The sequence below is a fragment of the Apodemus sylvaticus genome, chromosome 10 (assembly GCF_947179515.1).
Source record: "Apodemus sylvaticus chromosome 10, mApoSyl1.1, whole genome shotgun sequence".
NCBI lineage: Eukaryota > Metazoa > Chordata > Mammalia > Rodentia > Muridae > Apodemus > Apodemus sylvaticus.
The window spans coordinates 20,705,639-20,824,837 of NC_067481.1; the positions used below are offsets into that span (position 1 = coordinate 20,705,639).

The following is a 119,199-nucleotide window of genomic DNA, read 5'->3' on the forward strand; positions in this document are numbered from 1 at the left end:
GCAGGCCAGCAGAGGGCGTCAGATCCTGTTATAGACGGTTACTGTGAGCCACCATGTGGGTGCTAGGAATTGAACTCAGGACCTCTGGAAGGTCAGTCAGTGATCTCAGCAGCTGAACCATCTCTCTTCTCTGTCCTCTTTCTTTACTCTTTCTTTTCTTTCTTTCTCTTCTCCTCCTCCTCCTCCTCGTCCTCCTCCTCCTTCTTTTGAGACAAGGCTTCTGCCTCCGGAGTGCTGGGATTAAAGGCATGCTCCACCAGACTCAGTTTTTCTTTCTTTTTTTATTTTATTTATTTTATTTATTTATTTTGGTTTTTTGGATTTGGTTTTTTCAAGACAGGGTTTCTCTGTATAGCCCTGGCTGTCCTGGAACTCACTCTGTAGACCAGGCTGGCCTCGAACTCAGAAATCCGCCTGTCTCTGCCTCCCAGAGTGCTGGGATTACAGGCGTGTGCCACCATCACCCAGGCAAAAAAGTTTTCTTTGTCCTCTAGTCCCTATATTCAGGACCTACCTACATCATGACTGATGTCTACTGTGTGTCCTGTATTGTCTTCAGGGTTTACTTCTCTCCTGATGAACTGTCTACTTTTACTTGGGGTCAGGTCATTTGGCTTTCTTCTTGGAGAAGGGGAGAGTTGAAACAGGGCCCCCCAAATGTGTCACAGACTGACCTTGAATTTGCAGCAATCCACCTGCCTCAGCTTCCCCAAGTGCTGGGATTCTGTGTGCGTGGTGTCACCGTGCCTGGCTCTTGCAGCTTTTGTGACTAAGCACTTAGTATGTGGAAGACACTGTGCACGCATTTGTTTAATGACTTCAGCGCCTTTGTCACAAGAGAGTGGATGAATTGGGCAACTGTAGGCCCACTTCTACAAGAAGCTGCCATTGCCTGATGAAGAAGTTTCTTTCTTTCTTTTTTGTTTGTTTTTTAGATTTGGTTTTTTCTTTTTTCTTTTTTTTTCTTTTTTGGTTTTTTCGAGACAGGGTTTCTCTGTGTAGCCCTGGCTGTCCTGGAACTCACTCTGTAGACCAGGCTGGCCTTGAACTCAGAAATCCGTCTGTCTCTGCCTCCCAAGTGCTGGGATTAAAGGCGTGTGCCACCACCGCCCGGCTTTTTTTTTTTTTTTTTAAGGATTTATTATTATATCTAAGTACACTGCAGCTGTCTTCAGACACACCAGAAGAGGGCGTCAGCTCTCTTTACTGATTTGAAGCCACCTTGTGAGCCACCATGTGGTTGCTGGGATTTGAACTCAGGACCTTCAGAAGAGCAGTCAGTGCTCTTAACCGCTGAGCCATCTCTCCAGCCCTAGGAGTTTTCTTAAGTACAAAGGAAACACATGCCTGTGGGCGGTGGGTTTGAAAACAGCTTGCTGCATTTACTAAGGAGTTAGAAAAAAATGGTTTCAGTCTCCTGCTAACTGGCATGTAATCTTGAGTAAGTTACTCTACCTCTCAGAACCTTCCTTTATTGCTTTATCTATGAAAACAGAATTCTGCATATTTGCAGGGTTTCTGTGAGATGAAATGCGTTGCATTGAAATGGCTAACTCCATGTCTGGTACATTGGCAGGGTCTCAGCAAATATGGATTCCCTCCCCCTCTACTTTAGTTTGCAAACTTGTGTGGGGGAATTGTTATGGGAACCACATGGCTTGGGTTAGTATCTATTTTGGCGTGTTTGCAAACGCATTTTCCCCTAATTCATGTTTTTATCATATGAACAGTTGTATGCAAACTGATGTGTGTATTTATATGCCTTGTTACGGACAGTGGCAGACAAAAGAGACAGTGTGTAGACACACGGGGTTGTGTGTTGTGATGGTGGGTGGGTGTTGCATGTTGAGTGTGTGTGTGGAATTCGATGTGCGTTGTGGGCCACATATGGGAGCCGGGGGAAGGGCCGTGCTGTGCTGTCTGGGTGGCTGTGTACAAAAAGATTCAGTTAGTGAGCTCTCCATATATGTAAACCAGCTGTTCAATAGAACTGGATGCCCATGGAAATGTACTCTGTATAACTGTCCGTTGGAGTAGCTGCTAGCCTCTCCTGGTTATCTAGCCGGTAAGAAGGAGCTGAAGATTTAATGGTGCTTAATTTTCGATGTTTTCATGAAAATAGCGACAGGGATATTAGTAGACAGAAATTCCAAGCTCATTCTCCAATGCACCAGGTGCTAAAGATTATCTTCTCACCACCACGGGAACTTATTGATGGGATGCTGATCCTAGCATCTAAGAAGCCCTGCGGGAGCCCCACTTGCGTGTATATGCGTGTGTGCGCGTGTGAGTGCGCGCGTGTAAGACGTACAGAGAGGGCTGTGCCCCCCTCTTTCAGGGCCCCAGCGGAGCTGTGAATCAGCCTGACAATGCCGTGAGTCACTGAGGAACTGCTCACAGCCGGCCCAGCAGGCGGGAAGCGAACGTCAGCCGGCTTCGCAGCGCTACCCCCACCCTGCGGTGGGATCACTCAGCCCCACGCACTGCAGATGTTGGGAAGAAATTGACGCGGGCCAATCGAGGCACCGGAGCGCCTCTCCTCCGCCCCTTCCTTTTGACTTGCAATCCATTCATCCCTTAGCCCCTCTTTCCCTCTCCATTCGGGTGGCATGTGAGTCATCACAGGATCTCTCGAGGACAGATGCATCCAGCTCAATTCTTTAAGCCCGATCCAACATCCACCTCTCCAAACCGAATTCAGTGGGTTCCTTAAGGCGGAGGTTAGCGGGGTGGGGGGTGGGGGAAGCTGGACGCTTGGGTCGGGTTTTCGGCTCCCTTTGGCAGTGAAGCCGACCTAGTCATGGGTATGCAGGTGAGACAGGGCTTGCGGTGGATTGCAGCTGGCTGGTCCCAAAGACTGGCATCCACCTTGCTTAGGAGGATCATCAAGACAAACATGGCTGGAAGAAGGGAGTTGCTTGAAGAGCGTTGCCCGGAGCATCTATGACTGGTGGGGAGCAGGGCATAGGGGCAGAACTGGCTGGCGTGTTCCTCTGTTTCCCTGGGAAGTCCCACACAATGTCTCCCCATTGCCTGACCATCTTCCGGACCGAATGAATAGCCACTCTCCTTTGTACATCCCTTTCCTGACATCTTTCATCTTTCCCCTCTTGGTCTGGTCAATCCCTGAGGTTTCTGGGACTCTTGGGTCCTATGAGGCTTAACTGAGCCAGCCTTAAAAGAGCAGTGCAGGGATAGAATGTGTCTCTGATACATAGGAAGCCCAGGGATATATTCCATCCCTAAACCAAACCAAACCAGAATTGAGCACGGTCATGTAGTTCAGTCATTTAAAAAGAGAAGGGCAGGGGGTCGCGGGGGAGTGTGTATGTGGGTGATTGGAGAGATGGCTCAGTGGTTAAGGGCACCTGCTGGTCTTGCAAAGGACTGGGATTTGGTTCTGAGCACCCTCATAATGGCTCATAACTGTTCTATGGGATCCTCTTCTGACCCCTATGGGGGCACCAGGCTTTCATATGGTATACATACATGCATACATACATACATATGTACATACATGCATACACACATACAAAGTAAAAACTAAAACAAAACAAAAACCCCACAATGGATAATATTATGTGCAGTGCAGTGCAGTACAATTTATTTTGAAAAAAGAAAAGGAGTGGAGAAAAAGAATTTGCCTAATTATTAACAATTATTCTTTTACATTATGGGTTTAAGAACGTGTTTGTGTTCCTCTGCTCCTTTCCCAGCTCCCCTTCCTCAGAAGTTGTCTACAATCACAGTTCATGACTTTTTATAGAAAAAAAATTAACTTATTAAGCATTTAAAAAGCCATCTGTGGGGTTGGTAATGAGGATTAGCCGTAAAAGGATGTTCTCTGTGGTGATGAGTCTGCTCTAAAACTGAATTGTGGGAATGGTTGTGCAATTTGGTAAACTTACTAAAAACTATTACATTGCACACTTCAAACTGGTAACTTTCGTGCTTGACGTTTGGGAAGTGAATGTACATTATAACATAAAGTTTATTTATTTTTTTATTTTAAATTTGTTTTTTCCTCAATACCTCTTGGGGTTTTTCTTTAGCTGTGGGCACATATATGCATTTGTGCAAGGGTGTGTGCACAGGCTTCCTTTGGATCTGGAACCACAGGCAGTTGTGGCTGAGTGTTGGGAACTGGCAACAACCAGGTGGAAAGCTACGCTCACCTTTGAAAGGCCCCGCTGCACTGTGACTTTCTCCTGGCAGCTTGCTAGGGTAGAGCATGTGTTCCCCATCTTACAGATATGGCGATGGCGGCTCAGAGACACTTAATAAGCAGTGAGTGATAGTTCAAGGCACCAACCACCCAGCACCACATAAAGTCTTCCCCCCAACACTGAAGGGGCTCCCCTCAAGAGCAGAGGTCATCACATCCGTTTCTTCCAGCAAGTCACAAGGACTTAGGACTCCCCAAACAAAAGTCCTTCACTCATAGAATCTGGAACATGTTCCTTCCCCTTCAAGTGACAGGGCCCGGGACATGCATGAACACACATGTGCCCAGCAGTGGAGAGAAAGAATAACAGCTATCACATCTGCTTTGCCGGCACCCTTGCATTTAACCTTCCCAGCAGCCCTTGGGGTGGGTACAGTTATTATTGCCTTTTTTTGTTTGTTTGTTTGGTTGGTTGGTTGGTTTTTGGATTTGGTTTTTTCAAGACAGGGTTTCTCTGTATAGCCCTGCTGTCCTGGAACTCACTCTGTAGATCAGGCTGGCCTCGAACTCAGAAATCTGCCTGCCTCTGCCTCCCAGAGTGCTGGGATTACAGGCGTGCGCAACCACCGCCCGGCTCTATATTAGACTTTAAACATCTTTTTCCTCAGCTGTGAAAATGGACCCCGATACCTTCCTGGTTGGGCTGTTGAGCACGGCATGCAGTGCCTGTGTGGAGAGCTGGCTTTGGACAAGGTCAAAGGTAAGCCGCAGCCCTCTTCTCTTGGCTGGCTCTCTGGTTTTAGCAACACTCACTCACTGACCCGTGAGTTTACCTACCACCCTGGAAATGATCTCTGCCTCCAAGGTGTTTGCAGCAGCTGGGTTCCTCATCAATGCTTCCTGCTTTGTAGAATCAACCCAGGGGAGAGGTTAGGTTGCAAGGACAGATAGCCCTCTGCAAGTCTGTTTCAGTGTTCCAAGGATCCTGCAGGAATAAGGACCCCAGACTCACTGGGCTTACCAGGCTTAGCAAGTGACTTCATTAAATTAATTCATTTATTTCAACACCTTATCTCTAGACCGTAAGCTTGCTTTGGGAACCTAGCAGCACATCAGCTTGGAAGACTGATCTCAGCGGCAGACAACTGACAAATGTCTTTTTGTTGTTAAGGTGTTTGTTTTAATTTTTTTGTTTTGTTTTGTTTTCTTTTTCTAGACAGGATTTCTCTGTGTAGCCCTGGCTGTCCTGGAACTCTGTAGACCAAGCTGGCCTCGAACTCAGAAATCCACCAGCCTCTGCCTCCTGAGTGCTAGGATTAAAGGTGTGTGCCCACCCGGCTTGTTTTAATTTTTGAGACAGCGTCTCACTATGTAGCATAGACTGGCCTTGAACTTTCAATTCTCTTGCCTCACTTTTGTTTTATTTTTATTTTATGAATTTTTTTCAACATTTAAATCCTTTATTTATTTGTGTGCATGCTCGTGTCAGAGTGCATAGGAAGAGGTGGGGGCGGGGCAAGTGGCAGGCCAGAGTTCTCTCCTTTCAGCCTGTGGGTACTGAGGTCATCAGACTCAGTGGGGACTCCCTTTACCCAATAGGCCATCTCACTGGAACTGGGTTGTTTTGTTTTGTTTTTCAATACAGGGTTTCTCTGTGTAGCCCTGGCCATCCTGTAACTCACTCTGGAGACCTAGGGTGGCCCTGAACTCTGATATTTGCTTACCTCTGACTCCTGCTCTCACTTGAACTGTTTAAAAAAATTTTTTTTGTTTTGTTTTTGTTTTTGGAGACAAGGTTTCTCTCCGTACCAGTCCTGGCTGTCCTGGAACTTGTAGACCAGGCTGGCCTAAAACCCACAAAGATCTACCTGCTTCTGCCTCTGGAGTGCTGGAATTAAAGGCTTATGCCACCATGCCTGGCTCTTTTATTTGATTGTTTTGATGTTTGTTTGTCTTTATTTTTTAATTTTTAGATTTATTTATTTTATGTATATGAGTACGATGGCGCTCTCTTCACACACACCAGAAGAGACAATCTGATCTCCTTACAGATGGTTGTGAGGCACCATGTGGTTGCTGGGAACTGAACTCAGGAACTCTGGAAGAGCAGTCAGTGCTTTTAACTGCTGAGTCATCTCTCTAGCCCTTGTTTGTTTGTTTGTTTGTTTTTTAAAATAGGGTCTCTCTCTCTCTGTAGTTTTGGCTATCCTGAAACTTCCTAGGTAAACCAGGAAAACTAGCCCTGAACTCACAGAGCTCCACTTGCCTCTGTCCCCGCCCCATGCTGGGGTTAAAGTTCATCACAGCTGCATCTAAGTGATGCCTGCAGAAGGGGCATTGTCAGTCAACCTTTTCTTTTCCCTCTTTTTTTTAAAAAATTTTTTTGAGACAGGGTTTCTCTGTGTAGCCCTTGCTGGCCTTGAACTCCCTCTGCAGATCAGGCCTTTTCCTTTTGTTTTCTTTTTAAAGTCAAAAACAAAAAAAAAGTTATGTTTCTGAGATGCTATGACAAAAGGTGGCTACTGCACCTGGAATAATCTTTATTTTCAAACAAATTCCCAGCTTGTTGTAGGAGTCACGGTGCTGGCTTTCCCTAGGTGTTGTCATTACTTGAGTGTAGCGACAGTGACCTACCTGCCCCCAGTCTCCAGATCAGTGAGGTAGGAGGCAAAAGGCCCCAGGGAGGCTCGCAGAGGTGCAGAGGCAGCTAAGGCTGTCAGCAAGGAGTGACTCAGACGCACACCTCCAGTCAGGGCTTCCTAGTTTGCTCCTGTTGCTTGTTTTCAGCTCCAGTTCCAGACAGGAGCTCACTGGGGAACAACGTCCTTTGACACCACCATCATCGACCCAAACAGCAGTCCCCTCCTCCCACCTTCATCTCTGAGTTTCATCTTTAGTCCAGGTTAGATTCAAACTCATGACCCTCCTGCCTCAACTGGGACCATGCCCTTTTATAGACAAAAAGACTGAGGCCCAAGGGGCTGTTAACCGGCTCTGACCTGTTACTGTTCTTTCGAACATTGCAGTGTCAAGAATGATTGTGCGTTGGGTGCTGCGCTTCACTCTGCCTCAAACCCAGAGGTAAGGTCCCTAGGGATGAATGAGGAGGGAAGGGAAAGGCCTTGAGTTCCATCTTAGCACCATATAAACTGGAGAGGATGTATTTCTACAATCCCAGCACTAGGGAATAGAAGCGGGAGGATCAGAAGTTCAAGGTCATTCCTGCCTATATAACAAGTTCAAGACCCACATGGGACAGATGAGACATATCTCTAGCAAACGGGAGAAAGAGAGGTGAACCACCTGGAATGTCATGGGCTAACTAGCCTAGAATACAGGACAAAAGATCAGAAAGAATTAAGATCCTGCTGCAAAAACAGGTGAAAAGCAAAATTCAACTCCCAGAAATTGTCTGATGATCACCAAACCGAGGCATCTTGGCACATAGGTACCTGCTCATATGCGTGCGTGCACAGGATGCCCCACCCCCACCTCCACATACTGTCGGGGGTTTTTGTTTTTTGTTTTTTTTAATCAAATAGAGAGCTGGGTGGAGTAGACAGTTCCATTCATTCCCACTGCTGCCACAAAAAAGAGAAGAAATGAAAAGGGAGAGAAAAGGGGAGAAAGGAAACTTCCTCTGTCGTGTGACAGAACATGTCCTGGGGAGATACAATACATGCATCTACTTGCCCCAAATAGGGAACCTAGGACAGGTTAAAGTGTGGAGACCACCAAAGTCCAACACGGTGAGCGAAAGAGCTTTACTGGGGTTCCTTACAGGAATATAGGTGAGGGGTTCCTTATAGGGATATAGGTGAGGGGTTCCTTACAGGGATATAGGTAAGGGGTTGCTTACAGGAGCAGAAATGACTCAAAGACAGCCAAAGATCACCAAAGCCCACCCCGGCATGGGTGACAGCTCACAGAGCTGGGAACCTAGAGCACACTGCAGGCATCTCAACAGGCTGGAGAGCATCCTTCCTTTCCCGTGCCTCAGCTGCTCTAAACCTCTTCCGGACTTCTCCACAGCTGGAAGCCGGGCTCTGCTTACTCTGACCAGAGAGGCACCTTCTGACTCTGGTCAGTTTCTGGGAGTTCTTTAAGCTCCCGTGTAAGAGAGAATGTTTTGATCTCCTAGGAAACTGTTACACAATACTAATCTCCCCAAGAAAGAAACCAAGGGGGAGAGGAGGAGGGAGGGAGGAAAAGAGGGAGGGAAAGAGGGTTGGAAGGGGGAGGGAGGGCCGGCTTAGAGAGGGACAGTCACACAGGAGACCTATACCAACCCTAGGCTTCCTGGGGACAGTTTTCATTATAGAGTTTTCATGTAGCTCTCAGTCCTGAATAACACTGAATGGATACACAGTGCTATTCTTTAAGCGCTCCTTTCCCTTTTCTTTTGAATAGGGTCTCATATAGGCCAGGCTCTCAAACTGGCCATATAAAGCCAAGGAAATGACCTGGAATTTCTGACCCTCCAGCTTCCACCTTGCATGCTGAGGATCAAACTCAGGGTTCTGTGCATGTTAGGGAAACACGTCACCAGCTGAGCCACATCCTGGCCCCTGACATAAACCTTCTTCCAGCCCTGGAGCTTATTTTGTAAATAGTCCTGGGGCAAGACTGGCCTTAAGCAACCAGAGATGAAGGTATGTCATAAATTTCAAAGCCTGTGACTGTGCTGGACATTGTCACATCTGCGACATATCTAATTTTGTACTTTCTGAGTGTTGGGACTGAAAGAGACCTCAGAAAACAGAAGTCCTGTTTCCCAGATAAGGAGACCAAGACCCTGAGGGGGGAGCAAGTCCTAAGATCTTATCTCAGTGTGATTGTAAGGACCTATTCCCTTACCTCCTGAACGGTTGTCTGGTGTTCTCTAACAGTTAGTTCCCATAGGGTTTAGCACTGTGCTGGCCTTGGGACTTTTCAGTGTGCTCAGTGAAGTCTTGCTAGAAAGAATATGTACAAGGTGCCTTTGTGTGCAAACTGCTTTTGGTGGTTGATGAAAGCTTTGAATTACCTTGGGTCATTCAGCCCGGTTCTTCCTCAGTCTGTTTTTTTTTTTTTTTTTCCTGCCTGTGGCTGTATTGAACAGAACCATACCGTTTTGACTGCAGTCACTCAGAATAAAATTATTCTTTGGAGAGGAACAGGGGCCACTTAAAGATGGCCCCTCCAAGGACCAGAAGCAGGGACTAGAGCTCTCTGTCCTCTGGAATCCTGCTGAGGGAACTAAAGATTTTTCACTCAAGAAAAATACTGGGTGAGACTCTGGGTAGTGGTGGTGGTGGTGGTGCATGTCTATAATCCCAGCACTCTGGGAGGCAAAGGCAGGCAGATTTCTGAGTTTGAGGCCAGCCTGGTCTACAGAGTGAGTTCCAGGACAGCCAGGGCTACACAGAGAAACTCTGTCTCAAAAAAACCAAAATCCAAAAATAAAAAAAAAAAAAAAAGAAAAAAGAAAATAAGAGAAAAGAAAAAGAAAAATACTGGGTGAACGTTTAAAGGTGAGGGCACATCAAGAGTCCCCAGCATTCTTTTTGTTTGTTTGTTGTTTGTTTTTTGAGACAAGGTTTCTTTGTATAGCCTTGGCTGTTCTGGAAATCACTCTGTAGACCAGGCTGGCCTCGAACTCAGAAATCCACCTGCCCCTGCTTCCCAAGTGCTGGGAATTAAAGGTGTGAGCCACCACTGCCCAACTTAGCAATGACATTTAACTGCTCCCATCCTACTCCCAACCCATGTCCAAAGTCCCTTTGTGCCACCATCTGTCAGGCTTTGTAAGTCTGTGGCTCTCCACTGAGACATATTTTTCTTCTACCAAGAAGCCAAATTCACCATTGGTTCACAGGATTGGAAGCTCCCCCAGTCAGCCGCTGGATTCCATTTGCAGGCTAACTCCACCTGGAGAAACTAAGTGAGCAGTTAAAGAGCTGCTCACTCAGTTCCCCCGTCTATGCAAAAGGTCCTGGGAAGAGTTCCTGCCTACCCTAGGGGACTCATGACGATAGACTGGCATATTCTCTGTAAGGACCGGAAAAGAAGAAGCGTTTCTGTCTTCCCAGAAAGGAGCATGTGCGAAAGGGATGATGCGATATTCAGTATTGACTTACTTGAGAAGGGGAGATCTGAGAACTTCAATATAGTAAATGCTTTTTTTTTTTTTTAAAGTTATTGTTATCTTTTAGATGGGCTCCTGTCATACAGACCAAGCAAGCCTCTAGCTACTCACAGGGCTCTACTTGCCTCTGCCTCCAGAGTGCTGGGACTGCAGCTGTATGTGACCATACCCAACTTACACTCTTCTTTTTTGTTGTTGTTTTTTTTCTTTTTCTTTTTCTTTTCTTTTCTTTTCTTTTTTCTTTTTTTTTTTTTGGATTTGGTGTTTTTGAGATAGGGTTTCTCTGTGTAGCCCTGGCTGTCCTGGAACTCACTTTGTAGACCAGGCTGGCCTTGAACTCAGAAATTCGCCTGCCTCTGCCTCCCAGAGTGCTGGGATTACAGGCATGTGCCACCACTGCCCAGCTAGCTTACACTCTTCTTTTAAGACAGTTCGTGGAGCACAGGCAGCCTTGACCATACTGTCAGAGAGACAGAGACTGACTTTGAACTTCTGATCCTCCTTCTATTACCTCTCAAGGGCTAGGCATATAGCACACCATCGTGATGATATATATCTCATACATCATGATGATGTATATATCATGATATATATCATATATCATGATGATATATATATGTCATGATATATATATATACATATATATATATGTGTGTGTGTGTGTGTGTGTGTGTGTGTATGTATGTGTGTATTTACATGGCACTGAAGATTGAATGTAGGGCCTTGTACTGACATGTCCTGTTGCTAAGTTGACCCCTTGACCTACCATGTGGAAAATCCTTCTGACTTCTGGATTCTTTGGATGCTGGGAGGAGCCAGAGGTGATGATTTCAGAGACCACCAAAGGAGAGTTTTGGGCTTGAGAGTCCTGCTTTCACCAGCTCTGCCTCCCTATGTGTAGAGACTCGAGATCTGGATTTGACTACAAGGATTGCTTTTATGAATCTTTGGCAGCTACTTAAGCTCTTTCGGTTTTTATCCTTTTATGTACAGAATGAGGTGTGACTGGCTAAGGTACTCCTTGAGATAGTTATTAGCTGACATCCGCCATACAATGTCTGCAGCCTGTACTGAGTACTCAGGATTGTGTGAGTCGAGAGGCTAGAAGCTGGAATGGGAAGGGCTGTACGATCTTGTCATCTTCCTTTGTCCAAATAGCCCATGATCGACTTAGGGAAGCAAAACATAAACAACTGGGAAATTCCAAACCACTGCCAAAAGACATCTTAAGGGTGCCAGAGAGCAGGCTCAGAGTCTTAGAACACCTGCAGCTCTTGCAGAGGACCAGGTTAAATTCCCAGCACCCACATGGTGGATCACAACCATCCATAGCTCCAGTCCCAACAGGACCCTCTACTGACTTCCAAGGGTACCAGACTCACGCATGGTACTCTTACCTACGTGCAAGTAAAACATTCATATACAGAAATAGAATAAAATAAATCTGGCCAGGCAGTGGTGGTGTACGCCCTTAATCCAAGCACTAGGGAGGAAGAGGCAGCCAGATTTTTGAGTTCAAGTCCAGCCTGGTCTACAGAGTGAGTTCCAGGACAGCCAGGGCTACACAGAGAAACCCTGTCTCAAAAAACCAAAAACAAAAAACCAACCAAACAAAAATCTGAACAATTTAAAAAGAGGTATCTTAAACTTATGTAATAAAGCCAGGTGGTAGTGGTGGTACACCCCCCCCTAATCTAAGTAGTAGAGGATCTCTAAGTTCAAGACTAGCCTAGTCTACAAAGTGAGTTCCAGGATAGCCAGAGCTGCACAGAGAAACCCTGTCTCAGAAAAAAACCAAACCAAACCAAAACAAACATTGTGTAATAATAAAAACAGGTTGGTCATGACAGTAAACACTCATAATTCCAGCACTCTGGAGGCTGAGGCAGGAGGATTTTGAGGTCTTGGCCAGGTGGGATACCTGAGAGATTGGGGAGAACAGAACAGAACAATATGGTGTCTTAGGGTTACTATGGTTATGATGAAACACCATGACTAAAGTGGCTTGGGGAGGAAAGGGTTTATTTGGCTTACACCTCCACATCACTGTTCATCACTGCGGGGGGAAATCAGGACAGGAACTCAAGCAGGGCAGGAACCTGAAGGCCAGAGCTGATGCAGAGGCCTTGGAAGAGTGCTGCTTGCTGGCTTGCCCTCCATAGCTTGCTCAGTCTGCTCTTACAGAACCCAGGACCACCAGCCCAGGAGCTGTACCATCCACAAGGGTCTGAGCCCTTCCCCATGAACCACTAATTAAGAAAATGTCCTACAGGCTTGCCTGCAGCCTGATCTTCCTGAGGTATACTGAAGCTTCCTCCTCTTCGGTGACTAGCTTGTGTCAAGTTGACACAGTACTAGCCAGCATGGGAGGTTTGCGTTACAGAAGACAGGAGGACCCCTGACTCAGAGTGATGTGGGATGTCTGTGTTGAATGTCCTCCCTTTTCTGTCTGCTGTCCAGTCTGAGGATGCTACCTTGGTTTGTCCTTATAACACTCATTCATCCCCTTCAACAGAGTTCATCAGGCCTTCCAAGTACATTCTAGTAGAAGCGCAGATTCTGTGTCCAAGACCCTTAGTGCTTAGAGGATGTAGCTCAGTGCTTAGGACTTGTGCTAGTATGTGTAAGGTCCTAGTGGGATACCTAGCACCCTCCCCACAGGAGCTTCTATTAGGGCAGGAGAGGGACACGGAACCAACAGTGCTATACAGAGACACATGTTTACCAGTTATTATCGGGTTCAGGGAAAGCACAGATAACGGGGATCTCATCTAATTAAAAGACAAAGAAAGGCCTCCTTCTGGAAGTAATATTTAACTGGACTCTGGCACATGAGTTGGAGGCAAAGAGAAGGGAGGAGAGGCATACTGGAAATGGAACACAGTAAAAAGAGAGAAAGATACAGGGCTGGACTTCCAAAAGCTAAGCTTAGGAGGGGAAGCTTGGATCATGTCATGCTCAAACTTTGGGCTGGTATTTTCCCAAGCTCCTGGAGAGGACCAGCTGCAGCAAAAAACGAAGATTTCTGGGCCTCTTTCCCACTCTGAACAGCAAGCTCGGGGGTGGGGTCCAAGGATGAACATTTCCGAGCAAGCTTCTCTGGCGGGCTGTTCCACACTCTTCTGGACCGTTGACGGGTTTTAGTGACAAAAATCAGAATATTTTTCAAAACTGTTCACTCATCTTTTGGAGGAGACAGAGGGATTCGGGGAGAGTGTCAGTTGCCAGGAGACAGCTACAGCATTTCAGGTAAGGTATATGATTTGGCTAGGATGGAGGTATGAGGATGGAGATGGTAGGTGTGGGACAGAGTCACAAGGCACTTTATAGGAAAAAACCGTTACCGTTTACTTCAGCACCATTTATGCACGTGTTTCATTTTACATGAGATTGTTTCAGATTTCAGGGGTATAGAAGAAGACAACAAAGAAAGTAAACATTGCTGGTCATGGTGATGCACGCCTTTAATCCCAACACTTGGGAGGCAGAGGCAGGTAGATTTCTATGAGGCCAGCTTGGTCTACAAATCCAGGACAGCCAGGGCTGGTTATGTTGAGGAACTCTGTCGAAAACATTTGGTTTTTATCTCCTAGGTTTTTATGCATGCGGAGCCAGACACACGAACTTTTGCATATAGTATTAGAACAAATGAATACTTTGTTTTGTTTGTTTTGTTTTGAGACAGTTTTCTCTGTGTAGTCTTGGCTGTCCTGGAACTCACTCTGTAGTTCAGGCTGGCCTTGAACTCAGAGATCTGTCTCCCTCTGCCTCCCTCCTAAGTGGGATTAAAGCTGGTACTCTGCCACCGCCTAGCACAAATCAGTATTCCTGATGGATCTTGCTTTGCTTTTTTTTTTCCTCTCATATGTTTTTTTATTTTTGAAATGGGAGCTCACATTGTTCTGCCTGATACTAAACTCAAACTCACTGCCTTGGAGGATAACCTTACTAGCTCTCTTTCTCTCTTTAATTTTTTGAGGCACGCTGGCCTTGAACTCACAAAGATCTGTCTGCCTCTGCCTCCCAAGTGCAGAGACTACAGGCATTCACCACCATCTTCTGCTTTAAAATGTGTGTGTGTGCGTGTGTGAAGTGAATATACCATTATAAGTATGTTGTTTTGGTTTTGATGCTAGGTATTGAACATAGGCCTCAGATGCTACCCATATGGTCTACTTCTGAGCCATGGTCCCGGCTGTAGATCCATATAATTATTATACTTTTTACAATATTGTAGCCATTTTCAGGGATCTTAAAAACGGTCACTTGTCTTTAAGGCTCCTTATGTGACAACACTATTACCAGCATTTTCCAAATGTTTGCAGAAACACATTCAGCTAAGCAGATGCAAATTAATCGGATGGCTCTATAGGTCAACAGGTTCTCCAGTGCAGGAGTGAGGATCAAAAAGAAAAAAGACAATTAGACAACACTGTAGCATGATCCCAGCCAGTTCTGAGGCTGAGGCAGGTTTAACTTTTTCCCAGTCTGCTTTTATACCATTTTAATTACATGCAGGTATTATTAAGGTCAGTTCTAGGTTGAGGAACAAGCATACAATAAACACAGTCAAGGAACAAGCAAGGCAATAAACAAATCCCTGTGATCACTCCTGTGACCACTGTTCCTAAGAGCTTATCAGGATGACCAAGATATCTGAGCCTACTTCACAGTCCTAGCCCCAAATCAGATTCTTGCCTGAAGCCTACTTTTTTGGTCTACCCTAAAATTAGATTCCTGCCTGAATTTATTTACCTGTATAGCCTAAAATTAGATCTCTGCCTGAACTTACTTCTTTGTCATGGCCTAATGTCAGATTCCTGCCTGAAGCCCATTTCCTTGTCCTTGGCCAATGTCAGATTCCTGCCAAGTGGCCCACAATGCTATACATACACATATACACATAAACATATGCGCGCACGCGCGCGCGCGCGCGCGCGCACACACACACACACACACACACAATTTTGAGTGTCTGCATGATAACTTACTGACTAGATGTCCCCTAGTTTATTTGCAGATACCTACCTGATGGATATTTAGGTTGTTTCCGACATCTTATAAACAATCTCCTCCTACACTCATTTTGGAGCACAATACTTTCTTAGAATACATTTTTCGCTAGGAAAATTGCTAGGTCATTGACCAAACTATGTAGGTTTAATAACAAGTTATGTTCAGTGCCACTGACGTGGTAGTATGTGTGGTATCAAAGTTGGAGACTTTTAGGTTCTTGGTCTGTTCCTTTGAAGGCCAGGAACAGTTACAACCTATGCTGGTTTTGTCCAAAGAGTTTCTTTATCAAGATGCAGTGTTGTGCCAGATTAGGCACGGTGGGTTAGGAGACTTGTCCAAGCTAATCTTTCAGCTTTGACAATCCTGCAGAGGCAGCCTCTAGGATTCCAAGCTTCCCCCAAAACTTTCCCCCTAACAAGGGAAGGGCGTGTTAGGGAACAGCTAAGGCGGGCAAAGATTGCACCATCCACCGTTTGAAAAGGAAGTCGGAAAAGCACAGAGAACAAAATCGTAAATCCCACATATCCAGCCCCTGCAGCAGCCAGGATCCGGGCTCTACTCATTTCATTACTTGACGAAGAGATCGGGATCCCTTCTCTGCCACCTCCACCCAAGCCTAACCTTGGGCTGGGTATTGGCCCTTTAAGAAGCTGTCACGGTGGCGCTATTGGTCCCGCCCATCTGAGGGGCGGGCCGAATGGGAGGGGAGGGTTCTTGGTTGAAGCCCGGAAAAAAAAAAGTAGGGGGGGGGGGTCTGAGTCTATTTTTAGCTCAGGGTCGGGTCACGTGACGGGAGTGACGTCTCCGAATGTTGTTGTTGGTGGCGGCGGCGAGCGGAGCCGGAGGAGCCGCCGCAAAGATGGAGGAGCCGTCGAGGAGGCGCTGCCGCTGCTGTTGCTGCCGCTGCTGCCACCGCCGCCCGCGAAGCCGGAGCTCGAGCCGCAGCGGGTGAGCGCGCCGCACCCGCCAGGACCCCACCCCCCCACGGCCCCGGGACGCCCTGCAGCGTCCCGTCCTCCGGCCGTCGCTCCCCGCGGGTTCCCCGCGACCCTGTTCTTCCTCCCGGCGCGCGCGCCGAGCCAGCCCGCACCCCCAGGGAGCTTCGCGGGGCCCGGGGAGTGTGGCCTCTGGCTCGCCGCGCGCGCCCCTCATCAACCCTCCCTTGCAGGGCTCCTTCTCTGCAGGTAAGGGAGGGGCCGATCTTCCCGCACCCCGAGCCCCTAAATGGCCCGCAGACCAGCCGGGGATGTCCGATTTGTCTCCTCCCGGGCGGCTCATAATCCGTTGCAACCGCGATTTGAGCCTTGCAACCTGGATTCTGGGCAGACCCTCTCTCCCCTCGACACCCCTTTCTTGTTACCTTGAGGTGAGGGGCGCAGCCCACCCACAGTGCTTCTCCAAGTGGCGAAGAACATACCCTTGATTTTATGTCCTTGACGTCCCTGCAGGTGGAAGAAGACTGCGGGGCCCACTTTACTTGTCTGTGCTATTCACCCCCTCGCCTGTGAGGCATTACTGCGTTTATTACCACCCTCTTCTGTCTGACACCCTGGAGCTCGGGAAAGAGCTGGGAGATGAATTAATTGGTGATCTTTCTTGGCTAGGGCAGATCTCTCCACCCCACCCCCGCGCCCAGTTTTCATCTTAGGTTTGTTTCTCATGGGGCAGACGTTCTAATAGTGCCTTGTTAACTTGGGGGTAGTGGGCTTCCCCTCCCCACCCATCCCTGGGGCCCTCAGGAAGATGAAAACTGGCTGGATGATAAGTAATTAATCTAAGAGTTGGTGGCAGGGAGACTAGTGTGCTTCATTTCGGGGAGAAGGTGACCACTTGATGTCCCTGCCTTTGGCCTTCTGAGATGAGCTTTGTCCCTGAAGAGGAAGGGTAGCAGTTGCAGTTGCTTTTGGTGTGTGTGTGTACAGTACTCATCACTCTGGTAGTGACCACTATGATTCTGGGTCCTGGAATTAGCTTTGGATCTTGGAGATGGGAATGGAGAGAGGGGTGTAGGGGTCAGTGGGAGGGGAAGATAGAACCAGAACAAAAGGAGGCAGGGATGGGAGATTGGTTTGGGCCAGGAGACCTCTGGCTAATCCTGACATTGGGACCTGTTGGCGGTCCACGTAGGTCCTAAGGTTGCAGGCAGGGAGGATCCCTAGGCCCGTAGGCCCTCCACACTGGGCCCCAGGAGTGCGTGCTGGCTGTGGAGATGGGCTCGGATGAGCTAGGTGAGGGCTCCTCATTCCAGCTTCCCTTTTCTTTCTCTCCTTAAACAACAAAGCTTGAGAACTTGGTTTGCCTGTCCCTTCTTAAGTCTTTCCCTTTCTGTCTTTCCTCTTAGACTTGGATCTTGTTAAAGACAGAGAAAGCCTGACTTGAAGGAGCAGGCTCCCCGGCACCTCCTGACACACTAGGGGCGGGAGAGACAAGTCCCAGGTGCACGGATAGAAAATGTTTGCCCTCTTCCTCAGGGTATCCTCCAAGGATCGTGTCATCTGGAGTGGGGGGTGGGGGTGGGGGTTACAGCGTCATATACACTACCCACCCCCAAGTAGCTGCAGGGATAAGAGCTTCGCTTTCCGTTTCTTGAGGGCTGGTATCTTAGCTGTGTGCTTAGACACGGGGCTTTGGAATGGGGGGTCATTGTTGTTTTTGTGTGGCAGAGGAGGGGGGAGCAGCCTTGGGAGCTGGGGGTAATGCAGTCGGTGCTGAAGTACCAGCTGCTCTTCAATAATTAATTCTTCCTCCTCACGTCCCTCTGAGGAGGGGTGTCTGGAACACGGCATCAGGCTCAGCCAGCCTGCTAGAGGACTCACTCCTGTTTGGGGGGGGGCATGTGAGAGAGAGACGGTGAGGGGGGCGGCCATTCTTGGCACTTTGGAGCAGTGTCGCTTGCTCATGAATGAAAACCCGCTGCAGCCAGTGAGGGGGCCTATTGTAGCCGACTTTGGCTAATTAAACTTTCTCTCCCTTTCTTTTCCCTACCCAGCTCACCCCGGCCCCAACCTCAGCCCTTTCTTGAATGAGAGCCCTGTCTGGCAGTGCTGGGGAGGGGGTATCATCACTCTGTCTGAAGTTTTAGGGCAAACAGACCCTGTCTAATGCCCTCTGTCTCCACCTCCTCCCTCCTCCCCCCTTCTTTTTTTTTTCTTCTAGAAATAGCAGGCTCCTCCATCTGGCTCGTGCAGATGCCTGGAGCTGCGGCTGAGCAGACAAACAGAAATGGGCCGGTTGCAAAAATGAATTTGTCAGCCTGGTGCCTTTTCCCCCTCCCCTGTTGTCTTCCTCCTTTCCCTAGTTTGGGGCCTGCACAGCTTCCATCCTCCTGGACTTCTGTTGGCTCAGCGTCCGGGGAGGCAGGAGGCTGTGGAGGCTCCGGGGGGGGGGGGGGGAGGCTGGGAACAGTTGTCTGCTATGGCTGGAGCTGGGAGGGGTCGAGATGAGAAACTGCTGGTGCCTTCCGATGGGATGTCTGGGCTTTGAGCCTTGCCAGGCTGGGAGTGTTGGGACAAGCGAAGCCCATCTTGGATGCACTGCATTTGGTACAAACTGCTAGGGCTTGTTCTCTCTGATTTGGGGAGTAGCCCCTGACCTGAGGGTGGCCTTGGGCTGGGAACTCAAGCCTTGGCTTTGCCTCTCGGGCTCTCAGGTATGTTGGGAGTAGCAGGCCTGGTGATTGTGGAGGGGAATTTGGACGGTGCTGATGGAGGGACAAGCTCTCTGTAGGAAGGCTAGTGCTGAGGCCCTCAGGCCATGGTATGGCTCTGGTCACTCCCTCCCCCCCTCCTTTTCCTCCCACCGTCTGCTGGAGTTTTTATTGCTGGTGGGTGGTATAGGGTCCTGCCCTGCCTTCTTTACCTTAGCAGAGCTTGTAGGTGGAGGCTCTGCCCTTCCCTCCACTCGGCCTTGCCCAGGATGCCTTGGCTGGAGGTAGAAGGTAGGTTCAGACCCTGGAGTAGTCTGAAAGAAGGATAGAGTTGACTCTCAGGGTGAGGGGAACAGGGGACTTCGGGGGTGCTGATGTTGCACACTGAGTTGTCATCCAAGTCGCGGCTAGTGTAGCAGCTGTACAGCTCCTGGTCCCCAGCTCCCCACCCATGTAACAATAGCAGGCCACTTCTCTGTTGAAGAGAGTGTAAATACCTGAGACTGCGTGCTCTTTCCTTGCCCTGCCCTAGACAAGAAGTTAAGCCTGTTCTCATCAGGCTATGAAGGCTTTTTTTGTTTCCTAGGAAGTCCTGCTGGTGGGTCTTGTTCACCTGAACACTTCTGAACTGGGCCTCGGGCCTTGGTAGATGGCCTTAGCAGGTAGACGGGACCTCGGGGTCCCACTCAGTGGAGAGCAATGGTGCATAACTATACCCTGAGCTCACTGTGTGAGTGTGAGGAGCTGTTTCTCTTTTCCCTAGTGGAGAAGACCCAGAGAGATACTGGTGAGGGTAAGGGGGAGTGTTAAGGGCTGAGCTTCTTCAGTTGGGCCCTCTCGAGTAGCCTGCTGTGGAGCTTTTTCTCCACATGGGCTGGGCTACTTAGACTTACTGGCGTTCGTGGGAATTTCTGAACCTGTGTTCCTCAACCCACGGGAAAGGGTGTGAGCAGGACTGGGCGCCAGCTCTGGTGTGGGCATGGGCTGAGCTGGCCTGCCCACGCGGGGCCCTGCCGGGACACTAACAGCCCCACCTGCTGCATTCCTGAACTTGGTCCCAGACCTGTACAGGTTCTTTTGTTTTTAGTCACTGTCTTTCAGTCCTGAACCCTGATCTGAATATACCTTTCTTTAGCCCAAAGCAGCAGGAAGCAGCAGGGCTCGGGACTCTTGGGTCTTTGTGTGTGTTCCTGTGGCCATGCCAAGCAAGACTTGGGAGGCTTCTAGGCTCCAACTGGACCTCACCCCTGGGAATCTTTGATAAGAATGGAAGGTTTGCAAAGATTTTATATTGCCAGGAGGTAGGGCTCTGTGGGAGAAACTTTGGTATCAAAGTAAAGGGATCTAGGTGATAGAAGATGCATGATTGACTGCTTGGGTCCGGGGATCGGAGTTGGGGCTTTAGTGTTGGCAGTTCTGTCACTTCCTGACACTTGCTCTCATAGGGCTCTGGAGAGCCTGGCTTCTTTTGGAAGCAAATGAATGAGATAATGTCTGGGTGGATCAAGGGCTCGTTAGGGTCCCTGTGGATGCTGCCTAGTGTCTAAGGCTTGAAGACAACTATAGGGCTAGGGTGGGGGCCTCTGGCCAGCCCACGGCCCTGTACGCCATTTCTTCCTTACTCCATTGACTTTGGTTAGTATTGGGTCTTTGTATAAATGGGGAAAAGATGTCCCCTCTTTTGGTAGACTTAGTGTCAGGCCATTACTTGATAGGCAGGCAGTGCACAGGCCAGATTTCATGATTCCTTCCACAGAACACAATCTGAACACCACACAAAGCCTTGGGTCAGGGCCCAGAAACTCCAGCACACTTATAGAGAGTGCTGGATCTGTTTGACTTTCCTGATTTATGAAACACACTCCTGGGCCCTGACTCACGGTGGCGTTGGGAAGACAAAGCTTGCTTCCAGTGATAGGTGGCTAAGGCACAACACATAGAGAGAAGATGCCAGCCAGGCCTGGGAGCCCCAGGGATACTGGGATGGGTATCATCAGTTCCTTCCTGAATTTTAATAATTTTATTAATTTTTTATAACATTTGTGTGTGTACATGTATGTATATGGGTGTGTATATGACACAATGAATATACGGAGGTCAAAGAACTGCTTTCGTGAGTCTCTTCTTTCCTTCTACTACGTGGGTAGGCTTGAACTCTGGTCAGCAGGCTTGGCAGCAAGTATGCTTACCTGCTGAGCCCTCTCATTGACCCTGGTGGTTTTTTGGAGGCAGGATTTCATGTAACCCTCGCTAGCATTAAACTTATATAGTCACGACTAGCCTTGAACTTCTGACCTTCCCAAGTTGTGGGATTAAAGGCATGTGCCAGCAGGATACTCAGTAGTTTTCTCTGAACTTCTGCCAGGGACCCCAGGTCAGCTCAGCCTTTCCCCACTGCGGCAAATGTGGCCAGTCTGTAGGTGCACCTGGCACCAGGCACTGATGTCTGCAGAGACCACTATAGCCATTTCCTATCCCTTGAGCACCAATTAGAAAGAGAAGAAATAAGAGTCTGGTCCAATGCTGTTTCCTATGTGCCCTGGGCAGGTGGTTCTCCCTCCCTTCCCTGGTACAAGATGATCCCTCCAAGGTCTCCCTTGGCTCTCAGAGTCCCGAGTTAGGGACCGCTAACCCTGCTCCGTCTCTCCCCAGGGATGCCGTTCTGAGTGCCTGACTGCCTCGCCCCGAAGGATGGCCCTGGATGGGCAATAGAGGCACTGCGGCCCCGGGCTCCTGTCCCGTCCGTCTGTCTGTTATCGTCTGTCTCTCTTGACATCACCGCAGCTCCACCCCCTCCTGTCCCAGCCCCCAACGTCAGCTTCCTGCAGGCCCAGAGCCGGCATGAACTCTCCCACCGAGTCGGGTAAGAGCTGGGAGGTTGGAGAGGAGCCTCTTGGGGCAGTTTGGAATACAGTGGGCTGTGTGGGTTTCCTGCCCAGGCCAGCAGACTGTCAGTGTCTGAGATGTCAGGGATTGAAGGGGTCAGGAGTGGAGATTGTCACATCATCAAAAAACTTTCCAGAAAACAAAAACAAAAACAAAACAAATGAAAAAAGAGGTCAGCTGTGAGACAGACCTGGGAATCCATGGCTCTGGGAAGGCCTGGGTCTCCCTCTGCCCCAATGCCTGCCCTTGACATGAGAGCATTGGGTGCCTGAGATGGTGGTGTGAGTTTTCCTGAGTAGCCTGGGACAGTGCTGGAAGCGTTTTCCTGGGGACAGCTGAGTATTCATGCTACTTCTTGTGGCGGTGGCTTTTTTCCTTGCTGGAGTATTGTTTCCTGTGCTGTACCTTTCTCCTGGTGGAGCTTTAAAGGGCCCGATGCTTTGGGCTGTACAGCAGGGGATAGGCGTGGGGTTGTGTTTGTAGAAGAGCCTTGGCTCCTGGCTCAGTGTAAGGAGGTGACCCTCTTCCTCTTGGTGGATTCCTGTGTTGGGGTCTTTGACTCTCAGTTCCCATTCCTCTCTGCTAGGACCTTGCTGGGTGCTGCCAGGAATGGTCTGGGGGTAGGACTCAAGGTAGCTCTGTTTGGGTGTGTCCCGGCATGTGCCTAGGAGGATGCGTCCAAATGGCTTGAACTGGACCCTAGAAGTTCCCCAGAAGGTCACAGGTCAGCATGGTTGGAGTAATAGCTGCCTCTTGTCCCTAGCTGTCTTTTTCCTTTCCTTCCCTTCCCTTCCCTTCCTTCCTTTCTTCCGATTTATTTATGTATATGAGTACACCATTGCTCTTTTCAGATACACCCGAGAGGGCACCAGGCCTCATTACAGATGGTTGTGAGCCAACATGTGGTTGTTGGGAATTGAACTCAAGACCTCTAGAAGAGCAGTCAGTGCTCTTGCCCGCTGAGCCATCTCTCCAGCTCGGCTGCCTCCTTTTAAACAGTCTGAGACGGTCAGTGTCTATCCTGCCGTTTCCCACCCAACTCCAACCCTTCCCAGTACAGCTTGACCCTGTATCTTTTTCTGCAAGCATGGATAGATGGATATTTTCCCTTTCAGAGAAAGGGAGGATGAGGGCGTTGGATAGATAAAAACTGAGCTGCAAGAAGCAGAGAGGAACCCAGCCCCCCACTGGAGAATGCCATCCCCAGCTCCCTTCTTACTGGGTCTGCTTCCCACTGGGCTCTTCCTGCCCTTGCCTTCATTCAGTCCCCTAAGCGTTGTACCAGGTGGGCTCTAGAGCTCTGGCTTCCTGTCTCATCCTCTGGCTGTCAAAGGGACAGGAAGAGGCCTGATGACTGGTCCATCAGTCCCTCCTTCTGCTCCCTGCTCAGGTGAGCGAACCGAGGCGCTTGCTTTCTTTCTCCCTTTCTCCGAGTCATCTTTACTCCCTGCCTCATGTGCGGGTTGGGAGTTGACTCTTGACCAAGGGCACAGAGGCTGCCCAGGGACATCTGGTGGTGGCTTGGGGGGGGGGGACATTTCCCAGCTGTAGGGTTTTGTTCTCTTGCAGCAAAAGGTAAGTGTCTGGGTCTGTGTTCGAGTCACTGATGGTTCAGGTTCTCCTCACAGCCCATCCTGCCAGAACTAGCAAGAACATGCTGTAGCTAGAGATCTCCACTACCTGCACAGCTTCTGAGCTCTCTGGTAGGATAGGTATTCTTGGCGACCTGCCTCCTGACTGGCTTTCCAGCTGCCCCCAGCAGGGGGAGACACTGTCTTTTCCGTGTATGGGAGGGAAGGGGGGGCACAGGATATAGAACTATATTTTAGGACTGTTGAGAGACTCTTTGCTTGTGCCAGGAGGTGGCCCGCTGTGGCCTGTCCTTTAGTTTTTCCTACAGTTCCAGGGCTGGCTATTCTAGTGGGGTCCGGCTGCCCTGTGGCACGGAGACAACCAGTCTGCACACAGCCTTTACTCTCTGAGGGGGCTCACAGCATCTGTTCTCCAAGTTCAGCTGGCATCTGGGTTGGGGCTTCCGATGCCCTGATCCTGGAAAAAGCTGGAAACTCCATGCTTTGGAATTCCACAAAAATAAAGTGACTTTGTTTTCAGAGCACATAGGTGTCCAGAGTGAAGTGGACACCTTGCGGAAGGCCCCAAGAAAGAAAGATTGGGAGCCCCAGGACAGGCAACAGACTGGAGAGGGCGATGCGCACGCCTGATCTCTCCACAAGTCCTGGCTTACTTGGTCCTCTCGCCCTAGGGCATAGAGCCGCAGGGCAGGCGCAGCAGGGTGCTTTCTCTCTGTCCCCTGGTTCCTCTCTCAGCATAAGAACTTTGTTTGACAAGTCTTTGCTTGGCTTCACCAGTGAGGCTGGCCTGTGGTGGACCAGACCGGAAATGGTCCAGTCCAAAAGTCAGCATGCACGTTCTGCTGAGGGGCAGCAGGTAGGGACTGAGTGATTTGCTTCTGGGCCTACCACTTTGGCCAGTGGGCACTCACTTTATATACCTCTGGGCTGGGCTGCATGCTAGTACTTGACCCTGTCCACCTCTCTGGCCATCTGAGGAATCCTGCTTCCCTGAAGAGGGCAGTCTGTTTCCCTTGACTTTTTTCTTTGGGTAGAGGAGGGTGCCAAGGCTGGTTCTTTATTTTTCTGGAGCTAGTCCGTTCTGTGCATCCCCTTCCATGTGGTGAAAGACTGATAGAATTTGTAGCAACTCTGGCTTGGAAGAGCCTCCCTGGCACCTAGGACCTCAACTGCCCTGGTTGTACCCTGGTCTCAGGGCCATTGCTTAGAGGGGAACAAGAATGTGGCCTGCCACGTGATCTTGTGGCCTGCCACGTGATCTTGTCTGTCTAGATGTTTGCTGGTGGGGCCCTGGAGGAGGCATCTAGGTTCCTTATGCCCTGCGTGGGAGGAAGATGAGGTGGATGATAACACCTGTCTGCCCAGCACCTCCTAGCGCCCTCTATACTTTCTCTCCTTCCCTTTCCCAGGAGGGAGGGCGACTGCCCCCTCCCTTTGGGGTGACCAGAGAAACTGGGGCATGGGTGTAGGGTGGAGCCAGGAACCTTGGCGTCCTGTCTCCCTGCCTCAGGCTCTGCTACCGAGCCCCTGGGAGGGCAGGCAGCCAGTCAGAGGAGGAGAAAGTGGGTCAGTGCTGGCATGGGCAGGGGTCTGGGGAGGAGACCCTGGTCTCCTCTGTCTACAGGTGCCTTGGCAGATTGGAGTTTGCTTTCTTCTCTTCTTCTGCTCAGCTTCCTGAGGGATTGGAGGCTTAGGACTGGTTGGTGAGGAGAGGTAATATCAACCCAGGGCGAATACAAGATGACAGAGTGTGTGTCCATATCTTCCTACAGTTGGTTTTTAAATGAAAAGATTCAGCCAGTACCTAACCGTGGACCTGGCTGGTGGTGGTTTCTGGGCCATACTGACGCGTCCCAGCATGCCTGGACTCAAGGGGAGGGACTACAGGGTAGCAGGGTTGATGTTTTCTGGGCATCTCCCGGGCCAGGGTCTCTGGACCAGCCTGAGGGGATTTGGAGGCCAGAGTGTAGCCTTAGAGTGGGGACTAGAAGTACTGCTGGGAGAACAGAGCCGGTTCTGTAAGCCCAAGCTGGGCTTGAACTTGCTGGCGCTGGCTCTGGGTGTGTCTCCTGGACTACACCCTTAGTGAGCATCTGGGAGGTTTGTGGGGTGGGACTTGGAAGCTATGGATGGGTAGGGATGGGAAAATAAGCAGGAGAAGGGGGTGCTATAGCAGGATAGCTTGAGGTTAGACATTAGGAAGACCTCGTTACATCATCCACATCTCAGAAGAGAGATGCTCGTCCTTCCTCCCTCTAGACCCATTCTGGTACATTTCCTCAGAGGTTGTTGGGAATTGCATTGAAGATGGAGACTTCTCTTGGCTAAAGAGTAGAAGTCATGATAGCACTGGCTGTTCTCACTGAGCCCTGGCCTTTGAGTGTCCATGTCCTCAAAGACTTGTGAAGAATCGTCTTTACCAGGTTTAATAGCTTAAACACATAGTCCCAGGAGTGGTAAGGCTGAAATCAGGATCATGGTGAGTTCAAGGCTAGCCTTGGCTACAGAGTGGGACTCTGTCTCAAACAACAGAAAAAGGGAGACCTCTTTTGACCTCAGGCTGATCTAGGGTCTCAGGGACTTTACTTTCAATTTGTCATAGTTGCTATCCTCCCCTGAGCAGGACTCTCTTGTCCCCTGTGCCTGGCGCAAGTGAGTGTGCCAAGACAGGGCTAGCCAGCCCTTCTGGTTGTTCCCAGCGTGGGTGGGTGGAGCCCCTTCTGGGAGGGGCTGCTGCCCACGGCTTTCTGGGCTCCCTAGTGTCTGCCTGTGACTGTCATTGGTAGAGCCTCTGGTCTTCCCTTCTCTTCTTGAGAGACTTAGTTGATCTGACTGCAGCTGGAGGAGAAGCGGCAGACAGGAGATGTTTTCCAGCACCAGGCTCCTGGATCATATAGGTCTTCCTGCCTGGCCTTCTAGAGTCTGTCTTGACTGAAACTTCAGACTCCTCCCACTTTAGTTCCTGATTTACCACCAGGCAACAAATCCCCCCTCAAACCCCAGGGTTGTCTGCATCTCACCGCGCTTGGGAGAGCTTGCCTCTACCACCACCCTCGTGTGTGTTTTCCTACCTGAGGGAGGAGGCCCCATGGTGTCCTGGCAGAAGCTTGGAAGACAGGCTTCTGGAGTCACAGCCACCATGTCCTTGGTTGGACTGCTTCTCCCAGGCTCCTGACAGGAGGGTGAGGTCATCCAGTCCAGAGAGAGGACAGGTGTCCCTGGCTCTGTGCCTGGAGTGGGGGGCAAGGAGGGGCCAGGAGGGGTCCAAAATAGTAACTGTGACGTCAGGAAAAGGGAGGAGCCTACAGACCCAGGAATAACCAGTCTATTAAAAGTCTGCAGTGAGGTCAGGGGGCCAAGTGGGATCTCTCGATCGGTGGGAGGCACAACCCGGGAAGAAGGGGGAGGTCCCCGGTAGGTGATGCTGGCAATAGTGCCAGTTTTGATGGTACAGTGGTCCCATGGCCCGGGAAGGTGGAGAGCTGGGGGCTACTCTACTAGGCCAGGTGCTAACAGCTTTATGACTAGCTGGAGGGCCTCCAACCCCAGGTCTTCCTGTATGGACGCTGGAGGTCCTGCACCTGGGTCTGACATGTATATTCTGCTCGTGAGTTATGGTGGTCAGTGTTTCAGACCTCCGGCCCCTAGCACGTGAGCAGCTCTATGACGAGAGTGGCTTTCGTCTTGCCGTACCTCAGTTTCCCCATCTTGGCCTCTGGCTGGTGGTCGTTGTTAGCATGAAGGCTGTGATGTTTGTGGTTTGTGGTGCTCTCGGCTGGGGACACTGCCAGGAAAGCATTGATTGAGCTGAGAATGGGCAGGTGCTGTCCCGTGCCCTGCCTGGGCTGGGCAGAACCTACCCAGCAAATCTCTCTGGTCCCTGGAAAGAGGCCTGAGTGCCAGAGGTGGAGCTCTAGAATGGGTGGGGAAGCCGCCTCACCACTGCTATTTAGGGTCTCCCTGATAGTAAGAGTGTAGAGAGGCATCTCCCAGCTCTGTGGGAAGGCAGAAGTTACACAAACTCCACAGGCTGTAAGGAGGAGGTGTGAGGTTAGACCAGGTGGTTGGGTGTCTGTCACCTCTCCCTAGTCTTTCTGATTCCTTTCCTCGCTCTGCACAGAAAGGGCGAACATAGAAGATCCTGGCTGGCTTCTTGGTGTCCAGTCCATTGTTTGCCCCCAGCAGTGGCCAAAGCTGATCCCAGATGCATGGGTCCTCTGCCTGCACCATTCTCTAGTCCAGCCACTGGCCACCCAGGTCTGTGGCCTTGGCCCTGAGTGCAGGCCTCCCTTGCCCCCCCTCCTTGACTGGTGCTTCCTCCTGGGGTGGAAGGCGCCTCCCCCCATGGGGCCTCCGCCAGGCCTGGGCTCCTGGCAGCCAGCCGGCGGCTCCCTGAGCATGCTCCACCTATTTATAGACAGGGCCCTCCCCCAACTGCTATTTCAGTCTCCTGCCAGCTGCCGGCGGCTCATTCGGGGAGGAGGAGCAGGGAGCCAAGCCCAGAGCTGTCACCGGTGGCTCTGGGAGGGAACACAGAGAGCCTGCCTGCCCACTGAGCCCTTCCTGTCCCTTGAGCACCCAGCCATAGCCCAACTCCTGGAACCTTTGGACAGACCTTGGTCCATGCTCCTGGAGTGGAAGAGAGCAGGCCTGCAGCCTCAGTAGCCTCCTGCGTCTGCCGCCTCCGGAGCGCCCAGCCCGGATGAGGTGCCTCCTTGCCTTGTGGGTCCCAGCGGCAGCGGCCTGAGGGAGTCTTTGAGCCGGCTGGCTCTGTCGACCACCTTTCCCTCAGTGGCTTCCGCCTCGGGCGGCCCCTCCCTGGCATGCTGCTGGTGCCCAAGGCTCAGGGGCTTGTGGAGATGCTGCAGACCATCTATGAGACCGAGTCCTGTCTCTCAGCAGATGGCATGTCAGGCCGGGAACCATCCCTGGAAATCCTGCCACGGACTCCTCTGCACAGCATCCCGGTGGCAGGTAAGTGGTTCTTGTGTCCCCACCTGCCCTCAGCTCTTGGGCATCCTTGGACCTGGTTTGAGCACCTCACTGTGAATCTTGCTCTATCGGGGTCCTGCTTCATTCAGCCTTTGAGGGTTTGGTTGACCATCCACGGACTGGAAGAGCTGTGCTTTTAGGGCAGCTCCCTGCCCTCCTCACGCAGGGCCGGCCTTTCACAGTCCCTCCTAGCCCCGCTCCGTCTCATCCCTCCAGTGCCTTCAGCAGGACCAGCCTCAGCTGCTAGGGGCTAGGGCTTCCTAGAGGATTCTGGCCTAGTTGGACCATGGTCAGAGGGGAGGAAGTGGGTCAGTGACCTGGCTCCAGGCTGCCTGCTCTCCCCACAATTGAGCCCGGGAAGAAGTTGTACCTGGAGGACCTACAGGAATCAGAAACCAAGTTTCTGTGGCTTGCTTTGACCTGGTCAGGGTGTAGTGACTTTGGCAAGTTTCTAGTCAGGAGGCTTCTGAGAATGGACACTTAGGAAGAGCCTTGTTGGGATAGGGTTGTGCAGAGACTAACAGCAGGGGTGTTTAAGGATTTGGGCTTGGTTCCTAGTTCCTTCCTATCTCTTCCTTCCCTGGGTTGTGGTTTCTTCCCACTTTCTGAGGATTAGGAAGTGTTACTTTGACCACAGGGCCTTAAAGACCTCCCCCTAACCCAAACTCTAGGATTCCTAGCCCTGCCACCTTCTCTGGGATCCTTGGGTTGGGGTCCCCCCTTCCCCCCCCCAGCTGGCCACTCCTTTCTTTCACTCCCAGGAACCTGTTGCCACCAGGCCTGCACCGCAAGATGCTTCCTCCAGGGAGGGGCCTGCTGGACCCATGCCTGCTTGGTCCCTCCTGGCAGTGGCTGGCTTGGTACTAGAGAGAGAGAGAGAGAGAGAGAGAGAGAGAGAGAGAGAATGAATATGTGTAAATATGTGTATGTGTACTAGAGTTCTTGACTCTGGATATGTGGGTGTGGATCTGAAGGTTTCAATTAGAAGGTGGGAGCTGTATTTCTCTCTTGACTCTCAGCTCTCCAGGGCTAAGACCTCAGTAGGATTGGAAGAATGTTTTGGGACGGTTTGGAAAATCCTTGGAACGTGATTTGCTGTCGGCTTGGTCGTAGATCAGGATGTCCATTCAGCGTCCTAGTGTAGGGCAGAGTCATGGAGACCAGCCCTGCAGTGTGCCTCCCGAGTCCCTGGGATGGAGCCCAAAAGGCTGGTGCTTGCTCGGAGCTCCTGGAGCCATAGCCCCTGTCCTCAATCCCCAACCCTTGGCCTCTATGTGTTCGAGTGGACTTCTGAGTGGTTAAGGAATGTCTGCAGAGCATCACCTAGGGTGGCTTCTAGCTGGTCACCTATTCTGCACTAGGCTACAAGTTGTCCCCAAGTTCCCTCTTATTTACTCTTCTTTGGTTTAGACACCAGAAACCCTGAAAGTTTGGGACCATGTTCTTCTATCCCTGGATATACCCCAGCCAATCCCTCTCTCTAGATCTCCAACTCCCCCCCCCCCAACCGGCCTTCTGAGTGTGGCGCAGTCCCTGCTGGCAGGAGGGAGGTGTGAGTCACCCCAGCAGCTCAGGGAGAGGGCTAAGAATGTTCCCCTGAGCAGTTCTGATGCTGTGTCTGTGACGCGGCTGGGGACAGATATAGGCTTGGAGCTTGGCTGCCTTTTTTTTTTTTTTTTTTTTTTTTGGACTCTGGAATGTAAATAGTTGTTTCAAATAGAAACACTTTAACCTTTGGGTTAAAAAAAAAATCCTCCCTAGATAAACATGGCCACGAGGGCCCAGCAGCCTGGTGTTTCCCTTCAGTCCTTTTTCCCTTCATGCACTCTCTCCTTCCAAGTTCTTGAGCAGTCTCCAGACAAGAGACAGAAGCCTACAGCTGACAAAGCCGGTTTCCAGGGGTGCTTTTTTGGATGATGTTGCTGGTGTTCCCCACCCAACGGGCCTTCCAAGATGCTGCCTCTCTGTCCCTTGTAGCAGCAAGTCCTGGGGACTCTTACTTGGGGGCAGCTTTTGCTTCCGCTACTGTCTGTCTTGTTGGCTGCTAATACTCCCCCTCACACACACACCTAGCACAGTGGGTGGTACTTAGATGAATGAGTGTTGGGTGAGGAGGTGGAGGTCCCGCCTGCCTTCTGGCAGGATGCCTAGGCGCTATTCTGGGGCTTGACCTGGTGGCTGGATAGAGACAGCTCCAGTGGTACCTCAGGGTCCGTGAGCTCAAGAGAGAGAGACATATTCACTCCGCTCTTCTTGCTTACGGAAGGGGAAAGGGGCCAATTTCTCTTCCATTGTGGGTGACTGGTGGTGTCTCTGTCTAGCTGCCCTGTCACTGCCCAGTGTGCAACGGGCACCTGCATGTGCCAGGCTCGGACCTAGCTTGGGTATCTTGGGATCTTTGATTTCACTGTGGGATTTCCCCTGACCCACAGCGGGGCTCTAATGTCCCCTTGTCCATCTCTGGTTGAGTTGAGTCATTGGATGCTGGGAGAAGGAATGGCAGAAGAGGCTTCTCTACCGGCTGAGGGAGGTACGAATCTGGTTTGTGCCAGGAAGGAATGCTCTGGATGTCAGGAAGTCCCATGGGGTTCAGGTTTGCAACCGGGGCTTTCCCTGGATGTTCCTATTTAGGCTCTTGAGGCCATTCTGAGCATAGCTGTGTGTCAGGAATGTGTAGGTGTGGGGATGCCAGGAAGGTAGGAAGGGCAGGACTTGAGTGGTACTAATATTGTAATCCACGAGGTGACAAGGATACCCGGGACTTTCCTTACTGGTCTCTTTTAGGAAGGATGTTAATTACCCACGTCCCAGAGTGGAGAAGGGTTAGAGATGTGAAAGAATTTATCCAGAGCACAGAGTAAGTAGGAGCTAAGCTTTGAACTCAGGTCTGTCTGTGTGGGGCCATTGCTAACCTACACAAAAACCTTCTGTCACATTTCTTTAAAAATAGTCCCGCCGGGCGGTGGTGGCGCACACCTTTAATCCCAGCACTTGGGAGGCAGAGGCAGGCAGATTTCTGAGTTCGAGGCCAGCCTGGTCTACAGAGTGAGTTCCAGGACAGCCAGGGCTACACAGAGAAACACTGTCTCTAAAACAAAACAAAAACAAAACAAAACAAAAAAAATAGTCCTTTGTCCGGGTGTGTGTCCTTAGATCTAGTGTCAATGGCTTAGCAACCAGAGCATTGTCTGGACAAAGTCCAGCTTGTCCCTTCAGTTGGGTACCCATCTGCAGTATTCAACCTGTACAACCGTGTGTGGGAGACCTGTCTGTACCTCCTAGAGAATAGGACTCATCTTGGCCCTACTCCTAGGGTGTCTAAGGGTAGTCCCCCTCTCCCAAGTACTTGGAACCACTTGGCCAATTATCTCTCTCCCTGCAGGTGCTTTGGCTCAAAAGAAGATGAGGGCCCAGAACAGAGTAAAACGCTCTCCCATGCAGACAGCCTCTACTGTCCCCATGGCCTGCTACCTCATCTTGTTTTTGAGACCCTCAGCTGTCCCTTCCCCTCTGCACAGCTGCCAGACAGGAAGTCAGATTAACCGTGTCCACACACAGCTGTAACAGCTGTCAGATTGTCAACAGGAATGAGTGCAGGCAGACCAGGGACTGTGAGATTGTGGTTCTCGGGCTTTGAATTGCAACCGAATTGCTGAGGAGATGTGGTCTAAGGCAGGTTGTGAGCTCCGGGGAAGCAACGGATGTACAGCACGCACGTTAGAGTCTGGGCTGCCTCTCGTGTTTCGTGGAAGGCCCTGGTGGGAGAGGGGACTATGCAGAGGGCAGGCGGGCAGCTGTTATCCTAGACAGGCAAATACAACTCCCGGCAGCCTGGCAGTCTGGAGAGGATGTTTTGAGATGCCAGGAGCAGGTGTCTAAACTCATTGGGGGGATAATGGCAAGCAGCCAGGCCGACAGGGTGCCCTGCTGGGCACTGAAGCCTGGCTGTGCATGGAGAATGCAAGCAAGATCTGCCCTGGGGCCCTTGCTGCCCCCACTTCACCCCACCCCACCCCACCCCCACCCCACCTCCACTCCCAGGTAGGAGCAATAACTGTGCCTTTTAATTGCCTGCAGCTTTTGTGCCCAGATAGTCTTGTGATGGTGGGGAGGTGGGAATCTTCTCTTCTAGATAGCAACCTAGGATCAGCTACTTCCAGGGACACCCTTGTGACCCCTACCTGGATTCTGTATCCCTGTAAGGTCTTTTCAGACTCTCAGCCTGCCTCTAGATTTCCAAGATCCCACTACCACTTGTCCCTTTCTCCCTTCTACCTTTGGGCTCTGGCATGCTGGTACCACCCCGGTGCCTTCGTTCAGGTCGCTGGACCCTTGGGGCTCCTGGTTGCATCTCTCGCTGTATTCGGTGCCAGCCTCCAGGCTTTAGCCTTTTGCTTTGTCGGGAGCGGGGCAGAGAGAGCCAGGAGAGTCTAGATTAAGCCCTGGCTCCTCTGCCTCCTTTTCAGGTGACCTTGGACAAGCCTGCTCCCTCTGCGACCTCACTCTCTCCTGCAGCTGGGGGCGTTGAGTTGCTGAGCTCCTGGGCCTTTCCCTTACTGACATTCTGAGGGTCTCTGAGGTCAGTCTCATGTTGCTTCTGTCTGGCTGGAGGAAGGGCTGAGGGTCTCCCAGCACCTTGCCCCAGGAGGATAGAAAATAGCCTTGGGCAGAGGTGTCACCTGGAGTGGGGGCCAGTGAGGTCAGGGATGGGAAAGCATCCCTCCTTAGAGCTGGGGGCCTGGAGAACAGGGGCCAGAGCTTGTGCTTATTAGTTTCAGGTGATGTTTTGGGGGAGATGGAAGGGACCCCACTGTTGAGATTTGAGCTGCAAAAAGCAGCCAGGGAGATGGCCTTCAAGCGCTAGAGCTGAGAGGACACCACTCCCAGAACCTTTTTTTTCTCTTTCAATGCCATCTAGTGCTGGTCATGGTACAGTCTGTAGGAAAGACTCTGATGGTACAGGTCCACAGAGTGACCTTCAGACATCAGGAATGACAGTTAAGGAGTCTGCGCTTAGCATCACAGAGCTTAAGTGATCTGTGAAGTTGGCCTTACATAATTCTAAACATTTGATTTTTTGTGTGCTTTTACTTTTGGTTAAACAAACAAGCACATTATTTATTTATTTATTTAAACTCATTTATGTTTATGATTGGTTTGCCTGCTTTCTATGTCTGTGGACCATGTGATGCCTGGGTGCCTGAGGAGGCCAGAAGAGCAATTGGCTCTCCCAGGACAGGAGTTACAGATGCTTGTGAACTGCCAGTGAGCCTGGGTCCTCTAGAAAAGTAGACAGGCATCATAAGGAGTGAGCGATCTCTCCAGTTCATGTGTGTGTGTGTGTGTGTGTGTGTGTGTGTGTGTGTGTGTGAGAGAGAGAGAGAGAGAGAGAGAGAGAGAGAGAGAATGTCTCTATGTAATCTAAGCTGATCTTGAATTTACTAAACTTCCTTAAACTTGGGAATCACCATGCCTCAGCCTTCCTAATGTCTATGTCATTCTATTTGACTGTTTTTGTTTTGTTTTGTCATTTTGTTTCTTGGACAGGGTCTGACTATGTAGTTCTGTCTAGCCGGGAACTTGCCATGTAGACAAGATGGGCTTTGAACTCAGCAGAGGTGTTTCTGATCTTTTGAGACAGGGTCTGGCAGTGAGCTCAGGTTGACCTCAGTCCGGCACTGAGTATTAGGATCATAGGCATATGCCACCACACCTGGCTGTTGTGTGAACTTTAGAACCACTATTATTATCTTGACTGTTGTTATTGTTTTGGTGATCAGACACAGAGGCTCATACATTAATAGGCAGGCATTTTGCCACTGCGGTATATTCTCAGCCCATGAAACATTCAGAGTAGTAGTCTATAGATTTTGCTAGGTTGTCAAAACCAGAACACACACACACACACACACACACACACACACACGCTCACTCTCTCTCCAGGAGCCATTAATAGTAGCCCTGACAAGCTCCACTGCCATCTCCCCAGGCCCTGTGCCAAGCTCCCCAGCATGCATTCTCAGGCTTGGCAACCTGGGAGGTAGGTGCTCGGCTTCCATTTTGCAGATGCTTGCACGAAGCATGGGAGGCGCCTGGAGCCTTGACTAACAAGCGGTGCTCCCTTGAGCCTGTGCCATCTCTCCCAAAGCCCTCCCTCGGAACCATGACACGATTGTGTTCCCTGGCTCGACGAGTCGTGCAAATTGCTAGGTGAGAGTCACGCCGAGCCTGCACATGTGGAAATGCCGTCTGAATTGCAGTAGAACCTGTTGAGCCTCAATTGGCCGCTCTAGTCACGTAAGAGCACAGAAATAGATCATGGGAAACCGTCCTCGGTGGGGAGGGGTCATCGGCGTCATGGGGAGAGGAGTGTGGAAGTGTGTTCCCCGCCTCCTTCCAAATTCTCTCAAGGCCAAGACAGGGACGAGAAACTTCTTTTTCCATCCTCCAAGGGACTGACAAGGTAATTAGACATTTAAAGAAGCTGCCGGTTGTTGCGAGGCAGGTCTAGGCTACCTGGGATACTGGTGTGGTGCCCCATCTTCTTGGGTGGGCTTTCCTCCGCCTATGCTGTCTGGACTGACATCCCACAGTGGAGCCAGGCTGCGCATGCTTGTGCTGCTTTGGAACATCCTGCCCATGCTGGAGCCAGGTCGCCAGGGTTCAGATCCTTGCTCTGCCGCCCCTTAGCCTGTGGGGTCTTCTGCACAGCCCTTTCTCTATGAAGTGTGGTTTCCAAAGCCTATCACTGAGGGCTGAAACAGACGGTCTCAAGACCCTGTCCCCTCCGGGGAAGCAGCTCCGCAGAGTCAGATACTGCCTGCATAGGCCTTGTTTCAGTCCTGAGTGTTACATAGTTTAATGCTTCCTTGTCTTAGGTTCCTTCCTACCTTAGTGGCTCCTGGAGAAGGGTCTTTCAGAGATAGACAGTAAGCATCTCGGGCCTTCTAGGTGTATTCAAACCCTGGACTCCCTGGTGTTCCCTGGTGGAGTGAAAGGCATGCATTCGCTGCTGGTCAGAGTTTGTTTTCCCTGAACTTTTGATTTGCGATGTCTCTGAGGGAGGGGCATGGCTGGGAGACTGTTCGGAGCAACCCCTCCCTGTTGTTCTGGGGGTAGCTACAGCTAGATCTGTTTACTTTGAGCCCCGGTTACTGTCAAAACCTGTTCCTTGGGACCCATAGCCCCTTATCTGCCTAGAGACCACATCCCTTTGTCTGGGATCTTCTGTTTTAACTGAATTTCATGATTTTGTTGTTTGTTGAAAGGGTTTTACTCTGTAGCCCAGGCTAGACTGGAGCTCACTAGGGTTTTGCTCTGCACCCAGGCTGGCCTAGAACCTCCTGTAGTCTTTTGACTCCGCTCTCTGAACGCTAGCCATGGCTGTGGTTTTTGTTGTCTTCATCATTATTTCATTGTTGTTTTGAGATAAGATTTCTGTGTAGTCCTGGCTATCCTGGAACTCACTCTGTAGACCAGGCTGGCCTTGAGCTCACAGAGAGATCCACCTGTCTCTGCCTCCTAAACTCACAGAGATCTCTGCCTCTGGATTTTTGGGATTAAAGTATTATATTCTTTTTTTCTTTCTTTCTTTCTTTCTTTCTTTCTTTCTTTCTTTCTTTCTTTCTTTCTTTCTTTTTTTTTAGATTTATTTATTGTAATATTTAAGTGTACTGTAGCTGTCTTCAGAGGCACCAGAAGAGGGCGTCAGAGTTTATTACAGATGGTTGTGAGCCGCCACGTGGTTGCTGGGATTCGAACTCAGGACCTTCAGAAGAACAGTCAGTGCTCTTAACCGCTGAGCCATCTCTCCAGCCCCCAAAGTATTATTTTCTTTTTGAGACAGGATCTCACTGACCTACTCATTCTTGGCTTTCAACTCACAATCCTCTGGCCTCAGCCTCCTGAGTATCTAGGATTATAGGATGCAATCTCCAGTTCACCCCTTTATTCTTAGGATAAGTCCAAACTGGCAGTGGACATAGTTTCCCATTAGTTCCTCCTTCTGAGGGACCTGGGCATCTCTTGTGCTATAGTCTCTCCTGGGCTGATGGGGTTTGTGGAGAGAAGAAACCCACTGGATAAGAAGGGAGAGTTAGGAAGGTGTGGGCTCTGCCTAGTTATACCCATGAGATAGGTAGATCTGTTCCTTCTGAGCCAGAGCTTTGTGTGGGCAGGGCCACGTTGATGGCCGGCCAGATAGCACTGCCCACCCGGGATGCTTGTGCTGGGGCTTCTCCATGGAGGCAGCATGGGTCAGTTTACTCCTAAGGCTGCCACTTCCTAGAGGGAACAAGGGTCTGAGTCCCGAGGGTAGGTAGGTGGCCTGTCCCTAGAACCTACACACTCTCTTCACAGGAAGTTCCTGGCATTGGCTCTGGGAACAGGTGAAGTAAGGACCCAAGTGATCTTGGCCCTTCAGAGGTCTTTGCTAGCCTGGGCTCTCGTCATCTTAGTGAATGGCACATGCCCTCTGCCCACCCTTTCCTCTTTCCCAAGGTTCTCCAACCTTCCTAGGTCCACCAGGAGGCAGCCAAGAGCCTCTTCCTGTCCCGACACACCCACTTCCCCTTCCCAATGCTTCGTTGGATTGGCAGCTGCTGTCACCTGCCCTGTTCTTGCCAAGCTGGCAGAGGGCATAGATCCTTAAGGGGATGCCAGGCCAGTCAGGCTCTAGGTTCTGTGCCAGGCAGACTGCATTTTGGGGACCCCATTTCCTTTCTTCCCTGGCTTCCATCCTGAAAGGATCCAGGTTGCTACCCGGCAGAGCCTGGCAAACTGCATGTTGGCCCAAATTAACATTCTCCTCCTGATTCTTGCCCGTATGGGAGCAAGGCTGTGTGGCAGAGCCTTCGGGCTCTCCTGCCACCTGCATACCAGTGGGGCTGTGGTGCCCACTGCAACACATAGCCAGGCGTCTCAGCAGTGTTAGCAGTGGGAGATCTTCCTTACATGAGCCCCTAGTTTTTCTGTAAGGTTCCTGCCAGAGAAGATAGCTTTGCCCATCACTGTTCCAATCTGGGGCAGAGTTATCTGCTGGGATCCAGGATCTTTTAGACTCTTGCCCGTTCCTGGACTGATGGGCTAGCACCTAGCTCCAGCAGCCCCAGCTCTGCAAAGAGCGTTAGGTAGAAGCCTGTCCACTTTTTGCTGGAGTGCTTAGTTTCAGGACCAAGCCAGTTTTGCTAGGAAGCGATAGCCCTCCAGACAGCTTAGGGTTTTGTTGAACGCTGCGGGGGCTGGGGAGGCTAAAGGCAGGCCACCAGCTCCGTCACTACTACCCTGCTTTCACTCTGGGGTAGAGCACCCTTCATGTGGGTGCTGGGGCAGGGTGTGGAATAGAAGGAAAGTGGGAGACTGTGTGCCGGGGTTGGGGGTGGGGGCATTGTGTATGTCTGTGTGTTTGACTCCACCCTTTTGGCCACATCTGGCCACTCCTGCAGATGTGGCTCTGGCCTGGTGGCCACAGAGTCGTCAGTGTGGCTGACAGAGAAACCACAGAGGAATGTGCTCAGCTTCTGCTGGGGGAGGAGTGGGTACTGAGAGACATCTTGCTCAGGCCCTATACACACACACACACACACACACACACACACCCCTCTAGTGGGTCTCCCAGGCATATTAGACATAAAGGTGGTGTGGCTTGGTGATGCTCTTCAGTGCTGTCTTCTCTGAGGACTCACTTACAGGGAGAGGATGGTCTGGGCCTCTTTTAGCCCCTACCATTACATACCCTTCCCACTCTTGATATAGGGTCAGGTGTAGGGGGGTGAGGGTGGGAAGAGCCGTGAGCACCGGCAGCCATCAGGATATCAGGGTTCTGTCTTCTCCCTTGGCCAGGGATGCAGTGGGCCACTTTGCTGGGGACCATCTCCCTATCCCTGTGTAGCTTCCCTGGGCTAGAGTTAGGGAACATAGGATTTTTCTTTGGAGAAGTAAGAAGATGAGCTGGTGGTACAGCCTTTCTCGCTTCCTTCTTCCCAGGCAGTGGTATCCTGCCTTCCCCTTCCTGTTAGCTGTGGTGGCTTTGTGGGGTATGGGTTGGGCTTGGGGCTCCCTGCTGGTATGGTGTTTGCCTGGTTGCCCTGGAAACTCTTGGGCACTGATGTGGAATGACATTCAGTGGCCAGAGGGCAGTGCACGGAGATCAACAGGTCAAGACCCAACCTTCCCATAAGCCAGTTGGAACCTTTCCCGTTCTGCGGCCCAGAGTCCATGTGGACCTCAGAACCACCCTCTACCACGTTTCTCTTTTCAGGGGGTGCTCCCCTGGTTGGAGACTGAGGTCCTAGCCACAGCTCCAGGCTCCGTTATGCACCCCCTCCTTCACTCTTCTTCCTGTCTGATTCCCTTTCCTGTCTCCTCCTCCCACCCCCTCCCTGCACGCCCATTCTCTTCCCCCCTCCCCTCAACACAGCTGCTGTTTGGCTTACTCTATATATAGCGGCATTTTCAGGGTAATTACAATAAAACTGTTGAAAGGAGATAATCCACCAGAGGAAGCCAGGCTGACTCCCAGTCCCATCTTGTCCCTGGCTTGGTGCAGCCCTGCACCCCCTTTCCCTGAGACCCCTGTTCCCGTCTCGCCCCTCAAGCCTGTCCCGATTCCCCGCTTCCCAACCTGCCTCCTTTGCCCTGGCTGGGATGAGATTGAGAGACACACAGAGTACAAGCTGTCTGGAAGGTTCTTACACATCCGACCTCTGCTTCTGGAAGGTTCCTACACATCCGATCTCTGCTTCTCTCTTAGGTGGGGACAAGGCAGGGGACAGTGAGTGAAAGTGTATTAGATTCATATCGTGGTTCTTCAGTCACCTGGCTGTGTCTGGTCGAGTTACTCAAAACTGTCTCTGCCTCAGTTTCCTTATCTGTGAACCGGGTAATACCAATAGAATCAAACTGGTGTGTTACTGTGCAGTGTAATGAGTGGGCCATGCATACATATATATTTTCCCCTCGAACCCAAAGCCTTGTGCATGCCGGGCTGGCTCTACCTGCAGCCCCCCATTGCATAGACTCTTATTGAAGTTCATGGCTTCATCTTTGCCTAAAGAAAGTGGACCATAGACTCCAGAGTCTAGTGAACCTGTCTGGTAGTGTCTTGGGCCCTGGGGCCAGACTGTCATGGCCTAGAGCTGTCTGGGGCTGCCCCCCACTGACTCTCGTGTGTTTTGTGCCCACAGTGGAGGTGAAGCCGGTGTTGCCAGGAGCCATGCCCAGCTCCATGGGGGGTGGAGGTGGAGGTAGCCCCAGCCCTGTGGAGCTGCGGGGGGCTCTGGCAGGCCCCATGGATCCTGTACTGCGGGAGCAGCAACTGCAGCAGGAGCTCCTGGTGCTCAAGCAGCAACAGCAGCTTCAGAAGCAGCTCCTGTTTGCCGAGTTTCAGAAGCAGCATGACCACCTGACGCGGCAGCACGAAGTTCAGCTGCAGAAACACCTCAAGGTGAGCAGGGGGCCTCGGGAGCCACAAGAGGCGCCACCCGCCTGGGCCCGGCTCACCCCCGCTTCTGCTCTGCCCGCCCCTCCCGCACCACCACCCGCAGCAGCAGCAGGAGATGCTGGCGGCTAAGAGGCAGCAGGAGCTGGAGCAGCAGCGGCAGCGGGAGCAGCAGCGGCAGGAGGAGCTAGAGAAACAGCGGCTGGAGCAGCAGCTGCTCGTCCTGCGCAACAAGGAGAAGAGCAAAGAGAGTAAGGCCAGTGGGCGCCGCCTCGACCCCGCCACACCGCAGCCCCGGCTCCAGGCGCCCAGCTCAGCTGTGCCCTGTCCCGTAGGTGCCATCGCCAGCACCGAGGTGAAGCTGAGGCTCCAGGAATTCCTGTTGTCCAAGTCAAAGGAGCCCACGCCAGGCGGCCTCAACCATTCCCTCCCACAGCACCCCAAATGCTGGTAATGGCTCTGGAAGACAAGGGTGGACAGAAGGGTCCTGCTCAGGGGCTGCCTGGTTATAGGAACAGCTTGGGGGGAACCCTGCCTTGCAACCATAATTCTGTAGTCTATTCTAGGAGGGGAGCCCCTCCATCTCAGTTTTTCTTCTTCTCCTTCCCAGGGTCCATGGTTTTCTCTGTAATGTACAATCTTAGCTCCATGCGGGGTAGGGGTGGGCGTACTCCCCCCATGAGGCCCTTCCATAGCTCTACTTTGCTATGCTGGGTGTGGTAGCATATGTCTATAGAGGCAGAATGGATAGGGGTTCAAGTGCTAGACTGGGTTACATAGCAAGTCTGAGGCTAACCTGGGCTATATAAGACCATGTTTCAAAAAAACCAAAATATAAAAACAAAATCTCCTAAGCCAAACAACTAGTTATGATGGTGGCAGATTTGGGGGTGGTGGGTAAGTGGTCAGAGGGTCCATCGTAACCTAGATCTGCTTCCTCCCTAGGGGAGCCCACCATGCTTCTTTGGACCAGAGTTCCCCTCCCCAGAGCGGCCCTCCTGGGACGCCTCCCTCCTACAAATTGCCTTTGCTTGGGCCCTATGACAGTCGTGATGACTTTCCTCTCCGTAAAACGGGTATGTGAGTCTTGGCTCCCAGGAAGGTGGCATCTGGGGTAGGGGTGGGCATGCGCAAAGGGCAGTGTTGCTGCATGCTGCTCAGAGTAGCCCTGGGCCAGGCCGGGCCAGGCAGGGCTGACCTGGCCTTCAGGTTTCTGTGTGGAGGAATCTCGAGCCCCGCTACTCTCTCTCCAGCCTCGGAACCCAACTTAAAAGTACGTTCGAGGCTAAAACAGAAGGTGGCGGAGAGGAGAAGCAGTCCGCTCCTGCGTCGAAAGGATGGCACCGTTATTAGTACTTTTAAGAAGAGAGCGGTTGAGATCGCAGGCACGGGGCCTGGGGGTAAGAGCTCCGCTCCTGTCCTACCGGAGAAGGCCTGGGAGGAGGGGTGGCTCAAAGCAGGCCCAGGTGACAGCCGCTTCTCCTGTAGTGTCGTCCGTGTGTAACAGTGCGCCCGGCTCTGGCCCCAGCTCTCCCAACAGTTCCCACAGCACCATCGCTGAGAACGGCTTTACTGGCTCGGTTCCCAACATCCCCACCGAGGTACAGGACTGAGCGAGGCCCGGGGTGGGGTGGGGGCGCAGAAGCGCTTGCTTTCTTTTGGAAGGAGGAGTTTGGCTCTTTCTGGTCTGATTGCTCAGCCAAGAGGCCTCTGTGTTCATTTGGAGGGTTCTTGCCTGGATGTGTTGCCTTGAAAAGAGATTTGTCCCACAGGCTCCTGAAGGGCTCTGATCTCTGTCATCCCTGGTCTAGGTTGCCCTCCTGGGCTGTCTCTCCTTTCATGTTCTTCTCTCCCGACTGCTCCTCTAGATGCTCCCCCAGCACCGGGCCCTCCCTCTGGACAGTTCCCCAAACCAGTTCAGCCTCTACACGTCTCCTTCTCTGCCTAACATCTCCCTAGGGCTGCAGGCCACTGTCACTGTTACCAACTCACACCTCACCGTAAGTACCGGGCATGTAGCCTAGCTATGATGTTGACCTTCCCAAGGCCCTGAGGGAGCTGAGACAGCTTGACCTGATCTGGTGGGAGGGCAGAGTTCCTGGTCGGAGGGATGTTGGTCGGAGTTGGCAAGACGGGCAGTATCAGTCTGTGCCTTATCTGTAATCACCCTCCAACTTCGCCAGGCCTCCCCGAAGCTGTCGACACAGCAGGAGGCTGAGAGGCAGGCCCTTCAGTCCCTGCGGCAGGGCGGCACACTGACCGGCAAGTTCATGAGCACATCATCTATCCCCGGCTGCCTGCTGGGAGTGGCACTGGAGGGCGACACGAGCCCCCACGGGCACGCATCCCTTTTGCAGCACGTCTTGTTGCTGGAGCAGGCCCGGCAACAGAGCACGCTCATAGCGGGTGAGCAGGTGAACGGTGTGCTGGGAGGGGGGTGGCTCCCATGGGGGTCTCAAGTCAGGCCTGTCTCTTAGGGGAAAGGGGCCAGGGATACTCTCCAGCCCTGCCACACCATACCATATCAGGGATTTCTTCCACATTCTGAAAGCATCAGGTACCAATGTTTGGTTTGCCAGGCAGTGGACAGAACTTGCTGCTGTTTCCGAGTTCATTCATATCCCAGAGCAGAGCTGGCCAGAAGGAATAACGCAGACCATACTTTGTTTATTTAGTTAGGTTTTTGTTTTGCTTTGTTTTGAGTTATTGGGTTGCCGAGTAGTCCAGGTTGGCCTCAAACTCACGCTGTTCTCTTTTCCTCAGCCTCCAGTAACCCAGGCTGTGATTACAGATACAAAATAGACGCCCAGTGCTCGTTTCAGCAGCACATATACCAAAATAGACGCCCAGCTACAAATCATGCCTGTGACCTAAAACTTTCTAGTAGCCACATTTAAAAATTTTGTAAGCTGGGCGGTGGTGGTGCACGCCTGTGATCCCAGCACTTGGGAGGCAGAAGCAGGCAGATTTCTGAGTTTGAGGCCAGCCTGGTCCACAGAGTGAGTTCTAGGACAGCCAGGGCTATACAGAGAAACCCTGTCTTGAAAAAAACCAAATCAAAAAAAAAATTGTAGAGGTCTTCTTAGAAGGCAGCTCACTGGGTCAAGTGATTGCCACGCCAGTTGTGGGGACCTGAGTTCAGGTCCCCAGTGCTCACGTAAAACCAGACACAGCCACACAAGTTTGGACTCTCACGGTGAGACAGAGGCAGAGATAGGAGAATCCTTGGAAGCTCCCAGGGCAGCTGGGACAGTAATCAGTAAGAAATGCTGGGTTAAACAAGATGGAAGGCAAGGACCGCCATCCTAGGCTGTCCTCTGATTTCCACATGCCCTGTTTCACCCACACACATGAACACATGTACACACATGTATGCTATACATGTCATACACACACTATTTCTTTCTCTCTCTCTTTTATTTTTTGGTGACACAGTCTCATTATATAGCTCTGGCAGGCCTCAAACTCACTGCATAGTCCAGGCTAGCCTCTAACTCAGAGATCTACCTGCACTTTGCTGTGATTAAAAGTGGGTGCCACCGAGCCCAGCAACATTTTTTTCTTAAAGAAATGGATGGAGTTAATCTAATAATATATATTTAACTTATATCTAGAACAGTTATCATTTCTGTTTTTGTTTTGTGCTGAGCTTTGGAATCCCACGTATGTTTCATGCTGGTAATGCATGTCAATTTAGGCTATGCTTCCAAGGCTCGGCCACATAGGGTCCACGGCACTGACATTGGACAGCATTGGACAGTCAGCCCTTAGTACCGGCCAGCGTGCTTAGGGGTTCCTTGGCCTAGAACTTCTCAGCCTGGTAGGATCTACAGAGTCAATTGGCAGGGATATCTTGTTGCAGTTGGAGAGAGCTAGTCATTATTCCCATGTGTGCTGAGCCCAGGACTCCCTGTGCACTCTGACAAACCAAAAGCATAGGAAAGTGACCCTAAGAAGGATTGCTGGTGCCAGTGGCTCTGAGCTCACTGTTAAGGTTATAAGGAGGAGAGGGAATGGGGCTCAGCCTCAGGGACAGGGTGCTCCCCTGACAGTGCTCACTCGCCTTCGCTGCCTCCGCAGTGCCGCTCCACGGGCAGTCCCCACTGGTGACGGGTGAACGTGTGGCCACCAGCATGAGGACAGTGAGCAAGCTCCCGAGGCACCGACCTCTGAGCCGCACGCAGTCCTCCCCGCTGCCGCAGAGCCCCCAAGCCCTGCAGCAGCTGGTCATGCAGCAGCAGCACCAGCAGTTCCTGGAAAAGCAGAAACAGCAGCAGATGCAGCTGGGCAAGGTACATGCAGAAAGGCAGCATCCCGAGCTGCCCGGGGGGACCCAGGCTGGCAAGACACATGGGACTGAGCGTGGGGAGCAGGGCGCTTCGAGGTTTCCACTGCAGGCAGAATCGTGCGGGCAGGAGCCTGGCTGGGACGGGAAGAAGGATAGTAGACCTACTTGGGCTAAAGGCTGCCATGACCACCCCCATCCCAGACGATGTGCTTTCTTCTCTCAGATCCTTACCAAAACTGGGGAGCTGTCAAGGCAGCCCACCACCCACCCTGAGGAAACAGAGGAGGAGCTGACGGAACAGCAGGAGGCCTTGCTGGGAGAGGGGGCCCTGACCATGCCCCGGGAGGGCTCTACAGAGAGTGAGAGCACCCAGGAAGACCTAGAAGAGGAGGAGGAGGAGGAAGAAGAAGAGGAGGACTGCATTCAGGTCAAGGATGAGGATGGCAAGAGTGGTCCTGATGAGGGCCCTGACTTAGAGGAGTCCAGTGCCGGTTACAAAAAGGTACCTCCCACCTGCCATCTTTCCTCATTCTCTGATTTCCACTTTTATTTTTTTAAAGATTTATTATATATAAGTACACTGTAGCTATCTTCTGACACACCAGAAGAGGGCATCAGATCTCATTACAGATGGTTGTGAGCCACCATGTAGTTGCTGGGATTTGAACTCAGGATGTCTGAAAGAGCAGTCAGTGCTCTTAACCACTAAGCCATCTCTCCAGCCCCTGATTTCCACTCTTGATTGTTGGTTCCCAGTGGTGGTGTTGCCAGGCCTTGAGCAGCCTTCTAAAGAAAAGAGAGGCAGGAGAGACCAGGAGGGAGTGGGAGGGGGCTCCTGTGTGCTCCCTGAGCTGTGCCTGTCTGTCAGTCTCCCTTGGTGACTGCCCTGGTCTTTAACTGTGTGATGGTGCTGTGCGTGTGTGCATGCACATGGTCTGTGTGTATCTGCGTTTGTGCCTGCGTTGCTGGTTGTGCGTTGGTCTCTGCGCGCATGTGTACACACACGCCCCCACTATTACTACAGTGTGCCTTGAGCCTAGTGTGCTCCATTCATTGCGGACACAGCCCGAGCCCTCAGGCCTGACTCATCCCGCCCGCCCCCACCCACCCCCGCCCCTTGAAGCCTCTTACCTCAATGCTACTATTTGGGGTGACTCATCACATCCCCCATCTTTCCCGTCGTCATGTAGGAGATGGCAAGCCTGGAGCATCTCCTGTCCCTGGAGGGAGCAGGTGGGAGGAGGTGGTGGAAGGAGGAGACTTGGGGGCCCTCTGGAGGCTGAAAGGGCCCTGTACTCAGCCCCATCCAGACTGAGCCTTACACAGGCCTCTTCCTACTCCTTTCCAGTTGTTCGCAGATGCCCAGCAGTTACAGCCCCTCCAGGTGTACCAGGCACCCCTCAGCCTGGCCACTGTGCCTCATCAGGCCCTGGGCCGCACCCAGTCCTCACCTGCTGCTCCTGGGAGCATGAAGAGCCCCACAGACCAACCCACTGTGGTGAAGCACCTCTTCACCACAGGCAAGCCCTAACACTGCTCGTCCCATCCTTTCCCGTGCACCTCCTTGGGCCAATGGTTACCACAGCCACCCCCTCCTCCAGATGCTGTGCTTTCTTCTCCCTGATCCTTACCAAAACTGCCGGGAGGGAAAGGGCTCTTCCCCTCTCCCTGTGCACAGATGCTCATGGGAGCAGCGACTGCTCGTTTCCCAACAGGAGGGTGGGCAGCCCTGTCCCTCCTCCTGGAGCAGCACCGTCTTCTCTGTGCCCTCCACTCCACACCTAGGGAATTTGCTTTTGTACCATCTTCCCACAAGTCCTGGAGCCTTGGGTGGAATCCACTGTCTCTTTTAGTTTTTGCTCTTCTAGCTTTCTGTCCCCCTCCCACCTCCCCGCACCTTTCCCTCTTCCAGCACCCTCCCCTCCCTCCCCTTCCCCCCTCCATAAGGTTGACAGTAGGCCTCAGTAGAATCTGGAAGGCTTTTGCCCAAGAGGGTTGTCACATGCTGGGTTCTGACAGGACACAGACTTGCTGAGGGTGACTTTATCTCACCAGTGGGGAACAGTGCACGGGCCATGTTGGGGGAAGGAGGAACGTACCTTAGAAGGGGACGCAGAGGACAGGGATTGGGACCAGCGGCAGCCAGGCTGTATGTAAAGAGAGGAATTTCAGGAGAGGAAAGAAGGTCTATAGGTGGGTGTCAGAAAGCTCGGCTAGCCAGAGATAAGGGTGTGGATTAGGGTTCAGAACAGCTCTGGCTGACACAAGGGTCTGTGGCTCAGGTGTGGTCTATGACACGTTCATGCTGAAACATCAGTGTATGTGCGGAAACACACACGTGCACCCAGAGCACGCCGGCCGAATCCAGAGCATCTGGTCCCGGCTGCAGGAAACTGGCCTGCTCAGCAAGTGTGAGGTGAGGGAGCCCCTGCCTTCAGCTAGGAGTGTCCACTCTTAGCAAAGCCCTTCCCATGCCCTAGCCCTCAGGTCAGTTCTGAGACCTCCTCGGTCAGTTGAGACTTCCTCAGTTCCATCTGCTGTGGCCTGCTCCTCTCATGGTCCCCAGCTAACCTGGGGGTCCTGCAGGGGTCCTGCAGGAGGGGGGGTGTCTCTCAAGGGGCAGGGCATGGTTACTCCAAATCCCTTAGTTCTCCAGGAAGTTGGCTCTGTGAGCATTGGACTGTAGTTGTCAAGAGAGTTGAGCCTTGTGAACATTCTCTGGCCTCTCTTGACCTCCTCTGGCAGCGGATTCGGGGTCGTAAAGCCACACTGGATGAAATCCAGACCGTGCATTCTGAGTACCACACCCTGCTCTACGGGACCAGCCCCCTTAACCGACAGAAGCTGGACAGCAAGAAGCTGCTTGGTAAGCTACAGGACATGGTCCTACATGTGCCCTCAGTCCGAGTGCGAGAGCGCTGTCCTATAGACCACCAAGCCAGAGGAAGCAGTGGTCCTAGTAGGTGTCATTAGCATAGATACTGATTGAACATACTGCAGGGCATCAGGCATAAGCGTGGACCTGATGGTGGTAGGTGATATATATTTGCTTCTAGAGGTAGGTCATCTCCCCAGAATGGGAGCTAGAGGCTCTAAGCTGGCATGGACCATGCAGTCTGTGCCAACTGGCAACTTGGACACCTTTCAAAGCATTTCTGCCTCTCTTCCTGCAGGCCCCATCAGCCAGAAGATGTACGCCGTGCTGCCTTGTGGGGGCATCGGGGTGAGTTGGAGATGTGGGAGTGGGCACGTGGCCTTCCTAGCTTGGCCCCCTCCCCACCCCCTCCCCATGGCTGCTGGCCTGCTCTCTGGTGCCCAGTCCCATTCCTCCCCCCCCCCCCGCCCCCGCAGAGTGCACATTGAAGCCCAATCTCCTGCCCCTGCAGGTGGACAGTGACACCGTGTGGAATGAGATGCACTCCTCTAGTGCCGTGCGGATGGCAGTGGGCTGCCTGGTGGAGCTGGCCTTCAAGGTGGCTGCAGGAGAGCTCAAGGTGAGGAGACAGGAGACGGTGTCCTTTGCAGTGTTTACGTCTCGGGTGCTAAGATGGGATAGAAGCTACAGCAGCAGCCGGGGTGTGAGGGTCATGAGGGACCACGTGGGCACTAATGCCTGAGACGCTTGTGTTTATCTGCAGGGGAGAGACAGCTGTTTGCCTGGGGTGGGGCTGCAGCTGGCGTTTGTAAAAGTTGTGTTTCTTTTCCCATCACTGTCCGGCTTGTGCCTCTCTCCTGAGTCTGTCCACCCTGTCCCTGGCCACATGGCTCTCTGACTGTTGTCCTTCTGCTTGTGCTTCAGAATGGCTTTGCCATCATCCGGCCCCCAGGACATCACGCCGAGGAGTCCACAGCCATGTGAGTACCCTCTGGCCTGACCCTCGCACTCGGCTGTGGCCTCCCAAACCTCACATCACCCACGCTGAAGCGCCTGCTCTCTCTTCCTCCCCATGCCCCTCAGGGGATTCTGCTTCTTCAACTCCGTAGCCATCACAGCTAAGCTCCTGCAGCAGAAGCTGAGCGTGGGCAAGGTCCTCATCGTGGACTGGGTAGGCAGTGGGCTGGGACACCTGGGCAGGGAAGGGCAGCGCTGTGGCAGTGAAGGCCTTCAGAAGTGCCCCGCCTCCAGGCAGCCCAGTGCACTTCTGGGTGGCACTAGGACCCAGTCCTTGGCCTCATAGATTGATAACCTTATATCCTTCCTGCTTCATCATCAGGAGGGCCCTTTATTCCGGTGGGGTGGCTCTTTCCTGCGAGACCCCAGTTTTTAGCCTTATTTATCCTATGCTCCCCCTAGCAACCCCCAATAGCCAGATGGTTTCTTACCTTGAGCAGTGGGGACAGAGATGCTACCTGTACCGCCAGAATCCATTTTCCTCCCTGCCCATCCCATAGGGGCCGCTGTGTGCCAGGAACCTGACACTGTGCTGCTCACAGCGCCTCTAGCACTGCAAAGCAATCGTCCATGTCTCTTAGCGCAGACACTGTCTGTGATGCTTAGTTGGGATGCCACACTTCCTCTGCTCCTGAGGCTGTGGGCGCTCCTCAGCCTTTTACCATCACAGAGGGAAAAGCGCTGACACCGCTCACTGGGCTCCAGGACCACTAGGCAGTTGATGAGCGAGGGTAGAATTTTTTGAGACTCAGTTTTGGTTTCGAAACTAGTGTTTTCAGATGTGTTGCACAGTTCTAATCGCAGCACTCGGGAGGCTGAGGCAAGAGAATGCAGGAGCTAGTGAGATCCCATCTGCAAATGAAGCAAGTTCATGTCAATGTTGGATCCTGCTTTAGAATTTATTTGCCTGTGTTAAATTTCTTACCAGCCTGAGTTTCCCTTGCACGTCAGTGGAATGGGCTCTGCAGGGAGATAAACCATATTCATCCCAGGGCTGTAGAGCCTGGACTGAGTGTCACAGCCCGGAGCCACTGCTGGGCTCATCTTCAGAGCTAATGGTAGGGTGGGTGGGGAACAGCTGGCATGCTAAGCTTTGGATTAGAGCTTAGACTGTTGCCCAGAGCACCCTCCCCTTTCCTCATCAGGACATTCACCATGGCAACGGCACCCAGCAAGCGTTTTACAATGACCCCTCTGTGCTCTACATCTCCCTGCATCGCTACGATAATGGGAACTTCTTCCCGGGCTCTGGGGCTCCTGAAGAGGTACAGTTCCTAGGCCTCCTATTGAGTCCTTCTGGGAGGTAACGGGCTAGGATCTGGCAGGAAACCACAGAAATCTGGTCATGGTGCTGGTACCAGTGCCATCTGAGAGCTCCTAGTGGGAGGACCACACAGGTCTGACTGCCAGTTGAGCAAAGCAGAAGTCAAAGGAGGCGAGGGTTGGGACAGTGTTTGGGGTCGCCAGGCAGTGATAGCAACCTCTCCTACCTTATCGCCAGGTTGGTGGAGGGCCAGGTGTGGGGTACAACGTAAATGTGGCGTGGACAGGAGGTGTGGATCCCCCCATTGGAGATGTGGAGTACCTGACAGCCTTCAGGTGGGGACTGAGAAGGGCCAAAGGAGGGGTGGGGCCCTGAGCTGGCAAGGGCAGCAGGCACTCAGCTGGGGTGGAGGAGGGGTAATGGCCCCTGTGGAGAACAGAGCGTGGCGAGGTGCAGCCTGGCCTCTGCTGGCATCAGCTTGGGCCATCCCTTCACAGGACAGTGGTGATGCCCATTGCCCAGGAATTCTCACCTGACATCGTCCTCGTGTCCGCTGGGTTTGATGCTGTTGAAGGACATCTGTCTCCACTGGGTGGCTATTCTGTCACCGCCAGATGTGAGCCTACTAGGGGTCTGGGAAGGTGTGGAACACTGAGGTACACGGGACAGGGAATAAGTTGGCATTACAGGGGGCAAGACTCGGAGCCATCTTGCTAGGTCTGCCCATTCCTCTGCTGTCCTGGTGTGGGCCCCAGGCAGAAGCAAAGTAGCTCCGAAGTGTCGTCCACTGGAGCCCTCGGAGGATCCAGACCCCTCCATGTTGGCCTGTTCTCCATTAAGTTCACTACATTTCACTGCTATGGCTGTTGTATTTTGTGCTGTTTGTCTCTCATTTCTTGATGTTTGTGTCTTCTTTCTTTCTCTCTGGTACAATTTTCCATTCATCCTTCTCTCTTTACTCCTGTGCACAGGTTTTGGCCACTTGACCAGGCAGCTCATGACGCTGGCAGGGGGCCGGGTGGTGCTGGCCCTGGAGGGAGGCCACGACTTGACCGCCATCTGTGACGCCTCTGAGGCCTGTGTCTCGGCTCTGCTTAGCGTGGAGGTGAGTGGGAGACAGAGAGGTGGGGCAGGTGGGGACCGACAACTCTGCCCGGACGGACGGACATCCACTTCCCTGAGGTCTTTGAAGCTTGCCTAGCTCTGAGGGTAGGCCAGGGCTTCCTCCTAGAAGCCCGTGCCTGTCAGTCAGCACAGGAGTTGGGCTGGATGGGGATGGTCGGAGAGCTAAGGATCGCTCCTTATCCCACTCTAAGGCTGCTCTTCTTCCTCCGCCAGCTGCAGCCCTTGGATGATGCAGTCTTGCAGCAGAAGCCCAGTGTCAATGCAGTGGCCACACTGGAGAAAGTCATCGAGATCCAGAGTGCGTGGGGACAGGCGGAGGGGCTCCTAGCTCACCCCGCCCAGGAGGCAGGGCCTCTGGGAGCGGGCTCTGTCGGGATCAGTCTGCTCTCTCTGACTGAACCTGTCTGCCCCTCTTGCGTAGGCAAGCACTGGAGCTGTGTACAGAGGTTTGCCGCTGGTCTGGGCTGCTCGCTGCGGGAGGCTCAGACGGGTGAGAAAGAGGAGGCCGAGACTGTGAGCGCCATGGCCCTACTTTCCGTGGGGGCTGAGCAGGCCCAGGCTGCTGCCACTCAAGAGCACAGCCCCAGGTGAGCAGCTCACCTTCCATCCGTCTGCCCTGGCCTAAGGTGATGTTCTCCACTCAGCGCCCTCCCTGTGCTTGTCCCCACAGGCCAGCAGAGGAACCCATGGAGCAGGAGCCTGCCCTGTGACACCCTGGCTCCCATCCCTCTGGGCTTCATCATTGTGATTTTGTTTATTTTTTCTATTAAAAACAAAAAGTCACACATTCAACAACGTGTGCCGTGTGGGTCTCTCTCAGCCTTGCCTGCTTCCAAGCTGCGTCAGCCCTCCTCCCCTACATGGGCCATGGGGCAGCTTTAGAAGTCCATTCCTTCTCTGGGGCGTTGGATGCAGCATCCACTTTGCCCATGTTGTACCCCATACCCAATTCCCTGTACTCTTCTTTTCCACCGTGGACGGTGGTCCGGGCAGTACTGCCAGCTCTGGAGCCGCCTGAGATGGGAACGGTAAGTTGGTGCCGGGGTTTCAGCTGGGTTTTGGCGGAATGCCTTAATTTGAAATCTGCCCCTCTCTGCCCTCAGGATGATCTACTACTATTTAAGATATAGAGTGGAGGGAAGGGGAATGTCACCCCATACTTCCCCTTCCTCTCTGGCCTCTACACTGAAGACTTGTGCCCAGGATGTAGGCCTTTGATTTGTGGATAGGTTTCTTGTCTCTTACTCCTGGGTAACCCAGGAGCTCAGAGGGTATGGGGTGGTAGGCAGCTGGGTTAGGAGGGTCCAGGAGGACCTGCGTAAGCAGGCACGTTACCCACTTTATTAAACTCCCCGCCTAGTGCTGGACCAGCATAAGGAGGGCAGAAGGGAGATCCTGCATGGGGGCTTCAAGTTCATGCAAGCCCCTTAGATGTTCTGGACCAAATTTTCTCCATCCATCAGCCTGCTGCAAGCAGGAGGATCAAGATCCAATTCCCTTCTGGAGCCCTTTGCTTTGAAACCTGGGGATTGTGAAAGAGAACAGACAGGGTGGTCATAGTTCTAGAATGGACAGAGCCAGAATCTTGTCTAGAAGCCACCCCTGTCCCCTGGGGCGGGGGTCAGGTCTCAGCAGGAGATTGTTAGGAGCTGCCCATCTTTTCCAGTACCCGTGTGTCCAGAGGCTGGAGCCCACAAACTTCCAGTGAATGTGGTCTAGCCTGTAGGAGACCAAAGATGGGAAATGGCCCCTAGGGAGCCAATTCTTTCTCCTCTGTATCACATCCCCAGGGCTCAGCTGTTTCCACACTGTCCGGATAGGGTCTGAGCAGGGTTAAGGGAGCCGGGCAGTCCCACCACTAGTAGCTTGCTGTGTATTTGCGTGCTGTTTAGATCCTCCTTACACTGAGCCAGAGGTTGGCGGCCTCGCTTTTCCTGTGGGCTGGTCTTACCACGTGTAAGCCCACTCCTGCTTTGTCTCTCTGGACATGGATTTTAGTTAAGTATTTTGTATCCCAATACACTGTTTGTCCTTGTGTAAATAAACTTGTTCGTGGCAGTGCCTTCTGGGAATAATGTCTGTTCTATGGGTTCCCAAATGGGAGTAAAAGATCTCATTCCTTCCCTAGCCAAAATGCTGTCTTCTCTTCAGGCTTGGGCTAGAATTCAGTCTGAGATGCTGGAGGCCAGAGAGGGAGATCTCTGTCCTACTGGGGAAGGCTGGGTTCCCCTGAACTGTCACTACCATAACTCAAGAGATATCTGCTATGGCCTTGGTAGGGAGGAGGGGGAAGTCCCAGCCCCCTTTTCCTTCTGTCTTTGGGGAGTCAGGAATGGGGTAGAGGCTCCACTGGTACTTACAGAGGCAAGGTCAGTGGAGATGTCAGCACAGACAAGAAAAGAATTCAGGAGTTTCGAGGGCTTTATTGGGGCCTTCCTGAGCTGCTTGTTGGTGTCAGGAACCCAGCTTCCCCTCCCCACCAGGTCTCCTGTCGCTTTTGCTTTGTGGAGACCTGGGGAATGGCTTAGCCTCCTGAAACAGATCCTTCTTTAAAAGGGGCTGAGGCTGCAAAGCAGGAGACAGCAATGAAGTTCAAGGTGAGCGGGCCTGCTCCGGAGCCCAGGAAAAGGGCTGTCGCAGAGTGTGGTGGTCAAGGAGTGTCGGCTTTGGGGCAAGGGAGGCCAAAGACATCAAGATGAGTGAATGGGCGGTGCTTCCTGGGCACTCAATGTGTGCACCACCCAGGGCACAAGGGCCAAGACCAGGCACGGCCAGAGGGTGTATTTGAGGAAGTTGAAGATGTAGAAGAGGCTGATCTGAGGGGGGTGGCCGAGCCATTCTAGGAAGACCAGCAGCCCCATGGCTAGCACAAAGCAAGCTATTTTCTGCCCATTCCCTAGGTGTGCCCGCCGTATCTGAGCATAACAGGGAGTGTGGAAGGCGATGCCCAGACCCAGGGCAGATCCCGAGTCACGACTCAGTGAGGCAAAGGGCCGGCTGTCCATATGCACCCACTCGGGCCGCTCACACCACTTGGAAGCCAGGTTGATGGACCTGTGGGGAAGAAGAGTCTTTGCCAGGAGAGCTTCGAATCCAGACAGCCACTGGTAGCCATTTGTAGCCTTCTCACAAGGGGGTCTGCTCCCATGTATTATGACCCCATATCTCTGTCTAGAATCAGTTAATGCATCCTTCTATAGTAAACCAGAGATCCACCATCTAGGTACAAGAAAAGACAGGACAGGGCCTGGTTGCCCAGACTCCAAAGCAAGACTTACCAGGAAAGGTCTAGGCCCAGTGTAAAGAGAGTCCAATACATGAGGCTGGCACCCAGCATGAGGGTCAGAGCAGTCAACCCATAAAAGCTAAGTTCCCGTTCCATGGGCACCCGGGGACTCATTAGCCAGCCAAGGAAAGCACCTAAGGGAACAGGGCAAAAACAGTTTCAAGATGTTTGGGGAGATGACCTGCCCCCTCCCCTGCAAGTCATCGCAGCAGGAGAACAAATTAAGACAGAGGTGGGCACCTTGAGGTTGGCTCTATGGAAGCTAGGAATGCTGGGAAGTTCCTAGACTGGCCCTCCCATTGCCAAAGACACCCTCTTGGGCCACCCTTTTGCCCCAGTTGCTCACCACTTATAAGGCCGGCCAACACTTGGTGAGGGAAATGTGCTAAGAGGAAGACCCGAGATAGGCCAACTGCCAATAGGAAGGTGCAATAAGCCAGGCTAGGAATCACCCTCACCCAGGGGCTGGAAAGAAGAGAGACAAATGGCTCAGGAAATGTCCAACATAGCTTGACTTGTTTCAGCATCAAACCCTTAAGAGTTTGAGCCACACTCCCAGGTCCCCACAACTCCAGCTCCCAGACTAACATGCTGTGGAGATTTTGGAACCCAGAATGCTCCTACTAGTGAGTGATTCTAAGGTCATACCTGCGGGACCGAGAAGCCACCTGAGAAGAAATGGCCGTCATTACTGGCCAAAGAGCCGCGCCTGTAATCATGCAGTGGCCAGAGGGGCTGCCTGTCGGGAGATCCAGAAGTTCATGGTGAAAAAACAGAACAGACACTCAGGAGCCCATGGTGACCCCTCAAGTCAAGGCATCCCCCCTCAGATGTAAAGGCAGCCTTCCCTGGTACCAGCCGATCATTCCCTTCATTCTGAAGGCCATAGCTCCCGAGCTCCTGCCTTGCTGTGTCTCTGGCTTTATGAGGTGAACAGCTGTCACTCAACCTGATCTCCCCAGAGTTTGTTTGCTGGACCAGGAACTGAGAGGCTGGGCCTGTTTGGACCACCTTAGCTGGAGTATATGGAAATGTTTACCCGGACCTTAACCATACCAGGGATGGGAGGATGTTGGAACTTTTCCCACCTGGACCAGTCTCACAAGAAGAAGGGAACTGGTGAATCTGGACTGGAGTCTGAGTGGAGTACCCGGATTCATGCACCCACCAAAAGGGCCTGTCTCCAAACAGAAACCTGGAAGAGACAAGATACAAAACCATATAACATACACTCTGCTAGGGGGATAGAGGAGATGGGCGGAATCGGGGGGACCTGCTTGGTGCCCTCCGGACGGCACTCTAATTTTAGCTATTACTTTACCATGATTTTTTTTTTTTAATGTTTGGAACTCAAAGAAGCACACATTTTTTTCTTTTAAAGTGATATGGAGGCCAGAGGCTGAAGAGAGAGACAGACAGACTGTAGGGCACACCTGTGCTTTGAGACCACTCTTACCCCTCCCCTTGCCCAGATGGCTCTTCTCAGGCCCTGGTTCCGAGTTCTTTGCCTATCCCTGTTCCCGCTCTCAGTTTCCTGGTTCCAGCCTGAACTGGCCACTCCTGAATTATATAGGGTGAGTCTCGCGTATGAAACAACTGGGAGGAGGGCACATACGGAGAAGCCTGAGAAAGACTAAGGGGGAAAAAAAAAAAACCAAACCAACTCCCCTGGCCTAGCAGGTGCTTGTCGAGCCTCTGGAAAACCCCACGCAGAAGAGGCTGCTGTGGCCAGAAAGCGACAAGACGGGAGCGCAGGAAGCAAAGTGCAGGACTACAAAGCTATAAAATGGATGTGGCGTCAGGGATGCTAGTGTACACCTGTCGTCCCAGCACTGGGGAGACAGGCAGGAGGACCACCTTCTGGGTTGGATGGTGAGACTTTCTCTCAATGAAGGAGGAGGAGTACAACTAGAGGCTTTGTTCCTTGTGTATTAAGCACTGGGCTTATCCAGACTCCGAGGGAGGAGGCAGTACAAAGCCTAGGAAGGGGCCGTTAGGCCCAGGAAGTGATCAGACAACTGCTTTTCGGTTTACAAGCCCTTGGAGAAGGGTGGGAGGAAGAGTGACTTCTAGTCTTCTTTTCAGCAAGTCATTCTAGCCTATTCTGTGTCTCTTTATGCCCCTTGCTTCCTCCTTCAAGGCTGGGGCCTGGGCAACAGCAGTGTGGAGTGACTCCCTTCCATACTCCAAAAAGACAAAAACAAACAAGCAAACAAACACTGTGGCACAGATAAGCCCCAAGGACTGCAAGAGGTCTGGTAATATGGGATGGCTGGCTTCTTAGAAAGAGAAAGCTATACTATCTATTGAGGAAAGACGGGAAATGTTCCTTGCAGGAGGGTAAGGATTCCCTTTAGTGACTGAGGTTTAGTGTCTTTTAAACTTCACTGGGCACATTATAACCAGGGGGGCCTTGTTAAAAGGCAGATCTGGCCTGGAGCCTTAGATCCTGTATTTCTAGTAAGTCTTAAAGCATTGCCTATGCTTTTGAGCCCAAACTAGGGACCACATCTTAATGAAACTGGTGCCTAGCGTAATGTCAAACAAGTGGATAGATGAGTAAAATGTTCAGCTAAGAAAAAAGATTTTCAGTTACCTAAATTTCTAGCAAAAATTGCTAAAATGCAGATTTCCAACTACAACAAAATTTGGAGTTACAAAATCAGTAGGTCTGAGGTGGAGACTGTATTTGCAGTTGCACACTCCCCTTAAGTCGTTTCTCTGATTGGGACAGTTGAGGATGGGTGAAGTGTGTGGTCTGTGGCCAAGATATAAACTTAAAGTGAAGACTAGGGCCTAAAGGAATAAGAGTAGGTAGCATTGCCTTTGAGGTAACTAACTACTTTAGGGAGATCGGGGCCCCAAAGGGATAGGGGACCAGGATGCCCGAAGGCTTCTCTCTGTCTCACCACTTGAAGACAAGGTTGAGCCATTCAGCAATGAAGGTGATCCAAAACACGGAGATGCCCAGGCGGCGGGAGGCGTAGTAGGCCGCGGGGAAGTAGAACTGAAAGAGGTTCTTGGGATCGCCCAGAAAGGTGACCCAGAGCCACATATTCTCTAGCCCGGGAAGGCGGTTCTGTAGTACTTCAGCCATCATGATGCCCACGCTCAGCGTGGACTCCATGGCGAGTCAGGAGTCCACCAGGCCGGAGCCCGTTGTATGGAGCAAGCTAACCTTAGCAGCAAGCCGACTAACCTTAGCAGAAAAAAAGCCGCTACTTGCTTGCCCTCTAGAGCTCACCCTTTCTAGACCCCGGCCCCGCCCTCCCCGCTAGGGGTCTAACCCAAGCCCCACCCCCGCCCCGCCCCGCCCCCGCAGTCCGACACGCGCGAGTTGGGCCGTAGCTGGTATTGCTTCCTCCGGTTTTCTTTCTCGGCCTTCCTCTCTACTGGACAGCGGAGGGGACAAACCTTTGCGAAGGCGTTTCCTCAAGGCCCCACGTGGCCGCTGTTGCTAGCACGTGGGCTGCTAGCGTAGTGCAGAAACCCGCTGCTGTTCCGGGTCAGGGAACGGATGAACCTAGGGACCAGTTGTGTGTCCCGGTTCCTTGTTCTGCTACTGCAGTGAAGACGATATCTAAACTCCAGGGCTAGGGTACCTTCTGGATCTAAGTCTGTTTTCTAACATCCCTTACCCATCTCTCAAATCTAGAGCATTTGGAGAGAAGGTAGTCAAAACCAGCCTCCACTTGCACACACTCTTTGTTTGTTTGTTTGTTTGTTTGGATTTGGTTTTTTCGAGACAGGGTTTCTCTGTATAGCCCTGGCTGTCCTGGAACTCACTCTGTAGACCAGGCTGGCCTCGAACTCAGAAATCCGCCTGTCTCTGCCTCTCGGAGTGCTGGGATTAAAGGCATGCGCCACCACCACCTGGCTAAACACTGGGTTCTTGACGGAAGTCGTGGATGAAGTAGAATGGGAGACTCCTAAACTAGAGACAGATGTCTCCGTGCCCGCGGAGAGGTGGGGCTGGGGAGTGTTTCGAGACAGGGTTTGCTCTCAAACTCAAGAGATCCGCCTGCCTTTGCCAAGTGGTGGAATTTAAGGCTAAAAGCATGCACTAACATGCCCAGCTTTATTTTATTTTATTTTATTTTATTTTTTGGTTTGGGTGATTTTGATTTGTTTTTCAAGACATAGTTTCTATGTGTAGCTCTGGCAGTCTTGGAACTCACTTTATAGACCAGTCAGAGCTCTCTTATCCAGAGATCAGCCTGCCTGTCTCCCAAGTGCTGAGACTTAGGGCATTGAGACCACACCCTTGGATTCTTAGTGCCTCAAGCAACTTTGTTCTTGAGGTCTGAAGAGTGGATGAACATGAAGATATAAAATTAAGAAAGTGCTTTTCAATTTCTTAAAGAAGCCAAAATTACATACAGATGTTTTTTGTTCGTTTGTTATTGAGACATATCCCTGGCTGTCCTGTAACTCACTATGTAGACCAGGCTGGACTTAAATTCACAGAGACCCACCTGCCCCTCTCCCTCTGCTGGAATTAAGTCGAGCTGATTTATTTTTGAGGTAGATCTGGCCCAGACAAGCCTTGAACTCCCAAATTCCTTAGGAGTGCTGAGATTATAGGTATGGACAACTACTATTCACTTATTTGTCTTTGTTGTTTAGATTTGTTTGTTTTTTGAGACAGGGCTTTTCTGTATAACAGAGTCCTGGCTGTCCTGGACTTACTTTGTAGACTAGGCTGGCCTTGAACTCAAAAGATCTGCCGGTCTCTCCCACCCTTGTGCTGGAATGAAAGGTGTAACAGCACACCCTGCCACAATACCTACTTCTTAAGGACTCTGAGGTCTGCTCTGGCTCCAGTCTCTACTTCACAACTTTACCAGTCTATAGCAGCATCCTAATTCATAACTGTTTGGTACCATCTTTTGACCTTCAAAGGCACCAAGCACACATGTGTCTCACATACATCCATGCACGCAAGATGCTTATACAAATTAAATAAACTTAATAAACCTTTGAAAATGTGTGTAGTTCTGAGTAGTGTCAAGAAATCTGGATCTAGGATCATCCCTTTGTCTAAAATCCATGCTGCATTGGCTATTTTATCCATTAATCAATTAGACTTTTATTTACTTATTTATTTAATTAGTTTTTTGAGACAGTTGCTCTGTGTAACAGTTGTGGCTGTCCTGGAACTCACTCTGTAGACCAGGCTGGCCTTGAACTCAGAAATCTGCTTGCCTCTGCCTCCCAAGTGCTGTATTTAAAGGTATGTGCCACCACTGCCTGGCTGCAGTCAGTGTTCTTAACTGCTGAGCCATCTCTCCAGCCCCTAACTAGACATCCAATAATGAGATCAGCTTCTTTGGTATTGTAGTACTTATGTTCAAGTAATTCTCATTTTATGTAATGAGAATCCAATAAGTGATGTGGCAAATCAGAAATGGCAGAGAGGAGCTTTCTTTAAATGAAAGGTCCTGAAAGACACTTTGAAACAGAGAGCCCACTCATGAAACTTTTATTATGATATATATTATTAAGAGTGTTCTATTTTAGCTGGGTTGTGGTGGCACAGAACTTTAATCCCAGTGCTCAGGAAGCTCAGGCAAGTGGATCCCTATGAGTTCGAAGCCAGCCTGGTCTACAGAGCGAGTTCCAGGACAGCTGAGGCTACACAGAGAAACTCTATCTCCAAAACATAAAACAAAATGAAAAAGTCACTCTATTTTAATTAGAAGGTGTTAAGTTCTTACTGGGCCTAACATAAACTCTGTCTTTTCTTTGTATGTATAGGAAAAAACATTCTATGCAGAGATTCCTATTTTCATAGTTTCAGACATGCACTTGAGAAAAAGGGGAGACTAATTATGATGTCGTATAAAAAAGTGGAGTCAGAAATGAGAATATATAGATTAGTAGTGGTTCAAGGTCCTGGATTCAATCCCAGGACTCCCTCCTTCCTTCTTGGAGAAGAGGAATTACTTATATATGACTTGTTATGGGGTCCAGGACAACATCACATTCCTCTGAAAAAGACAAAAGCATGGAGAAGAATTTTTACTCCTATTATAATGATTGTACCAATAACTCCAACACAAGGAAGTTTTTGCCTATTGGAGCACAAGGAAACTCTTTTGAACTTTGTTCAGCTCACTCAGTGCCAGAGCTGGCTTTTTGCCTGTCTCTAAATTAGAGAAAGGTCAACCTGCTTCTCTGATTTTTATATTGTGGGTGGGAGGGAGTGGGTGAAGGATGGCGATGGCGGCTGGGGCTGGGAGGTTTTGGGTTTGTTTTTTTTTTTTTTTTTTTTTGGTTTTTTGGGTTGTTTTTTTTTTATTATTATTTTTTTTTTATTTTTTTTTTTATTTTTTTTTTTGAGTCAGGGTTTCTCTGTATAGCCCTGGCTGTCCTGGAACTCACTCTGTAGACCAGGCTGGCCTCGAACTCAGAAATCCGCCTGCCTCTGCCTCCCAAGTGCTGGGATTACAGGTGTGGGCCCGGCTGGCTGGGAGGTTTAAAAGTGCATCTGCCCAGTTCCTTCTACGAGGTTAGTGAGTATTCTAATATCAAATGGATATTATTGGGAGGGGCACTTTGTTATTATTACCATTCCCTGTTCTGGACTTCCTCCCTCTCCCATGTATGTATATATGTATGTATGAATGTAGATACATATGTTTGTGTCTACTGGTGCTGAGACTTGAACTCAGGCCTTGAGAATGGATATGTGCTCCATGACTGAGCAAATTTCAGAGTTGTTCTTCCTTTTATTTGGCTTTCTGAGATCACAGGGTTACTATTATTTATTTAGATACTATATGTCATGCATGTATGTATTACCTCACTTAAGCCTACTTTCTGTCTTTGGAGGCCAGTAAATAGTACCTTTGTTAGAATCAAAACAATGGCTTTGCCAGTTTTGTGACCCTGACAAATTTTTTTTTCTTTTTGAGACAGGGAGACAGGGTTTCTCTGTATAGCCCCGACTGTCCTGGAACTCACTCTGTAGACCAGGCTGGCCTTGAACTCAGAAATCTGCCTGCCTCTGCCTCCCAAGTGCTGGATTAAAGGTGTGTGCCACCAGCCGCCTGGCTAAGACTTCCTTTCTTTATCTGTAAAATGAGGATATTGATTTCTTCCTTGAGGGGATGCCAGATGCTCACTAAGTGGTATTTAGGTTCCACTGAAGAAACATAAGCTTAATAATTTGCTTAAGGTCATTTTATTTGGTAAATGGCCTCAGATTCTAATTTGCCTAACCCTACAGCTAATGTATTTTTTTTTTAAGATTTATTTATTGTTATATGTGAGTACACTGTAGCTGTCTTCAGATAGCACCAGAAGAGGGCATCAGATCTCATTATGGGGATGGTTGTGAGCCACCATGTGGTTGCTGGGATTTGAACTCAGAACCTTCGGAAGAGCAGTCAGTGCTCTTAACCGCTGAGCCATCTCTCCAGCCCCGACTAATGTATTTTATTCGACTACTTTATAATTGGTTTTAATCATTTTGAGTTAGTCCTGTTAAGCCCTGTGAGCTTCTGGTTCTTCGTATGCAAATGAGGACAATATTTTATAGAGTTCATTCATTAAAAGCTTTTGTGTAAGGTGTGGGCTTAAGTTGCTTTCCTTTTCTCCATTTCGTCCTATGTAAGTTATTTAGCCTTTATATGTATTTATTTCCTTAGTTTCCAAAACAGCTTTGTAAGCACTTAGCCTAGCCGACCGGCAGGCGCACATTATTACTGTACTCAAGATTCCTCTTTATTTCCTCTTCCACCTAGGCTCCCGCCCCACCCAGCGCCAGACCACGCCCCTGCGCGTCACGTCAGCACGCCTCGTGCGTCGCGTCGCGGCGCTTGCTGGGGGCCCGGCTTTCGCCCGCTCCTGCCGCCGCCGCCGCCGGCCGCGGGCTGCTCTCCCAAGATGGCGGCTCCTCCGGGCGAGTACTTCAGCGTTGGGAGCCAGGTGTCTTGCCGGACGTGCCAGGAGCAGCGGCTGCAGGGCGAGGTGGTAGCCTTCGACTACCAGTCCAAAATGCTGGCTCTAAGTATCCTTCATCTGCGTGGACCCCGAGGCCGGGCCGGCGTGTAGGTGCGGTGGTGGGGGGGCGGAGGACGGCGGCGGCTGCTAGGGCCCTCTCCCGGCCTAGGGGCGACCGGCTACCGCGGTGCCCCGGGCGCATGCGCACGGCCCTGAGTTCCCATCCCCCTCCCGCGGGCCTTTCGGTCCACTTTGGGGACCCTTGTCCCCGACCCCTTTTGGGAGCTGGGCCCCAACTGAGGGTTGGTGGGTGGAGCGGGACTTGACACGCGGGTGGCTTTTCGGGAGGGGACGAAGTGTTAAGGGGACTCTGTGATTAAGGGAGGGGGTAGTGGTGGGCAGGGGGCTGGAAATTGGAGCCCGGATGGAGTGGGGAGCGGTAAAATGCTCTGGGGAGGGGTATGTAGGGTCCGGAACTGCTAGTAGGGTAAGGGTATGGACTTTACGAGTGGACTGTCTGCTGATACGATTTAATTCAAGAAAGGGCGGTGGTGGGATGGTGGTCTAATGGGCCTTGCCAGTTTGGGAATGGGAAGTGCGGGACAGAGTTTGTATCTGAACTGGTGGCGAATTTTGCTGGGGTCATGTATGCTTGGTGTCACTGTGTGTGCTGACTTGAAGGCTCTCAGTCATTTGAAAATTGCTGCTTGGGAAGTGTTGGAAGCCAGATCTAGAGAGGACTTGCCACGTTTTTCAGGGGTTATGTACGACAGTGTGGGCTTCTGTTCAGTTCTACACATTCCATAGTAACGTCCTTCTTTTTGAAAGTACCAATGTTAAACTGCATGGAAGAGGTGGCCCTGATCCCTTGGGGTGGAAATGATTTCTGAATTACTCCACCAGCTTACTGTTGGTTGGAAAACAAAACAGTTTCTGGTTGGAATATGTGAACCTCTGCCTCCCTCTTTATTTGAGGTACAGGTGGGTTTACTCGAATTATTTTTAGAAGGTAGCCTCTGTCTTTAAAATGAAGTTTCTTACGGAGTCTGCTGCCTTTTAATTGTAAACTGTTCATTTCCAGCTCAGAAAGATTTCTTTATAAATGGCATACGATAAGAACAATTTCTTTGTGTGTGTGTGTTATTTTAAAGACAAGAGCTCATACATGGCCTAAAACCTCTTCCTTTGTTGACTTAGTTGGAAGAGTCTTAAAATGAAGACTGACTCTCTTTATCTCACATATAGCAGGGTCTTGGTAAATGGTTAGAAAAATGAATGAACGGACAGATGAATGAATGAATAAGGTCTCGTCTTGGGTAGTTTCCTTCCCGGTGGTATAGTTTTTGCCTCTGAAAAATGGGAAATTTCAGGTGTAAAAAAGGAACTGCAAAAAGAAAGAAAAAAACATGAAATCTGAATAAGTGAAATACACTCTCTAGATTCAGGGAGATTCTAGTGCTGCTGCCTCAAACCTGAGGGCACTGGCGCTTCTTTGTGGTTCCTAAGTTTAAGACAAACAGTACAGCCTGGTGGTGGTGGTGCCCGCCTTTAATCCCAGTGCTTGGGAGGCAGAGGCAGGCGGATTTCTGAGTTCAAGGCCAGCCTGGTCTACAGCGTGAGTTCCAGGACAGCCAAGGCTGTTACACAGAAACCCTGTATCGGAACCACCCCCCCCCCCAGAAAAAAAAAAAGAGTGCATTTCTTTTCATCAAGACTGCATTTCTTCCCATAAAACCCATGGAGGAAGTGACAGGAACTCTTTTGAGGGTTTCAGTTTCTGGCTGTATAAGGCATTGAAAGATTTGAGATTATTGCTTATGTATTTCGGCCAGAGCAAGGTGATTGAGGTTTATTGAGAGTTAAGATTCCAATGAGGCTTGCTTGAGGATTCTTTTCCTATAGGCTGGTATTTGTGTGTGTGTGTGTCTGTCTGTGTGTGTTTGTGTCTGTGTGTTGGTTTTGGAGACAGGGTTTCTCTGTGTAGCTCTGGCTGTCCTTTAACTCTCTGTAGATCAACTGGTCTCAAACTCACAGACATCCAATTGCCTGTGCCTCCCCAGAGTGCTGGAATTAAAGGTGTGTGACACCACAACCCTGCCGCCTGGATTGTTGTATATGCTACTTGTGCAATGTGCCTTTGTCCTATTTTCCTTAACTTTATTTTCTCACCAGAATGTCCCTCTTCCAGTGGAAAGCCCAACCATGCAGACATCTTGCTTATAAACTTACAGTATGTTTCAGAAGTGGAAATAATTAATGATCGAACAGAAACCCCGCCTCCCCTAGCCTCACTCAATGTTAGTAAGGTAAGGGTTCAAGGACAGCCATAGCTGTCTGAAAGGTTGGGAAGGAGGGCGCTCTCCAGCTTCTGGTGATGTATACATGTTCTTTTGTGCCTTTTTAAAATTGATTTACCATCATGGTATTATGGTTTTTTTTCCCTTGGGGAAGGGCGGGGACTACTCTTTTCTTCCCTTCTGAGACAGATTCTTGTGTATTTTATACTAACCATGAACTTAACTTGATGTAGTCAAGGATGACTTTGAACTTGAGATTTTCCTGACTCTGCCTCATGAGTGCTGGGATTACAGGCCTGTGCTGCCACACATGGTTTCTATGATGATAGGATCAAACACAGCCCTTTTCCTGCATACTTGGTAAGCATTCTCCCAACTCACTTCTTCCCCAGCCTGTTTTTGTTTGTATGAGATAGGGTCTCATGTAGCCTAGGCTGGCCTTGAACTTTGCAATAATTACTTTGAACTCAGATCTCCCTGACTACATCTCCTAAGTGGTAAAATTATGAGTAAGTGCTACTGTACCCGGTTTGGTATCTTCTCTAAAGTATATTTATATAGCTCTCCCATCCCTCTTTATTTCTGAACATCTTTGGTTACATCTTAAGAAATACCTTCGAACCAGGAGGGGTGGTACACACCTTTAATCCCAGCACTTGGGAGGCTGAGAATGCAGGTCTTTTGAGTTTAAGGCCAATCTGGTATATAAACAAGTTCCAGGACAGCCTGGACTCTGTTACACAGAGAAACCCTGTCTCAAAAAGAAAGGAAGGAAGGAAGGAAAGAAAGAGAGAAAGAGGGGGGGGAAGAAAAATGATGGTACAAGCCTGCAATATCAGCACTTGATAGATAGACACAGAGGCTGTTCAGAAGTTTAAGTAATCCTCAGCTGCAGAATGAGTTTGAGACCAGCTTGGAATACGTGAGACCTGACAAAGGCGAAAAAAGTACAAATATCTTGAAAGTTGGGTATTGTGGTACATGTTTATAGTCGGAGGATGCATAGGTAAGAGGATTGCTAAAAATTCAAGGCTAGTCTGGTTTACATAGCAGACTCTAGATTGGGAACAGTATACAAATAATAAATAATAATTTATTCATTTGTTTGATTTTTTTTTCAGTCATTATTTTGAGACAGGGTCTCACTATGTGTTGCTGGTTGGCTCAAAACTTGCTAATATAGACCACCCTGTCCCTGAACTCCATGGTGATTGACCTGCCTCTCAAGTGTTTGGATTAAAGGCATGTATACACCCAACTTGTGTATACTGAATGTTATGTGTTCAAGTGCTCGAGGCCAGAAGAGGGCATCAGATCCTTTTGAGCTAGACTGATGCTGGGGTCCTCTGGAAGAGCTTCAAATGCTCTTAACCACTGAACCATCTCTCCAGCCTCTACCCAACCTCATCTTATCTCTTAAATAGAGTTTAGAGCTAGCTTTTGTCCTTTATAAAGAACACTTGTGTGAATACATTTGGAGGCAAGAGGTTGACATAGAATGTCTTCCATTTTTACTTTTCATTTTATTTTTTGAGACCGCTTATTGAACCTGATGCTCACTGATTCAGTTAGACTGGCTGGCCATAAGATTCCAGAGTTCTGTTTGTTTCTTCCCCGGAGCAGAAAATCCAGACACAAGCTACCACATCCAGCCTTTTACTTGGGTCCTAGGAGTTGAAATTGAGGCCTCCTGTTTGAGTTGGCAGACACTTGAACTGATTCCCTCCCAGCGATCTTTCCCCCTCACCCCCTTTTTAAACCTAAATGCTGTCTTAATTTTTGATGGTGGCACGCTTAGTAAGGGTTGTTGCATGTTGACCTGGAGTTATGTGATGTGAATATTTGTATATAATGGGTGAAAATTCACAGTGTTTCATATGTTAGGAGATTCATGATATAAAACCTTTGAAAGCTATAACCTAGATACAGTGGCTCATGCCTTTAGTCCCAACATTTGGGAGTCAGGTAGATCTCTTTTGAGTTCAAGGTCAGCTTCCTCTATACTGTAAGTTTCAGGGCAGCCAAGGCTACTTGGAGAAATTTTGTATCAAATATTTGGGATATTTTAATCATTTTAATCTTGCATGTCCAAGTTGATTTTTGGGAACTCCAAGTCACATCTTTGACTCTTCAGTTCAATTGACAAACAAAATGTTGATCAGTAGTGATAGCCTCAACCTAGCCTTGCCAGAGCCTGTCCTGTCTCCTCTACTTGGAATGCTCTTCCAGAATAGCTGGAGACTTAACTACCAGGACTCAGTAAATAGCACCTCTTGCAAGAAATCTCAGCTCAGTTGGTCTAAAGTAATCTATAATCATGATTTCTTCTTGGGATAGGGTGTCCTTCCCATCTGATAGCTTATAGCACAATTGGGGCAGGTTTTGAGAATGAAGGACATGGCTTTTATTTTATTACAGGACAACAGTAGAGTAATGTGTCCTGGGTAAACTGTGCCCTATGTATACCTTATGTATAGCTTTTTGTAATTGTGTGTTGTTCATTTACCCATCTAATGGTTGTCTTATCAAACTTAATACATATCAAGATAATACCTGTTAGGTTCACATTATTATTATTTTTTTATTTTGATAGAATACTGCTGGGTTTTTTTGTTTGTTTGTCTGTTTTGTTTTTTTTAATTTTAGTACTGGGGCCTTCTGTCTTTTAGACAAGCACTCCAGCATGGAGCACACCCCTAGGTTCACTTTTGAGTGTATTGCACTGAGTAGGTGCTTAATGGACAACTTGTTGGATGTGTGTTAGGCCTTCAGTTTAGTAGCAGCTGTCTGGGATTACCTTGGCATGAGTTTTCCCTGCAGAGGAGTCTTGTAATAGCGTGTGTTCTCATGCCTCTCTAGGGAGTGTGGTGTGTTTGCTGCAGTTGAGCAAAGCAAGGAAACGCTTAGGGAGCTGCAGGGTAGGTAGAGGCCAGGGGTGGAGCTGCCAGCTGCCTGGAGCTCCCTGGTCAGATTCCAGGGAGGCGCCATATGCTTCCTTTCCTTTCCCCTCCCTCCCTCTCTCTGTCTCTGTCTCTGTCTCTCTCATGGCTAAGGGTAGATTTGGAAGGGTCTGAGGTTTCATCAAGGGTAGTTATATTCTGGCTGTCCCAGTTTTGGAAGCTTGTAGATGTTTAAAGCCTTGGCTTGGTCAGATGCCTCCTACTACGATAGTGGAGCTCTTTGGGTGGCCTCTGTTACAGCTCATGCAATTTTAAAAGATTTGAATGAAGTGATTTATTCCCAGTGTGTGAGAGCTGCAGGCTGTTATCCTTTCTATGAAAAATATCTTCCCTGGATCGTACTGAATAGTAATGATTATCGGAAAGAGGATTTTCTCCAAAGATACTGAAAAATAAAAAGTGATTCCTGTCCTTGAGACCAAGCAGGTCCATTTAGAAGAGTTGGATGGTGTGTGGTGCTGTTATGTGAGCACTGAGAAAGAAGTCTTCGAGCAGTGAGCACGGGCACCATTACAGTAGAGTTCCTTTCATAGTTAACCTCAAATTGTAGCAGCTCTTGCTTCGGTTAGTTTGTGGATTACCTTTGCTTTTAGTGTTGGCTTGGTGCTATTTAGTGTTGGTTTGTTTTTGTTTTAATTTACTTTGAGGTCCCCCCTTCCCCCCCCCCCCCCAAATAGGGTTTCTCTGTGTAGTCCTGGCTGTCCTGGAACTCACTCTGTAGACCAGGCTGGCCTCGAACTCAGCAGTCTGCCTGCCTCTGCCTCTCAGAGTGCTGGGATTACAGGCGTGCACCACTACAGCCTGGCTTGGTGGTGTTTTTGTTTTTGTTTGTGTTTTTGGGGTGGCAGGAGATAGGGTTCTTCAATGTAACAGACCAGGCTGGCCTCAAACTCCTGGCGATCCACCTGCCTCCACCTCCTTAGTGCTGGGACTAAAGATACGCAGCACCAACTTCCAGCCCCCCTCCTTAAGGTTTTTTGTTTTGGTTTTTTGGATTTGTTTTTTTTTTTCGAGACAGGGTTTCTCTGTGTAGCCCTGGCTGTCCTGGAACTCACTCTGTAGACCAGGCTGGCCTCAAACTCAGAAATCCACCTGCCTCTGCCTCCCAAGTGCTGGGATTACAGGCGTGAGCCACCACTGTCCGGCTACTTTGATTCTTTTGAGGCAGGTTTTCTTGTCTCCCAGGTGCTGAGATCATAGGCATGTGTCACTACTGGCTTTGCTGCTTAGTCTTAATTATTTACTAACATTGCTGTAAACTGGTTGATTACCCACTTTTATTTTAAAAAAGCAGCAAAAAAAAAAAATAGCTTGGGGAACACCAGGACTCTATTTTTTGTATACCTGCATAGCTCACTTGCCTATTCTGGAAAAGATTACTGGGAAGAGAAGCCAGGAACCAAAAGTTGGGTTGAGGGTTCGGTTGTCTCTGGCTTCATGTTGTTCTTCATTTGCAGGGGTGTTTATGAATAAGCTGTCTGCTTTCCTTCCAAATTGACCTTTCAGGGTACTTTACCATTTCTCCTTGGAGACTTACTCAGATGGATTGCCTGCTGGGCTCTGACTGAAAATAATCTAGTGGCTGTTACACGATGCTTGAGTAACATGAAAAGCTCTTAGACCCCGCCTGAGCTCAGGGGTAGAGTGCTTGCGACCTTGCACTAGGCACTGCTGTTGCTTTATTTTTAAGACAGGGTCTCAGTATAGTGTCTGGTTATGCTAGAGCTTGCTAAGTAGATCAAGGTGGCCTTGAATTTTTAGAGATCCTCCTACCTCTGCCTCCTGAGTGCTGAGTGTGCCACCATATCTGCCAGTGCACTAGTTTGAATTCTCACTATCACGCCCTCCCCAAATTTGTCCTCTTTTCTTTTCTTTCTCTTGGTTTTTCAAGACAGAGTTTCTGTTTTTAGCTCTGGATGTCTTGAGCTCACTCTGTAGACCAGACTGGCCTTGAACTCAGGTCCTCTTGCCTCTGCCTTCTGTTTGCTGTGTGTGCTATCACTGCCCAGCTTGTCTTGTTTCTAAGAACACAGGCTTGGAGTTTCCCTATGTGAAAAGGTGTTTAAGCACGTGGGAGGGAAGTAATATTCTCTGAGATGCCTGGAAGAAAGCTGATACAGTGCAGGGTGTCAGAGATTTATAGTCTGGGGAGCAATCATTTTGCATTTAACGACTTCAGTGGGAGATGTATGCAGGTTCATCTTCCTGACACAGTTCTCTACCTAAGTAAGTGCTCTCTACTTAAGTAAGCCTGTTGATACAAACCAGAGAGCTTAGCATCAGTCAGTCTAGCAGGCCTTGGAAGAGATGAGCTTTTAAAGGAAATAATAGCTGGCCTAGAGAAGGTATAAACTAGTGACTTCTGGAAATGAGCCAGTTTGCTTTAGATTAGCAGGTCTCTAGAGGAGTCTTATATCTAACCCTGGCAGTAAGTAGTATGGAAGAGGAAGCTTTGAGGTGACAGGGGAATTGTAGAAAGGAGAAGTCTTGAATGTCTTTGGGGACCAGGGGGTTGGATGGAGTTTGAATTTACGGACCAGAGAATGCTGGACAAGTGCTGAACTGCTAAGTGAGTCCTCCTTGTTATCTTCTCTATGGTAATGAATCCTGTTCCAGTGTTCAGAGTTTCCTGATGGTATCTTTCAAGGAAAAGAACAAGAATATATATATAAGCTAATCATTATTTGCACTGTAGCTCATTCTCTCTCTCTCTCTCTCTCTCTCTCTCTCTCTCTCTCTCTCTCTCTCTCTCTCTCTCTCTCTGAGTCAGGGTCTTATGTAGATCTTGATTGGTCTCCAACTCACTATATAGTTGATGATGACTCTAAAACTTCTGATCCTCCTGTCTCTATATTCCAAGTGCTAAGATTTCAGGTATGTGCCAACATGGCCTGATTTAGGAATCCTGGAGAATCCGATCTAGAGCTTGGAGCATGCTTACATGCCTGGTCTCCTCATCTACCACCCTCGGTGTGGTTTCTTGTGTAGCCTAAGATGGTCTGGCTTGGAATTCATAATCTTTCTGGCTCAGCCTCTTGAATGACAAGCTTACGAGTATGCATTACATACAGTGCCAGGTTTTGGTCTTCCGAATTGATTATTCCTTGGATTGATTTTTTGAGACCAAGAAAAGGGAACAGTGTAGCAAAGGGCAGACAGCTAAGAACAGTGAGTGATGTTACTGTCATTCATTTGGAGCCGGGTATCCAGTTTGTTGAAGAGTATCCAGTTTGTACTAGCTACCACAAATAGGGTATAAATGATGGAAACATTTTTCTTTGGTGACTAGAACTAACTGGGATTTCTAGGACAATGCTATCACTTGGCATAATTTATCAAACATCTGCCTGAGTACTAAAGAACAGAGTGAGAATCACAGAATCTAGGTGCCTATGCTTTTCTAAAAGCCTGTGGGATTCTTAAGAGTCTTGACACAGCCAAAGCCAACATCTTGTCAGGTGTCCAACCTTTTGACATTGTGATATGACATCATTGCCATATGTATTGGGCCCAATTCATAGCTGTTCTGGAAGAGTGTGGCCTATTGGCTGAACACTGAACATGCCTGGAAAATGAGGGCTTCTGATGCCTTCCATGTGATACAAATCTCTTATTGTCTTGGTGTATGAGAGGGAAAATGGAAACCCACGGGTAATAGAGAAGTTAAGGATTCACCTCCCTTCCTAAACCCTTGACTGATTGGTTAACTTTTTCAGATCTATTTCTGACTTACTTTCCAGTAATCAGTTAGTGACCAAATAGAACCATAACCATTCATATTGCATGTTGGTCCCTGGCAGTGATGGTGAAGGAATAACTATGGAATCTAGAGGGGTCAGTGCCTGTGATAAAGCTGAGAATGTGGAAAAGTCAAGTAGCTTGCTTCCTTCCTTCCTTCCTTCCTTCCTTCCTTCCTTCCTTCCTTGTTTTTATTTTGTTTTGGTTTTTTATTGCCATGGCTGTTTTGGAACTTGCTTTGTAGACCAGGCTGGTATCAAACTTAGATCTACCTGCCTCTGCTCAGTCCAGATTTCTTTTTATAAAAAGAAACTACGCTTACTTTTTTGTTTGTTTGTTTGTTTGTTTGTTTTTCGAGACAGGGTTTCTCTGTGTAGCCCTGGCTGTCCTGGAACTCACTCTGTAGACCAGGCTGGCCTCGAACTCAGAAATCCGCCTGCCTCTGCCTCCCAAGTGCTGGGATTACAGGCGTGCGCCACCACTGCCCGGCCCTACGCTTACTTTTTAAGTGTGGTATTACAGTGAAGGACATACTGACTTAATTGTTATGTGAATTTTACTAACTACATAGCTAAGAATCAATATAACGTTATAATTTTCTGGTGATTTGATGATTAAACTCCCAAGTTTGAGTATAATACTGGGTAGTTGATACTTAGTAGATTGTGGTCTGTTTGTTAGCCTAACACATTAGTAGTTTTCTACTACTAATGTGTTTCTAAAATACAAAGCAGTTTTCTTTATTGTATCTTTTTCTAAATATATAACTTGTTTTTATTTTATGTTCATTGGTGTTTTGTCTGCATGTATGTCTGTGTGAGGGTGTCCAAAGCCCTGGAACTAGAGTTGCAAACAGTCGTGAGCTGCCATCTAGGTGCTGGGCATTGGATCCGGGTCCTCTTGAAGAGCAGCTGGTGCTCTTAATCACTGAGCCACCTCCCCACCCCCTACTACATCTTGACAGTGATATGTTAAGGTATGGTGTCAATACCAAGTAGGATCAGAAGTATATTTGATCACCCTCCAGTTAGTTATGAGTATACATTTTTATTCCACAGTATTAGGGATCAAATCCATGGGCTTACATATGCTATGCAAGCACCCTACCCTCATCTCTTGGGTATGTGTATTTGGTACATGGGGGAAGGTATATGAATGAAGAATGGGAAAAGGCCACTGATTTTGAGCAGTAAATAGTTTTCCCTGCTTTGAGGGCTGGGTATAAAACTAGGGTCTTTCATATGTGCCTAGGATATGCTTTCCCCTAACCAAGGAAAAGTGTTCTGTTGGCTATAACTTTTCTGGTTCCTAGAGGCTCTAATCTTTTAGTGGGTTTAGTCTGTCAGTAAGATGGGTACCTGGTTCTGGGCAGACACTATCATGGATGTGTCTTGAGATGCAGTTGGGAAGTAGAGAGGAAGAACTCCACTGCTGGATGGCAAGGGTTATGCTAAGTGAACAGTGTCAGACAGGTGGTGATTGGCTGCTCTTTAAGGACTGGTTCTTTAAAGATCAGTTTCCCTGTCATTGAGACTGGAGGGTCAGCCTGACAGCCCTTATAGGAGAGCCATCGCTCCAGACCAGACCAGACCAGTGTGACTCCACTCAGCCTACCATTCATGTCAGCCAGCTGACTCCAGGGCCCTCCTTAGGTTACTAATTACCAAGACACCTTCTCAGTGTCGTGTGTGTGTGTGTGTGTGTGTGTGTGTGTGTGTGTGTGTGTGTGAGAGAGAGAGAGAGAGAGAGAGAGAGAGAGAGAGAGAGAGAGAGAGAGTGTGAGTTGGGCCTTAAAATATGTGTCACCTTGACCCAGAGGTGACAGTTGAAAGTATGGATTTTATGGTGGATCCAGTGGAGATATTGCTTTCAGTGTTAAAAGGATGGTCTAATTGTTTTTCTGGCTAAGGACAACCAGCACTGGAAGCTCTAGGCTAGCTTAAGGGAAATGCTCTGGAGATGAACAGTGAAGGATCCACACACTGTACCAAAAGTATGGTGTGATGGAACGTGGAATACGAACGAGTCTCTTACAAAGCCCAGGCCATCCTCTAGCTTGTTGTCCTGCTTCCTCAGTCTCCTGGTGCTGGGCTCAGATGTGTGCACCATGCTTGGAAGGACTTGTACGGAATCGTGTGAGCATATAAGTCATTTAACTGCTGGAAACTGTTAGCTTTGACTGGTTCTGTCTACCTTCTCTTTTGTTCTCCCTCCTTTCCAGGTACTGGGAAATGTCCTTTCCCCAAGGAATCTCACATTTGTTGGGAGTATTGAGGGATGGCAGCATTTTCGAGATGTATTCTGGTAATTGAATCCAGACTTTTGTGCATGCTGAGTGCACTGTCCTTGTAGGTACAGATCTGTGGTTATACCAGCACAGGAAAGGAGGCAAAGGCTCAGGCAGTCACTCTTCTAGGCTTTGTGAACCATCCTGCAATAGACAAAACTAGTCAGTGTTGCCTTTGTAGACTATATATAGCCAAAAAGCTATGACTGTGCTCCAGTAAAATTTATCTCAATAATTTTGGCTGGATTTGGCTCCTAGTTGTGGTTCAGTGACCCTTGGCATACTGAGCTTAAGTGAAGGCTTCCCATATGTGACCTTGGAAAATAAATGACATTACTCAGCTTGTCTATTCTGTCACTGAGCTAAATTAGAAGGGCTGGAGAAGAAACTTAAAAGCTCTGGGAAAAGCACAAAACACGTTGTGGTGCTGAGGGGAATGTAGGGCTTCACTCATGCTTGGCGCCTGCCGCACTGCTGAGCCATATGTCTATGGTCAGGTTGGTGCTAACTGGCTAGGAGCTGAGGCACTCCCCTCCCCAGCCTTGTTTGGTTTTCAACTCAGATATTTTTGGCATCTTCTGTACAGTATTTAGGGATTTTTAGAGGATACATTAGTATTTTATTAAAATCCAGCCTGGTGTACACCTGGGATTCCAGCCACTCAGGCTAAGGCAGGAAGACTTAAAAGTTCACGGTCAGCATGGTGGCCATGTCACCCTCACATATACTCCTAAGTAACTGTGGAGCAATGCTGGCCTTGAACTCGTGGTCCTGCCTTGGCTTCCTAAGCGCTAGGGTTATAGGCTTGAGTCAGTATGCTTAGCCATTTGTTTGGGATTTACATCCTCTTTAGAAGTTCTTTTAGCAAGTACAAGACAGGTTTCTAATAAGTGTTGGCTACGTGGTGGGTAGTGTTTGGAGATGATTTGCTCTTTAAACCAGGCTGGCTTGGAACTCATATTTGTCTTGCTTCTACTGTCTAAGGGCCAAGATTATAGCTGTGCGCTACTAAGGCCTGTTTGGATGTGGGAATTTAGCCACTAATAGTGATACTTTTTTACTATCTGTGTTTTTTATAACCTATTATATATCTCAAACATAATAAAATGTATATGAAAAGGGAAGAAACAATGAGCTCATTGGCTACAGGAAGAATTGGATTATATTGTTGGTTTTTTTAAACAACCCATAAGCTGACCTTCTCTGTACCTATAATGTTAAAACAATATCTAATATCTGTGAATGTGTTATAACTCACCTGGTGCTATCTCAGCTTCCTCACAGAGCTTCTTTAATGGCTCTATTGTGCGGGCTGTGTTGAGCATGCTTTCTCTGAGAGAAGTTGTTGAGGTCACTTTCAGTTTCTCTCTGACAGAGAGAGGGTAAGTTTGACAACAAACCTTGGTTTCAGAACCTTCAGACTGCGAAATCATTGACATTAGTACTTGAGAGCTGAAGCAGTTTCTGTAGCTGCCAGTGATGTTGGCAGAACCTGTAGCTTTGCTGATACATGTTTTTGTGTGTGTGTGTGTTTTTTTTAAAGATTTGTTTATTTTTATTATTTATTATATGTAAGTACACTGTAGCTGTCTTCAGACGCTCCAGAAGAGGGTGTCAGATCTCATTAGGGATGGTTGTGAGCCACCATGTGGTTGCTAGGATTTGAACTCAAGACCTCTGGAAGAGCAGTCAGTGCTCTTAACCGCTGAGCCATCTCTCCAGCCCTCATGTTTGTGTTTTAAACCAATTAAAGATAAAATTTCGCCTGTAATACATATTGACCTCCTGGGATCTGGTTCCCTGTGATGAACAGCTGAAGGAGACTCCATGCATTCTGTGGAGAGAAAGAAAACAGGTTCCTGAGTGTGCTGCAAAGGGAACAGGCTGACCAGGTAGTCAGTGTCTTCCTCAGAACGCTGTCCTGTTACATAGGCCTGGCTGGCCCTGAAGTCATGTCAGCCCTGAATTGCAAAAACAGGGGCTGGGCAGGCAGCTGGCTTACAGCATACCCTGCCTCCCTTATTGCTTTTTGTAAGCTGACTGCTACCTTTATAAGGGCTTTTATTGGTATCATCTTGTTCTCTGTAAAATTTTTTGTCGTTTTATTGATTAAATTGTTCTTTGTCATCTTCGTTTATGTATATGGTACTATTACTGTTCTGTTACTCTCACCTCTGACCCTCCTAGCTCCTTCCTATCCCTGTTAACTCATGCATTTGTTTCCTACATTCCTGTCTTTTAACCTCTGATTTTAACCAAGACATCTGGCTTTGGAACTATTGATGGAGCCAGGTGGGTTCATCGACTGATAGAAAACTGAAGGCAGTTTAGAATCCATTAATCAGACCACACAGGCCATTGCACTCAGCTATGGTTCCCATTTTCAGAATATTTTATTGCTATTGTATGCATGATACTTTCGTATGAGATTGTTGGTGTAAAGATCAGAGCACAACTTTTGGGGCATTTCCTTCCATCGCAGGTTCCAGGGATCAACCTCAGGTATCAGGCTTTTAGAGCAAGCACTGTCACTCTCTCAGCTATCTTGCTGGAATCCAGGTATCTTAATGTATCCAAATTTATAACCATTTCCAGCAGTGATTTCGACTTAAGAAAGAAAACCAGTGCATTTTAAGAATTTAATTTCAGGGAGTGTGAGTACTCTTTGTGGAGGTGGAAGGAGTTGGTTTTCTGTTCCCACCATGTTGGTCCTACAGATTGAAACGCTCGCCAGCCTTAGACTTCATTCTCATTTCATGTGTTTCTGAGACAGGATTTTACTCTGTAGCCAAGCTGGCTTGGAATGCAGAGCACTCCTGCTTTAGCCTCCCAAGTGCTGGAATTGCAAGCATGGTTAGATTTAACTTTTCTTTCTTTGTTTTTCCTTTTCCTTTTTCTGTTTTAAAATTAGGCTAGATTTCACTTTTCTTGTTAGAGATAAATTTAATTGTGTTTATTTATTTGCATGAATGTATTGGAACATCTACATGCCACAGTACTTATGTGAAAATCGGAGGACAGCTTAGGGAGTCACTCTCTTCCACACAGATCATCAGCTTGGTGACAAGGACCTTTACCCATGGATCTGTCTCACTAGTCCGAGAGTTTAACTCTTGTTGGTGAAACAAAGATACACCAGTGGGATACAGTCAAGTGGTCAAGAATACTTGCTGTGGTTAGCACTGTTTGATTCAGCATTATATTCTAGGGGACAGCTTCACATGGAATACTGTATTTTTTAGTTTCTAGCTGTCAAAGATTATAAGGATATTCCCCCCCCCTCCCCCCCCCCCCCCCCCCCCCGCCCTGCTCCCGCCTCCTCCCTTTGTCTGTCTTTAGCTTGCACATGTTTAAAATAGCTCGGGCCTTGACATATTGAAGCTGGGTCCACAGGTGCTTGATGCAGTACCTGGCCTAGAGCAGTGGTTTACTGGAACTTTCAGCTAGGAAACTGAGGCATGGGAATATTGATTTTTTTTTTTTTTTTTTGAGAGCTTATTTGTTGCTAGCTAAGAATGAGGATTTTCCAGCAGCTGTAGTAGCACAAGTCAGTAATCCCACCACTTGGAAGCAGAAGCAAGCAGGAGGATAGTAAGCTCTAGGCCACCCTGAGTTACCACGAGTGAAACCCTACATCAAAAGGACTTGGGGGCTGGGGGCGGGGCTGGAGAAAAGATGGCTCAGCTATTAAGAACATTGGCTGTTTTTCCAGAGAATTCAGGTTCAATTCCTAGCACCTACATGGCAGCTCACCCCTGTCTCTAACTTCAGTCTCAAATGATCTGACACCCTCTTCTGGCCTGTGAGCACCAGGCATGCTTTTGTTCACAACATACAGGTGCATGCAAAGCATCCACACACGTACAAACCAGTTACATTGAAGGAGGGGGGGTCCTATGATCATGCCTCCCATCAGAAAGCTCCAGGAGTGAGGTTTTAGCTACTCTGGTCTGCCTTTCTCCCCAGCAAGCTTGCAGGAAGCACCAGCCATTTCAGATGGCAGCTACATCGCTGCCTAACCTCTCTGCAAGGGCAGCTGCTTACGAGACCCAAATACAGAGGGGGAAGGCAGACTGCACAGTGAGGTCAGTAGGTCAGCAGCAGGTTTCTCCCTGGCCTCTGTTTCAATTGTCCTTTCAGCTGTCTCAGTCTGTTAAATGCTTACAGTAAAAATCCCTCTGGAGTCCCCACAGCACCTGTGCTTTCTTGGATGCATGAGAAAAGAAAGCTTAGCTAGCAACAATATGAAGTACACATTGCTTCGATTTTCTTGTTGTGTGAGTCTTCCTTTTCCCCTACATATCACCGAGTATTCAAAGGACTCTGTGAAGTCCTGGTGTTCGTTAAAATCACATGACTAGGAGCTATTTAATATATATTTTAACCTTTTACATGTTTTGTATGAGTGGGTACACATGTGCATGCATGTGAAAGTCAGGACAGTTTGCAGCAGCTGGTTCTCCTTCTACCCTATGGGTTCTGGTTATTGAACTCAGGTCAGTGGGGTTGGCAGTAAGCACTTTGACCCACTGAACCATCTCTCCAGGCCAGAGCCACTTAATACTGATGTTCTCTGTTTTAGTTCATGTGGCTTTTTTCCTTTGCCCAAATCAAGATGCTATTTATAAAGTAGCATCAGAAGGAAGCTCTGGTTTGTAGAATTTACTTTGTTTTCAGTGGGAATAATACAGAGTGAGGTGGGAGCAAATTCAGGTGGACAGGTACATCTCTTCAATTAAACCACATACTATTAGGCGGATTTCTGAGTTGGAGGACAGCCAGGGCTACACAGAGAAACCCTGTCTCAGAAAACAAAACAAAACAAAACAAAAAAAAAAATCAAAAAAAAAAAAAGAAAAAGAAGAAATCCTCCTGCCTCTGCCTCCCAAGTGCTAGGATTACAGGCGTGTGCCACCACTGCCGGGCAACATGGTGCTTTCTTATTTTACAGCTAGCACTGATAATTAGCATAGGGTAGGTAATACTCAAATAAATATTTTAAAATGTACTAAGAACCTTATCTAGCTCAAGATTGTCACTGGGTACCTTTGCTACTGAGGATAGCATACTGAAGATTAGGTCTCTGTCTTTAATCATGAACCATAAGTTTGCTAATTTGGAATACCTGGAACATAACAGTTTATAATAGTATAGGCATGTATAGATTTATTTGTAAACAAAGGTGAGAGAATCGTGTTCATTTGCTCTACAGAGGACTGGTCTGCAATCTCTGTGAGTCCTTCCTGATCTTTGAAGAGCAAGATCATGAAGATGTCTTTCCCGCCTCTGACTCATAATTTTGAGGAGAGGACATGAATGTTGATTGTTTTTTGTAGGAATAATCTCTATGCCCGATTGGGTCTTTTTGAGACCGGATCTCACAGATAGATCCCAGCCTCTGGAAGCTGCTGTATAGCTGAGAATTACCTGGAACTTCTGATTCCAGCCTTTGTCACCTTACCCGAGTTTCTGCAGTGCTAGGGATCAAACCCAGGGCTTCAGCTTATTGGGCCATTGCTGTGTCAACTAAGTGCGGCCTCAGTCTTGTTGGGGCATCTTGAGAGAAGCTGGCCTCATTGGATAACTTTCCAGGGAAGGCAAATTCCTAAAGCCCTTTTCACATTGCCATGAAACACAGGTAAACTGGCTGAAGGTGACAGGATCTGCAGTAAGTGAAGGGCTCTGCAGCCTAATTGCAGATATTGCATCACAGAGTAGTTGAGTGCATTGTCCAGGAGGTGAATTGAAGCATAGCTCTGGGAAGGAGCTGTGGCTTTCAGGGACTCTAAGAGGTGCCACTGCCCTCTGGTTTATTCTCCTTTCCTTGGAGACTTCATTTTCTGAGACATTGTTTGGAAAGTGAGACTCAAGGAAACCCCTCATGGTTGGTTACCAGGGTTTTCTTGGTTCCTGAAAAGGCGTTGATTGTTGCTTAAAATACATACCAGCAGTTCTCTTTCCATAGAAACTCAGTGTTTCCAAGCTCCAGGCTTTTTCACTTCAGTTGGAATTGACTTGCTCAGAGTACATTTATTCCTCTGAAGTTGTAGTCTGATAAAATAAGAGCATGTGTGAGCTAGCCCCTCTAATCACATAAGTATTTACTATATTACTGTGTGTATTTAGTGTGCCACAGCTTTATTATGTTTATATTACACATATGGATTGTGTTCATGAAATTAAAAATGTTTAGATCATTTTCTTGCTTTTCAGATGCATTATTTGTTTTTCTTTTGGTGGTGGTGGTGGTGACTTGGTTTTTTTGTTTGTTTGTCTTATTTTTATTTTTTATTGAAACAGAGTTTCTCTAGTCCTGACTGTCCTGAAACTTGCTCTGTAGACCAGGCTGGCCTCAAACTCAGACTGTCTCTGCTTCCTGAGTTCTGGGAGTAAAGGCATGCGCCATCATACCCCCAAGCTTGCTCTTTTCTTTTCTTTTCTTTTCTTTTCTTTTCTTTTCTTTTTTCTCCTCCTCCTCCTTCTCCTCCTGATTTATTTATTTATTTATTTTATGTATATGAGTACACTGTAGCTGTACAGATGGTATTGAGCCATCATGTGGATGCTGGGAATTGGACTCAGGACCACTGCTGAACTCAGGACCACTGCTTGCTCCAGCCCAAAGATTTATTGTTGTTTTATTGTTATATGTAAGTACACTGTAGCTGTCTTCAGACACACCAGAAGAGGGCATCAGATCTCATTACAGATGGTTGTGAGCCACCATGTGGTTGCTGGGATTTGAACTCATTTGGAAGAGCAGTTAGTGCTCTTAACTGCCCTGTATAACACATTTGTTTTGTCTCATACTGAAAGTTTTTCTAGCAAGCAATAGTGTAAAGTGGGACAAAACAGGTTGACAGGGTGCCCACCCTTGCCAGAAGGAGTCTTATATTTTAGATTTGAGATTAATCCACCAGAAGGGGAGGTGGCAGGTGAAGCAGCAAGCACGAGGTAGAAGTCACACCATTCGTTTTTCTGCAGAGCAGAGTGGGGCAGGGCTGCCCTCAGCTCAGGTGAAAGTAGGTTAGGTTTACTTAGTCTTGGGCTGTTAGATGAGCATTGGTTGCCAAGAGCTGTGGCTCAAACTTGGTCTGTTAAAGTGCACATTGATTTTTAAACCTGAGTTTAGCAGAGTAGTGGATGGCCTGAACTCTCTCTTCCTTAAGTAGAAGTATGTGGTTATGTTTCTCTCTGGCTATCACTTTCCAGAGCCATCCCTGACCTGTCACACTGCGTGTCTCCATGCTCATTTTCCTGTTCTTTTTTCACTGGAGTTAGCTTGTGTTTTCACGCTCTCTTTGGGATGAATCTCTAAAGTAGCACAGCACATGTTTGGCACATAGGAAGCCCCCGGGAAGAATAGAGAAGAGGGGTGTTTGCCAGAAATTGCATGCAGTAACTAGATGCTGTATTTGGGGGTTTGTTTCATTGGCTCTCTTCATGCTGACTCTAGACCAGTCTTTGCTTACCTGTTTCTTTAGTTTGAAGGTTCTGAGTTGGGAAGGATGAAGGGGAAGACTTTTCTGAGTCTTTTTTTCTCTCTCCCTAGCTTGCCAGCAAAGCACGGACGGAGAAGGAGGAGAAGCTGAGCCAGGCCTATGCAATCAGTGCTGGTGTCTCCCTGGAGGGTCAACAGCTCTTCCAGACCATTCACAAGACGTGAGTTGGGGGAGCATGGGGGTTCCTATTCCTAGAGCTGATACTGTCTGCCTGGCTTCTGGGTGGTTGTCTTCTGAAAGTGTACCAGGGCAGCTAGGGTAGCTGTTGGCAGCAGATTGGCATCCAGAGATGTGGCACTTGGAGTTTCCTTTGCACTGAATACTGTGCTCCTCAGTTAGTCATTGCATTCTTTCTGTTTGTGAACGCTTGTTGGAGATTGCGTTGTCTTGTAAGGGTATCTGGTAATAGTAATTTAGAGCTCACGATTAGCTTCTTGTTTGTTGTTGTTATTGCTATCTTTACCTCTAAGATAGCTTGTGGTTTTATTAAGGGAAGTTATATCACTTTCTCTAGTTTGCCTTGGGACAAATACAGGGCGCTATGAAGAACAGAAGGCGACCTTTTTACCTCCTCCTAAAGCACATGTTGTCACAGCAGAAGTCATTTGACTCTCTACTAGCTTCCCTAAGTGCTGAAAAGCTGGAACATTTGACACCCTCCTCAGCCCCCCTCCCCCCACAGGCTGCCTTCTGTTACCCTGTTTAACCACCCAGGGTCTGATGCACAGATGGCAGCTGGCTGTAAAACTGTCTGGGGCTGGGTGTATCTGAGCATTTCCAGGTACGTGGAGGAATTCTCTTAGTAGCATCAGCTGCCCTGGGATTCCCCATGTGTGAATTTAGATGGGTCTTCCTGGTCTGGCAGGTGTCTACCTAGCTGGTAATTGAGCGGGGCCAGTCGGGGCATGGCTTGCATGGTTGAGGGTAGAGTCTGAGGCTGGGGAAGCAAAGTGTACAGATCATTAGTTCTAGAAGTTCTATTTTTTTCCCCTAGGTCAAGGGTGGGCAGATTACGCCAGCAAGACAGATCTGCCCCTTGTGTAGGTGTCATCTGTTGGCAGATTTGTAGCCGCTTATGATCTGACACCATCTAGAAAGCAGTTGGCAGCCTCTGCTCTAGACGTCTAAGTCAGTTCTAGTGGTTTAGGTCGGTTGTTCATTTGTAATTTGGCTTGAGCATCTGAGACTGCCACCAACTGTCTTATGATTCTCCAGGCCCCTGGTGCTTCAGACTAACAGTTCTGGGCTCTCCCTGGGATAATGTGCATTACTGACGTTGCTTTCCCGTCCACAGACACCCGAAGAATGCTTATTGTCTCCTCTCTCTGGCTCAGTAGAGAGCTGAGAACTTGGGGTCAGCCTATTAGTCTTGTGGTGTTTCTTTTTCTTTTCTGTTCTTTTCAAGACAGGGTTTCTCTGTGTAGCCCTAGCTGTCCTGGAACTTGGTCTGTAGACTGGCTTCAAATTCATGTCCACCTGCCTCTGAAGTTGGTTCTTCATTAGATGGGAGGAATGGGGTGTCCACAGGCTATCACAATCACCTATATCCTTCTCCTTTCAGCATTAAAGACTGTAAATGGCAAGAAAAAAACATCGTAGTCATGGAAGAAGTTGTTATTACACCGCCATATCAAGTGGAAAATTGTAAAGGCAAAGAGGGGAGTGCACTGAGCCACGTACGAAAAATAGTGAGTAAAGGGGCCGTGGAGCTTTGGGAGGGAGGACTCCTAGGCTGTGTTCCTCCCTTGTCAGCAGGACACCCAGGCCCCTGTAGTCACGATGTCTCTAGCAGTGCTGCCTGCTGCCCCTTCTCACTGGGCTCTGCAGCTGTGCCTTGGACAATGTGGGGATAGAAACCTTGGTGGTATGGGACAGGGTGAGCAGTCGGCCCTGTGTTTTATACATAATTGCAGAATTACAGCACATTTAATAGTATAGGCTCTGACCAGGTGGATTCTTAACTGTAGGTTAAGAACTGTAGGTTCATCGGGCAGTAGTGGCGCACGCCTTTAATCCCAGCACTTGGGAGGCAGAGGCAGGCGGATTTCTGAGTTTGAGGCCAGCCTGGTCTACAGAGTGGGCTCTAGGACAGCCAGGGCTACACAGAGAAACCCTGTCTTGAAAAAAACAAAACAAAACAAAAAGAACTTTAGGATCTGCTTTAGAGTATTAACAGTTGTAGAAAAACAACTTTCAATCTCTGATGGTTGAAAGGCCACAATATGTCTCTTTGGTTTTTTTTGTTTGTTTTTGTTTTTAAATTTCATGGGTGTGTTTTGCAAATGTATCCATCCATCCATCCATCCATCCATCCATCCATCCATCCTTTCATGTGTGTGAGTCTGTACACTATGTATGTGTCTGGTGCCTGTGGAGTCAGAAGAGGGCATTGGGATTCTGTGGAACTGAAGCTATAGCTGGCTGTGAGCTGCGATGTGGGTGCTGGGAATCGAATCAGGTCCTCTACAAGAACAAGTGCTCCTAAGCGCCGAGCCACCTCTCAGGCCTGCACTGTTGTGGATTTAGAAAGTATAAGAGGACTGATTTTCATACCCACTAGCTTTTTCTTCTGTATTTATGTCAGATAGGAAGAAGGGGCTTGAAGAGATGGCTCAGCAGTTAAGAGCACTTGCTGCTCTAAAAGAAGACCTGAATTCTGTTCTCCGCATTTATGTAAGGCAGCTCACGACTCTTTGTATTCTAAACTCCAGTAGACCCGAGGCTTCTGACACCTGCACTCTCTTACTCGTGCACATACACAACTACACGTAACTAAAAATAAAATAACACCAATCATTGTGATAAAGGAGGGAGGAATTTTGGTGGTAATAGTTACCCCATTTTATTACCTATTAGTTTATAGCTACACTATTAAGCCCGTCTTAGCTTAGCTTCCACACATGTGGCTGAAATAAGAGGTTTCTCCTGCCTGTCTTGCAGTTGGGGGTAGGGTGCAGAGAACATTGGATAACAGCAAGCCAAGCAGCCAGGCTTGGGAAGCTTGGCTTAGGTAGTATAAGGAGACCTTGCCCTGTCTCCATTTCTGACTTGGTTGCTTGGTCTCTTGCAGGTTGAAAAACATTTTAGAGACGTGGAAAGCCAAAAGATACTGCAGCGTTCACAAGCCCAACAACCACAGAAGGAAGCTGCTCTGTCATCCTGAGTCCACAAACATGGAGGGCTCTTCCAGCATCCAGCCACAGAGATGGTGGTGGAGGCTTCAGTGGAGCAGGCCGGGGGAGGGAAGGGATCCTATATTTCTTGCTGACTCTTATTAGGGTCAGTGTTTCAAAAAAACCTAGACTTGAACAAACACCCAACAAAAAAGAACAAGAGAATAATTTAAAAGTTGAATCATTACTTGACTAACAGCCTTGGCCCACCATGACCTTTTCACAGTCTCTGCAGCAGGCATCTTGTTAGTTTTATTTCTGCAAATTCAAATTCCTTTTCACTTTGCCCTTCACCTGTGACTTTCCTTCCCTAGTCTATTTCTGCCATTCTGATTTTATAAGTGGATATACTTGCTTTCTGAATGATTGAAAGAAACTTTTACATCTTTTCTTCCAAAATAAAAGTAACAAGGTGACTGTGATTCTGAAGTTGAGACCAGAGCAGAAGACAGAGGTCTCACTTGGAATTTTTCATTTTTTTTCTTTGATTTTTTTTCTTTTTCTTTTCTTTTTTCTTTTTTTTTTTTTCTTTTTCTCTTTCTTTCTTTCTTTCTTTTTTTTTTTTTTTTGCACAGGGCATGGCTTGAATTAGTTTTATTTTTCTTAACTTTAAATATATATATGGAAATATATATTAAAATGTTCTCTAAGTATTTTCTGCTTCTTGCAGGTCTCTTTTTACTAGATCATGGCCACTTCCCACCTCATCCCTCTGAAAACAAAAACGTGTTGTCCTTTCTACCACCCAGAGCCCGACGATTAACTTGACTTAGTTCACAGCGAGGATCTCCTGCAGCCCTGCAGAGCCAGTGTGCAGACGGGATTTGGCCTTGAGGGTCCGATGGCTTTCTGGTCTTTAACTATATGTACCTGTCTCCCATTCGGTCCCAGCCTCAGGACTCCCTCTGCCTCTGTCTTCATGGTACTAGAGAACTCTCAGCACTCTCCACCCGGAGTCAGCCGCCCCTCCCCCTGTGCCTCTGCAGGAAGAACTGGCTTGCCTGGCACATCTCAGCTCCTCCTCCTTCAGGACTGGACTCCATCTACCCAGTCTTTCTTAAGTCTATGTCCAGAGCCTCTAGCCCAGGAAAAAGCTTGAATAACCTCTAGTTTCTCTTCTGCCATCCTCTGGTCTTCTGCCCCCTCCTACCCCTGAAATCTTACAAGCTAATGACAGTTTGTATGCGCTCAGCCAATGGGCAGAAAACCTGGAAAGAATTTCTGGACTTTAGCCCACCAGGTTGCCTGGTTTGACTAACCTGCTGAGAGCCGAAACTGGTACTTGTTGCCCCTGCCTGCACCTCCAGGGTAGTCTCTTGGGGCAGAGTGCCACCACCTGAATATCAGGCACTGAGTGGGACATGGGTGATGCTCATGTGACTGGCTAGAGCTTTGGGAGTAGGGTGGGGCTAATTTTTTTGGCCATGATCTCTTTTCCCTTCCTTTTTTTTTTTTTTAATTAAATAAATGGATCAAAATTAAATAATTCAAGCCCTGCCTTCAAAATGGAAAAAAACTTTTTTTTTTTAGTATTGTTTAGCAAAAACAATAAAACCCAAATTTTTTTAACCATCATTCATGTCTCAGGTTTGTGCGTACTTTAGCACCCCAAAAGAGGGGTCTGAAATGTACAGTCAGTGTGTCTACTGGGCTCAGCCTTTGTCTTTAGGTTGCCTGCTTTTCTTTTTACCCACTTTTCTTACCCCCGAGAAGTCATCCAGAGGGGGCCAGGTAAGGTGTGTTATAAAGAGTGGCTAGGGTCAGAGCGATTGGTGCACAAGCCTGCTGACCCCAGTTTGTATCTTGGAATGCACACAGGGAGGAGACCCAGTTCCTAAAAGTTGTCTTCTGGCTTCCACATACAGACTGCGGGATGCATGATCATAAACACGCACACGTTTTAAAGGGGAAGGAACCCAGGGTTTCTAGGCGTGTGAGTGATTTGTAGAGCTCCATTCATTGCAGGTGAATTTATAGAACAGTTGAAAAGAGAACCTGTGCATCATTTGCTATTGGCAGATTCAAAGAGCAGCCTTTGATTTAATTCACTCAGAAATGTAGATCTTAGGGAAGAGACCATGTCATATCCAGAGAGTCCAACAAATACAGTTAAAGGTATGAAAGTAGTTGGACGTGGTTGTGTGAACTCGTGATTTCAGTGCTCACATGGCTGAAAAAGGATTGAGAGCTCAAGGTCACTCAGGGTTTGTATAGTGAGTTGTGTAGGAAGTTCTGTCTCTCAAAACAGAAAACACCTAAAAAACGGAATAGCGGCTTGACCATTGGATATACCTATCTTGGTCTTTTCCTGTAGATCTGTGCCTGAGAGAAGTGTCAATTGGTGCTCCTTGGTTTCTAAAGAGAGAACTTTAAGCCATTCCAGAGGCTGTGTTGGTGTGATTTGGGAGCCATAGGAGAAAGATTTAGAAGCATGCAGTTAGAATCAACTCCTTACTCTTCTGTTCTTTGTAATTAGAGAGCCTATCACCTACCCTAGACTATGGCCAGCTCTGAACATGGAAAATAGCCATCTAGAATTGGCATAAATGCCTAGATGTTCTTGATTTAAATACCTATGAAAAGGGCTTAGTCCTAGGATGTTTAAATTGAGAGATGAATGTAAATTCAATGCTTGCTAGGTACACAACTTCTATTTAGAATCAGGTATGGCAATGTATCACTAATCCAGCATTTGATAGGCTGTGGCACGATCATGAGTTCAAGACCAGCTTGGGATATATGACGAGACCCTACTGTAAAGAAGGGTGGGTGGTATCAAATGAACAAATAAAACAACTATTTTTATTAAAAATCTGCTGGGCAGTGGTGGCGTATGCCTTTAATCCGTGCACTTGGGAGGCAGAGGCAGACGGATTTCTGAGTTTGAGGCCAGCCTGGTCTACAGAGTGAGTTCCAGCACAGCCAGGATTATACAGAGAAACCCTGTCTTGAAAAAGTAAAAAAGTAAAAACAAAAAACAAACAAACAAAAAAACCAACTGTGTGTTGGGGGCTGGAGCAATGGCTCAGTGGGTAAAAGCACAGAGGTCCTGAGTTCAAATCCTAGCACCCACATGGTTGCTCACAACCATCCATCCATAAAAGAAGTCTGGCTCCCTCTTCTGGTGTGTCGAGCACAGCTACAGTGTACTTTAATGATAATATGTGTGTGTGTGTGGGGGGGGGGGCAGGGGGCTGTTCATGTTAAGTGCCACAGTCAGCCTGCGCAGATGCTGGGAACTACAGTGTATGTGTGAGTTCATGTACACTACCTGTATGTGCATGTCTAAGCAGGCCAGGAAAGGATGTGAGATTCCCAGGAATTGGAGCTGATAACGATTATGAGCTACTGTATGTGGGTTCTAGGGACCAAACCAGATGTGTGAGAAAAGTAAGCACTCCGACCTGCTAAATCATCCCTCCGCCCTGTAAGACGGGCATTTTAGGTGAGGCTAGTGAGTGATCTGTTAGGGCAAATATGGTTCAGGCAGGGTAGGGGGCTCAGATCCTCACCCTTCATCCCTCATGGATTTTTCCTTTTTCTTTGAAGTCCCTGTGAAAAGAATTTGATTATTATCTGAAAAATAATGTGTGTTCCAGTGCCGCCCCCCACCCCACCCCAATGAATTCCATCCAGGCCAGTGACTTGTCCAGTGTCTCAGCTGCCTGTACTGCAGAAGTGGGGCAGTCCCCAAGCCTCGATGAGTCTCATGGGCCATACTGAACTATAAAGTTCCCAACTGACTCCCCGTGCACTGCTTTATTTGCTACGTTTGGAGTAGAGCTCAGAGCAGTTGCCCTGTAGGTTGAAAGGACTTTGAAGTATTCCAGAATGTGGTGCAGAGTGTGTCCAGGCAGTCTCACTGTGTCTCTGTGGCTTTGGGGCATTCATCTCCTCCACACGTGGATCTCCCACCGCTCTCTAATGTGCTAGTGTCTGCAGTACAGGGCTGCTGCTGAGTCTGCTGTTTGAGTCTGGGCTTCTGATTTGTTTGTGTAAAGTTTGGAGACATACCAGCACCTTGACACTTTATTAAAGATTTATTAATTTTATGTACGTGAGTACGCTGTAGTTGTCTTCAGACACGCTAGAAAGGGGTATCGGATCCCATTACAGATGGTTGTGGTTGCTGAGAATTGAACTCAGGACCTCTGAGCTCTTGACACTTTATATGTTAATAGTTTTTATAGGGTTTTGTTTTTTGGTTTTGTTTGGTTTTTCCAGACAGGGTTTCTCTGTGTAGCCCCGACTGTCCTGGAACTCGCTCTGTAGACCAGGCTGGCTGGGAACTCAGAAATCCGCCTGCCTCTGCCCCCCAAGTGCTGGGATTAAAAGTGTGTGCCACCACTGCCCAGCTATTTTCATTGTTTTGTTTTGTCGAAACTGAGTTTCTCTGTGTAGCTCTGGCTTGCCTGGACCTTGCTCCGTAGGCTGCCCTGGAACTCAGAGATCCGCCTGCTTCTCTCTTCCTAAGTACTGGGGTTAAAGGTATGTGCCACCATGGCCTGACTTTAGTTTTAAATAAATAAATCTTTTTATTTATAGGACAGTGTATGTGTGCCTAATGAGACCTGAAGATGGTAACAGATCTGCAGCTGGAGGGGAGTTTGCGGTGTTTGTAAGCCACCCTGTGGGTGCTGAGCACCGACTTGGGTTCTGAAAGAGGAACACACAGTCTTAAGCACTCAGCCATCTTTCCAGTCCCCACATTAACACTTTTTTTTTTCATTTTGTGTGTGTTGGGGGGGGGCACGTGGGGGTTAGAAGACAGCTTGCAGGAATTGATTCTCTGTTCCACAGTGTGGGTCCTGGGGCTAGAACCCAGACCATCAGGCTTGGGAATGGCCACCTTAACATTCTGAGCCATATTGCTGGCTGCTCCTTAACACTTTAAGAAATTTTTAAAATTTGTCCACGTGGGTGTGTACCTGCCACTGTGCAGCTATGGAAGTTGGGGCACAAGTGTGTTCCAGGGATCAAATTCAGATCAGCAGGCTTGGTAGCGGCAGTCTACCTGCTGACCATCTGACCAGTCAGTCCTCTGGAACACTGCTGAAGCTAAGAAGGCATGTTTCAGAATATGTTCTTGGAGCAGGGGAAGTTTGTCTTCCCTACTGTACTGGCACTCCGGGTGCACACACAGGTCCATCGTCTTCCTTGGTACAGGAGTTCCTTGGTTAGGAAGAAATGACATAGTGGATGCTGTGGAGGTAGGGAGGCAGAGGCAGGAGAGTACCTGAGTGAGGCCAGGAGGGCCTTAAAAAAAAAAGGAAAAGAAAAGAAAAAGAAAAAGGTCCTATAGACACCGTTTTCCCTTTTAACTACCAAGGATGGCACAGTGTGGTGCTGCAACCTGGCTGAATGAGTGTTAGATCTGGAGGGTGGCGACATCTGCTTAACGAGCTTACTTTTCCGTCTGCATCAGAGTCCTCCCCGCCCCCCAAAGAAACTCGAATCGCCAGGCAGTGGTGGCAGAGGCAGGTGGAACCAGTCTGAGGCCAACCTGGTCGACAGAGTGAGTTCCAGGCTACACAGAGAAACTACGGCTTGAAAAAAGAAAACAAAAACAAGCTTGAAATTCCAGTGTGCTGCCTGAGCTTTAGGAATTTTATATAGTGGTCAACAATAGCACCTTACAGATGAAGAGCGGATCCGCACTGCTGTGTTGTGTTTTGTAGTGGGTAATAAAGAAGAGTACCGCCTCCCCAAGTCCCTACCGGTCCAGCCTAGGGCGACTCTCACTGGCCCTTTCTGCCAATCTCTTCCAACTAGCTCTCACAGAATCCCAGCTGTGGTTCCTCCCCGCTGCAGACTGTGTAAACGGGCGGGAATTCCGCACTCCCGCCCTACACGCAAATACCCGGTAAAGCATGACTCTTAATCTTAAATAGTTAACCAAATATTTTTATGTATGTAAAACTCCCAATTACATAATGCCAATTTAAAATGATAAAGGTCTTTTCCCAGTTTTCTAACTTCCCCCAAACACCAGAAATACCTCTGAAGCCACCTGGATATCCATCCGCACCTCCTCTGCTCTGCTCCTCGGGTCCACTGAGCCTCTTTCTCCCGCCCCCTCATTTATCTTAGCTCCTCCTCCTCCTCTCTCCCCTCCAATCACTGGCCTTTCACTGCCTCAATGTGAATGGATAGGAAATACCTTGCAACATTGTTTAAACTCACAAAAGCCTTATGTGCTGGCTTACAGGAACTTAGGAAGGCAAATATTTTTCACCTGTCACCTCAAAGTATTAAAATCTATCGTGTTCTTTGCCTTAAATATTTATTTTTCTAGGGGCTGGAGAGATGCCTCCGCAGTTAAGAGCACTCTTCTAGTGCTTAAGACTCTTCCTTAGCTGGGCGGTGGTGACGCACGACTTTAATCCCAGCACTTAGGAGGCAGAGGCCGGCGGATTTCTGAGTTTGTAGGCCAGTCTGGTCTACAGAGTGAGTTCCTGGACAGCCAGGGATACACAGAGAAACCCTGTCTCAGAAAAAAAAAAAAAAAAAAAGACTGCTCTTCCAGAGGTCCTGAGTTCAAATCCCAGTAACCACAGATGGCTCACAACCATCTGTAATGGAATCCGATATCCCCTTCTAGTCTGAAGACAGCTACAGTGTGTATATATATATATATACACACACACATATATATATATGAGTACATATATATGAGTATATATATATATACATACATATAAATTTTTTTAAAAAATGATTGATTTTTCTAGTCTTAAGTTATCTTTCCCCCTGTTGCATTTCTGAGGATGCAACCAACTTCACTGTCAAACTTGCCCCCGGCCCTCCTTCCCTAGCCACAGAGCCCATGACTGACTCAGTGCTGTGTGCTCCATTTTTTGACACTTTACAGCTGTGTATGAGGAATTTGGAGCTTGTTTATCCTATGAGCTGTGCTTTTTGTTGTTGTTTTTTGGGATTTTTTTTTTATTTGTTGTTTCTTGAGACAGGGTTTCTCTGTGTGGCCCTGGCTATCCTGGAATTCACTCTGTAGACCAGGCTGGCCTCGAACTCAGAAATCCGCCTAATAGTATGTGGTTTATTTTATGAGACAGGATCTCATATGGACCAGGCTGACTTTGAACTCCAGATATCCCTGCTTTCTAAGTTATGGAAAGAAGACCTACAAGACAACACCCCTTTATTTTGTTTTGTTGGTAGGGTTTTACTGTTTTACAGTTCTGGCTGTCCTGAAACTTGTTCTGTAGACCAGGCTTGCCTGGAACTCAGGTCCTCTTGCTTCTGCCTCCCAAGTGCTAAGATTGAGGTCATGTACCACCACTGCTCAGCTGACAAACTCTTAATATTTTACTGACCTTATCATAAAAGAAACCTGGGGGGGAGGGGGTGGCCTGGAGAGATGGCTCAGTGCTTAAGAACACTGACTGCTCTTCTGAAGGTCCTGAGTTCAAATCCCAGCAACCACCTGGTGGCCCACAACCATCCATAACGAGATCTGACGCCCTCTTCTGGAGTGTCTGAAGACAGCGACAGTGTACTTACATATAATAAATAAATAAACCTAAGAAAGAAAGAAAGAAAATTGGGGCTTTGCAGATGGCTAAAGTGCATGTTGTTCGAGTGTGAGCTGTAGCTGAATTTGGACATTCAGAACACAGAACCCTCTGACGTTTAACACAGGTGCACTCAGAGGCCAGGGAGGTCATTGGCTCTTCTGGACCTGCAGTAACAGCTAGTTTTTACCTGCCTATTGTGATTCTGGGAACCAACGTCTTTGTTAGAGCAACCAGTGCTCTAAACTACTGAGCTGTCTCTTCAGTGCCCCCCCATCCCCCCACCCCCCACCCCCGCCCCATTGCTTTTCATCCTGAGAGTTCTAAGAGAAAGTGAAACAGGTGTGGGGATCGGGACAGCGGCATCTCCATCAGAGATAGATTTTTTTTAAAAGACTTATTATATGTAAGCACACTGTAGCTTTCTCCAGATGCACCAGAAGAGGGCGTCAGAACTCATTATGAATGGTTATGGGCCACCATGTGGTTGCTGGGATTTGCACTCAGGACCTTTGGAAGTGTAGTCAGTGCTCTTAACTCTCTCCATCTCTCCAGCCACCTCTCCAGCCCAGATTATTTTTCTAATGCAGGGTCTCATATACCTCAGGTTTGTACATGGTCTTAAACTCACCACGTATGGGAGAATAACCTTGACCCTCTGATCTTCTTGCTTCTACATCTCAAGGGCCAGGATTACAGGCCTGTGTAGCCATACCTAATTTATGTGGTCTTGGGGTTTGAACTCAGGGTCTTGTGCCTGCTAGGCAGTCATTCTACTAACTGATTGCCAGCCCTTGGTTTGGGAAAGGGTCACGATCAATTGATAGCTTAGACTAGTTTTGAGCTCAGGGAGATTGTCCTGCTTCAGGCTCCCAGTGCTAGGATGATGATAGGTATGGTCCACTGTATCCTGCTTAAAATTAGTCTTGCCAGGAGGAATTGAGAGTCTCCCTGTCCTCTATTCTCCAATTGCTGTGGCTAGCCCTGGGCTTGTATTTTGATGCTAATTCCACCCCTCAGAAGGGGCAGCAGAGGAGTTGTCTTGTGAACCTTCTCCCCACCTTAATTTTTCAAATAAAGGCTTGAGCCAATGATTGGGCAGGAGGAAGGGGCAGGAGCTGAGAGTTTAGGGGAGGAGCCTCGGGGGATCAACAGGAGAGGGAGGAGGGAGGAGGGATCGATGGAGAGGCTTCAGAGAGATAAGCTCGTGGCCTGGAGAAACCCCAAGTTATGTGGGATAATATAGATGGGAATAGAGTAGTGTAGTGAGAGATGTGCCCAATCTAGGCTTGTAGCTTGTTTTGTTACTGATTGAGTTGAACTTTCTTTTACTGGTTGGAAACAAAGTAGCAGCATCCAATGCCAGCTCTAGATGAATCTCTTGCTGGATAGGAATGGGCCAGGTGTGGCCAGCGGCCAGCCACTCCTCGTTCACAGTGACCACACCATCATAGCGGGATTAACCTTCCTTTGGAGTTTGGCAGCAGTGTGCACTTGCTAAGCAGGCTATAGTGGACTATGGGAGCCTCAGCCTGTTCTGCTTCCCTTCCATCCTGTAAATTTGGTTCCTGGAGCCAAGCCACAGTGATCTAAGCCACCTGCCTCTTGGCATTTCCAGTAACCCTGGGAGCTCTAAGGGCTGCCACTTTTTCACGGTATCCTGTGGAGTCTGGCTAATGGGGTTTTGGGCAAGCCGAGGTTCCTGGAGCTGCTAGATCTCCACAACTGACTGGCTTTCCCGCCTTAGACTTTTTCAGTTGCTCTGGTTTTCTACCATAGATCTTTCTCACAACTGCTGACCACCTGGACTTTTGCACCCAGTAGCACTGGGGGAGTTTAGCCAGAGTCGCAACCAGCTGCCCAAATTGGAGGGAACTAGTTGCAGTAGGAACTGCCCCGGCCATCACATGGGGCGAAAGCTACTCTGGCTGGGAGCAACAACAACACACTGGTAAACCAAGGCCTTTGTGGCCTTGGGGGCCGTAATTTGTCTCTTGTGGTTAATTGGCTATAGCACCTCAGATATAAAGGGGCAGACACATGGCTTCTGCTAGCGGGTTCCCCTATACTACCACCCACCCGCAGTGGGTCTTGGGCATGCTGAGGTGCTTGCACCTGTCTGGTCTGGGCCACTTAACATGCACTGGGCCTTCAGGGTATGCTGAGCAGCGTGGAGGGATTGCTCTGCCTGGCTAAGATGGCTGCTATGTTGGGCATCACAGGTACCACACTGGCTGGCCTCTGTGACAATGGTTATGGTCCTGGACAAATACAAGTTTTTCCAGGGCCTTGTTGGAGCCAGGGAAGAGCTGGGGAGCCTCTGGGGAGGTGAGTGAGCCTGTGGAAGTTCAAGGGAGACGCAGGAGGAAAAAGGAAGTTCTTTGGATGTCTGTGAGGCTCTACTGTCAGGCTATGGCTAAAGGGAGAAGGGACGATGTTCTGCTGATTTCTTGAGACATGTGCGACCCACTTATCCCCTGCCCTTGACCTAGTAGTACGCTAACACCTGCCCCCAGCCCGAGACTGGGGTTAGTCTACGGGGAAGAGAGCAGAGTGGAGTGTGTATCAGAAAAGCTTCCGGGTTTCAGGAATTTTCTCCTCACTTATGCTGATGTCGGAGAGAAATTGATTGCTATTGAAATTGATTGCTAAGGTTATGATGGAAGGGTGGGTCATTGCCAGGAAGGCGCGTAGGAACTCTTAAGGACATAAATAATCCCAGCCTTTGGGAGGCAGAGGCAGGTGGATCTCTGAATTGGAGGCCAACCTGGTCTGCAGAGTAAATTCCAGGCAAGCCAAGGTTACATAGTGAAACCTTGTCTCAATAAAATAAAATAAAGTCCAGCCATGTGGTGGTGACTGGGTCTTCAATCCCAGGGTTTAGGAGGCAGAGGCAGGCAGATCTTTGAGTTCGAGGCCAGCCTGATCTACAGAGGGAGTTTCAGAACAGCCACAACTATGCAGAGAAATCCTATCTTAAAAAAAAAAAAATTAGCTGGGCGGTGGTGGCGCACGCCTGTAATCCCAGCACTCTGGGAGGCAGAGGCAGGCAGATTTCTGCATTCAAGGCCAGCCTGGTCTACAGAATGAGCTCCAGGACAGCCAGGGCTATACAGAGAAACTCTGTCTCGAAAAAACAAAAAAACAAAAAACAAACAAAAAAATTTAAAAAACCTAAATAAGAAAGAAAGAAGAGAAAAATAATCAAAGTTCTGTTCCTTCTAGCCCCTCAGAGCTAGGCATCAGAGCACTGCATGAGTCGGTGGCAGCTGAAGAGACTGGTAAAGTATAACTCGTTGGAAAGTGATTGTATTCTGTGGACTTGTCTTATGGTAATATGATGAGTGGAGGGAGACAAAACAACCTCTAACCTGGGCCCCTTCTCATTCCCTGTCTATTACCCATGCCCGGTTTGTATCCACACAATCCCATTCCCTAGTTCTTTGATATACGTAGTCTTTGTTTAAAGAAAGAAAGAGGAGGAGGAGGAGGAGGAGTGTGAGATGAGCACGGTGACTTTAATTCTAGCACTCAGGAGGCAGAGACAGGCGATTTGTAATTTTAATTTTTTGGGGGGCGGGGATGGTTAGAGATAGGGTTTTGCTGTGTAGCCCTGGCTGTCCTGGAACTCACTCTGTAGACCAGGCTGGCCTCGAACTCAGAAATCCGCCTGCCTCTGCCTCCCAAGTGCTGGGATTTAAGGCATGTGCCACCACCACCCGGCTGTAATTTTGATTTTCACTGATGGTTCTTAAATGCTTTAACCTCCCTTGTAGCCCACCACCCACCAGAGGTAGTGGGAAAGAAAGGATATAGGAGAAGTGGACCTGTTTAGAAAGGTTCTTGGGAGCAACTCCTGTCTGTATTGTCTGGAAATCAGCAGTTCAGTTCATAGGTCAGCAGTGGCGGCTTGATCCACTCGCAGACACTTCACAGATACACCAGCAGTGTAGTTAGTTAGCATCGGGATAGCAAACAGAAATCAACAGTGGTGGCACTTCCCAGCAGAGACAGCCAGGCCTCAGCCTGGGTTCGAGTCAGCAGGAGGGACCCAGAGGGACACCAGCTGTGCCTCTCAGGGAAGCGAAGATCACTGAAGACTGGAGACCCGGAAGCGTTGCACAGCTCGCTCTATAAGCAAGCCTAGCTCAGCCTCTGTCACTGTCCATCGAGTCCTATTTATACTCTCTGCAAACATCACGTGTCCTCCACATGTTTTGCCTTAGCATGTACATCTGTCTTCAACTCACATCACTCTGCCAATCAGTCCAAGTCCTCGGAATCGACCAAAAAGCCACAACATACCACCAGATGTTTTTTGGTGCATTTCTCTCTATGGAGTCCCAACAAATGCAGCTCAACTATGCACTGTAAGGTGGGCCAATATGTGTGTTGTTAGCAAAGAATCCTTCATCACGTGCCCTTTCACATGCTTGCTTTAGCAGAACACCCTTTCACTTATGTCTGCTTCAGCTAAACATTCCGTCGCGAATCTGCCTTAGTCTTTCACCTGCATCCACCTCAGCTAAATGTTCTTCACGTGTTTGTCTTAGCAAAACATCCAACTAATTTTCCAAAGAAGTTTCCACTTAAATTGGAGGCCAGCCTGGTCTACAGAGAAAGTTCCAGGCCATCCCAGGCTACATAGTAAAATCCTGTCTGAATAAACAAAGAAAGAGTCTCATGGTGAACCCCTTTAATCCCAGCACTCTTGAGGCAGAGGCAGGCGGGTCTCTCAGTTGGAGGCCAGCTGGTTCTCAGAGGGAGTTCCAGGACAGTTAGGGCTACACAGAGAAACCATGACTTGAAAAATCCAACAAACAAAAAGAAAGAAAAGAGTGACTTTTATTGTTTATCTTTCTTAAAAAAAAATAGATTTATTCATTTAATGTATGAGTACACTGTTGCTGTCTTCAGACACACCAGAAGAGGGCATCAGATCCCATTACAGATGATTGGGAGCCACCATGTGGTTGCTGGGAATTGAACTCAGGACCTCTGGAAGAGCAGTCAGTGCTCTTAACCACTGAGCCATCTCTCCAGCCCATTGTTTATCTTTCATTCACAAGCTAATTGGAATCTTTTTGTCCTCGTGGTCAGAAATGCTGTTTAGACATGAGTCCCTTGCAGGGAATTGAAACCAGGTCCAAATAAATGGCCCAATAGCATTGGAGTGCTTACAGGGTCTTACCTTCAATATTAGAGGGTGAGGTAACCTATTAAGGGTGTATGTGTGTATGTGTCCCCAAATACAGATGGGGACAGCTTTGTGGTGGCAACTACATACTGCCCACACCTCTTGCTTCTTTGATATTTGCTGAAGGCTACTGTGATCTACAAGATAGTGTGTAACACCATATATTCATATATTCATTTATCTGTATGTGAAGTACATAAGCCCTGAATGTATGCTTGGCCCTGAGGCGATAAATAAGCAGAAACTCTGTACTTACTGTGTTTGCCCTCATGGAATTCACCATCATATGTGTGTGTGTGTGTGTGTATTGATAGTAAATACATAATTGCCCCTGTGCTGAGCTGTTTAAAGGCAGCTGTTAGTCATGGTGACAGGCATGTTCACAGTCTACCCTTGAGGTGGAGGCAGGAGGATCACAAGTTGGAGGATATTCTGAGCTACATAGGAAATTATATGAACAATCAAGTCATCCTCCTCCTCCCAAGAGATGCTTGGAGGATGGGGAGGTGGAGGCTACTTGAAGGCTGCTGAAGTTAAGCAGATTGTTGTTTGGGATAGAGTGGGAATATTGCAGTTGGAAAAATTGTCTGATTATGATATCATAGGTGTATAGGTCTCTCTCTCTTCTCTCAGGAGACAAAGGCATCAAGACCAAACAGGTGACTTAGAGCCAAGAGGACTTCTTACTTTAAAAGTTCAGCTACGGATTTCTGAGTTTGAGGCCAACCTGGTCTACAGAGTGAGTTCCAGGACAGCCAGGACTATACAGAGAAACCCTGTCTCGAAAAAAACCAAAAAAAAAAAAAAAAAAAAAAAGTTCAGCTAAAGCCAGGTGGTGGTGGCACACACCTATAATCCCAGCACTCTGGGAGGCAGAGGCAGGCAGATTTCTGAGTTCGAGGCCAGCCTGGTCTACAGAGTGAGTTCCAGGACAGCCAGGGCTTTACAGAGAAACCCTGTCTCGAAAAAAAAACCAAATCCAGAAAAACAAAAACAAAAACAGAAAAACAAAACAAAAAACCAAACCAAAACAACAACAAAAAGTTCAGCCAAAGCCAGGGAGTTCTCTCTGGGGCCTGTGTGTATGTATCGCACCCTTTTATGGGAGCCTTATTATCTGCCAATACCTCCTTTGTTACATTTAAGCCTCCCAGAAGTGATGAGGTAGAATTTCATTACCCCCATTTCCCACTTGAGTCTCCATTTAAATGACACAGAACTGGTTTTCAGGTTAGAGTCCAGGTCTGGTTACATCCAGGATTGGTTGCTTTCATACATCAAGCTGTGTTCCAGGATTTGGGATGTTTCAACTCTATGCTCCTTGCTCCTGTCCCGTTTTGGAAGCACGAAGAACACTGTCTTCTGTTTCAGAGGTCCTGAGTTTAATCCCCAGCAACCTTAGTGGCTCATAGCCATCTATGATAAGATCTGATGCCCCTTTCTGTCATGCAGGCATACATGTAAATAGAGTATTCGTATACATAAATAAACAAATCAGAGTTGGAGAGATGGCTTAGCAGTTAAGAGCACTAACTGCTCTTCCAGAGGTCCTGAGTTCAATTCTCAGCAACCACATGGTGGTTCAAAACCATCTGTAATGGAATCTGATGTCCTCTTTTGGTGTGTCTGAAGACAGCTACAGTATACTCATATAAATAAAGTAAATAAATAAAGTAAATAAAATTATTTTAAAAAAACAACAACTCTTTTATGTTTTGTTTTGAATGTGAGTGCCCTGTCTGCATGTACACGGGTATGCCAGAAGAGGGCATCATATCCCTTTATGCACGGTCTAAACCACCCTGTGGTTGCTGGGAATTGAACTCAGGCGCTCTGGAAGAGCAGCAGTGCCCTTAACTGCTAAGCCATCTAACCAGCCCCTAAACAAATCTTTATTAAAGGAAAAGAAAATGCAAAGAGACGCTTCTGAGTTCAGAAAGGCTGACTCCTCCTTCTAGAACACATTTTTTTCCCTTCCGGAACTAGAGAGCGAGAGCTTTGTTTCCCGACGAAAAGAAAAACAGTATGGGACCGGAAGTTGCCGGTATAATCCTCCGTGCTGGTCTCCCAGACCCGGCTGAGGCCGTAGCGGACTGCCCTTTCCCAAGATGGCTTCGAAGATTGGTTCGAGGCGCTGGATGCTGCAGCTGATCATGCAGCTGGGTTCCGTGCTGCTCACGCGCTGCCCCTTTTGGGGCTGCTTCAGCCAACTCATGTTGTACGCTGAAAGGGCCGAGGCGCGCCGGTGAGCGCGCCCACGAAGCCGTCGAATGCGGTGGGGGGCGGTACGGCCTGTCCCAGGAACTGGGGTGCGGTGATGTTGGGGGAAGTTGGGGCCCAGAAGTCGGGACACTTAGACTGGGAGGAATTGGTACTCAGACAGGTTGGAAGATGCTCTGGTTCGGCTGTACGACCAGAACTGATGTGGTGGCTCCAGCAGTGGGAAGGGTCTTGGGTTTCTGGGGAGTAGTGGAGATTGCGGGAACTTACAGAGGTCCTAAGACACTCTCCATTCATTCTGCCCTTCTTGTTCCCTACACGCGATTCCCAGGAAGCCCGACATCCCAGTGCCTTATCTGTATTTCGACATGGGAGCAGCTGTGTTGTGTGCTAGCTTCATGTCTTTCGGAGTGAAGCGCCGTTGGTTTGCGCTGGGCGCCGCACTCCAGCTAGCCATTAGCACCTATGCGGCTTACATCGGGGGCTATGTCCACTACGGGGACTGGCTAAAGGTGAGAACGTGAACTCTAGACGCGATTTAGCCATGGGGAAGGAGCTGCAGCGGCCTGGTGTAGGTTGTGGACATGTATGATACTCCCAAACTTGAAGCCTGGGAAAACTTGGGTACAGTTTTGTGGCGATTATTACAGACCACAGACCTCTCTTGTAGAGTGTGAAAATGGAGGTCCAGAGATGGTAAATGCACTTTCCCAAAATCGTGCCACAGTGTATCAAAGGGACTGGTAACCTAGAGTTATCTGATTCCCAAAAATCCTTTAAACCATTACTTTATTAGTCTCAGACTTGTAAAGCAAAAGAGACCTTGGAAAATATCTGGTCTATCCATCAGGTATTATGAACTATAATTGATACTAGTGCAGAATTTGTGCCTGCAAATGCAGAAGCTATAGCAGTCACTGGAAGCCTGGAGGTAAGGTGCCTTGGAGGCAGTGTCTGAAAGGACCGGACTGTCAGTTTGGTGGAGGGGTGGTGGTGGTGTGTGAACAGCTATAGGATCGTGGGGCTATTCATTTCGCTTTGTTTCATTTTGTTTCTAGACAGGGTTTCTCTGTATAACCCTGGCTGTTGTGGAACTCTCTCTGTAGACCACAGTGGTTCAAACTCGCACACAGAGATCCATCTGCCTCTGCCTCCCAAGTGCTGGTATTAAAGGCATGCACCGCCACTACCACCACCACCTGGCTGGTTCTTCTTGTAGTTTCTATAGTCTATACTCCATAGAGGAAAAACTCTGGGATTAGGTTTCAGACTAGGGGTGGAAGAGACGGCAACCTGTGGCATCTAGGTTTTGGCACTTTCTATAAGACCATGGACAGTTTTTTAATGCCCTCTCAGCCCTCAGTTTCTTCTTTGTAAAGAGAATTCTCTCTCTGCAGCCTACACTTGGAATAGGTAAGAGGGTTCATCAGATAGAACAGGATACATAGAAGTGGGCAGTTCTGTGAGCTTGAAAACCAAGAGACGTGCCGTGATTGCAGTTCTTGACTAGGGTTCTTTTTGCCCTGGTCTTAGGTCCGTATGTATTCGCGCACAGTTGCCATCATTGGCGGTTTTCTGGTGCTGGCCAGCGGGGCTGGGGAGCTGTACCGTCGAAAGCCCCGAAGCCGTTCCCTGCAGTCCACTGGCCAGGTGTTCCTGGGCATCTACCTCATTTGTGTGGTACGTTGGGCTTCTCTTGATTGGAGGCACTGTGTGGGAGTGGTGTGAGCTTAAGTCTGGCAGAATCCTGGTCATTGTGCAGAGCAAGGCCTTGTGAGTCATTTCTGGTGGCTCCTAGAGATTGCCCTGGACAGTTTCTGGTTCCTCCTGATGGGTCCTCCAAGAACCTGATACCTGGCTGAGGGTCCCTCCTTTCAACATTATTGCTACCAACTAGATAAGAAGATGAACTGACCATGCAGTCCCAATCTTGAGAATCTAGCAAAGAAGATTCGGTGATTTTTCTCATTGCTTCAGTCTCTAAAGGACTGAGAGAGGGGACAGAGGGCAGGCACGGAGCAAATCAGCTTTAGTGGTGGCTCTGCCTCCTAGAGTTGATGGGTTATGCAGAATAGTCAGGTAGATCTCCCTGGTGCTTTCAGGCCATTGTAGATGAGGACAAAGAGAGGCTTCAAGCTCTTGACCTCATCCTAGGAACCAGGAATAACATCTTAAGGGCAGAGTTCTATGTGCGCTTCCGTGGTGTGTATATTCAAAAGTCTGAGTCTCCATCTTGCTATGGAGACGCACTTCCTTTCTTCAGAAGCTTCCAGGAGAGCAGAGACCAGCCTTTCCTCTTGGGGCCCTATAATCAGAGCGGGAGATAGGCCCTGCTTTCAGAGAGTCCCCATCCAGAGAAAGGACTTCGAAGCCCATTTTACAGGGGCTAACTTGTGGGTACCACTCCTGCTGCAGTCTTAAAGGATGCTGTGTTTCTAGGCCTATTCGCTGCAGCACAGCAAGGAGGACCGGCTGGCATACCTGAATCACCTTCCAGGAGGGGAGCTGATGGTCCAGCTGTTCTTCGTGCTGTATGGGGTCCTGGCCCTGGCCTTCTTGTCAGGATACTATGTGACCCTGGCTGCCCAGATCCTGGCTGTGCTGTTACCTCCTGTCATGCTGCTCATTGATGGCAACGTCTCCTACTGGCACAACACACGTCGTGTGGAGTTCTGGAACCAGATGAAGCTACTTGGCGAGAGTGTGGGGATCTTCGGGGCTGCTGTCATCTTGGCTACTGATGGCTGAGTTCCACAGGGAGCGCCTGACTTGGGCACAGGAGGCCACCTCCGAAGGCCATTTTCCTCCTTGCTGGCCCAGTTGCTGTTTATTTATGTTTCTTGGTTTGTTTACTTTCTTGTTTTTTGATTTTAATAGTTACATTTTTTTCTCCCCCAAGTTTGTGGCTTAGACCTTGGGAAGATGGGAGCCCTCGCGCTAAAGCCTCATAGGGTTGTTGTTGTTTTTCTTACTTGTTTTGGGGAGAGCTGAGGCCAGCTGCCCCTCCCCTATATGGCCAGGGAGGGAGGAGTCCCTGTGAAAAGAGTAAGGCAGAGCTGGGGTGCTGGTAGGTGTCAGGGACAGAGGAAGATTTGGAAGTAAGCAAATGTCAAAATTCCTTTTGGAACCTGACAGATGCAGCTAAACTAAGCAGTGCTTTTCAGACTAGTGTGTGTGTTCACACCTGTGTCTTCACACATATAGAAGGACCCTGTAAGGAAGGGCAAAGTGGCTGGTGCTACAGACGTCACATGGGCTCTTTGGGGGTCTGCTGGGGCAGAAACAATCCCAGCTTTCTAACCCTCGCTCTAGTGTTGAGATCAGGCCCTGGTGTGCTCTGGGATGTGCAAGGCAGAGCAGGCCTGTCAGGCAGCCTGCTGCTGCATCTGTTCTCAGCTTCTCGGTTGACTGGCTGGGCAGAGCATCCTCCCGAATACCAGGCCACACCATCCTCCAAAAATAAACATTTTATACAGATATTGTATCTCTGCTTCTGTTTTCCCTGTGGGTACTTTGCCGTTGGCTGGGGTTGATTTGGGGGTTCTTGAAAGATCATCTTGGGTTAAACCCCATTCTAGTCCTCCTATGATTCCTCCACCACCCCAGTTCTAAGAGTTCCCACAGTTCTTCAACTATCTTTTTAAAAAAAAAAAAAACCCACACACTTCCTGGGTGTGGTGTCGCATGTCATTAATCCCAGCACTTGGGAAACAGAGGGAGGCAGATCTCTGTGAGTTTAAGGCCAGCCTGGTCTACAGAGAGTTCCAGGACATCCAGGGCTACATAGAGAAACCCTGTCTTCTTTCCCAAATAATAAGTAATTGAATAAAAACATCTTAAAACACCAGCTAGAATTTGGCTTAGTAGAGCAAAGGGCTAGAATGCTCCAGGCCCTAGGTCCCATGGATGGCCCTGAAGAAAGATCCGTCATATCCTGAATCCTTACTGTAAGTTAGGTTTTCTTAGGTTTTGTTTTGGTTTTTGAGACAGGGTTTCTCTGTGTAGCCCAGGCTGTTGTGAATTCGCTTTATAGACCTGGCTGGCCTCAAACTCACAGAGATCCATTTGCCTGTTTCCAAGTGCTGAGATTAATGGTGTGTGCCACCACACCCAGCATTCATTTTGGTTTTGAGGCAGCATCTCACTCTAATCTGGCCTGCTCTCAAGCTCCCATTTCCCCGCCCCCACTTTCTGGTTGCTGAGGTTACAGGCATGTCTCTATGTCCAACTTAGCTTTGGTTTCTCCCTCTGGCCCTTTTATAGCCCAGTTTTCACTCTGCCAGTTTGGGGGCAGGTCTTTTGAAGAAATATTTGGCTAGGGCGGCTAGAAGGCGAGAACTGATATCATATTACACATAAGGAAATGGGAGATTCAGAGCAGGTCGGCAACTTGCTTCAAACCACAGAGCAAACCCAGCTGGAGCTAGAATGGCTGTCAGGTCTGTTGAATGTCCAAACCCAGATGTCCCCTTGATACACAATCCCTAGGGAAATCAGGCTGCTCCTGGACCTGGACACAGTCTCTGGTGTGCCATTGTGGGCTTATTAAGGTACCTGGTATATCAAAAATTGTTTTAGGCTGGGAGGTGGTGGCCCACACCTTTAGTCTCAGCACCTGAGAGGCAGAGGCAGGCAGATTTCTGAATTCGAGGCCAGCCTGGTCTACAGAGTGAGTTCCAGGACAGCCAGGGCTACACAGAGAAACCCTGTCTCGGAAAAAAAAGCAAAACAGACAAAATAAATTGTAGCTTAGTTGGTAGCCCTGAGTTCAGTTCCCATCCAGTGGGAATAAATCTGTCATGGAGGCACATGCCTGTAATCCCAGCATTTCAGGAAGTGAAGGCAGGAATTCAAGGTCATCAGATGCTTGGTGAATTTCAAGCCAGCCTGGACCACACTATAAAATGGTGTGTGTGTGTGTGTGTGTGTGTGTGTTGTGAGCTGGAGAGATGAGTAGTTACGAGCACTTGCTCAGTTATGAGGACTAGAGTTCAAATCCCAGCACTCAGATCAGGTGACTCTAGAAAGCCTGTGATTCCAGCTCCATGAGATCTAATACTTCTTTGGCTTTCATAGGCGCTTTCGCATGCACTCACACACACACACAACATGTTATTAAATGTGTGAGGAGAAAAAAAAAAAGAAAAAAAACAAAACAAAACAAAACAAAAAGCCGGGCGGTGGTGGCGCACGCCTGTAATCCCAGCACTTGGGAGGCAGAGGCAGGCGGATTTCTGAGTTCGAGGCCAGCCTGGTCTACAGAGTGAGTTCCAGGACAGCCAGGGCTACCCAGAGAAACCCTGCCTCAAAAAAAAAAAATAAATAAATAAAATAAAATAAATGTGTGAGGAGGGTATTTTGCCTGCATGTACATCTTTGTACTATGTTCATGCCTGGTACCCATTGAGGCCAGAAAAGGGCATCAGATCCCATGGAACTAGAGTTATGGACAATTGTGAACCACCATGTGGATGCTGGGAGTAAAATCTGGATCCTATGGAGAAACAGCCACTGGGCCATTTGTTCCATAATAAAATCAAGAAAATGTTTAGGGCTCAGTGACTAAGAGCACTGGCTGTCCTTTCAAGAATCATAGTTTCGTTCCTAGCATCCATGTCAGGCGGCTCAAACCATCTGTAACTCAAGATCCAGGGGATCTTAGGTTCTTTGTGGGTACCCATGTGTGGGTACCCGTGTGTGGGTACCCATGTGGGCACACATGTAAAAAAATTTTTTTGAAAAAATACTCAAAAAGCATTGCATGAAAAATCTGGCTTCCTTCCCAGCTGAGGTGTCATAAAGATGAGAGATGACCCTATAGTGGGAGAATGGCCAAGCCTGGACTTAAAAGCCAAAGCCATGCTGTGATTTCTCTGGGTTCTTATAGGTAAATATGCCATTGCTGTTAACTGGGATTTTTATCCTTATGGGAAGGGAGCTATTGGCTGGTGTGTGTGTGTGTGTGTGTGTGTGTGTGTGTGTGTGTGTGTGTGTGTGTGATCTCATGCTCCCCAGGAGTAGAAGAACCCCTCTAGGGGTTGTTGATCCCCAAATGAGGAGACAATAGTTTTTACCCTCAGGGCCTTCCAGCTCCATCCAGGAATCCTCTGGTCCCTGGTCCTTAAGCACTTGTTCCCAGAAGATTACTATCTTTAAAAGAAATCTTAAAACATCAACTGGGGTGGGGGTGGGGGGTTAGCTCAGTAGTAGAGCACTTGCCTAGAATGTTCCAGGCCCTAGGTGCTATCTCCAGTATTGAAAAAAGATCACCCCATACCCTGAAGTCCTTACTGTAATTAAACTTTGCTTGGTTTGTTTTTGAGACAAGTATGACCGACTCAGACAAGCATTTGTGGTTTAATCAAGGCCTCCTGAAGAATTTTGAGACCCAAATGAGTGGCAGATCAGGCAGGCTTAGATGCTTTGTAAGACAACGGAGCCTCAAGACATCCCAGAGGCCATGGAAACTGGCCTGCCCTTAAGGTTACCTTAAGCAGAGCCCTGGAAGGCAATCCCAGCCCCATTCCCCAGGCTGATCATTGAAGGCCATCTGGTTTGACTTTGGAGCAGAGTCCGTAGCTGGTTTCACCCTTTCTGTGTTTGTTCTGCCCTGGTGGCCCTCAGCAGACGTGACGCAGCTTCGTCCCCTCAGCTGCCTGGGGTCACCCCTGGCAGGCATGGCTTTTGGTCCATCCTGGCTGCCCCAGGATTTACAAGGCTGGTGATGGTGGGTCAGCTGCCTGGGTCAGAAGCTGGCTTGCAGAAAGAGTCCGGCAGCCCCTTGGCATGATTGACTAGTTCATAGGAGTCCCGGATGTCAGCTAGTCCAAACCAGAAGAAGATCCACTGCTTGTTGGAGAAGCTGCCATCGCTGTGCTTGAAGTACCTGGGTGTGGAGGCCAAAGGGTCAGCTTTGGAACAAGGCTGAGGCTCACCGCTCACTCCCGGTTTTCAGGACAGTTGCCTGCTGCAGGCTGCCCGGCTAGGAGCAGATGTCTGTTAGTTTATCCTAGGAGTAGCAGCAGGAGCGGCTCAGGAAGCCTGTGTTGCCATTTCCTCAAACAGTGGTCCAGCTTCAGGCAAGTTAGGTAATTACCAGGGTCCCACAGCTAGGAAGGTGCGATCAGGGCCATCCCTGCTTATCCTCCAGCCCCAGCCCCAGCCCCCTCTGCCTAGTGTAGCAAAGGACCTGGTCCTTTGTCACTTTCTCATGAGTGGAGGCTGAGGGTGTGACTGCTGAATGGAAGGGGTGGGTGTTCCTTAGAGACACAGCCTTAGCGTTAGGAGTTCAGCAACCAAGACCCCAGCCTGAGAAGACCTGGGTCAAAGCTTATCAGAGCCCTAACTGGATGTCACTTGCTTTACAGAAATGTGGGACTGAAGAATGTCACTAGGTGACCTTGACTCTAGAGGAGACTTTTTTGTGACAGGGTTTCTCTGTGTAGCTCTGGCTGGCCAGGACAAGCTTTGTAGACCAAGTCGGCCTTGAACTCATAGAGATCCACCTGCCTCTGCCCCCCAAGCGCTTTTCTCTGATAGTGAAAGGACAGAATGCCCAGTGATGCTGTTGGTGAAGCCTGGGGCGTAGCTGACGGGGATTACCAGGGGTTGATGGGGTTCGTGACCCTTGAGCGCCAGAACAACGTTTGCAGGTCTCTCCGAAGGCATTCCCACAGCATCTGTCCGGAACCTTGGCCCTGGCGGCTGGAGCTCACCACAAATTTGTCCAGATATGGGGTGCCCCCTAGTACAGGCTCCACTGTCAGAATGGCTGCCGCATTGTACCTACCACAACAGGAGAGAGGTAGGTTAGGACCTCTCCTTGCCCTAAAGCTGCGTCCCCAACCTTGGGGTCCTGCCCTCTGGGGCCCCGAGGCTCACCCCTCAGAGACATAGATCGAGTGCAACCGAGGGCGCAGTGACTCTAGATAGTCTTCTCGGAGCTTCTTGCCGAAGCTGGCGTTGACTAGGTTCACTAGGCGGCCCTGGTCGAGGCTGTCCAGGCTGCGCACTCGTAGCATCCGCTCAGCATTTTTAAACAGGGTGCCACAGCCTGGGGAGATTGGAGAGGGCTTATAGGTTGGGCCAGAGTCAGGGCCACCGCGAGGTGCGCTTTCCGCCCATCTCCCTAGCTCTCAAGTCCCTGACTCCAGTCCCCACTGCCTGAGTTCTCTTGCCTCCCTCCGGTTTCGACAGCATCGGGAAGCCATTGGTGCGGCGGCGGCCTCTCTCCCTACAGCTTTGAGCGGAGGTGCAGGCGCGAGTCGGGGTGAGCGGAGCGCTCCTGCTGGCCCACAGCCTGGCCCTGTGGGTGCTCACCCTGGGGACTCACCCTTGTTACTGAAGAGTTCCGTGAGCAGCGTGCTGGCGGCCGTAATGACTGCGGAGGAGTAGTGCGGCATGCGGCTGAGCACGTCCACGATGAGCCGAATCTGCTGCCGTTCTTTGGTGCCCAGCCACTCCGCGTTGGTAACGAGGTCAAGGTCGGCGGGCAGGTTCACATTGCTCAGGATCTAAGTCCCAGGAAGAAGATGAGCTTCCAGGAGATACACACCCATACCGAGTTGGGCCCAGCCCTATGGCCCTCTCTGTGACCACTTAACTTTTATCTCCTCGGCTGGGAAGTGCTCAGATCTGGGCACCGAGGAACAACCCTCCCTCCCCCTCTAAGATCTTTTGTTAGAGTCATGTAGGGGACACAGGGCAGGGGATTCAGTCTTGCCTAGTGTCACGAGGTGGCACGGGAGAGGGGCACACCTTTTGACTGGAATTCCGCAGGCCGCCTGAATTATTGAGGAAGATGATTTTGGTGGGCTGCAGAGCCTTGGCCAGAGACGCAGTCACCTCCAGCGAGTCAAGAAGCACCGAGCGGCGCGCAGCCGTTTCCCCAATGGGGCACAGGATCGGGATGCTGTTGGATTCCAGGCACCACTGCAACAGGTCTGTCTCCACCGCGACGATGCCACCGTAGCTGTGGGCCAGATGTGGTGCTCGAGCGGGACCAGGGCAGGGCCAGCAGAGTGGTCCAGCTTTGAGGATGCCAGGGCGGGCTGGTCTGACACTAACCTGGCATGGGGAGCCGGCTCCGCAGCGCTCAGCACTGATCCGCCGCCAAAAAAGGGCACAGCAGTAGCCGCGTTATGCCGTAGTTCATCCACCAGCACTTTGCAGCTCTGAGCAAGCTGGGCCTTAGCTTCCCAGAAGGAAAGACAGCCTGAAGGTGCCGTGGGGGCCGGCAGCCCCAGGACCACCAACGGCTTCATGTCCATGCGTTGCAGGAAGGCTAGGGCGAATGCCAGGCGGGATACCGCCTGTGGGCACTGGAACACCTCCTCATCTACCTGTACAGGAGCGGACGTTCAGGGGCACGACACTGGCTCTATGCTGCTTGTCTCTACTCGAGCCTTAGGACCCTCAGTGACCACATTCTACTCAGGAGCCTTTGGGTCCCACTTTTGGCCAACCGCTCCGCCCTTTGCCCGTTGGGTCTTAGCCACCCTCTTATCTAGCACTAATGTTCCTCCCCCGGCTCCTCCCAGCGGCCTTGGACTCTGGGACACCTTGGGGGGAGGGGTAGTGCGACAGCTCAGCCGACTGAACCCCTATCTGCGTCCACCGTGAGAGGCCTTTCTCAGACATCACTTCTGGAGGACTGGGCTTCCAAGCCTTCTCGTTAGGTTTCTGTAGCCTGATGGCTTTACTGTGCCCAGCACTAACTCAGCACCTCTGTGCTCCAGATTCACGGGCGGGCGTGCGGAGACCCACGACGCGCTATGGAACAGTCAACATCTCCTTGCAGTGACACGACGACACCGGGATCGGCTTACCTCCATGACAGCGAAGGGCTTGTCCACCGAATGGTAGCAGGTCTGGAATTGTGTGAGCCAGTGGCGTGCTTCTCCTGGGCTTGCACCACACTGATTCAGGAAGGCCTGGATGTCCCGCTGCACCAACGATCTGCCGGCGGGAGGCGCAGGGGATTCGAGGGGCGTTGGAAGAGGTGTCCACGACGGCTCCTCGACGGCAGGAGACTGGACAGGACCCTTAGCGCCCTCGGCGTCCTCTGCGTGAGCCCTGGCGGTGCTGAGCCGGCGTCCAGGGCTGGCACTTCTCGCCCCGCGCCGCCGAGCGCTACCACTCAATCTCCGTGAGCCCCCAGGACCTCCCGGGCTGCGCAGCCTTCTGGCCGCTGCAGCAGACCGCAGGGCTGTGGCCACCCACGCCGTCGCCATGACGACAACCAAACCCACTTGTTCCCCCCCACCCACAGGTGACAGTCCGTCTGGAGCGCACAGCCCTAGGGGTTCTTAACTTGCCGCTGAACTGGGCTGGATCAGACTCGGGGCGGGGCGGGATAGGAGGACCGTAGTGGCTTCTGGGTGCGTTTGGGGTGTGGCAAGTCACAGACCGGAGGGTGGTGCCTCTAGACTTCCCCGCCCCTTGTGTGTGGGGGTACTGGAACCATTAGCGAGGGTCACGAAGGTCAGATTTAGAGTGATGGAGCTCTTTGGTTTGCTACCAAAATGCTGGTTCTAGAAAGTGCCCAGATGTCCCAGGTGTGTGTGTGCGCAGATTTGCAGGGTCGTGCAAGTGACTGAGTTTGAAGAAGGAGTCTGGGAAAGTTGAACACGGGGGGTGTGGTCCTCGCTGTAGCATATGGATTCAAACAAAGTCCTGTTGCCGAGCAGGACTTGGTGTGACATATTTGTACTCTCAGTTCCTGGGAGGCTGGAGCAGGAGGATTGCTTTGAGTTCTAGGAGAAAATAGACTACATGGGGGGTGGGGGGGAGCCTTGTCTCAAAAGATAAAATCGAGTATTCCAGAGGCAGAGACAGAGGCAGAGGCAGGCCTGTATTCACAAGTACAAGGCTAGTCTGGTCTACATTGAGAGTTCCAGGACAGCTAAAGGTCTTCATATTATAGAAAGATGATCCTGCTTCAAAAAACAAGAAACACAACAAGGAACCTAAAATACTTGTACCCCACATTCCTGAAGAGGAACCAGGAGGGTCACAATCAAGGTCATCCTCGACTTATAAGCAATTCAAGGCCAGCCTAAGCTAAGGAAACCCTGCTTTTTTTTCTTTTAAGGAACAGGGTTTCTCTGTGTATCTCTCTGGCTGTCCTGGAACTCACTCTGTAGACCAGACTAGACTCAAATTCCGAGATCTGTCTGCTTTGCCACCAAGTGCTGGGATTTAAGGCATATGCCACCACCGCCTGGCCTAAGCCCTATGTTAAGAAAAGAAAATCTTGTCTGAGTTCATGCTCAGGTTAGGCAGGTTGTGACAACCGCAGCCCCTGGAGCCACCCCGAGGAACACTGTCATAGCCTCTACTACACCTCTGTTCCTCTTAATGCTTTAGGCCGTTTAAAGCTAAAATCTATTCCTACGAGGCTTGTGACTTGAAGGCTTCTGTTACTTGCTAGAGACAGAAAAAAAAAACGCTTAAGAATAAGAAGAGAATAAAACAAACATATTACATTCCAGATGGAGGAGTATGGCCTGCTGACTTGAAAACTTAGAAAGTTAGTTTGTGACAGGTGCTAACAATACTTTAGTACTATGTCCCGGGCAGGATGTCTGGCTCTGTGAAACCCCTTTCCGTCATCCTCAGGGTGACCCCAGGGGAGGTGTTATATCACCCCATTTGCAGACCCAGAACTAGATAAGATCCTTGGTTCATCAGCAGGGATGCGCAGGACAGCATGTGCCTGTGAACCCCTCCCCCACCCCGTATACTCCTAGTTAGTCCTGCCCTGCCAAGGTCACACAGCTCAGACACTGGCCATCATAGCTTCCCTAATGTTTTTGTTGTCTCACTGGTCTGAGTGACTGTTTTGAAAAGGTGTCTGTCTTATTTTGTATACCAGGCTGGCTTGGAACTCACATCAGCAACCTGAGTTCAGGGAGTATAGGCATGTATCATCACACCTATCTCTTAGTGTGGATTACCCCCCTCACCCCCTCAGGCCATGCTTTCCAGGGTACCCCCTAAAAGAGGCTCGGTGGCCACCTGAGTATTCTGGACTATTTCCAGGTTGCTGGACTGGAGGCACAGTTCTGTGGCGCATGTGAGAGATTCTGGGTTCTATCCACAAAAGAAAAAGAAATTCCAGAGGCTGCTGGGTGAGTGTGCTGACCCTTTCCTGGAAACTGTCCCTTCAACACACCCACACATACTGGCCGGGGAGTCTGCAGTGGGAGGAGAGCCTGACCTTTGGGTCTTCTTCATTGGTAGTCCCATTCTCCAACTTAGAAAACTAGACAGGTGGTACTGTAAGGCTGGGTAGGTCTGTGTGTGGCACCGGCACATGTGTTCACACATGTGTGCACACGCGTGTGCCTGCACACACGCGTGCACACACACATGCGCGCACACACAGAGGCATGCATGCACACATTCACGATGTGGACCCTACAGAGCCATTTTTCTCTTCCCCCTGCCAGCCTGGCTCCTGCCACACACACTTCTCCATGTCCCCAAAGGAGGTTGGCCTATCCCTTGAGTTATAACTTTCACTCTAAAACTCCTCCTGACTTCAGAGTCTCCAGCCTTCAAGGCGCTGCCCCTCCCTACTGGCTGTCTTGCATCTGAGTGCTCTCCCTCTGGTCTCTTCCCTCCAAACATCTCTTCCTCCCCCTGATCTTGTTCCCTTCATCTTTGTCCCAGACTGGAGGTCCCTGGAGACAGGGCTGCTGCCTCCCTCCTCGGACTAGGGGATTCCTGAGTGCCCACACACTCGTTCAGTTCAGGAAGTGTCATCAGCATTAACGGCATTACCCCTGACAGATACTGGCTCGGCTCCCACCTAGAGGTGGTGTCCCCAGGCAGCCAATGGGACCCAGGTATACCCTAGTGAATGATTAACACTGATGGACCTGGGGCCACTGTGTCCCTGCTGCTTCTTACTTAGGGAAGGCCAGCCTCTACATGAATACAATGTATGGGAACAGTGACCTGATTGTCCAACCAAGCAAAAGCCTCCCACAGCGGACTCCTCAGCCCTAAGAATGGAGACTTTCCTTCTTTCTCCACTCCCTGTCCTTTCCTGTTATTTTGGTTGTTTTTGAGACACAGTCTCAAGTGTCATCCCTTCCCCCCCTCTAACCTAGGATCACGCTGTCTTCACCCCTCCCCCAATGCTGGGATTTTAGGCATGCACCTCCATCTGGCTTTTTAGGGGTTCTGAACTCAGATCTCCTTGATTCTGCAACAAGCATTTTGCTAACTGAGCCATCTCTAAAGTACTTCTGTATCCTAAATTTTTAAAAAATATGCATCGATGTTCTGACTGCATGCATGTCTGTGTGAGGGCATCAGATCCCCTGGAACTGGAGTCACAGAGAGGTGTGAGCTGCCATGTGGGTGCTGGGAATGGAACCCCAGTCCTGTGGAAGAGCAGCCAGTGCTCTTTATTAGTGAGCCTTCTCTCCAGCCCCTGGCACATTTTCAAAATAGAAACAAAACAAAACAAAACAAATGCTTTCCTGTGTGTTACGGAGACACTCGATACATGCAGGTTCATTTTTTCAAAGTGTAGTTTTCCTCCAAGCCATAAATATACAAAAGGCAAATAAAAATTTTTGAGACAGGGTCTTGATGTGTATCCCAGGTTGTTTTGAGGTTTTTGATAATCCTGCTTAAGCTTCACAAGTGATGGGTGTAAAGGTAAAATAGTCACGTAAGTTCTAAACACAAATACTTAATACATGTCCAGTGAAAAGACAAATGGGTTTTTGGACTTAAGAATTTCAGTTCCAGGGGACTGGAGAGATGCAACAGCTGCTGAAAGTGCTTACTGTACAGGCTTCTGCATGTCCAAGGCACACATAAACTTCCTCAATGCTGCACATGAAATGTCTTAATCAATTTCAGTTCCAGTTGTCCTACCGCTGTGTTCCAGCAGGGGGTGCTAAATGCTTCGTCTGTTCCCAACTATCCTGGGGTTTTGTGGAAAGATTATCAGAAGTGTCACTGACCTTCAGTTTTGAGACTTTTTGATGGCTAGAGAGTGGGAAGAAGGCAAGAAAGAGGAGGATGAGGGGGTCAGGAAGAGAAAGGAGGAAATGTAGGAGAGAATCCGGGGATTAGGGGGAACTTAGGAAAAATCTGTTGTCTGGAAAATAGTAGGGATCTCCCCTGGGTATTATTTTAAACATTTACCAGGTGTTTACTTTCTTTTCTTTTTATTTTCTTATTTGTTTGTTTCTCTCTTATTTTCCTTTGCTTCTTTTATTTGACCAAGTCTCATGTAATCCAGGCCAGCCTCAAACTCACAGTGTAACCATGGATGCCTTTGGAAAGCAAGGCTTCTTCTGCATCTCTTTAGTTGGCACGTGTTTGTGCACGCATGCTCATGAGCGCCATGGCACACACAGGCAGCTCAGAGCACAGCTTGTCCGGGATTAGCTCCGTCTACCGTGCTGACCCTGGGGCCAACTCAGGTCTTCTTCAGCCTGCCTTCTTTACCCACGGATCCATCTTACTGGCCCTGCCCTTGAACTTCTGACCTCCTGCCTCCACCTTCCAAGGGCTAAGGTTGTATGTGCTGGGCAGTGGTGGCGCACGCCTTCAATCCCAGTATTTGTGAGGCAGAGGCAGGGGGCTCTCTATGAGTTCCAGGTCAGCCTGGTCTACAGAGTGAGTTCCAGGACAGCCAGGGCTACACAGAGAAACCCTGTCTTTTTAATTTTTATTTTATTTATATGAGAACTCTGCAGCTGTCCTCAGACACACAGAAGAGGGCATCAGATCATATTACAGATGGTTGTGAGTCACCATGTGGTTGCCAGGAATTGAACTCAGGACCTCTGGAAGAGTAGCCAGCGCTTTTAACCACTGAGACATATCTCCAGCCCCCGAGAGACCCTGGCTTGAAAACACCTCTTACCAAAAAAAAAAAAAAAAAAAAAGATTGTAAGTGTATTGCACACCTTCTTGAAGCAGGCATTATCATTAAGAGTTCCTATGAGGCTGGATTCAGACACATGCCGGTGAGGTGTTTTCTAGAAGGTGGTTGGAAATAGGTCCTGTCATTCAAGAGAGAAGACCTGTCTGGAGAGGTCACTGGGATTTGACAGTTGAAGCTCATTTCATGTGACAGTGGATATACATTTAATGTGTCCCTAGAGTGAGTATCAGCTGCCAAGAGGGACTGTAGAAACAGGAGCCCACAGTGGACCAGGAGTTGGAAGTCAGAAGTGGGAGGTCCCCCAGGAATCACTCAGAATCCATGGTTGGGACATCTCAAGAAGGAACAGTCCATGGTGTGAATACCTCAGCGACTGAGAAGAGGCCTTGAATTCACCCACTAGTGACTTCCAGAGGAGTGGGGAAGCCAGATCTTCAGGATAGGGGAAGAGCCTTGAACAACTGTAGCCCTGGAACTCCTAAAGAAGCTATATGCCATGGCTGAAATGAGGGGTGTGTTTGGCTGTGTGTTATAGGCATGAGTTTGGGCACGCTAATGCTGTGGCATTTGTGTGGGGTCAGAGGATAACCTTAGATGGTAGTACTCACTTTCTAGGTTACTTTTGAGACAATGTTTCTTGTTCACCACAGTTAGCTTGTGTGGGAAAATTCATGTATGTCTTTTGTGTTAGAATGTTTCAGATGGCCAATTAGTGGGTGATTCAGAAGTTTCTGTGGAAGGGAAGGCCTGCGGAGTGTCAGTATTTATGAACAAGTCCTTAAAATGAAAATTCAGTGTCTACTACTACTTGAGAACGAGCTAAATGTGTTAGTATGTCGTTACAAGTAACGACCACCAGAGGGAGACGCCGACTCGCGGCTTCATCCGAGGACAAGGCTGTTACTTAGGAGCGCAGCGCTGAATCCGCGAAGGGAACTCTCTGTACCGGGGACCAGGTCCGGGCAAGGGTGCCCGAGTTTACCGCCCCGCATGGATTAGGAGTCAGAGCCCGCAGGATCGAGCCCTCCTGGTTTCCTTATTTCTTCTGGGCACTAGGTCAGATCTTGGCCCAGGAGGGGACCTGAGCGATGATTTGCGCGAGGTAGGGTGGGGTGCGGTAGCCAGGGGCTGGTTGTAGGTCAGTGGGGATGGGGCACCCTAAAAGCCACTGCAGGAGTTTGGGAGGTTGTCATTTGAGGCCGCTGGGGTGGTTACAATAGGGTTACTTACTTTTTAAAAATAAAATACATTTCCGTTATAAAAGTAATTTAGGAAAATTCCTGGAAAACTTCAAAAACTGGTTAAACCAAACGTATAGTCTACAAATATATTGCATTTGATCTGTTTCCTTCGACATTCTTTTTTTTTTTTTTTAATTTCTTTAAATTTGAAACAGGGTCTTGCTTTGTAGCCCAGGCTGGCCACATCATGGCAATGGTCTTCGGTTTCTTCTTCAGCACTTTAAAACCAAGCAAGTAAGCAAGCAAGCAAACAAACAACAACAACAACAAAACCCCACATTGTCTCAGGCCAGTGGGATGGCTCAGTGGGTAAAGGTCCTTGCTGCCAAATGGATGCAAAGAACTGAGTCCTCAAAATGTTCTCTGACCTCCACCTGGACACCATGACATGCACACACATATTAATACGCAAATATATAATGTAATTAAAAATAAAAATAAGGGCCAGGCATGATGTTGTCGCACACCTTTAATCTCAGCACTTGGGAGAGGCAGAGTCAGGCAGATCTCTGTGAGTTCGAGGCCAGCCTGGTCTACAGAGTGAGTTCTAGAACAGCCAGGGATACACAGAGAAACCCTGTCTGGAAAAACAAAACAAATAAAAAGAAAGAAAAAAAAGGAAAAGAAAAGTAGAACAAATAAACAAATCAAGCCAGGAACAAGTTGAAAACAAAGACTGAAAGAGAGTCTGAAAGAGAGAGAGTCTGAAAGAGAGAGAGACTGAAAGAGAGAGAGACTAAAAGAGAGAGAGTCTTACCAGGCAGGCCTTGTGGTCTAAACATGTAATATGAGCTTTTTGGAGGTAAAAGCTGAAGTGTCAGGAGTTCAAAGTCATCCTTTACTACATACTGAGTTTGAGCTAGCCTGGACTACAGGAGACTCTGTCTCCTAACAAGTTCGTTCTGCAGGGTCATGAACAACTGACTCAGGAGAGGCTGAGAGTTCTTGGGGTTCCGACTCTTCCCTCTGTACTAAGTGCTTCTGTGCGCCCGCCCTTAGCCTTTCTCCGTGGCTTCTGTGCGCCCACCCTTAGCCTTTCTCCGTGGCTTCTGTGCGCCCGCCCTTAGCCTTTCTCCGTGGTTTCTCCTGCGGCTTTTGAGCTTGTCAAGATCTCTTCCCAAGACAAATGGAGTTTTTTTTTTTCTTCTTCTTCTTCTTATTTTTCCATGGCTTGACTTAATTTCCCACTTAACTTAAAATAGACTTCATTACATTTATCAGTTTCATGTGTGTGCATATACACATGCGCGTGCATGCCACAGAACTCGTGCGGTCAGAGGACAACTTTTGTCTGTCCTTCCTCCATGTGGATCCCGGGTATCAAACTGAGGTCCTCAGGCTCAGCATCTAGTGCGGTTACCAGCTGAGCCGTCGTGCCCCACGTCTGACTCTCTTAACTACCTGGGTACTGTGCTGGGTACTGTGCTGGGTACTATCCTGGGCACTATGCTGAATTCGTGGGGCTGTCAGTTTTGGACAGTGCCTGCGGGCCTTCATCCAGGCCCCATCTCTCCTGACTCTCGGGGTGTAGGGTACCCACTCCTTACCCTATCTCTTTCCTATGACTGTTTTCGGTGATGGGCGGGTCATTGCATGGATGATCCAATAATATTGCATCAGCCTTGAAGTAGGAAGGATTCAAAGTTGACTTCTTGGAGTCAGTGACATGGCACAGTGGGTAAAGACACTGTTGCCAAGCCTGATGACCTGGGATGATCATCTCCAGGACCTACCTAGAGGAAGGCGAACTGACTCCTACAAGCTGTGAGCCCCCCCCCTCTCTGTTTCTCTCTGTCTCTCTGTCTCTCTCTCTCTGTCTCTGTTTTTCTCTCTGTCTCTGTCTCTGTCCCTCTCCCTACCCCCCCCCCTCTCTCTCTCTCACACACACACACACACACACACACACTGCTGTAAGAACTTCATCACCCTGGGATAGAGGACGGTGAGCCATTTTCCCTTTTCCATGCCCCACGACCCAAGCTGTTACTCTGTCTCCGATCTAATTTCTCCATCTAAACTACAGTATCTGTGTGTAGGGGTTGGTTTGGGGTGCAGTGGGGTGGGGGTGGCAGTGTAAAAGGGAGAGTGGAGGTAGAGGGGTGGGGGATGGGGATACGAAGATGGCTCAGAGGTTAAGAGTGCCCGCTGCTCACTGCTCTTGCAGAGGACCTGATTTTGGGTCCCAGCACCCACAAGGTGTCTCACAAACATCTGAAACTTCAGTTTCAGGGACTCTGATGCCTCTTCTGATCTTTTCAGAGACCAGGCAGGCACACAGCACACAGACATACACGCAGGCAAAACACCCATCCACAGAAAAATAAAATTTAAACTACAGGGGGTGCAACTCGGTACTAATTCCAGGATTCAGGAAGCTGAGGCAGGGGAATTAAGAGGTTGAAGGCTAGCTGGGCTACTTAGTGAGACGCAGTTGCCAAATAAATTGGTGAATAAAAGATGAAAACATAAAAAAAATAATTAAATTGAGTCGTTTGCTTGAGTGTGGGCTGTGGGGGCACACGCTGTCTTGTGACAGGCCCTGGAGCATGGGTGGGAACACAGGTAGCCTATGTTGATGGGGACTGCTGAGTGCAGGGAGGGGGAGGGGGTGGTCTATATTGATCTCTCACGAACCTAAGTGTGGTTAGTGTTGGGCTAGAACCCCTCCCTGCCCCTCAACCCCTCACAAGCTGGGGGAAGGACTGCCCTCCTCTCAACCCCTCCCACACAGAAGATACTCCCCCACTTCTCAGAGAAACTCCGGGCTAACACATCATCACTCCCCATCCCCCCCCACCAACCTACGCAAGCACGTGCCTGCCCAGGGGCTCACAGTTTATGGACACAATCCGAGCTCCTAGCTGGCACCAGCTCTATAAAACCCCTTTGCTTTACTCTGGATGGGTGATGACTTCACCTGGGAGATCAATAAACCCACCTGAGAGCTGCCTCCTGATAAACCTGCCTTTATCTACTTTCAATCTGGTCTAATCTGAGTCACCTAGGGAGAGAAAAAGAGTTTCAGTCAGCATGAGGCAGGAGCGGCTGTCCTTGTGAGAGACCTGCTCAACCCCACAGCATGGATGGAGACTTAGATACATTCCCAGATCTGGGCCAAGCCTTCTCTGGTCCGGTCTCATGGCCAAGCCTTCTCTGGTCCGGTCTCAGCCTGCATTTCCCCTCCCCTGCCCCCCTCCCGTGTCCTCTCCCCCCCCCAGGGTTGTTCATTGTGGTAGAAACCTTCAGCTGGTTTAGAAACAAGGACAGGCTTGGGAGCGGGACCCAAATAAACTAGTCTGGGGAGGGGAAGGGAGAGTTGGGGAGGGCTGGAGACAGGCTCAGCGTGAAGCCTGGGTCTCAGGGGCTCAGGCATCCATTAGAGCCAGGAGTAATTAAAGGAGGGGTGTGGTGGGGTAGCTCCCCTGGGTGGGTGGGGGGGACTCCGGGTGTGATTCAAAGATAAAGGTGAGAGCCGGTGAGCACTTTACCATCCAGGAATATTGTGGATTGGAGATCTGGCTCTGGGACTGGATCACCCATTTCTGCTGACCGCCAGAGGACCCACACTGACAAAGGCTGCCGAATGTGCTGGCATCTGGCTTCCTCTTGGTGGCCTGGCTTTGCAAGGCTGGGTTATGGATAGCCTGAGCTAGGATTGCCTTCTCTGTGTTCTGGGACATAGGATTTTTTTTTTTTCTTTTGGTTTTTCGAGACAGGGTTTCTCTGTGTAGCCATGGCTATCCTGGAGCTCACTCTGTAGACCAGGCTGGCCTCAAACTCAGAAATCTGCCTTCCTCTGCCTCCCAAGTGCTGGAATTAAAGGTGTGTGCCACTACTGCCTGGCAAAAGATGGAATCTTAATCGAAAAAATTCCTCCATAAGATTGGCTTACAGGCAGAGCAGTGGGGGGCACTTTCTTGATTAATGATTGATGTGGGACCTGTGCTGGGGTCCTGGGCAGTGGTCCTGGATGGTGTAAGAATTCAAATTGAGTAAAGCCAGTCAGCAGTACCCCTCCACGGTCTCTGCATCAGCTCCGGCCTCCAGGTTCCTGCCCCGTGTGAGTTCCTGCCCTGACTTCCGTCATTGATAGGCTGGGGTGTTAACTATATATAAGCAAAATGAACTCTTGCCTCCCCAGAAAAAAAAAAAAAAGAAGTTGGCAGCTCCTGGGCTTGAGTCCATGGTGACCAGAGGGGTGTGGAAGGAGGACTTACAGGCTGCTCTCACCACAGACAACTGCACCGACATCATTAAAGTCTCAGGTAAAAGGCTGTTTTTAAAGGCAAGATCTCATGTAGGCCAGGTTGGCCTCAAAATCACTATGTACCCAACCAAGACTGACTCTGAGCTACCCATCCTCCTGACCAGACCTTCTAAATGCAGGTGTGCAGCCTCCGTTCAGCTTAAAGTGTTTGAAACTTTATTATATAAAAAAGTTGGGCAGGAGAGATAGCTTAGCGATTAAGAGC

The 119,199-nt window shown here is 49.2% G+C and overlaps 5 protein-coding genes, 2 long non-coding RNA genes and 1 other non-coding gene across 16 annotated transcripts; 3 read left to right on the top strand and 5 right to left on the bottom strand.

The window, feature by feature from the left end:
• Nucleotides 1–14,521: 14,521 nt before the first annotated feature.
• LOC127695694 (small nucleolar RNA SNORA33) lies at nucleotides 14,522–14,655 on the bottom strand. Its single transcript, XR_007980064.1, has one exon. It is a non-coding gene; the product is annotated as a small nucleolar RNA SNORA33 (small nucleolar RNA).
• Nucleotides 14,656–16,102: 1,447 nt separating this feature from the next.
• Hdac5 (histone deacetylase 5) lies at nucleotides 16,103–51,225 on the top strand. 7 transcript variants are annotated; one of them, XM_052194034.1, is made up of 27 exons: nucleotides 16,103–16,256; nucleotides 21,607–21,817; nucleotides 28,332–28,406; nucleotides 39,608–39,867; nucleotides 39,971–40,112; nucleotides 40,197–40,311; nucleotides 40,807–40,937; nucleotides 41,115–41,261; nucleotides 41,350–41,462; nucleotides 41,730–41,861; nucleotides 42,045–42,267; nucleotides 43,942–44,153; nucleotides 44,373–44,651; nucleotides 45,498–45,669; nucleotides 46,432–46,565; nucleotides 46,895–47,015; nucleotides 47,323–47,372; nucleotides 47,536–47,643; nucleotides 47,949–48,004; nucleotides 48,108–48,195; nucleotides 49,187–49,306; nucleotides 49,543–49,640; nucleotides 49,803–49,921; nucleotides 50,277–50,410; nucleotides 50,644–50,728; nucleotides 50,852–51,017; nucleotides 51,101–51,225. In XM_052194034.1, the coding sequence occupies exons 2-27, from the start codon at nucleotides 21,796–21,798 to the stop codon at nucleotides 51,138–51,140; spliced, it is 3,342 nt and encodes a 1,113-aa protein (XP_052049994.1). In that variant the 5' UTR covers nucleotides 16,103–16,256; nucleotides 21,607–21,795; the 3' UTR covers nucleotides 51,141–51,225. The 7 variants fall into 7 exon arrangements, with proteins under 7 accessions (XP_052049994.1, XP_052049995.1, XP_052049992.1 ...); XM_052194035.1 differs by having other exon boundaries at nucleotides 28,335–28,406; XM_052194032.1 differs by having other exon boundaries at nucleotides 16,104–16,256; nucleotides 39,968–40,112.
• LOC127693307 (uncharacterized) lies at nucleotides 44,598–46,473 on the bottom strand. Of its 2 annotated transcripts, XR_007979683.1 has the most exons (4): nucleotides 46,249–46,473; nucleotides 45,781–45,930; nucleotides 45,281–45,369; nucleotides 44,598–44,935 (listed from the first exon to the last, which is right to left on the bottom strand). It is a non-coding gene; the product is annotated as an uncharacterized LOC127693307 (long non-coding RNA). The 2 variants fall into 2 exon arrangements; XR_007979684.1 differs by lacking the exon at nucleotides 45,781–45,930.
• LOC127693309 (uncharacterized) lies at nucleotides 47,665–49,195 on the bottom strand. The gene is made up of 2 exons (XR_007979685.1): nucleotides 48,473–49,195; nucleotides 47,665–47,781 (listed from the first exon to the last, which is right to left on the bottom strand). It is a non-coding gene; the product is annotated as an uncharacterized LOC127693309 (long non-coding RNA).
• Nucleotides 51,226–52,833: 1,608 nt separating the features above from the next.
• G6pc3 (glucose-6-phosphatase catalytic subunit 3) lies at nucleotides 52,834–56,989 on the bottom strand. The gene is made up of 6 exons (XM_052194039.1): nucleotides 56,626–56,989; nucleotides 54,805–54,911; nucleotides 54,365–54,455; nucleotides 54,063–54,181; nucleotides 53,709–53,850; nucleotides 52,834–53,484 (listed from the first exon to the last, which is right to left on the bottom strand). The coding sequence occupies exons 1-6, from the start codon at nucleotides 56,841–56,843 to the stop codon at nucleotides 53,121–53,123; spliced, it is 1,041 nt and encodes a 346-aa protein (XP_052049999.1). The 5' UTR covers nucleotides 56,844–56,989; the 3' UTR covers nucleotides 52,834–53,120.
• A 4,527-nt stretch (nucleotides 56,990–61,516) lies between these two features.
• Nucleotides 61,517–85,195, top strand: Lsm12 (LSM12 homolog). Its single transcript, XM_052195718.1, has 5 exons — nucleotides 61,517–61,730; nucleotides 63,836–63,969; nucleotides 80,498–80,607; nucleotides 82,009–82,135; nucleotides 83,518–85,195. Exons 1-5 carry the CDS (start codon nucleotides 61,607–61,609, stop codon nucleotides 83,608–83,610), a joined length of 588 nt encoding a protein of 195 aa, XP_052051678.1. The 5' UTR covers nucleotides 61,517–61,606; the 3' UTR covers nucleotides 83,611–85,195.
• A 13,187-nt stretch (nucleotides 85,196–98,382) lies between these two features.
• On the top strand, nucleotides 98,383–102,046 carry Tmem101 (transmembrane protein 101). Of its 2 annotated transcripts, none has more exons than XM_052196880.1 (4): nucleotides 98,383–98,594; nucleotides 98,901–99,081; nucleotides 100,103–100,249; nucleotides 101,009–102,046. In XM_052196880.1, the coding sequence occupies exons 1-4, from the start codon at nucleotides 98,458–98,460 to the stop codon at nucleotides 101,315–101,317; spliced, it is 774 nt and encodes a 257-aa protein (XP_052052840.1). In that variant the 5' UTR covers nucleotides 98,383–98,457; the 3' UTR covers nucleotides 101,318–102,046. The 2 variants fall into 2 exon arrangements, with proteins under 2 accessions (XP_052052840.1, XP_052052841.1); XM_052196881.1 differs by having other exon boundaries at nucleotides 98,580–98,658.
• Nucleotides 102,047–104,907: 2,861 nt separating this feature from the next.
• Nags (N-acetylglutamate synthase) lies at nucleotides 104,908–108,918 on the bottom strand. The gene is made up of 7 exons (XM_052197159.1): nucleotides 108,397–108,918; nucleotides 107,636–107,910; nucleotides 107,327–107,540; nucleotides 106,902–107,082; nucleotides 106,451–106,622; nucleotides 106,172–106,354; nucleotides 104,908–105,455 (listed from the first exon to the last, which is right to left on the bottom strand). The coding sequence occupies exons 1-7, from the start codon at nucleotides 108,799–108,801 to the stop codon at nucleotides 105,302–105,304; spliced, it is 1,584 nt and encodes a 527-aa protein (XP_052053119.1). The 5' UTR covers nucleotides 108,802–108,918; the 3' UTR covers nucleotides 104,908–105,301.
• Between the last annotated feature and the right edge of the window lie 10,281 nt (nucleotides 108,919–119,199).

What these genes read in the sequence shown, in the direction of transcription:
- G6pc3 (XM_052194039.1), bottom strand. Translation starts at nt 56,843, where the DNA reads ATGGAGTCCACGCTGAGCGTGGGCATCATGATGGCTGAAGTACTACAG. An exon ending in GTGGCTTCTCGGTCCCGCAG is followed by an intron (nt 54,182 to 54,364) that starts GTATGACCTTAG and finishes TCTTCTTTCCAG; the next exon opens with CCCCTGGGTGAGGGTGATTC. An exon ending in GTTGGCCGGCCTTATAAGTG is followed by an intron (nt 53,851 to 54,062) that starts GTGAGCAACTGG and finishes CTGTTCCCTTAG; the next exon opens with GTGCTTTCCTTGGCTGGCTA.
- Lsm12 (XM_052195718.1), top strand. Translation starts at nt 61,607, where the DNA reads ATGGCGGCTCCTCCGGGCGAGTACTTCAGCGTTGGGAGCCAGGTGTCT. An exon ending in CCTCACTCAATGTTAGTAAG is followed by an intron (nt 63,970 to 80,497) that starts GTAAGGGTTCAA and finishes CTCTCTCCCTAG; the next exon opens with CTTGCCAGCAAAGCACGGAC. An exon ending in TTCCAGACCATTCACAAGAC is followed by an intron (nt 80,608 to 82,008) that starts GTGAGTTGGGGG and finishes TTCTCCTTTCAG; the next exon opens with CATTAAAGACTGTAAATGGC.
- Tmem101 (XM_052196880.1), top strand. Translation starts at nt 98,458, where the DNA reads ATGGCTTCGAAGATTGGTTCGAGGCGCTGGATGCTGCAGCTGATCATG. An exon ending in GAAAGGGCCGAGGCGCGCCG is followed by an intron (nt 98,595 to 98,900) that starts GTGAGCGCGCCC and finishes CGCGATTCCCAG; the next exon opens with GAAGCCCGACATCCCAGTGC. An exon ending in GCATCTACCTCATTTGTGTG is followed by an intron (nt 100,250 to 101,008) that starts GTACGTTGGGCT and finishes CTGTGTTTCTAG; the next exon opens with GCCTATTCGCTGCAGCACAG.
- Hdac5 (XM_052194031.1), top strand. Translation starts at nt 28,256, where the DNA reads ATGCTGCTGGTGCCCAAGGCTCAGGGGCTTGTGGAGATGCTGCAGACC. An exon ending in TTCCCAACATCCCCACCGAG is followed by an intron (nt 41,463 to 41,729) that starts GTACAGGACTGA and finishes CTGCTCCTCTAG; the next exon opens with ATGCTCCCCCAGCACCGGGC. An exon ending in CGGCTCTGCTTAGCGTGGAG is followed by an intron (nt 50,411 to 50,643) that starts GTGAGTGGGAGA and finishes TTCCTCCGCCAG; the next exon opens with CTGCAGCCCTTGGATGATGC.
- Nags (XM_052197159.1), bottom strand. Translation starts at nt 108,801, where the DNA reads ATGGCGACGGCGTGGGTGGCCACAGCCCTGCGGTCTGCTGCAGCGGCC. An exon ending in AGCCCTTCGCTGTCATGGAG is followed by an intron (nt 107,911 to 108,396) that starts GTAAGCCGATCC and finishes GCTCCTGTACAG; the next exon opens with GTAGATGAGGAGGTGTTCCA. An exon ending in TGCGGAATTCCAGTCAAAAG is followed by an intron (nt 107,083 to 107,326) that starts GTGTGCCCCTCT and finishes CCTGGGACTTAG; the next exon opens with ATCCTGAGCAATGTGAACCT.